This window comes from Scyliorhinus torazame, chromosome 12 (assembly GCF_047496885.1).
Source record: "Scyliorhinus torazame isolate Kashiwa2021f chromosome 12, sScyTor2.1, whole genome shotgun sequence".
Lineage (NCBI taxonomy): Eukaryota > Metazoa > Chordata > Chondrichthyes > Carcharhiniformes > Scyliorhinidae > Scyliorhinus > Scyliorhinus torazame.
The window spans coordinates 94,147,789-94,291,967 of record NC_092718.1 but is presented as its reverse complement, the minus strand read 5'-3'; the positions used below and the strand labels follow the sequence as shown (position 1 = coordinate 94,291,967).

General features: G+C 52.8%; 1 protein-coding gene across 2 annotated transcripts; it reads left to right on the top strand.

Moving 5' to 3' along the window:
• Positions 1–40,723: 40,723 nt before the first annotated feature.
• LOC140386567 (nectin-1-like) lies at positions 40,724–99,912 on the top strand. Of its 2 annotated transcripts, XM_072468996.1 has the most exons (8): positions 40,729–41,197; positions 52,763–53,113; positions 62,942–63,235; positions 64,547–64,649; positions 68,121–68,260; positions 75,666–75,770; positions 81,200–81,240; positions 96,570–99,912. In XM_072468996.1, exons 1-8 carry the CDS (start codon positions 41,146–41,148, stop codon positions 96,690–96,692), a joined length of 1,209 nt encoding a protein of 402 aa, XP_072325097.1. In that variant the 5' UTR covers positions 40,729–41,145; the 3' UTR covers positions 96,693–99,912. The 2 variants fall into 2 exon arrangements, with proteins under 2 accessions (XP_072325098.1, XP_072325097.1); XM_072468997.1 differs by lacking the exon at positions 52,763–53,113 and having other exon boundaries at positions 40,724–41,197.
• The last annotated feature ends 44,267 nt before the right edge of the window (positions 99,913–144,179 follow it).

The following is a 144,179-nucleotide window of genomic DNA, read 5'->3' as shown; positions in this document are numbered from 1 at the left end:
GCCCTCCATACCAGGCAACATTCTGGTAAATCTCTTCTGCACCCTCTCTAAAGCCTCCACATCCTTCTGGTAGTGTGGCGACCAGAATTGAACACTATACTCCAAGTGTGGCCTAACTAAGGTTCTCTACAGCTGCAACATGACTTGCCAATTCTTATACTCAATGCCCCGGCCAATGAAGGCAAGCATGCCGTATGCCTTCTTGACTACCTTCTCCACCTGTGTTGCCCCTTTCAATGACCTGTGGACCTGTACTCCTAGATCTCTTTGACTTTCAATACTCTTGAGGGTTCTACCATTCCCTGTATATTCCCTACCTGCATTAGACCTTCCAAAATGCATTACCTCACATTTGTCCGGATTAAACTCCATCTGCCATCTCTCCGCCCAAGTCTCCAGACAATCTAAATCCTGCTGTATCCTCCGACAGTCCTCATCGCTATCCGCAATTCCACCAACCTTTGTGTCGTCTGCAAACTTACTAATCTCGCAGTTTTAACCCTCTGCTCTTCCACATGAATTCTCACTAGGTCAGGAATTGAATTTTTTAACTCTTCCAAATGTATAATTTCTCTGACAGCTTCATACGTTTGGTCTATTTTCAAAGCCCTTATCCACCTATCAAAATTACTCTGTTTGATCCTTTCAAACTCCATGAATGTTTGTCATGTGACAGTACCTTTAAGAAATGGGTGTTTATAAATGGGTGTGTATATAAATATCTGTAGTGAGAGTACCTTTAAGAAATGGGTGTTTACTACTGCAGTGATGTCAGAGAGTGGGTGGAGCTGGGCTGTCTGTTAGCTTTTTACTTTCATTTTTGAGCAGGCTGCAGGGTGTGTTTTAGTTTCGTTTTCACAGCTGGATAGCTGCAGTCACAGCCAGGAGGTGTATGAATCTCTCTCTGTAATCTAAAGACTGTAAATCGATCCTGGTGATTTAAAACTAATGACAGTAGTGACTGTAACCTGATGCACTTCTGGTAAAAGGTGTTTTAAGTCGTATGGATGTTAAAAGGAAAGCTTAAAGAATTACTTAGTTTTGTAGTCTTTGGGGGTTATATTTGAAGTAATAATTGCTAAGATGTTCACTGTTTGTTTTAAAAAGGTTAACTTGAGTTCATAGAATAAACATTGTTTTGCTTTAAAAAATACTTTCCATTTCTGCTGTACCACACCTGTAAAGTGGGCCATGTACTCCCCATACCAGAATGTATTAAAAGTTGTGGGTCAGGTGAACTCCATAATACACTTTGGGGTTCTCTAAACCCTGGCCCATAACATGTTTGACCAAATTCTTTCCTTAAATTTCTAAACCTTTGTCTGTAGGCTTCAGGCACTAGTTCATATGCACCGAAGATGGATTTTTCCACCTCCTCATATGTCTCTGATACCTCCTCCGGTAGTGATGTAAACACTTCACTTGCCCTACCTACCAGCTTTCTTTGAATCGGTAATACTCACATGTCCTGTGGCCATTTCATTTGTTTAGCTACCTTCTCAAATGAAATGAAAAAGGCTTCCACCTCCTTCCCGTCAAACCTTGGCCATGCTTGGACATATTTAAATAGATTCCCCACCGAGCCTTCGACTTTGACGCTCTTTCTCACTATCCACATCAGTATCATCCAACTGTACATTTCCATTTACGTCTGCCAATTTTAACTGACTCATGTTTCATGGCCATTTTCTGAAGTTCAAACTCTCTCTCTTTATCTTTTTCCCTGATCTGTATCTCCCTTTCTCTTTCTTTTTGTTCTGCTAGGGCTATTCTTTCTGTTTTCCTTTCTTCTCTCGTTTTACTTCGCTCTCTCTTTCTCTTTCTTTTTCCTCTCTTTTTCTTTCTCTTTCTTTTTCCTCTCTCTCTCTTTCATATTCAAGCTGCGTTAATTCTTTCTCATGTTCCATTTGTTTAATTTGCAACTCACTTTTTGCTATTTCCAATGAGTCAAACTGTACCTCAGGCAACTTTAAATGCTTAGCCACCGCCATAATGACCTCATCTTTTCGCATTTTGTCAGGTAATGTTAACTGCACTGTTTTTGCCAAATCTGACAGTCTGCTTTTAGACTGTTATTAAGGCACTGCGTGTGACCGTCTCCAACCCCAAAACCTTCAGAGCTTCTGAAAGAGCCATTGTCCACAACACACTCCCTACTTAAATTAAATACCACACCTGAAAAGCACCCACAATATGCTCACCCCTCACTGTTTTCAATTTCACTATGCCGATCCAATAGTTAGACTTTTATCCCGGACGAGCACCCAATTTGTTATGGCCTGGGTTTAGAGAACCCCAAAGTGTATCATGGAGTTCACCTGACCCATAATTCCTACTAGATTGTCGTATGGGGAGCACACGAACCACTCTACAGGTGTGGTACAGCAGAAATGGAAAAGTATTTTTTAAAGCAAAATAATGTTTATTCTATGAACTCAGGTTAACCTTTTTAAAACTTACAGTGAACATCTTAGCAACCATTAATTCAAATACAAACCCCAAAGACTACAACACTAAGTAAACCTTTAAGCTTTCCTTTTTAACATCCATACGACTTAAAAACAAACCTTTATCAGAAGCACATCAGGTTAAAGTCACTACTGTTATTGATGTTAAATCACCAGGATCGATTTACAGTCTTTAGATTAGAGAGACATTCATACACCTTCTGCTGTGACTGCAGCTAGCCTGCTCAAAAACTAAAGTAAAAAGATGACAGACAGCCCAGCTCCACCCACTCTCTGAGATCACTGCAGTCACAAACACCCATATCTTAAAGGTACTCTCACTACCGATATGTATATACACATCCATTTATAAACACCCATTTCTTAAAGGTACTCTCACATGACAAATGGAACATGCGAAAGAAAATGCTGCAGGCTGCACATTGCAGTGAAAACTCATTGAGCACCGCAGTGTGTCCACCAGTGGGAGTGAACCCCATAGAAAAGCATCCAGTTAGGAGATTGAAGGGGAGGCTGGGAAATGGAGAGTTGGAACTGGGCCACCAACACCAACCCGCCGCCACCTCCCATCCCCGGTTTCAACCCCCCCAAAAACCGCCCTCCCCCCCACAACACCACCAGCAGCACCCCGCCCTGCACCCACCTCCCATCCCTGGCTTCAACCCCCCCCCCCCACAACACCAACAGCGACGCCCGGCCATCCCCGGCCTCTACCCCCCCAAACCCTTCCCCCCGACAAGGCCACCAGCAGCGCCCCGGCCCCCGCCTCCCGTCCCCGGCCGCTAACCCCCCACACACACCCAACACCCCCCCCCCCACAACAACACGAGCAGCACCCCAGCCCCCATCTCCCATCCCCGGCCCCCATCTCCCATCCCCGGCCGCTACCCCCCCCCTCCAACAACCCCCCCCCTCACAACGCCACCAGCAGTGCCCTGGCCCCCATCTCCTATCCCAACACACTCTCCACCCCCCCAACCCCCCCGCCCCCCTCACAACACCACCAGCAGCGCCCCGGCCCCCGCCACCCATCCCCGGTCGCTACCCCCCCCCACCCCCCCAACACCACCCCTCACAACACCACCAGCAGCGCCCCGGCCCCCGCCTCCCATCCCTGGCTAACCCCCCGACCCCCCCAACAACACCCCTCACAACACCAGCAGCAGCGCCCCGGCCCCCGCCACCCATCCCCGGTCGCTACCCCCCCCCCACCCCCCCAACACCACCCCTCACAACACCACCAGCAGCGCCCCGCCCCCCGCCTCCCATCCCTGGCTAACCCCCCGACCCCCCCCACAACACCAACAGCGACGCCCGGCCATCCCCGGCCTCTACCCCCCCAAACCCTTCCCCCCGACAAGGCCACCAGCAGCGCCCCGGCCCCCGCCTCCCGTCCCCGGCCGCTAACCCCCCACACACACCCAACACCCCCCCCCCCACAACAACACGAGCAGCACCCCAGCCCCCATCTCCCATCCCCGGCCCCCATCTCCCATCCCCGGCCGCTACCCCCCCCTCCAACAACCCCCCCCCTCACAACGCCACCAGCAGTGCCCTGGCCCCCATCTCCTATCCCAACACACTCTCCACCCCCCCAACCCCCCCGCCCCCCTCACAACACCACCAGCAGCGCCCCGGCCCCCGCCACCCATCCCCGGTCGCTACCCCCCCCACCCCCCCAACACCACCCCTCACAACACCACCAGCAGCGCCCCGGCCCCCGCCTCCCATCCCTGGCTAACCCCCCGACCCCCCCAACAACACCCCTCACAACACCAGCAGCAGCGCCCCGGCCCCCGCCACCCATCCCCGGTCGCTACCCCCCCCCACCCCCCCAACACCACCCCTCACAACACCACCAGCAGCGCCCCGCCCCCCGCCTCCCATCCCTGGCTAACCCCCCGACCCCCCCAACAACACCCCTCACAACACCACCAGCAGCGCCCCAGCCCCCGCCTCCCATCCCTGGCTAACCCCCCCACCCCCCCAACAACACCCCTCACAACACCACCAGCAGCGCCCCGGCTCCCGCCACCCATCCCCGGTCGCTACCCCCCCCACCCCCCCAAACCCTTCCCCCCGACAAGGCCACCAGCAGCGCCCCGGCCCCCGCCTCCCGTCCCCGGCCGCTAACCCCCCACACACACCCAACACCCCCCCCCCCCACAACAACACGAGCAGCACCCCAGCCCCCATCTCCCATCCCCGGCCCCCATCTCCCATCCCCGGCCGCTACCCCCCCCCTCCAACAACTCCCCCCCTCACAACGCCACCAGCAGTGCCCTGGCCCCCATCTCCTATCCCAACACACTCTCCACCCCCCCAACCCCCCCGCCCCCCTCACAACACCACCAGCAGCGCCCCGGCCCCCGCCACCCATCCCCGGTCGCTACCCCCCCCACCCCCCCAACACCACCCCTCACAACACCACCAGCAGCGCCCCGGCCCCCGCCTCCCATCCCTGGCTAACCCCCCGACCCCCCCAACAACACCCCTCACAACACCAGCAGCAGCGCCCCGGCCCCCGCCACCCATCCCCGGTCGCTACCCCCCCCCACCCCCCCAACACCACCCCTCACAACACCACCAGCAGCGCCCCGCCCCCCGCCTCCCATCCCTGGCTAACCCCCCGACCCCCCCAACAACACCCCTCACAACACCACCAGCAGCGCCCCAGCCCCCGCCTCCCATCCCTGGCTAACCCCCCCACCCCCCCAACAACACCCCTCACAACACCACCAGCAGCGCCCCGGCCCCCGCCTCCCATCCCTGGCTAACCCCCCACTCCCCCAACAACACCCCTCACAACACCACCAGCAGCGCCCCGGCCCCCGCCTCCCATCCCCGGTCGCTACCCCCCCCCACCCCCCCAACACCACCCCTCACAACACCACCAGCAGCGCCCCGGCCCCCGCCTCCCATCCCTGGCTAACCCCCCCACCCCCCCAGCAACACCCCTCACAACACCACCAGCAGCGCCCCAGCCCCCGCCTCCCATCCCTGGATACTACCCCCCCCCCCCCCCCCCCAACAACACCCTCCCACTACAACAGCACCAGCAGCGCCCCAGCCCCCATCTCCCATCCCCAGACCCCATCTCCCATCCCCGGCCCCCATCTCCCATCCCAGGTCCCCATCTCCCATCCCCGGCTTCTAAACCCCCCCAACACCACCCCACCTCCACAACACCACCAGCAGGGCCCCGAACCACCTCCCCATCTCTAACCCCCCAACACCCCAATACTAGGCTCCTAACCGCCAACACCCCAATACCACCAGCAGCGTTCCACTACCCCCCATCCCCGGCTCCTAGCCCCCCTAACACCTCAATACCACCAGCAGCGATCCCCACCTCCCATCCCCGACTCCTACCCCCCCAACACCCCAATACCACCAGCAGCATTCCCCACCTCCCATCCAAGGCTCCTACCACCCCCACCCCTCCCCCAACACACCAATACCTCCAGCAGCGATCCCCACCTCCCATCCCCGGCTCCTACCCCCCCCCCCCAACACCCCAATACCATCAGCAGCGTTCCTCACCTCCCATCCACGGCTTCTACCCCCCCCCCCCCCCCAACTCACCAATACCACCAACAGCGATCCCCACCTCCCATCCCAGGCTCCTACCCTCCCCCCCCAACACCCCAATACCACCAGCAGCATTCCCCACCTCCCATCCCCGGCTTTTACACCCCCAACACCCCAATACCACAAGCAGCGCTCCCCACCTCCCACCCCCGGCTTCTACCCCCCCAACACCCCCCCAACACCCCAATACCACCAGCAGCATTCCCCACCCCCCATCCCCGGCTCCCAGCCCCCCTAACACCTCAATACCACCAGCAGCGTTCCCCACATCCCATCCCATCCCCGACTCCTACCCCCACCCCCACCCAGACCCCCATTCCACCAGCAGCGTTCCCCACCCCCCATCCCCGGCTCCTAGCCCCCCTAACACCTCAATACCACCAGCAGCGATCCCCACCTCCCATCCCCAGCTCCTACCCCCCCAGCCCTTAACACCCCAATACCACCAGCAGCGTTCCCCACCTCCCATCCCCGGCTTCTACCGCCAACACGCCAATACCATCAGCAGCATTCGCCAACTCCCACCCCCGGCTTCTATCCCCCTCACCCCCACAACACCCAATACCATCAGCAGCGTTCCCCACCTCCCATCCCCGGCTCCTACCCCCCCAACACCCCAATACCACCAGCAGCGTTCCCCACCTCCCATCCCCGGCTCCTACCCCCCCAACACCCTAATACCACCAGCAGCGTTCCCCACCTCCCATCCCCGACTCCTACCCCCCCAACACCCTAATACCACCAGCAGCGTTCCCCACCTCCCATCCCCGACTCCTACCCCCCCCAACACCCTAATACCACCAGCAGCGTTCCCCACCTCCCATCCCCGACTCCTACCCCCCCACACCCCAATACCACCAGCAGCGTTCCCCACCTGCCACCACCGGATTCTACAGCCCCCCAACACCCCAATCCCACCAGCAGCGTTCCCCACCTTCAACACCCGGCTTCTACCCCCCCAACACCCCAATACCACCAGCAGCGTTCCCCACCTCCCATCCCCGGCTCCTACCACCCCCCCAACACCCCAATACCATCAGCAGCGTTCCCCACCCCCATCCCCGGCTCCTATCCCCCCAACACCCCAATACCATCAGCAGCGTTCCCCACCTCCCATCCCCGTCTCCTATCCCACCCCCACCAACAACCCAATACCATCAGCAGCGTTCCCCACCCCCATCCCCGGCTCCTACCACCCCCCCAACACCCCAATACCATCAGCAGCGTTCCCCACCTCACATCCCCGGCTCCTACCCCCCCCACCCCCAACACCCCAATACCACCAGCAGCATTTTCCACCTCCCATCCCCGGCTCCTACCCCCCCAACACCCCAATACCACCAGCAGCGTTCCCCACCTCCCATCCCCGGCTCCTACCCCCGACCCCCCCAACACCCTAATCCCACCAGCAGCGTTCCCCACCTCCCATCCCCGGCTTCTACGCCCCCCAACACCCCAATATCACCAGCAGCGTTCCCCACCTCCCATCCCCGGCTCCCACAACCCCAACACCCCAATACCACCAGCAGCGTTCCCCACCTCCCATCCCCGACTCCTATCCCCCCCCAACACCCCAATACCACCAGCAGTGTTCCCCACCCCCCATCCCTGGCTCCTATCCCTCCAACACCCCAATACCACCAGCAGCGTTCCCCACCTCCCATCCCTGGCTCCTACCCCCCCCCCCCCCAACACCCCAATGCCACCAGCAGCGTTCCCCACCTCCCATCCCTGGCTCCTACCACCCCCCCAACACCGCAATACCACCAGCAGCATTCCCCACCTCCCAACCCCGGCTCCTACCCCTCAACACCCCAATACCACCAGCAGCATTCCCCAGCCCCATCCCCGGATCCTACCCCCCCCTAACACCTCAAAACTACCAGCAGCGTTCCCCACCTCCCATCCCCGACTCCTACCCCCCCCCCCCCAACACCCCAATACCACCAGCAGTGTTCCCCACCCCCCATCCCTGGCTCCTATCCCCCCAACACCCCAATACCACCAGCAGCGCTCCCCACCTCCCATCCCCGGCTCCTACCACCCCCCCCCCCCCAACACACCAATACCACCAGCAGCGATCCCCACCTCCCATCCCCGGCTCCTATCCCACCCCCCCCAACACCCCAATACCATCAGCAGCGTTCCCCACCCCCATCCCCGGCTCCTACCATCCCCCAACACCCCAATACCATCAGCAGCGTTCCCCACCTCCCATCCCCGGCTCCTACACCCCCCCAACACCCCAATACCACCAGCAGCATTTTCCACCTCCCATCCCCGGCTCCTACCCCCCCAACACCCCAATACCACCAGCAGCGTTCCTCACCTCCCATCCCCGGCTCCTACCCCCGACCCCCCCAACACCCTAATCCCACCAGCAGCGTTCCCCACCTCCCATCCCCGGCTTCTACGCCCCCCAACACCCCAATATCACCAGCAGCGTTCCCCACCTCCCATCCCCGGCTCCCACAACCCCAACACCCCAATACCACCAGCAGCGTTCCCCACCTCCCATCCCCGACTCCTATCCCCCCCCAACACCCCAATACCACCAGCAGTGTTCCCCACCCCCCATCCCTGGCTCCTATCCCCCCAACACCCCAATACCACCAGCAGCGTTCCCCATCTCCCATCCCTGGCTCCTACCCCACCCCCCCAACACCCCAATACCACCAGCAGCGTTCCCCACCTCCCATCCCTGGCTCCTACCCCCCCCCCCCAACACCCCAATACCACCAGCAGCATTCCCCACCTCCCACCCCCGGCTCCTACCCCTCAACACCCCAATACCACCAGCAGCGTTCCCCAGCCCCATCCCCGGCTCCTACCCCCCCCCTAACACCTCAAAACCACCAGCAGCGTTCCCCACCTCCCATCCCCGACTCCTACCCCCCCCCCCCCCAACACCCCAATACCACCAGCAGTGTTCCTCACCCCCCATCCCTGGCTCCTATCCCCCCAACACCCCAATACCACCAGCAGCGCTCCCCACCTCCCATCCCCGGCTCCTACCACCCACCCCCCCAACACACCAATACCACCAGCAGCGATCCCCACCTCCCATCCCCGGCTCCTACCCCCCCAACACCCCAATACCATCAGCAGCGTCCCCCACCTCCCATCCCCGATTCCTACCCTCCCCCCCCCAACAACCCAATACCACCAGCAGCGTTCCCCACCTCCCATCCCCGGCTCCTACCCCCCCCCCAACACCCTAATACCACCAGCAGCGTTCCCCACCTCCCATCCCCGGCTTCTACCCCCCCCCCAACACCCCAATACCACCAGCAGCGTTCCCCACCTCCCATCCCCGGCTCCTACCCTCCCCCCCCAACACCCCAATACCACCAGCAGCATTCCCCACCTCCCATCCCCGGATTTTACACCCCCAACACCCCAATACCACCAGCAGCGCTCCCCACCTCCCACCCCCGGCTTCTACCCCCCCAACACCCCCCCAACACCCCAATACCACCAGCAGCATTCCCCATCCCCGGCTCCTAGCCCCCCTAACACCTCAATACCACCAGCAGCGTTCCCCACATCCCATCCCCGACTCCTACCCCCCCCCCACCCAGACCCCCATTCCACCAGCAGCGTTCCCCACCCCCGATCCGCGGCTCCTAGCCCCCCTAACACCTCAATACCACCAGCAGCGATCCCCACCTCCCATCCCCAGCTCCAAACCCCCCGCCCAACACCCCAATACCACCAGCAGCGTTCCCCACCTCCCATCCCCGGCTTCTACCGCCAACACGCCAATACCATCAGCAGCATTCGCCAACTCCCACCCCCGGCTTCTATCCCCCTCACCCCCACAACACCCAATACCATCAGCAGCGTTCCCCACCTCCCATCCCCGGCTCCTACCCCCCCAACACCCCAATACCACCAGCAGCGTTCCCCACCTCCCATCCCCGGCTCCTACCCCCCCAACACCCTAATACCACCAGCAGCGTTCCCCACCTCCCATCCCCGAATCCTACCCCCCCAACACCCTAATACCACCAGCAGCGTTCCCCACCTCCCATCCCCGACTCCTACCCCCCCCCCAACACCCTAATACCACCAGCAAAGTTCCCCACCTCCCATCCCCGACTCCTACCCCCCCCACACCCCAATACCACCAGCAGCATTCCCCACCACCCATCCCCGGCTCCTACCCCCCCCAACACCCCAATACCACCAGCAGCGTTCCCCACCTGCCACCACCGGATTCTACACCCCCCCAACACCCCAATCCCACCAGCAACGTTCCCCACCTTCAACACCCGGCTTCTACCCCCCCAACACCCCAATACCACCAGCAGCGTTCCCCACCTCCCATCCCCGGCTCCTACCACCCCCCCAACACCCCAATACCATCAGCAGCGTTCCCCACCCCCATCCCCGGCTCCTATCCCCCCAACACCCCAATACCATCAGCAGCGTTCCCCACCTCCCATCCCCGTCTCCTATCCCACCCCCCCCAACACCCCAATACCATCAGCAGCGTTCCCCACCCCCATCCCCGGCTCCTAAAACCCCCCCAACACCCCAATACCATCAGCAGTGTTCCCCACCTCCCATCCCTGGCTCCTACCCCCCCCCCAACACCCCAATACCACCAGCAGCATTTTCCACCTCCCATCCCCGGCTCCTACCCCCCCAACACCCCAATACCACCAGCAGCGTTCCCCACCTCCCATCCCTGGCTCCTACCCCCCCCCCCCCAACACCCCAATACCACCAGCAGCGTTCCCCACCTCCCATCCCTGGCTCCTACCCCCCCCCCCCAACACCCCAATACCACCAGCAGCATTCCCCACCTCCCATCCCCGGCTCCTACCCCTCAACACCCCAATACCACCAGCAGCGTTCCCCAGCCCCATCCCCGGCTCCTACCCCCCCCAACACCTCAAAACCACCAGCAGCGTTCCCCACCTCCCATCCCCGACTCCTACCCCCCCCCCCAACACCCCAATACCACCAGCAGTGTTCCCCACCCCCCATCCCTGGCTCCTATCCCCCCAACACCCCAATACCACCAGCAGCGCTCCCCACCTCCCATCCCCGGCTCCTACCACCCCCCCCCCAACACACCAATACCATCAGCAGCGTTCCCCACCTCCCATCCCCGGCTCCTACCCCCCCCCCAACACCCCAATACCACCAGCAGCATTTTCCACCTCCCATCCCCGGCTCCTACCCCCCAACACCCCAATACCACCAGCAGCGTTCCCGACCTCCCATCCCCGGCTCCTACCCCCGACCCCCTAATCCCACCAGCAGCGTTCCCCACCTCCCATCCCCGGCTTCCACGCCCCCCAACACCCCAATATCACCAGCAGCGTTCCCCACCTCCCATCCCCGGCTCCCACAACCCCAACACCCCAATACTACCAGCAGCGTTCCCCACCTCCCATCCCCGACTCCTATCCCCCCCCAACACCCCAATACCACCAGCAGTGTTCCCCACCCCCCATCCCTGGCTCCTATCCCCCCAACACCCCAATACCACCAGCAGCGTTCCCCACCTCCCATCCCTGGCTCCTACCCCCCACCCCCAACACCCCAATACCACCAGCAGCGTTCTCCACCTCCCATCCCTGGCTCCTACCCCCCCCCCCCCAACACCCCAATACCACCAGCAGCATTCCCCACCTCCCACCCCCGGCTCCTACCCCTCAACACCCCAATACCACCAGCAGCGTTCCCCAGCCCCATCCCCGGCTCCTACCCCCCCCTAACACCTCAAAACCACCAGCAGCGTTCCCCACCTCCCATCCCCGACTCCTACCCCCCCCCCAACACCCCAATACCACCAGCAGTGTTCCCCACCCCCCATCCCTGGCTCCTATCCCCCCAACACCCCAATACCACCAGCAGCGCTCCCCACCTCCCATCCCCGGCTCCTACCACCCCCCCCCCCCCAACACACCAATACCACCAGCAGCGATCCCCACCTCCCATCCCCGGCTCCTACCCCCCCAACACCCCAATACCATCAGCAGCGTCACCCACCTCCCATCCCCGATTCCTACCCCCCCCCCCAACAACCCAATACCACCAGCAGCGTTCCCCACCTCCCATCCCCGGCTCCTACCCCCCCCCCCAACACCCTAATACCACCAGCAGCGTTCCCCACCTCCCATCCCCGGCTTCTACCTCCCCCCAACACCCTAATCCCACCAGGAGCGTTCCCCACCTCCCATCCCCGGCTTCTACGCCCCCCAACACCCCAATATCACCAGCAGCGTTCCCCACCTCCCATCCCCGGCTCCCACAACCCCAACACCCCAATACCACCAGCAGCGTTCCCCACCTCCCATCCCCGACTCCTATCCCCCCCCAACACCCCAATACCACCAGCAGTGTTCCCCACTCCCCATCCCTGGCTCCTATCCCCCCAACACCCCAATACCACCAGCAGCGTTCCCCACCTCCCATCCCTGGCTCCTACCCCCCACCCCCAACACCCCAATACCACCAGCAGCGTTCCCCACCTCCCATCCCTGGCTCCTACCCCCCCCCCCCAACACCCCAATACCACCAGCAGCATTCCCCACCTCCCACCCCCGGCTCCTACCCCTCAACACCCCAATACCACCAGCAGCGTTCCCCAGCCCCATCCCCGGCTCCTACCCCCCCCAAACACCTCAAAACCGCCAGCAGCGTTCCCCACCTCCCATCCCCGACTCCTACCCCCCCCCCCCCAACACCCCAATACCACCAGCAGTGTTCCCCACCCCCCATCCCTGGCTCCTATCCCCCCAACACCCCAATACCACCAGCAGCGCTCCCCACCTCCCATCCCCGGCTCCTACCACCCCCCCCCCCAACACACCAATACCACCAGCAGCGATCCCCACCTCCCATCCCCGGCTCCTACCCCCCCAACACCCCAGTACCATCAGCAGCGTCCCCCACCTCCCATCCCCGATTCCTACCCTCCCCCCCCCAACAACCCAATACCACCAGCAGCGTTCCCCACCTCCCATCCCCGGCTCCTACCCCCCCCCAACACCCTAATACCACCAGCAGCGTTCCCCACCTCCCATCCCCGGCTTCTACCCCCCCCCCAACACCCCAATACCACCAGCAGCGTTCCCCACCTCCCATCCCCGGCTCCTACCCCCCCACCCCCCAACACCCCAATACCACCAGCAGCGTTCCCCACCTCCCATCCCCGGTTCTTACCCCCCCCAACACCCCAATACCACCAGCAGCGTTCCCCACCTCCCATCCCCGGTTCTTACCCCCCCAACACCCCAATACCACCAGCATCGATCCCCACCTTCTATTCCCGGCTTCTACCTACCCCGACAACACCACCAGTAGCGCCCCCCCCACCTCCCATCCGTGCTACTGTCCCCTCCCCAAACACCCCAACGTGACCAGCAGTGCCCCCACCTCCCATTCTCTGCGACTATGACCCCGCTCCCCTTCCCTCTCCCCAACCCCAGCACCCACCTCTTATTGCCTGCCACTACGACGCCACCCCCAGTGCCCCCATCTCCCATCCTCTGCTGCTACTTCCGTCTCCCTCACCTCAACTCCCAACCCCCTGCCATCCATACCCTGCTACCATCTTCCCCTCCCCAATCCCCCCAGCCCCAAACCCCCCCCCTGCTTCCCGTCCCCTGCTACTACCCCACCCCTTCGAGAATTTGGGCATCTGCGACTAACCAGTTCCTCAACCTATTTAAGATACTTGCTATTTGAAGCGACAAGACGAAACTGGTCCCTATAACCCAGAACGTGAGAGTGTAAAGAGGAACAACAGTCAGTGTGCCAAGTATAAGTTAAGTATGTTGACCAGTGGGAAGTGTCAACTTATCATGATTTTGCAAGCTGCTTTTGGCAGAGCTGTGAAGCCTCTCCGAGGGCTGCAGTATAATAGATATGTTTTGCACTTTACCTGAAGTCAGCTTTGACTCACCGGACACTGAAAGAGCGCAGGAAGTGGCCATTTGGCCCATCCTGTATGCACTGACTGAGAAACGAGCTATCCAGACTTATCCCACGTTCCAACACTTTATCCAGAGCCCTGCAGGTTACTTGAGGTGCAAATTCAAACCCCTATTAAGTAAGGTTGAGGGCTTCTGTGCCAAGGATGCTTTCAGGCAGTGACTTCCAGACACACATAACTCGTGGGTTAAAAACAACTCTCATCTTCCCTCCAACCTTTTCATACATCTACCAATCACTTTAACTCAATGCCAACCTATTCACTGACTCCTCCGCTAATGTCAATCGCACTTCCCATCCGCTCTATCCACAATTTTATATATCTCAACCAAATCTCTTCTTGGCATTGTCTGTTCCAAGGAAAACAATCCCAGCCTATCCAACCTGATCCTCATAGCTGCAATTTCCCCGCCATGGGTGGCAACATCCAGGTAAATCCCCTCTGCACCCTCTCCACCACAATTACATCCTTTTGCATTAAGTTGACCAGACCTGCACACAGTACTCAAGTTGTAACCTAACAAATGTTTTATACAGTTCCAGCATAACCTCCTTGTTCTTATATTCTAAACCTCAGTCAATAGAATCCCTACAGTGCAGAGGGAGGCCATTCGTCCCATCGAGTCTGCACCGGCCCTTGGAAAGAGCACCCTGCTCAAGCCCACACTTCCACCCTATCCCCGTAACCCAATAACCCCACCGAAACCTTTGGAAACAAAGGGTAATTTATCATGGCCAATCCACTTAACATGAACATCTTTGGCCTGTGGAAGGAAACCGGAGCACCCAGAGGAAACCCATTCAGACACAGAGAGAATGTGCAAACTTCACACAGTCACCCGAGGCTTGAATTGAACCCGGGACCTTGAGGTGACAGGTGAAATTGTGAGACTAGCTAAGAGGAAAAAGGAAGCATGCATAAGGTCTAGGCGACTGAAGACAGACGAAGCTTTGGAAGAATATCAGGAATGTAGGACCAATCTGAAGCGAGGAATCAAGAGGGCTAAAAGGGGTCATGAAATATCTTTAGCAAACAGGGTTAAGGAAAATCCCAAAGCCTTTTATTCATATATAAGGAGCAAGAGGGTAACTAGAGAAATGGTTGGCCCACTCAAGGACAAAGGAGGAAAGTTATGCATGGAGTCAGAGAAAATGGGTGAGATTCTTAATGAGTACTTTGCATCGGTATTCACCGAGGAGAGGGACATGACGGATGTTGAGGTTAGGGGTAGATGTTTGATTACTCGAGGTCAAGTCGGCATAAGGAGAGAGGATATGTTGTGTATTCTCAAAGGCATTAAGGTGGACAAGTCCACAGGTCCGGATGGGATCTATCCCCGATTACGGAGGGAAGTGAGAGGAAAAAGCTGGGGCCTTAACAGATATCTTTGCAGCATCCTGGAACACGGGTGAGGTACCGGAGGACTGGAGAATTGCTAATGTTGTCCCCTTGTTTAAGAAGGGTAGCAGGGATAATCCAGGTAATTATAGACCGGTGAGTCTGACGTCAGTGGTAGGGAAGCTGCTGGAGAAGATACTGAGGGATAGGATCTATTCCCATTTGGAAGAAAATTGGCTTATCAGTGATCGGCAACACGGTTTTGTGCAGGGAAGGTCATGTCTTACCAACTTAATAGAATTCTTTGAGGAAGTGACAAAGTTGATTGATGAGTGAAGGGCTGTAGATGTCATATACATGGACTTCAGTGAGACATTTGATAAGGTTCCCCATGGAAAGCTGATGGGAGAAAGTGAAGTCTCATGGGGTCCAGGGTGTACTAGCTAGATGGATAAAGAACTGGTTGCGCAACAGGAGATAGAGAGTAGTGGTGGAAGGGAGTTTCTCAAAATGGAGAACTGTGACCAGTGGTGTTCCACAGGGATCCTTGCTGGGACAACTGTTTTTTTGTGATATACATAAATGATCTGGAGGAAGGTATAGGTGGTCTGATTAGCAAGTTTGCAGATGACACTAAGATTGGTGGAGTAGCAGATAGTGAAGGGGACTGCCAGAGAATACAGCAGAATATAGATAGTTTGGAGAGTTGGGCGGAGAAATGGCAGATGGAGTTCAATCCGGGCAAATGCGAGGTAATGCATTTTGGAAGATCCAATTCAAGAGCGAACTATACGGTAAATGAAAAAGCCCTGGGGAAAATTGATGTACAGAGAGACCTGGTTGGGGTTCAGGTCCATTGTCCCCTGAAGGTGGCTGTGCAGGACGATAGAGTGGTCAAGAAGGCATATGGCATGCTTTCCTTCATTGGAAGTGGTATTGAGTACAAGAGTTGGCAGGTCATGTTACAGTTGTATTAGACTTTGGTTCGGCCACATTTGGAACACTGCGTACAGTTCTGCTCGCCACATTACCTAAAGGATGTGGATGCTTTGGAGAAGGTGCAGAGGAGGTTCACCAGGATGTTGCCTGGTATGGAGGACACGAGCTATGAAGAGAGGTTGAGTGGATTAGGATTATTTTCATTAGAAAGACGGAGGTTGAGGGGGGACCTCATCATGAGAGGTATAGACAGGGTGAATAGCAAGAAGCCTTTTCCAAGAGTGGGGGACTCAATTACTCGGGGTCACGGGTTCAAGATGAGAGGGGAAAAGTATAAGGGAGATATGCATGGAAAGTTTATGCAGAGGGCGGTGGGTGCTTGGAATGCATTGCCGGCGGAGGTGGTAGAGGCGGGCATGATAGCGTCATTTAAGAGGTATCTAGACAGATACATGAATGGGCAGGGAGCAGAGGGAAACAGATCCTTAGAAAATAGGCAACAATTTTAGGTAGAGGATCTGGATTGGCGCAGGCTTGGAGGGCCGAAGGGCCTGTTCCTGTGCTGTAATTTTTCTTTGTCCTTTGTTCTTGGAGCTGTGAAGCAGCAGTGCTAACCACTATGACACCATGTTGCCACGCTATCAATCTGCCCTGTCACATTCCGGGATTTGTGACAGTAGGTCCAAAGTCCCTGGCTTCCTCCAGCCCTCTCTGTAACCTCCCATTTATTGTGTAACCCTTTTCCTTGTGTGACTCGCCCCAAATGGGCAGCACAATGGCACAAGGATTAGCACATTGTCAGGGACATCTGTGCAATTCTGACCTTGGGATGACTGTGTGGAGTTTGTACGTTCTGTAGAGGGTGCCATCTCTGCTACTCCACTACTGGGCCGATATCTGGGGTTTGAATATCTGTGTGTGTCTCTCTCCAGCTGGCACTGAAACTTCAGAGGCCAGGGGATGCCGCACTGGGACACTTCCTCTGAAGAGAGCACTGAATCAAGCCTGCCGTTTATCCCTAACCGGCAGCCTGAGGCTTATATCACACAGATCTACAGACCCCTACCAATACCCAGGTGATTCTCTCTCTTGCCGGTGGTGCAACACCCACCCGGTTCCTACTTCGCTAGAGTAGCTTTCCCAAGAGAGAGAATAGGACACTGCTGTTTATTCCCTAACCAGCAGTCTGTCCTGAGTGAATCGCTCAAGATGACCCTTGATTCTTGAACCCGGAATTAAGGTGAGGAATATTTTAACAATGACTTGGTCAGAGATCGCTGGTGAAAGATTGAAGAATTTAAACGACTCCAATTATCATCAAATCAAGGTTTATTGCAAAACCCAGGTCAAAATCATCAACAGAAGAAAATATAATAAAATCTTATGCTCTAACACAAACTAAGTCTATTCAAAAGTACTATAACGGACACAACGAAAATTCTTATGATTACACAGTTTTTAGCAATAGCACAAGACACAAATCAAGTTCCCTTCCCCAAAGCCTCAACCACTATTAAAGTCAAGGGAGTTTCGCAAGCTGCTGCAGGGTACTTACGGTCACAGGCTGCAGAGGTCAAGTCAGGGGTGCAGAGGTCGAGCCAAGAACGAAGAGAGCCCCAATCGAAAACACAGCCCCTTTTATATTGTTTTACCTGGCTTTGTCCTGTGTTCGGCCAGCCCCTTTTGCATTGAAAAAGGTGAGTTTAAAGTTCCCGCTGGTCCCGCCCCCTTTGAGCCAGTCAGAGCTGTATGTTTCCGGGTATTCCTCGCAGGTCCGCTCCTTCCAGCTAGGCAGACCTGCGCGATTTGAATTTGGCGCCGACTCCGCCCCCTCCTTCCAGTGAGTTTCTGCCGGTAGCTTCTGTCAAGATTGGAGTACCTCCCCCAGGTCCGCCTCCAACTTGGTTTTTTCTACCGTCCGCGATTTGAATTTGGCGCTGGCTCCGCCCCCCTCCTCCCAGTGAGTTTCTGCCGGTAGCTTCTGTCAAGATTGGAGTACCTCCCCCAGGTCCGCCTCCAACTTGGTTTTTTTCTACCGCTTATCTTCTAGGGGCTTTTCCAGCGCAATATACTGAACCCAGACAGTCTGTTTTCTAGGATAACGAGGTTAAGCTCTCTTGTGAAGAATTTCAGTGTCTTCCAGCTGCTCCGGAGATGGCTGCTATTCTCACCTCGCTATGTTGATGGGGTGTTAATTGGATTCTGCTCTGGTGGAGGCCAGGTCATTTACATTTGCATGGGGCTATGACCATCCCATTGTCCTGCTTGCAGGCAAGCCTCCTGTGTATTCCCGTGCCCCTTTGTCTGTGTTTTGATGTTATCTCGTTGTCTGGCTCCTTCTTCCTTGTAGCTCCTAGGGGGATTTGTAAATACTTATGTACTTATGTCCCTACTCAGCTCAGTGGACCAAGCCTGCTGGGAAAACTGGTTCCGTTCTCTTGGCTGAAAAGTCAGTTTACAGTCTCTGAGTTTTTATTCTTGGGCAGTTCCAAAAGGCCGAATTGCCCGAACACCTTACAGATGCCCCTTCGATACGTCCCTACCTGCTTGGACCGTATCGCCACAGGTGAAGGGCAATCATTTCCTCTTGTGTGGACCGTAGGCCCCCCCCCAACAACATGCGAAATTACAATTCCCAAGACAGTTCCCTTAATCTAGGCTACCCCTGGTTTCAATGAAAGGGAAAGACAAGACCATATCTAATTTAAACACACAGTAACATATACACATTTCACCGGAACCCCAAACGTAAGGGTCCCTGTACATATATTACAATCAAATAACTGAAACCCGCGATCCACACAACTATTTACATGTGACTCTGTTTATTACACTACGGCTTTTCTTTTGTGGGCTGCACTCCGCGTCTCCCCGAGGACCCGATGAAGGCTCTTCATTTTCCTCAGTCGTCGATACCTGCAGCTGAGGCAACATAAATATAAAACTACGAACACTTGTAATACCACTAACAAGTGTGAGGCTATTCGGATCCAGGCTGGGATCACAATCCATGATCCCATGTTCCACCAGTCCGGGGCTTTGAGATCTGTAATTTCATGATCAATGTTTTGGGTTTTTTGCTCTAAGGAGAAAAAGTGTCTTTGTGAAACTTCCACAGCTTGTAATAATACCTTTAGGTCTTCCTTAACCGGGGGAATATCGTACCCAAAACGGGCCACATATTCTTGTATGTTAGTAGTGTTTTCCCGTACCGAGAGGTGAACTGAGGAGGGTCGTGGAATGGGCAGTATTCGTTGCTGTGCCACCTGGACCTCTGCCTTGGGTTTAAAACAGAAGCTGCTGTGCAGTATCGGACACCACTGCTGTGGCCCATGTTGATACTGCTGGGCTCCAGTGGTGACACAGTATGTCCCACTTCCTATATATGCCACCTGGGGCTGGACATGGCTCGCTGCCATTGCCTCCATGGTGCAGTTTATAGGTTCTGCCCCAACAGTCCTGAACCCGCACTGAGGTCGCGCCTCAGTGCCCAGGTGCTGAGGGCACAGGATCACCTGCGCTCCCCGGCTCCGACAGCCCGAGAGGTCAATGCCTGCCACAGCTCTCTCCCGCACTATGACATACGGCAGGACCTTTCCAAACCGAATGTGTACCCCCCCACGAATGACCCCCACATTCTCCACTCGGTACAGCGGCACCGGCTGTGCTGAACTTCCCAAGATTGGGATTCTTACGATGACCCCCAAGATTGTGTGGTTTGACCTCCCACAATCGACCGGTACCGGGTATGCCTCTGAGGCTGCACGGAGCTGGCAAGGACTCAAAACCCTGTGGAATGGGTGCAGCGCTGCCAAGTGCCTGTTGCTAATCCACGAGGGGACCTGACCCTGTCTCAGGTCCTCCAGATTACTCCTCCCCTCTCCTAGCAACCAGGCACCATACAGCCCACACACTTCATTCTGGGCAGCCTGATCCGATGAATTTCGATCTTCTTTAATTAGCGCGTTAATGGCTTTTGCATGCTCTTCCAATTGCGCGATTATTTCTTTTAGATGTAGGGTCATTGCCACCTCCTCGTGCAAACCCGACCGCACTACTGTGTTCTCATCCTTCAACACCTTTCTCAGCTGGCCTTTTAGCTGATTGATTTGCAAGGCCAGCTCTACAGTATCCATACTGTTGACAATGGATGTCCCCGTATTGAAGGCAGTGAACCCATCATTGACTAGCCCTCTACGTTGTCGACTGGAGTCCCCATTAAATTCCCCTGCCCTATGGTACAAATCTTCCACTTCAACGTCCCCAAAATCCAAATTGTGGAATTTCTGGAACATGTCCTTCAGCAGCGCCTGGTACAATAGTTCAGTCTTGCGAGGGCACCACTCTGGTAACTTCACCTCGGTTAGATTTAGCACCACCGAGGCAACCGCGTAATGTACCCCCTGATATAATAGTTTCTTTGTTGGGACGAGCAGCAAACCATTTTCGGGCCCCCGGGTGGTGATTGGACAGTTGTGAGGGTCGATTGGTTGGGCTGTGGGTAGGGGCCTCTTTACCTGAACCAGCAGTTCGGTAGCTCTCACGGTTTCTTCCCCTCCGGGGGTTACACATCCCTTCCCATTATGTTCCCAATTTATCCCATGCCCGGTGTCTTGCCACCACCTCACAAAGGTGATTGATGCCCCTTGTGGACATGCCTTGGCCGACCCCCACAAACATAGATAAATGCCCTGGTCGGAAGCCCACCACTTATCCCAGCAAACGGTGATCCTACCCGGTGACCCCGTGATGGTCCGGTAGGTGTTATTGTCCATTCGTTCCCAGTCCGAGGACCGATCCCTCATGTCCAGGCTCAGCTTCCTGAGCCACCACCATCTCCCCACAGGAACGTCCCCCTCACAGGTCAAACACACCCGCCTGCCCTCAGTCACCCTAACCCGGTCAGTCGCCACCTGTATCTCCTCGCAGAGTACCGAGGCCTCTCCATAGGTGAAGCTCTGGTGGCTGGAGTACCTGGTCGAGTTCGACCCCAGCCACCCAGGCCACCTCCCCAGGTGTGAGTAGCGGGCCTGCTCTATGGCCACCTGGTTTCCCTGTCCGGTAGTGACCAGGGGGGCTCTGCCGCCAGAACACCCATAGACAAAGGACTCTTCTGTCTCGCCTCTGCGGAGTTCTCCCGGTCCCACCATCGCCAGGATCAGCAAACTCCATACCGTCGGGTGCCCCATCTGTAAGAAAAACAAAACACATCCTTGCCTCTACAGAACTACCTACCTTAAAGTGCATGGGTTCTATCCAGCGGCAGCAGCAGCTCCTGCTTTGAAGTTGCCGCAGCCTGTCTGTGATTCTGTGTTTACAGCCCGGCTCCCCAGGGTCCTAGTGCCTGCCGCTATCCGGCGGCAGCAGCAGCTCCCGCTTTGAAGTTGCCGCAGCCTGTCTGTGATTCTGTGTTTACAGCCCGGCTGCACCAGGGTCCTAGTGCCTGGTGCTTCATCATTTTACCATTGCACCAGGCGCTTCTGTGTTCCCACGATCCTAAATACTTCACACACAACTACACACTAATTAGAACTAGCAGGGGGAAAGAAAAAGGAATATGATATATACAATGCCACCCGTCTCCGGGTGGCCAAATTAAAACTGTGCCCCGCTAAACTGGGGCAGTTCGCCTGTTTGGTCGAACGGCTCGGGCCAGACCGTCCCCTCCCGGGGGTTCGGGCTGCCCCTTGCCTCTCCTTCCCCAACAGGGTTCGGGGATCCCTCAGCGCTCCCTCCTACTCGGGCCCCCTTACTGCGGGACCGGGTTCTAGGGAGCTGTGATGGGGACCATCTTAGAGGGGGCTTGGAGACCCGATTGCTCCTTCGTCCCCTGACTGGTTCCCAAGCCCAAGGTGATACTTCCACTTCCTCCGCCTCCTTAGCCTCTATACTAAGGCAGGCCACCTGACCCACAGGTAAGGGCTTGGGAATCGTTACTGTCCCTGGGCTGGGTGCTTGCAGCACTGTCGGTCTCTTTGGGACTGCCCCTTCGGGACAGCACCTTGTCACCGGTTGTGTGATCGTGGAGTCAGGGACCTCCCCCACCGTCGTTAATTCTGCCGGCGGTTTCTCCACTATCACCCCCAGCCCCCCCCCCAACTTACTCTTACCGGCCCTGGTGGGGTCGAAAAGTTTGCACTGGTTCACGTGGAACCATTTAAGCTTCCGGGGGAGCTGTACTGCGTAAACCATGGGGCTGGCCTTGTCCACTATACTGTACGGTCCCGTGTACAGTGGCTCAAAGGCTCCTACCCGTGCAAAATTCCGGACCATTACTTGGTTCCCTATGGCCCATTCCTGGGTCGTGTGGGGCTCGAGTAGCAGCTTGTTCCTCCGGTGCTGGGTTCCCATGTTAAACGCTGCCTGCCAGTTAATTTCCTTTAGCTGCTCCATCAGCTTCTTAGCAAACCTGTCTCGGTTTACCTCCCTAAGCTGCCCCTCTGTCAGGGAAGGTACCCTGACATGGATCGGGGTTCTCATGACTCTCCCTGTCATGAGCTCGTGCGGGGAGTACCCTGTGCTCCTGGACTGGCTTGCCCGGATCCCCATTAAAACTAAGGGTAAGATTTCTACCCACCGGTTGGGCGAGCTGCCTGTTTCTTTCCTGATCCTCTCCTTTATGGTCCTATTTAACCTTGCCACAGGACCTGAGGATTGAGGGTTATAAGCCACATGCCACTTTGCCTTAATCCCCAGGACTTTCAGGGTCGCTTGCATCACTTGTCCCGTGAAGTGACTCCCCTGATCTGACTCCACAAACTGTGGGAGTCCCCACCTCGAGAATACCTCCCTGACCAGTATCCTGGCTGTGCCTGCTGCGGTGGCTGTTCGGCAGGGGAAGGCTTCTACCCACTTGGTGAAAATATCCACCAACACCAGACAGTACTTGTAACCCCCTGCCGCTGGGGGAAGGGGTCCAATATAGTCGATCTGTATCGACTGCCAGGGCCCCTCCACCCTGCGGATGTGCCCCAACGAGACCTTTCTTTTCTTGGGATCCGGGTTATTGGTAGCACACACCAAACAGCTCGCGCAGAAATCGCGAGCATCCTCCCGGAGGCTCGGCCACCACCCCACCCTCTCCACCCGTTGCCAGGTGGTCTCAGGGCCGGGATGTCCCGCTCCGGGGCTCTCATGGGCCATTTCGATAAATTCCCTATGGTGTTGGGAAGGCACTATCCACTGGTCCCCTCTGAAGAGCATGCCCTCCTTCAGGGTGATGTCCTTTCCCCCATAGGGCCCCTCTATCCTTTCCTGTCTACCCATGGCCGTTATGACTTTCTTTAGCTCGGGGTCCTGTCCCTGGGCAGTGGCCAGATCTGGGGCCAAACTCGTCCCATCCCCCCTCTGGGGCTGTCTTGTAACGGCCGCTACCTGTCCCTCTTCGTACGGGTCCCACGCTATCCCATTCTTAGCCCCCTCTCGAGCCAGGCCGTCTGCTTTCTGGTTCCCCTCGCCCCGTGGCTCTGTTTTGGAGTGAGCTTTCACCTTCAGGATATACCTGTCCTCCCCCTGCCCAACTGCCGCCACGATCTTCTCGAGGAGGGGTTTTGTGGCCAGTGGCTTCCCATCCGAGGAGGTGTATCCTCGGCGGGACCAGATAGCCAGGTACTCCGTGCAGGAGTTACATGTAAACATGCTATCTGAGCAGATGGTATACGGCGTGGGAAAACGGTCGGGGTGGGTCACCACATACATCACTGCAGCCAGCTCTGCCTGCTGGGCGCTGAGTGTATGGGGGAGTTTAAGGGCCAGGGCTATGTCGGCATCGGGGTCCCAGATCCCACAGCCCGTGAACCTGACGCCCTCTGCTACAGTACTGGACCCATCCACATAGATCTCCCTCCCTGTCGGGTGCAGCCCTGCCCGGAGTCCGAACCCTACCTCCCATACCCCTTCTACGGAACAGTGGTGTGGCTCCCCGGGGTATATCAGGTTGGCTGCGAGCTGTGGCTCATTCAGCCCTTTTACCTGAAGGGCCATTTGAGACAGCAGGAGGGTCCACCTGGTGATTCTGGCGCTGCTGACCGTGCCGTCCTTAATCCGGCCGTCCAGCAGCATTTGGGTCGGGGTGTGATGTGTCAGGAGAGTGATGGGGCCCATCCTAACAAATACCTGCATCCGCTTTACCGCCCAGTGGGTGGCCAGCAGATGCCTCTCACAGTTGGAGTATGCCCGCTCCACGTCTGTGAGGACCCGAGAGGAGTATACCACCGGCCTCAACTTGCCATGCCGGGTCTGGAGGAGCACAGCACTCAGGCCATCACTGCCTGCGGCCACCTCCAGGAAAAACTCCTCCCGGGGGTTAATGGCTCCCAGGGCTGGGGCTTTCTGCAAGTCCTGCTTGAGTTGGACGAACGCCGTCTCACATTTACTGTCCCAGTCCCACTCCACCCCCTTGTGCAGCAGCCTAAGCAGAGGCGCTGCTGTGGTGGCATAGTCCTCAATGAAATCCCTGCAGTAGCCGGTGATTCCTAAAAAGGACCGTATCCCCTTTACATCTACGGGGACTGGGAGTTCCTGCACTGTTTGTCTCCTGGCAGTGTCAATCCCTCTCTCCCCAGCTCTCAGGGTTAACCCCAGGAACTTCACCTCTCCTAGCCCGATCTGTGCCTTTTTAGGGTTAACTTTCAGCCCTCCTTTGTGTAACATCCCCAACAGCTCGTCCACTAGGGGCCCATGCTCCTCACTATTACTGGTGAACAACAGGATGTCGTCCACATACTGCACCAGCTTGTGTGGCTCACTGAAACCCTTTAAGCATTCGGCCATGCATTGATGGAAAATGCTCGGGCTGTTGTGGAATCCCTGCGGGAGACAGGTCCATGTGTACTGTTGCCCCTTAAAGGTAAAGGCAAACTTGTATTGGTCCTCCCTTCTGACCGGGACGGACCAAAATCCATTCGAAATATCCAGCACCGTAAAAATTGAGGCGGATGCTGGAATTTCTCCTAACAAGTCTGCCACGGCCGCCACCGTTGGGGCGCAGGCCGGAATGTGTTTATTCAGGACTCTGTAGTCCACGGTGGCCCTCCAGGAGTTGTCCGGCTTCCTCACCGGCCAGAGCGGGGAGTTTACATGGGTGGCAATCGTCCTCAACACCCCTTGCCGCACCAGTGAATTTAGGGCCACCTCCAAGTCTGCCTCTGCTTCCCGGGGGAAGCGGTACTGTTTCTGGGGCTGGGACATGGGGTCCCCATCTACCCTGACCTCTGTCCCAGTAACTCTCCCACAATCATGCTTGTGGGTGGCAAAAGCAGCCAGATTCCTGCGGACATACTCCCTGAACTCTTCCGGGGTATTCCTCTCCAGGGCTTCTAGATCGTACCCTTCCTTTGGCTGTACCACGCACAAAGCTCCCTTCTCCTGGGCTCTGTCTATTACCCTCAGCTCCCTTTCAGTCCCTTCCGTTGCTGCACCCCACAGGCAGTGATTTCTTAGGTCCACCAGGATCTGATGAGCCACTATGAAATCAGCTCCTAGGATCCCTTTCCCCTCCTGTTCCCATCTCATCAGGACGCATTTCCAGTGCGCCTGGAGTGCCCCTAACCTGATAGACAGGGGAACAGAGAAAAAACCCATTTTTTCGTTCCCGGTAAAGCCAATGAGACTATAGGGTACCCCGCTAGACAGAGGGGATGCTCGGGGATTGTCCGTGTGGACTATAGTACTGGAAGCACCTGTGTCCAGTAGATAACTCCCGACCGTATCCTGGACCTCCATTTTTACCCAGGGTCTCCCGCACGGGCCATACTCCAGTGGGCATAGAAAGGTGGGCTGCTGAGGGGCTAGTCATTCGGAGGCTTCCCTGGGTGCGGGGGCGGGCTGACCCTGGCCCGTTGCCATTGCCACCTGTCCTGAGCCTTGCAAAAAGGCTAAAAGTTTCTTTACCTCGAAGGTTTCCGGAGCAGCTGCTCCTGCCACCGGGGTCTGACTCTCTACTGCGGGAGCCCTCTCCTGCTTGCTGGGGTTTTTACATTCCCTCTTGAAATGCCCGGCTTTCCCACACCCGTAGCATACCGGTTTCTTGTCGGAGGTCCGGGTGCCCTCATGCTTCCACTCTCTCTTAGGGGCTGCTGGCACGATTTCGTGCACTTTACCCTTAAGGGGCTTGTCCTCACCCCTCTCCCCATTACGATATGCGAGGGTAAGTTTCCTAAGGACCTCTTCCTCATTAAGGGCCGGGGTCTGCGGGTCGAACCAGTGTTCGGCTTTTGCCCTAACGTTAGGGAGACAGTTGGCAACTAGGGTCTTCAGCCAGTGGGCGGTTCTTTCCCCTAAATTCCGTCTATCCGCGGGAACCCCGCATGCCTCCATATAGACAGTCCACAGTCTGTCTGCGAACATGGTGGGAGATTCCCCTGGTTGCTGCTTGGTTTCCCCCACCCTCATGAAAGGGCTCCCCAGATTCAAGCCCATCGCCTCCAGAACAGCAGTCTGTGCTGCCGCCCATGTGTCAGGTCTTCCCCCATTCCCAGAGGTCACTGTCCTGCAGAGCTGTGCATCTAGGGTCATCAGGAGCATCCTTATTTGCTCCCCTTCGTCGCAGTCATTGATGCTGGCTGCCTGTTCCACCTCCATAAAATGAAGCGACGGATCCCCTTTTGGAGTTAGTCTGGGAACGTGGGCCACCATCCCCCTGAGCGCGGATGCCCCATGAGGAACGATAATGTCGCCCTCAACCGGTCCCCTATTTGCCATCCCCGCCGGGGGACCATACCTTCTTTGCCTGACAGGGCACATCTGCCCTACCTGGGGTTCCTGCTCCTCCTCCCCACTGTCCAGCTCTCCTGCCCCGTTGGGTAGCCCCCCTGTCCCCGGGCCTGCTACCCATATAGGAGACGCCGCTATCTGGGGATACACCACTGACCCCCCTTGGACCTGCCCCTGACCGGGCGGTCCAAACCCTACCTGCTGACCCGGCCCCATCACCGGCATCCCAGGCAGCGGTCTGTCCCCATCCCATGGGGACCCACATACGAAACCAGGCGGACACGCCTCCAGCTGGGGGTACCCTGCCGACCCCCCTTGGACTTGCCCCTGAACGTGCAGTCCGTTCCCCGCCTGCCGACCCGGGCACGATCCCGGTGCCTCAGGAGGCGGTCTATTCCCCTTGGCCTGTGGGGAATCATCCGCTGCGAGGAGCACCTTGCCCCTTGGGAACCCCCCTGGACCTACCAGGTGTACCTGTCCCCTGACCTTGGACAAGGCCTCCTCCAACTCCGTTATTCGTGCCTGGCACGGCCCATGGGCACAGTCCCCTACTTCCTCGCGAGCCACCCGGTACGCTGCCTGGATGTCCCGGAACTTCCCCTCCAGCTTCCTACACTGCTCTGTACTCCGAGCATAGAGTTCCTGGAGCCTCCGTTCCTTTTCTTTACCCTCCACTATCTGGCAGTGGAGATAGTCCTTCTCACACCGGTTAGACTCGCTTTCCTGTTTCATTTCTGCCCATTTCTCCCGCAGTCGTTCCGCTGCGCTAGCGCTGTCCCCTGCGCTGGCCCTCACTTCTCTCAACTCCTGCTCTAACTCTGCGACCCTTTGCTCTGTTTTGACTACCTGCTTGGACAGGCAAACCAGCCAAACTGCCTTCTCCAAGTGCTTTTTGTGCGCCTTACTTTCTGTCCATGCAGCAGCTGCCATTACCGGTTGCTCCGCATTGATTAATTCTGAGACCCAAGGTTTGGTGAGGTTGACCTTTCGCCACAAATACGAGGATATTCTCTCCTCCATTTTGCTTCGTTCCCTCACCCCCTCTGCCAAGTCACATACTCCAAACCACCGAGGTCCTGCCGCGGTCGCCATTGTAGAGGGTGCCATCTCTGCTACTCCACTACTGGGCCGATATCTGGGGTTTGAATATCTGTGTGTGTCTCTCTCCAGCTGGCACTGAAACTTCAGAGGCCAGGGGATGCCGCACTGGGACACTTCCTCTGAAGAGAGCACTGAATCAAGCCTGCCGTTTATCCCTAACCGGCAGCCTGAGGCTTATATCACACAGATCTACAGACCCCTACCAATACCCAGGTGATTCTCTCTCTTGCCGGTGGTGCAACACCCACCCGGTTCCTACTTCGCTAGAGTAGCTTTCCCAAGAGAGAGAATAGGACACTGCTGTTTATTCCCTAACCAGCAGTCTGTCCTGAGTGAATCGCTCAAGATGACCCTTGATTCTTGAACCCGGAATTAAGGTGAGGAATATATTAACAATGACTTGGTCAGAGATCGCTGGTGAAAGATTGAAGAATTTAAACGACTCCAATTATCATCAAATCAAGGTTTATTGCAAAACCCAGGTCAAAATCATCAACAGAAGAAAATATAATAAAATCTTATGCTCTAACACAAACTAAGTCTATTCAAAAGTACTATAACGGACACAACGAAAATTCTTATGATTACACAGTTTTTAGCAATAGCACAAGACACAAAACAAGTTCCCTTCCCCAAAGCCTCAACCACTATTAAAGTCAAGGGAGTTTCGCAAGCTGCTGCAGGGTACTTACGGTCACAGGCTGCAGAGGTCAAGTCAGGGGTGCAGAGGTCGAGCCAAGAACGAAGAGAGCCCCAATCGAAAACACAGCCCCTTTTATATTGTTTTACCTGGCTTTGTCCTGTGTTCGGCCAGCCCCTTTTGCATTGAAAAAGGTGAGTTTAAAGTTCCCGCTGGTCCCGCCCCCTTTGAGCCAGTCAGAGCTGTATGTTTCCGGGTATTCCTCGCAGGTCCGCTCCTTCCAGCTAGGCAGACCTGCGCGATTTGAATTTGGCGCCGACTCCGCCCCCTCCTTCCAGTGAGTTTCTGCCGGTAGCTTCTGTCAAGATTGGAGTACCTCCCCCAGGTCCGCCTCCAACTTGGTTTTTTCTACCGTCCGCGATTTGAATTTGGCGCTGGCTCCGCCCCCCTCCTCCCAGTGAGTTTCTGCCGGTAGCTTCTGTCAAGATTGGAGTACCTCCCCCAGGTCCGCCTCCAACTTGGTTTTTTTCTACCGCTTATCTTCTAGGGGCTTTTCCAGCGCAATATACTGAACCCAGACAGTCTGTTTTCTAGGATAACGAGGTTAAGCTCTCTTGTGAAGAATTTCAGTGTCTTCCAGCTGCTCCGGAGATGGCTGCTATTCTCACCTCGCTATGTTGATGGGGTGTTAATTGGATTCTGCTCTGGTGGAGGCCAGGTCATTTACATTTGCATGGGGCTATGACCATCCCATTGTCCTGCTTGCAGGCAAGCCTCCTGTGTATTCCCGTGCCCCTTTGTCTGTGTTTTGATGTTATCTCGTTGTCTGGCTCCTTCTTCCTTGTAGCTCCTAGGGGGGTTTGTAAATACTTATGTACTTATGTCCCTACTCAGCTCAGTGGACCAAGCCTGCTGGGAAAACTGGTTCCGTTCTCTTGGCTGAAAAGTCAGTTTACAGTCTCTGAGTTTTTATTCTTGGGCAGTTCCAAAAGGCCGAATTGCCCGAACACCTTACAGTTCTCCCGGTGTCTGCCTGGGTTTCCTCGAGTGCTCTGGTTTCCTCCCACAGTCCAAAGATAGGCTGGTTAGGTGAATTGCCATGATAAATTGCCCAAGGACTTGTAGGACGTGGGGTCATGGGGATAGGGCAGGGGAGTGGGCCTCGGTAGGGTCTTCTTTCGGACGATCGATGCAAACTCGCGTAGCCACTTGGGTTGGCCACTTCCCGACTTTAAAATGGAGATCCGCTAAGAATGCAGAGAAATTCAGTCAAACACAGGAGAAACAGTAGGTGCAAAGTTTCCTGTATATCAGAACTTGCAGGAACCCAGACAGCACTGAAACTAACAACCATCTACATATTAATGAGTGATCCCTGGGAACAATTGGAAACAGTTAAGGTAAACAAGGCCAAGCCAGACTCCTCGGCGCCAGCAGGAGCCAAGACAAAGGAAGGCCAACGGACACTTAGGAACCGCCCAACGATCAGGGAACAGCTCCAGTATTGGAGAAATCGATCTAAGTGATCAGAACCTAGTCCAATCACTTGGAACCAGGTACGGGGTCCGCCCAAAAGGGCGGGAAGCCCCTGGGGACTATAAAATAGAGTCCCCAAGTTCAATTTGTCCTTCTTGGCAGGGTCTCTCAGCAGCTCGAAACAACCCTTGATCGTGACCTGCTTAGTAGCTGCACCAACCAAGTAAGTCCCAGTCAACGCACGCTACGAGATAGGCGCTCCTAGCTACCAGTCTATACCAGTTTGGAAGCCTGCAGACTCAGAATCGAACGGAAGGCCATTTGTTCCCCTGACCTGGTGGGCCAGTTCCAAAGCTAAGCATAGGCCTCTTAGTGTTAGAGATAGTCTAGTAAGTAGGGTTTTATACATGAGTAGTGATTGACTGTGTGTAATAAATGTGTTTTGATTTGAAACTTACTAACTGGTGTATTGAGTTATTGATCAGCACTTGAACTTGAACCTCGTGGTGGTATCCTAAAGATACCTGGCGACTCTAGAGCAACGGTTATAGAAACAGAGCAAATTAAGTAAAGACACAACAAACAACATTTAAGAGCCAACCAAAACTTAGCAACATTTACTGGCGACATCCGACTTAGAAGTGGCCTAACCACTCCGGGTGAACCCAAAATTTGAATTGAGAATCCAATTGGGAACAGAAACATTCACAAGTGTTCAAGCAGTTCTGATCAATCCTCATAATTCGGAAGCGTGTTAATGCATGCGTAACTAACAGAGCTATAAGGTAAAACTGATAGATTTTTGTTGCGAAAAACTGTCGGGAGTTGTATTCCGGAAAATAGCGAACGCCGTACCCGTGTTTACAGCACCGCCTTAGTACCCCTCGTTCCAAATTTTAAAAGAGAGCATTCAGATTGGAAAAATGACAATGAAGGCAATGGAACGCCTCATGAACCCTCAGGAATTCGTGGTCGCAGCGACCAGCAGCAGAGTAGGGCAGTGTCCCGGGAAGTTGAGATTAGAAGGTACCTCAAAGGGATGGGATGGCCCCTTTGGAGTGACTTTTGTTCAAATGAGGAAACAGGTCCCGGGAGTATAGGACATACTTGGTGGGAGGACCTGAGCAAAATCCAGAAGGAGAGCTTAGGGAAAGCTCGCAAGTCAATGGCAATCGTGTCCTGGCTGGCACAATTGCGAGGCACAGAGGAGGTAGTTCGGACGCTCCGCAAAGAGATAGAAGAGACATCGAATGAGCAAGGTCGATGATAGTGAGATCGAGAGAGAGAGTGTAGAATTGAGAAGGAAGTTGGCAGCAAAGGACGGAGAGGTGGATGATGCCAAGTGGGCACACCAGTCTTGTCTAGCGCATCTGAGCAGCTTCCAAACCCAATACGATAAGGCCTATCAGGACACGCAACGTGCAGTCCTGGTAAGAGAAGAGACAGAGAAACAGGTAGAGGGCATTGCAAAGGCAGTGCAGCGATCTAAAAGCAGCGTTAAGAGCACTCCATGCTGCCACCATAGAGCACAGACAAAGCTCAGTGGATCATGCAAAATGCTGGAATCAGATTGCGGACCTGCAGTCTTTGCTTTCAGTGCAAAATGGGTTTCAAAGCACCTTTGGCTCCCAATTAGATGAAGAAGACTGCCCTGATTGGCAAGACCTAAACAAAACCGCGCACAGATATGTACAGGGAACATGTGCGCAAGGAAAGCCCCAAAGGAGAAAGGCACCCCAACCCCCCACAGAGCAGATAGATCAGGCACCCATGAATCCAGTAACTACCCACCGCACAGTCACATCGGACGGAGACGCGGAATTCCTTTACACCAACCCCTTAACCGTGACCCAATTACGGGACGCGTGCAAAAAGATCACACCGTTCCTCCCCACCTCAGACCCCACCATTTCTTTGCTAGAGTGAAGAATCAGGCGACCATGTACAGCCTGGATGAGCGTGAGCAAGTGAAGCTCACAGTTTTAAGCATAGACCCTTCTGTTGTAGCAGCCCTTCCTGACCCACAGAATGTAGGAGGACGCACCCTTGCAGAGATGCACACGGCGATCCTAGTCGTAATCGGTTATAACAAAGGTGACCCAGTAGAAGGCCTGAATAAGTGCAGGCAGAAGAAAACAGAACACACCCCACTGCGTTTGCTGGACGCCTGTGGATCCATTTTACAGCCGTTTTTGGAAACTTAGACCGCTCCCATTTGTCCCCAGACAACATGGCCAAATGGACCCGCACCCTTATCTCCCATGCCACAGAGGCAGGACAAAAAGCTTGTACTAATTATGACCCCTTGGAAGAAACGCACAACGAAAAGTGGGTTTTAAAAAGGTTGTCCCGCACTTGGAGCAATCTGTTCACAACCCGCAATTAGAAAATCCGAAGAACAGCAGGCAGAGGCAGATATTCAAGCAGTTAAAGCGCACCAGAACCCCGCATGGGTGAACGAAGGCATGAACAGCCCCTCACAGAAACCACAGGAGTGTTACAACTGTGGACAATTAGATCACTTTGCACGAGAGTGCAATGCCCCATGAAAGCCACAGAGAGCCCAGCAGGCAGGCACTCTGAATAGAAACAGGACAAAACCCATACATAGTGTAAGCACCCGTTCAGGCCAGACAGACATGACCGGAACGGACTGATGGTGTTCGGGCTCCCCCACCTGGGTCTGCGACACCCTTTGGGATAGGTCCGGCCGACCAGTCATTGCAGCGAAAATACGGGGACAGCCCATCAAATTTCTCTGGGACACAGGAGGGTCCCGCACCACAATTAATTCCTCCACCATGTTACAAAAAGACACGTGGCCCACGACAGCCACAAACACCCTCAGCGGCTTCACAGGCCACTCACAACAGGGACACATCACAGCCCCTGTACCCATTCAAATTGGCAACATTACAACAAAACACCCCATAGTTTTGGTCGATCTGCCCCACACAGCAGAACACATTTTGGACATCGATTTCATGAACTCCACAACCTATCATTTGACCCAGTAAATGAATGTGTCTGGAAAATTACAAAGTCAGCAAGATCCCCCGCAACGCTCATGTAGGTGAGTATGCTAATAAGATTAGCGCAGTTGGCGATTTTTGGTTTGACCCAACCACGATTAGCACAGACAAACAGGTTATGGCAGTTCTCCAGAAAAACAGGACTGCATTTGTAAGTCATAAACATGACTGCGGCAGGATAACTGGTTCAGTTCAAATAACAGGACCTGACCCTAGACCCCAGAAGCAATATGGATTTCCCCAAGAGGCAGAGGGAGAAATCTCAAAAGTTATTGATAGTTTATTAGAACAAGGCGTACTTAGATCAGTAGCCTCTACTAATAATGCCCCGATTTGGCCAGTGAGAAAGCCCGATGGATCGTGGCGACTGACCATCAATTACCGGGAACTCAACAAAGTCACCCCCGCAGCAGCCCCCACGGTAGCCACAAGTCCCGAGACCATGCTCAAACAGGGACTCAACTCACGATATTTTACGGTTTTGGACATCAGTAACGGATTCTGGTCCATTCCATTGGCAAAAGTGTGCCAGTACAAATTTGCCTTCACTTTTAAAGGTCAGCAGTACACGTGGACATGCCTTCCACAAGGATTCCACAACTCCCCCTCCATTTTCCACCGACAGATGGCCAATGGTTTATCAAAATTTTCTCGCCCCGAATGTCTGGTCCGGTATGTAGATAACCTATTACTGCAGACAGACACCAAGGCAGAGTACATTGCGCTTCTGTCCGAACTCCTGTAACTCCTACAGCGAATTGGATGTAAAGTGAACCCCAAGAAGGCCCAAATTTTGGAAAACAATGTGGTATATTTGGGAACGATTATCACGCATGGTAAACCCGAGATCGAGCATAAAAGAATTGACTCGATTGTCAAATTGCCCCTTCCCCAGAATGTTTCCACCCTCCGGTCGTTTTTAGGACTGGTTGGCTACTGCCGAAACCATATTGACGGTTTCGCCACCAAAGCAGCACCCCGCTCGGAACTCCTAAAGAAAGGAGCTCCTTTGGAATGGCTTCCGCGGCACACGGATGCTGTAGATGTTTTAAAGCACGCACTCATTGCAGCCCCCACACTACAGGTTCCAGACCCGCTTTGCCCCTATGCTATAGAGATAGCTAGCACAGATCGTACCCTTTCGGCCGTGCTCCTCCAGGAACGGCACGAACAGTTAAGACCCGTGGCTTATGCCTCCAGAGTTTTAGATCCTGTGGAGCAGGGATTTTCAGCCTGTGAAAGGCACCTGCTCGCAGTTTTCTGGGCAGTTCAATACTTTTCATATATCATCGGACTAAACCCCATCACAATCCTCACGGAACACACCCCCACCCAACTTTTACTAGACGGACGACTTAAGGACGGTACAGTAAGCCAGATCAGAGCAGCCAGATGGGCCCTTCTTTTGCAGGGACGGGACATCACTGTAAAAAGGACCAAGACCCACACTTTCCTAGCCGATAACCTTCAGTACCCAGGCACCCCCCACGAATGTGAAATCATCTCACTGCACCACAACACAGGCTCCTTTGTCGCGAAAACACCCCCCAGAAAGATAGGTAGTTTACCCTAGGGCCCCCAGCACACAGACACGTGCGCACCCTTGAGAATATATGTGGATGGTTCTTCCACTATATTAAACGGGAAGCACATTACTGGATGCGGCATCTATGTTGAGGATGCGCAGGGACACGCCCTGGAAGAAATCTCGTTAAAACTGGCAGGACACTTAGGCGTGCAGGCGGCAGAACTAGCAGCCATTGCATACATTATAGATCACCCAGATTCCATCCCCAGCCCAGCAGACATATACTCGGACAGCCTCTATGTCTGTAATAGCCTCACAGAGTTCCTGTGGAAAGCAAGAGGATTTGTTTCCGCGGACGGAAAACCCCTCCCTTCAGCCCCATTGCTCCGGCACATTTTGGACAAAGTGCAGGACAGGATATTTGGTATTATTGAAGTACGAAGTCACCACCGTTCCTCCCCACCTGGAAATGTAAAAGCCGACGCACTGGCTAAAGCAGGTTACAGACATGGATATTTTTGGAATCCCCCCCGGAAGCGCCCCAGTGAATGCTGTTCAGGTCTCACAGACAAATATTGAAGATTTAGTGCAGGCCCAGAAACAAGATAGTAATCTCAGGGAGATTTTAAAAGGAAAATTTCTAGCCCCATACGATAGGTTTAAAAATGCACTGACCACACATGACGGTGTGGTCCTAAAAGACACCCTTTATGTGGTTCCTGAACAGGACAGGAATCAACTTATTTGCCTGTTCCATGATAGTCATGGGCATCAGGGAATTGATCCCACTACAGCCCACCTCAGGCAGCTCTATTGGTGGCCGAATTTAAATGAAGATGTCACGCACTATGTCGAAAATTGCCTTATCTGTGCCCAAAACAATCCGGACAGATATGCGAAGAAAGCTCAGCTTAGCCACACCCGCCCCGTTAATTGCCCCTGGACTAACCTCCAAATTGATTTTATAGGACCATTGCTCCCTTGCAGGAATGGTCACAAGTATGTGTTAGTTGTTATAGACACGTTTACAAAATGGGTAGAAGCATTCCCATCTAGAACAAACACGGCAAAGACTACAACTAAGATTTTAACCCACCACATCTTTACGAGATGGGGACTCCCCCGCAGCATTGAATCCAACCAAGGTTCCCATTTTACGGGATGTGTCATGAAGAACGTCCTCATGATATTTGGCATTACCCAAAAATTCCACATCGCATACCACCCCCAGTCAAGTGGTATCGTGGAGCGAATGAATCGGACCCTAAAAGCAACCATCAGGAAAATGGTCCAACAAAACAACACCACTTGGGATTCAGTCATCCCTTTTGCACTAATGTTTTTGCGTAACACTGTTTCGACATCCACAGGATACACCCCACACACTCTCATGACTGGACGCCCCATGAAAGGCACAGAATTTTTATTAGGACTTGACTTGACCAGCCCCGAAGTGACGGCCCTCACACACGAGAACGCAGTGAAACAATTAGTAGAGAATGTGAAAACGACTCAGCTAGCAGCCGCAGTAAAATTAGGCACCAGGAAGAAACAGAGCAACGCCTGTTTCGGCAAGACAGTGCATGCGACTGAGTTTGATGTAGGACAGCAGGTCATGCTCTCCATTTACAACCCCAGCACGTTCCTGTCACCTAAGTATTCGGGTCCGTACTCCGTTGTGGACAAAGCAAGCCCCTCCATTTATAAGATTAAGTACCCCAACAGGAAGACCACGTGGTTTCATATTTACCAGCTCAAGGCATATGGCTCGCAGTCTAACCACGCACACCACGTCATGCTCGACGCAGCAGACCACGCCCCGCCCACAGCCAACGTATCTCTACCCTCCCCCAACACGTCCACCCCATCCACGGACTCGACCTCAACTCCACCTTCGAACTCGAGACTCCGCCCCGGAATGCCCACAGACAGCAGCAGCAGCGACAGTGACTGTGACACAGACGATATCCACAGCAAGCCTCCCACTATCCCCATGCAACAGGCCCCACACCCAGCGAATCTGAACACGATTCGAGTGATCTCTTCCTCATCACATTCCTTAACAAACTTCACCAAAGACCACCGCCCTACGATGACGACCCCGACTCCATCTCCACAGAATTAGACACGACTATTTGGCACCGTGACAATTCGTACAGGCTCGTCCGAAACGACGAGATGGACCCTAAGTCACACCATGCAGCTTTAGCAACCCTCATCCATTCAAGAATATGGGAGAAGATGATGACATTGAGTCTGACTCCCAAAACGAGAACCCCTTTGCGACCCTGTTCGCAACTGATAACTGAGGTGTCCAGATGATGTTTTAAAAGGAACCGCTTGGGAGAAACGGTGTCCTTTCTGATGAAACCTGCACCTTGTTTGTTCGTTAAGGTTATTGTTAAGTGTTGTGTGTAAACTCGAAAGTTTTCACGGCCCCACATCACCACTCCTTTAACGCCCCCCCGACTGTTAATGGAACAAGTTTGTCCCAGACAATAGTTCAGAGGAACTAGTCTGTCGACAGAAAATTGTTAAAGGTACAAGTTTGTCCCAGAGAATAGTTCAGAGGAACTAGTCTGTCGACAGAACCCGACTCATAGTTGCTCTCCTAATTCGAGAGGCAGCCCCCCATGATGACCACATCCTTACCCGTTCTTGCCGGTTGCTCAGGCAGTGGAGAAACGGCATTGGTCCCCGCCCTGCCTGAGGACCCCCCTCTGGTCAGCTACACTCGGGAAGAGCACATACGGCATTGATCACCGTCCTACCTGGGGATTCCATCCAAATCTTACCCGCCGCGGACCATACGCACCCCATTTTGGCTCGTTACGTTCAAAATTCTTTTGTTTGGTTTTGGCAACCCGTAGGTTGCTGCCCTGTGCTATTTACATCCTCAAACACTGGGATGGTAAATCACACAGGCTGCGAGACGGCTCGCAGTACAGCAGTATTTTCTTCGATGTCTTGTCCAAATATTCGTTTTTTTAAAAAAGGAGGGGGTCACACATGGTGACCAATTATAAAGGGAAATTGGCACTAAAAGACAGACATTCTAACGTACAAGATATTAAACAAGATAGTAACAGAAACTATGCTTGATCCACAGAATTCCAGAAGCTCCAGGAAGAGAGAAGATATGGAAAGGAAGAGAAGAGAAGAAAGAAGAGAACAATGAAGACATCATACGTGTTTTTTGGTATCATTATAATTTGTATTCGGTTACGCGCGAACGCGAACCCCCTGACCCCAACCCTCCCGGCCGTCAATGATTCACTTCCCCATAGCACCCAGAGCCCAGTGACAAGTAACAACACACCATCATGGTATGATAGGTTTATAACGTGGAACTCCCTTTCATATGTAATTGAATCCCTTTTAGCATTGTTGATATTCTGCAGCATCGTGCAGACTATCCGCATGAGAAAATGGCGACGGAGAGCCTACCACTCTCACACCCCGGTATACAGTATAAGATCCCCTATTTTCGGTTTTCACCAGGCCCCCGAACCCCTTGATCTACAATAAAGGACATTAGTTTTGCATCATTTGTAAATAAAGAAATATGTCACATTTGCAACTGAAAGATTGTACAACTCTGTGCTTGACCGCCAAGCCAGAGGAAAATGTGAATGCTGCTATTATTTTTGTATTGTTAGGAAGTTAGTATGATTGGATATTTAAGTGAGTGTAGTTTATGGAAGATAGTTAGAGGTACCATTTTAAAAATATGTTGCACTGCATGTTCCTGTTATGACACAGCGCCACTTAGAATTGTCAGTTAAAAAAATTCTTGCACAGTTATGGTCAGTGTAGAGGCCATGGAAGAGTGCTTGCTGGGTCAGGGAGTGAAGACGACGCGGTTATGTGATCCTGCATGCTTCACGTTAGGGATCACAAGGAGGATGTGTAGCCACCTGGGTTGGCCAGTTCCCGACTTTAAAATGGAGATCCGCTAAGAATGCAGGGAAATTCAATCAAACGCAGGAAAAACAGCAAGTGCAAAGTTTCCTGTATATCAGAACTTGCAGGAACCCAGACAGCACTGAAACTAACAACCATCTACATATTAATGAGCGATCCCTGGGAACAATTGGAAACAGTTAAGGTAAACAAGGCCAAGCCAGACTCCTCGGTGCCAGCAGGAGCCAAGACAAAGGAAGGCCAATGGACATTTAGGAACCACCCAGCGATCAGGGAACAGCTCCAGTATTGGAGAAATCGATCTAAGTGATCAGAACCTAGTCCAATCACTTGGAACCAGGTACGGGGTCCGCCCAAAAGGGCGGGAAGCCCCTGGGGGCTATAAAATAGAGTCCCCAAGTTCAATTTGACCTTCTTGGCAGAGTCTCTCAGCAGCTCGAAACAACCCTTGATCGTGACCTGCCTAGTAGCTGCACCAACCAAGTAAGTCTCCAGTCAACGCACGCTATGAGATATGCGCTCTTACCTACCAGTCTATACCAGCTTGGAAGCCTGCAGACTCAGAATCGAATGGAAGGCCATTTGTTCCCCTGACCTGGTGGGCCAGTTCCAAAGCTAAGCATAGGCCTCTTAGTGTTAGAGATAGTCTAGTAAGTAGGGTTTTATACATGAGTAGTGATTGACTGTGTAATAAATGTGTTTTGATTTGAAACTTACTAACTGGTGTATTGAGTTATTGATCAGCACTTGAACTTGAACCTCGTGGTGGTCTCATAAAGATACCTGGCGACTCTAGAGCAAAGGTTATAGAAACAGAGCAAATTAAGTAAAGACACAACGAGCAACATTTAAGAGCCAACCAAAAGTTAGCAACATTCCATGGGCCGAATAGCCTGCTCCTGCACTGTAGGAATCCTGTGGCTCCTAATGCATCACCTCACACTTCACCAGGTTGGAAACTCCATTGGCCACTCTTCTGCCCACCTGACCAGTCAATTGAGATCATCCATTGAGCTGTTATGTCGCCTTTTTGTTTCCTCCCGCCATAAATTTTATTACTGAAGCATTTTATAAGGGGGAGGGGGAAGTTTTAGAAGCTGCTAATTCAAAACACAAAATCGCACGCTGCAGTCAAATTTCTAATAAATCAATAAAACAAAAATATCTTCCCTCTCAACATTCCTCCTCAACATCAACATCTGTCAGCTTCGATGCAAAAGAATTGCATCTGTATCTTTACTCCAATTGTTTTTTTCACAGTTGTAGTTACAACTCGCTAATAACCCCCCCCCCCCCCTCCCTCCCTCCCCCTCCCTCAGCTGGTAACAGTACCCACTGCCTGCTGCACAGGGGGCAAACACCAATGGTCAGACGGTACTGGGCCAGATATCCTCTTTGATGGTCAAGTCCTGAAATAGCTGGGTCATTTCCTCTTGGCGCGGGGTAAATGTGTGAGTTCTCCTCTGCTGAGTTCTGGACCTGGTTATCAGCGAGGGTTGCCACGGTTACTGTCATTGGCCAACGCGGAAACAGGTGTGGTGTTGAAATAAAGGGTAAGAGCGTCGCTGAAGAAATCCAAGGCTTCCTGCGGAAAGATGAGGAAACTGAACAGCTCACTCAGAATAAGCAAGATAATAATTCTGCAATTTAACTCGCTGTCAGTGGGTCAATGCTGGGCACCAAAGAACGGCTAACATCTGTAAGGGTGGTATATCTACTGTGTTGACCTGTGTGTTTTACTCTTCATTCATGGTGATGTGGGCGTGGCTGGCTGGGCCAACATTTATTACCCACCCCTAATTGTCCTTGAACTGAAAGGCTGGTCTGTCCACTTCAGAGGAGCATGCCTGATAGATAAGGCAGATTTCCTTCCTTAGATGACACGGGTGAACTAGATGGGCGGTTTTTTCTGTTGTTGCGACATTCGATTAGACATTTAATGACAGCTTTTGATTGGATTCACATTTATCCATCTGCCCTGGTGGGATTGGAATCGATGTTCCCAAAGCAATATCCTGGGCTTCCCCTTTAGGTGATTCACTGACCCAGCTTGTCCTGTAAAATTGACAGAATAGAGTAGGAGGATAGCTAGTGTATTTGGCCTGGGGTCTTGCATCCTCGACTCCCCCAGGCCCGGGCGATGCAGCACTACCCCCAAACTGGGGGGTGTGGCAGATGTGTAAGTCCTCTCCTGGTACGGGAAGCCAGGAGTCTGGTTGCGAAAGAAGCTGCGACAGCTCTTGCGAAGTTACCGCAATCTGAGTGTGACAAACCGCAAAGCTGGAGAGAGAGGAAAACGGTATTTGCTTAATAGTGGCGAATTTTGCCATAGTAAGCTTCTTCCTTGAAATTGCTACGGAGCAAGTTGCATTTGTTGAGTGGATGATCCGCTTGGCTGGGCCGTAGATTTGAGAAGGGAACACCTCTTTTCCCACTTCAACATGACTTTGCTGGCGTGGGTTCCTGCTGTTTGCGTTGCCCTTCTGCTCTCCGGTAAGTTTGAAGTTGGCCAATTGATTTTTGCATCTTTTTCCTTCGGGGACGCTCCTCCAGAGATATAAGCCAATCTCTGCAGGGACGAGCAATCCTGAGGCCGGCTCCTGCAACAATGAAATGGCAATAGCCGCAGCCCCAGAGGGCGTTCTCCCCTCTTGAGAGCGAGGTGACCTCAGGTCAGGTACATGCAGTCATAGCCCGTACACGGGAATTTGAACCCGGGGTGGGGGGGAGAATTTCCCAGCTGACTCCGATCACGTGAAATGGTGTTTCGAGCGCCCCTGTCGTTGCGCACTAAGCCCGGGTGTTGGATTTGAATGTGGAGCTTCGCGGGAAATTCGAGAGCTTGTACCACAGCCTGAGACCATCCAGCCCATCGCGGCTGTACTAGCTCGTTGAAGTATCTACCATTAGTCATTCCTGGGATGAAGGGCTTATGCCACGCGGAAAGGCTGAACACGTCAGGCCTATACGGAGGTCAGAAGAATGAGAGGTGACGTTATTGAAACTTGTAAAGTTTGACATGGCGGATGCCCGGGAGAAGGTTTCCTCTCGAGAGGGAGACTGCAACCAGTAGACATGTTGTAAGAATAAGAGATTTCCCCTTTCAGCGGGAGATCTGGGGCGTCATTCTCCGACCCCCCGCCGGGTCGGAGAATGGCCGTTGAATCCCGCCCCCGCCCCCGCCGAAGTCTCCGAAGGGAGAAAAGTCGGCGGGGCGTTTATGGCGCCGCTGCCGCGGAGAATGTCACGGGTCTGCGCAAGGCAGCCGATTTTCGGCCTGCCGATATTCTCCCTTCCGGATGGGCCGAAGTCCCGTCGATGTGATGACCGTTCACGTCGACGTGAATCAAACCTCCTTTTCATCGGCGTGACCCTGTGCTCCAGGCTCACGCCGACCAGCGAGGAGGTGAGTGATGGCCTGGGGGGTTGGCTCTGGGCAGGAAATGGCGTGGCCACAGACTGATTGCGTGAGGAGAGGTGTGTCTCGGGTTGTGTGTGTGTGTGTGCGGCGGGGGGGGGGGGGGTGGTTAGAGTAGGCTGGGCTCCGGGGGAGTGCCGGGAGGGGGTCCGTGCCGGGGTGGAGGTTGGGGGGGGTCCGTGCCAGGGTGGAGGTTGGGGGGGGGGTGGTACGTGCTGGGGTGGAGGTTGGGGGTTGGGGGGGGGTCCGTGCTGGGGTGGAGGTTGGGGAGGGGGTCCGTGCCGGGGTGGAGGTTGGGGGGGGTCCGTGCTGGGGTGGAGGTTGGGGGTTGGGGGGGGTCCGTGCTGGGGTGGAGGTTGGGGAGGGGGTCCGTGCTGGGGTGGAGGTTGGGGGGGGGGTCCGTGCCGGGGTGGAGGTTGGGGGTTGGGGAGGGGGTCCATGCCGGGTTGGGGGTTGGGGAGGGGGTCCGTGCCGGGGTGGAGGTTGGGGGGGGGGGTCCGTGCTGGGGTGGAAGTTGGGGGGGGGTCCGTGCCGGGGTGGAGGTTGGGGATTGGGGAGGGGGTCTGTGCCGGGGTGGAGGTTGGGGGTTGGGGAGGGGGTCCGTGCCGGGGTGGAGGTTGGGGGGGGGGTCCGTGCTGGGGTGGAGGTTGGGGGTTGGGGGGGGTCTGTGCCGGGGTGGAGGTTGGGGAGGGGGTCCGTGCCGAGGAGGGTGATGGGAGGGCAAATGAGTTGATCCACCTGGCCAGGTGCCAGCCTCCAACAGTTGGACCCATGCGGTCCATGCCACCTGGCTGGGGGGAGGAGGGGATATGGGCAATGATGACATGTCGTCGTTCCCCTCCCCCCCCCCCACCAGGCCGTCATGTTTTCAGACCATCCAGCGATGTTTGCCGCCGTGGTGGCAGCCGCTCATGTCTATGTTGCCCTGGATGAGGAGGAGGAGGAGGAGAAGGAGGAGCGTGCCAGAGAGGTGGCGCAGGCTGCCACAGAGGGGCAGGCGGCAGCCGCCCAGGCTGGAGGGACACCTGACCGACAGGACGAGGAGAGGGAGGAGGACGTCGCGGCCCCACGGCAACGGAGGCACCCGAGGGCGCCCCGTGTGTACCGGCCCCGGCAGTCATACCAGGACCTCACGGACTGGGAATGCAGGAGGAGACTCCGGATGAGCCGGGAAACCATGGCACACATCTGCCACCTGCTGGCACACCTGTCACCGCGTGGCACTGGCGGGGGACACCCTCTCTCCCTGTCCGTCAAGGTTACAGTGGCCGTGAACTTTTATGCAACGGTGTGATTCCAGGCACCGAGTGGGGACCTGTCCGGCATATCGCAGACATCGGTGCACCGGTGCATCCGGGCAGTGACAGATGCCCTTTATGCCATGGCGCACCGCTACATCCGCTTCCCCGTGGACCGGGCCAGCCAAGATGCCCGGGCCGTGGGCTTCTCTGCCGTTGCCGGGTTCCCCATGGTCCAGGGCGCGATCAATGGGATGCACGTCGCCGTGCGGCCACCTGCAGATAACAGGGCCGTGTTCACTAATAGGAAGGGGACCTATTCGATGAACGTACAGGTGGTCTGCGACCACCGCATGATGATCCTGCACGTCTGCGCCCGTCACCCAGGCAGTGTACACGACTCATTCATGTTGTCGCGGTCATCCATCCCCGGCATGTATGAGGGACGCCATCCCCGGCTGAGGGGCTGGTTGCTGGGCGACAGGGGCTACCCATTGCGATCGTGGCTGATGACGCCTATACGAAGGCCACGCAATGTGGCGGAGAACCGCTACAGTGATGCCCATGTAGCGACAAGGGGAGTGATCGAGAGGTGCTTTGGCGTGCTGAAGATGCGTTTCAGGTGCCTGAACCTCTCTGGGGGCGCCCTCCAGTATCGGTCAGATAGGGTCGGCCGCATCATTGTGGTGTGCTGCGTCCTGCACAACATAGCCCAGCAGAGGGGCGATGTGCCGCAGGCAGAGGAGGGCGGAGTGGAGGAGCAGCAGGAAGAGGCGCAGTCCTCCCCAGATGAGGGGGATGGGGGCAATGGTCAGGGCAGACGGGGTAGACACAGGCGGGTGGCGGTCCACCATTACCGGCTGGCCCAGCGGGCACGGGACAGACTGATAGCCGCCCGCTTCACTGACTAGATGGGCGTGGGAATCGGGTAGTATGGCCACAGACCGCACACCATGGCAACAGCCGACCACCCACACCCCCCACCCATCCACCCACCCAGCACCCTCACCCCCCTCCCCAACCCCACACACCCCACCCGCATGCACACCACCCCCCCCCAATTGCCGATCCACCGGCGGCACAACGGGCCGGGCTCACCCAGTTGCGGGTGGACGCGTGTCTATCGCAGGCCATGGAGGATGATGACAACCCACCCTGCGATGAGCTCCTGGCTCTACATCGTTGGACTATGTCTGACCCATGGCCACAGTACCACCATCCACCCGGACCATCCCTGCATGCGGCTGTGACACTGCAGCGCACGGTCCCGTCCTCTGCCCGGGGGATGTTGATGGCGGACCAGGGAGAAGGGGGCAGAGTCACCTGGGGCTGAGGTAAGACCACCCGTCACACACACACTTGCGCTCAACGTACATGACACGCCCGCACACTTTGGACAGAGCACAAAGGCAGCTTCGGTAGGTGTAACATTGACTTTAATAACCAAAGGAGTTCATGCACGTGCCCTAGCCCCTAAAACTCATCTGTGCCCTGCACCCGTGCCAACTTACTCAGTGTCTAATTGTTTGGCCTTACGGGCCCTTTGACTACGTCTACGTGGTTCCCCAGACGGTACAGCAGAACTGGAGGTGGACTCCTGTGATTCCTGCCCTCTGACACTGGATCCCTTTGGCGGCCGTTTCCTGGGGCGTCCTGGCCTAGATGGGCCAGGCTGCGGCCCGGGCGACTGGGATGGCGAGCTGCCAGCCTGTCCTGCCCGTTGCCCACCTGATGCACCTGGGACGGAAGGGGGGGAGTCCGAGGTGTCGCGGTGTACCGGGACCTCCCCTACAGAGGGAGCCGGGACGGACCACACCACCTCCTCCTCCCTCGGGGTGCCCGATGGCCCCCAGGCCTCTACATGGGTGGGGGATGCGAACGGACTGGCCATCCGACGCGCCCCCGACATCTGGCGCTGCCAGTCCTGGAGGCCCGTGCTGGTATCGACAGGGGTCTGCAGGTTGGCAGCCATGGAGCCCAGGGGGGTTGTCAAACCCTGTCTGTGACAGTGCGACGCCGGCTCGCACATGGCCACTGGCGCCGATGCCCTCAGCGATGGCCTGCTGAGACTGGGCCATGGCCTGCTGAGACTGGGCCATGGCCTGCTGAGACTGGGCCATGGCCTGCTGAGACTGGGCCATGGCCTGCAGAGACTGGGCTATGGCCTGCTGAGACTGGGCCATGGCCTGCAGAGACTGGGCTATGGCGTTGAGCGCCTCTGCCATCTGGCACTGGCACTGGCTCATGGCCTCCTGTGAGAGGGCAGCCATTTCCTGGGCCACAGACGCCGCCTGCACGGAAGGCCCCAGGCCTCGCAAACCGTTCCCCATGTCTGACACCGTCGCATCCATTGCCTCCACCGCGGACGCCACCCGTGCGGTGTCAGCCTGGGTGGCACGCATGACCGGGACCACTCCCAGCTCCTGGACGCGGGTGGACTCCTCCACCTGCGACCGCAGCCGCCGCAAGCCACCCGTCACCCTATTCGCTCGTCTCCGTGTCGGTGGTTGCATCGGATCTATGTGTGGGTGTGGTAACTGCAGGAACCCGGGATCCATCTGGGCGGCAGATGTTCGCTTGGCCTGGGCTGCCCTCCGACCGCCCGGTCCCTCTGCTGCTCCTACCTCCACCTGCTGTACCGGGACGGCTGTGTTGTGCGCACCAGTGAGTGTACCTGACGCCTCATCACTAAAGTGCCCAACCGTGGTGAGTGTTTCTGCGATGGTGGAGGGTGTTGGTGACAGCAGTGGCGTTGTGTCGTGCTCTTCGTCCCACTCTGACTCGATGGCACTTTGGGGTGGGGGTTCGTCTCCACCCATCCACTGTGAGTCACTGTCCGGTATTTCGTCTTCCCGGGTAGGGGTGTCCCGGGTAGTGCTGTCCCGGGTAGTGCTGTCCCGGGTAGTGCTGTCCCGGGTAGTGCTGTCCCGGGTAGTGCTGTCCCGGGTAGTGCTGTCCCGGGTAGTGCTGTCCCGGGTAGTGCTGTCCCGGGTAGTGCTGTCCCGGGTAGTGCTGTCCCGGGTAGTGCTGTCCCGGGTAGTGCTGTCCCGGGTAGTGCTGTCCCGGGTAGTGCTGTCCCGGGTAGTGCTGTCCCGGGTAGTGCTGTCCCGGGTAGGGGTGTCCCGGGTAGTGGTGTCCTGGGTAGTGGTGTCCTGGCTCGGATGTGACGGGGGCCTGTGGCTGCCCCCCTCATCGCTGGGTGGACTCTCCCGCACGTGACGGGGTGTCGTCTCCCTGTTGCTCCAGGTCTCTCCGTCTCCCGTGGTGTGCGAGGGGCATCCTGCGGGTGTCGCATGCTGGAGGGTGCGGGTCTATCCGTCTCCCGTGGTCTCCGAGGGGCATCCTGCGGGCGTTGCATGCTGGAGGGTCCGGGTCTCTCCGTCTCCCGTGGTCTCCGAGGAGCATCCTGCGGGCGCCGCATGCTGGAGGGTCCGGGTCTCTCCATCTCGCGTGGTCTCCGAGGGGCATCCTGCGGGCGTCGCATGCTGGAGGGTCCGGGTCTCTCTGTCTCCCGTGGTCTCCGAGGGGCATCCTGCGGGCGTCGCATGCTGGAGGGTGCGGGTCTCTCCGTCTCCCGTGGTCTCCGAGGGGCATCCTGCGGGCGTCGCATGCTGGAGGGTCCGGGTCTCTCCGTCTCCCGTGGTCTCCGAGGGGCATCCTGCGGGCGTCGCATGCTGGAGGGTGCGGGTCTCTCCGTCTCCTGTGGTCTCCGAGGAGCATCCTGCGGGCGGTGTGCATCTGCGGGGATGGGTGCCTGGACGTTTGGTCCTGCGATACACAATGAAGCATGCATGGTTAGACATCAGGCAGTGATCAGGTGATACGGGGGAGGGGGATATAGGGGATGGGGGGATATGGGGACGGGCTGTTGGTGGCTCACTTGATCGTGGGCCCCCGACCTCTGCATCAGCAACCTCCCGGTCCTCAGGTCCGCCAGCCAGTTCCAGGGCCCTTTCCTCGTGTACGGTCAGTGGCCTCTCATCAGCGGGCCCTCCTACAGTCCTCACATGCTCCCTATTGTTGTGTGCGCGCTTCTCCTGTGGGGGGGGGGGGGGGGTGGTGGCAGGGGTAAAAGGCAACAGTGTTAGGCGGGTATATAAATGCACGCCATCGGTTGCGCATGCATTGCAGAGGTTAAGGTTAGGGCTGGATTCACTTCGGGATATGGGGGAGGGGGGATATGGGGGATATGGGGGATATGGGGGAGGGGGGATATGGGGGAGGGGGGGATATGGGGGAGGGGGGATATGGGGGAGGGGGGGATATGGGGGAGGGGGGATATGGGGGAGGGGGGATATGGGGGAGGGGGGATATGGGGGAGGGGGGATATGGGGGAGGGGGGATAGGGGGAGGGGGGATATGGGGGAGGGGGGGATATGGGGGAGGGGGGATATGGGGGAGGGGGGATATGGGGGAGGGGGATATGGGGGAGGGGGGATTTGGGGGATATGGGGGAGGGGATATGGGGGATTTGGGGGATATGGGGGAGGGGGGATTTGGGGGATATGGGGGAGGGGGGATTTGGGGGATATGGGGGAGGGGGGATATGGGGGAGGGGGGATATGGGGGAGGGGGGATATGGGGGATATGGGGAGGGGGGATATGGGGGAGGGGGATATGGGGGAGGGGGGATTTGGGGGATATGGGGGAGGGGGGATTTGGGGGATATGGGGGAGGGGGGATATGGGGGAGGGGGGATATGGGGGAGGGGGGATATGGGGAGGGGGGATATGGGGGAGGGGGATATGGGGGAGGGGGGGTATGGGGGAGGGGGGGTATGGGGGAGGGGGGATTTGGGGGATATGGCGGAGGGGGAATATGGGGGAGGGGGGATATGGGGGATATGGGGGAGGGGGGATATGGGGGAGGGGGGATATGGGGAGGGGGGGTTTGGGGGATATGGGGGAGGGGGGATTTGGGGAAGGGGGATTTGGGGGATATGGGGGAGGGGGGATATGGGGGAGGGGGATATGGGGGAGGGGGGATATGGGGGAGGGGGGATATGGGGGGGGATATTGGGGAGGGGGGATATGGGGGAGGGGGGGATATGGGGAGGCTCACCCTGCCTGCTCTGACGAGGTCGTTCACCTTCTTGTGGCACTGGGTGCCTGTCCGTGGTGTCAGGGCCACAGCGGTGACGGCCTCTGCCACTTCCCTCCACAGACGCCGGCTGTGGCGTGGGGCAACTCTGCGGCCGTGCCCGGGATACAGGGCGTCCCTCCTCTGCTCCACCGCGTCCAGGAGTGCCTCCACATCGCGTGACTCGAACCTCGGGGCTGAGCGACGGCCAGTCATCCAGTCGGGTGTTGCGGTCGGGTGTTCTGGTCGGGTGGGGGGGAGCTGCGCCGCCTTATGAGCCGTCACGCCGTGCAGCGCGTATGACGCTGCACGGCGTGAACCACTGCGCAAGCGCGGATCCCGTTACGTCGCTGCTAGCCCATTTCGGGCCGGAGACTATCGTCCCATTTTTATGACGTGACGCAAGTGGGATTTGCGCCGTTTTTTGCGCCGATCGGCGGACTTTCCGCCGATAACGGAGAATTTCGCCCTAGAATTCTTTTTGATTCAGTCAGAGGGTCGCTGGTCAGTGATATTGTGTTTCATAGAACGCAGTGGGGGCTGGATCATTGAATATAGTCAAGGTTGAGTTCATAATTTACCGGAGGGTCAGGGCTATGGGGGATGGGGAGGGGGGGGGGGGCGGTGCAGACAGGGCGGTGGAGTTAGGACACACGAGATCAGCCCTGATGTAATGGTATGGCAGACCAGGTTCAAAAGGTGAATGCCAGCTCCTGATCCTACCTTACTCAGCTCCCATGTTCCTTCCCTGTAATACCTTTCAAGCATTTCTCCAATTCACCCTTTTGAAAGTTCCAGCAACTTTCAGCCATGTTTTTGAGGATGAGAGTGTGATTCAGGCGGGTAGGCTGGAGGAGGTAGATATTCTGAGGAAGGATGTATTAGCAATTTTGAAAAACCTGCGGGTCGACAACTCGCCTGGGCCAGATGGGTTATATCCGAGGATTCTTTGGGAGGCAAGGGATGAGATTGCAAAGCCTTTGGCTTTGATCTTTGGGTCCTCGCTGTCCACGGGGATAGTACCAGAGGACTGGAGAGTGGCGAATGTTGTTCCTCTGTTCAAGAAAGGGAATAGGAATGATCCTGGTAATTATAGGCCAGTTAGTCTTACTTCGGTGGTCAGTAAGGTAATGGAAAAGGTCCTGAAGGATAGGATTTATGACCATTTGGAAAGATGCAGCTTAATCCAGGATAGTCAACACGGATTTGTGAAGGGTAGGTCTTGCCTCACAAATTTGATTGAATTCTTTGAGGAGGTAACAAAGTGTGTAGATGAAGGTAGAGCAGTTGATGTCGTATACATAGATTTCAGTAAGGCGTTTGATAAGGTTCCCCATGGTCGGCTCATGAAGAAAGTAAGGAGGTGTGGGATAGAGGGAAATTTGGCCAATTGGATAAGTAACTGGCTATCACATAGAAGACAGAGGGTGGTGGTTGATGGAAAATTTTCAGACTGGAGACCAGTTACCAGTGGTGTACCACAGGTAATCTGGTATTTGTGATTTTTATCAATGACTTGGAGGAGGGCGCTGAAGGGTGGGTCAGTAAATTTGCTGATGACACCAAGATTGGTGGAGTAGTGGACGAGGTGGAGGGCTGTTGTAGGCTACAGATATACATTGATAGGATGCAGAGCTGGGCCGAAAAATGGCAGATGGAGTTAAACCCTGATCGGTGCGAGGTGATTCATTTTGGTAGAAAAAATCTGAACGCGGATTACAGGGTCAACGGCAGGGTTCTGAGAATGTGGAGGAACAGAGAGATCTTGGGGTTCATGTCCACAGATCTCTGAAGGTTGCTACTCAAGTGGATAGAGCTGTGAAGAAGGCTTATAGTGTGTTAGCGTTTATTAACAGGGGGCTTGAGGTTAAGAGCCGCGGGGTTATGCTGCAACTATACATGACTATGGTGAGACCACATCTGGAGTATTGTGTGCAGTTCTGATCACCTCATTATAGGAAGGATGTGAAAGCATTGGAAAGGGTGCAAAGGAGATTTACCAGGATGCTGCCTGGTCTGGAGGGTAGGTCTTATGAGGAAAGGTTGAGGGAGCTCGGGCTTTTCTCTTTGGAGCGGAGGAGGATGAGAGGTGACCTAATAGAGATTTATAAGATAATGAGGGGGGTAGAGTGAGTGGACGTTCAGAGACTATTTCCTTGAGTGGATGTACCTGTTACAAGGGGGCATAACTATAAGATTCAGGGTGGGAAATATAGGAGGGATATCCGAGGTAGGTTCTTTACTCTGAGAGTGGTTAGGGTGTGGAATGGACTGCCTGCTGTGATAGTGGAGTTGGACACTTTAGGAACTTTCAAGCGGTTATTGGATTGACACATGGAGCACACCAGAATGACAGGGAGTGGGATAGCTTGATCTTGGTTTGGACAATGCTCGGCACAACATCGAGGGCCGAAGGGCCTGTTCTGTGCTGTATGGTTCTATGTTCTATATATATATGCTTCTGGAACACACCTCTTCATTCACCTGAGGAAGGAGCCGTGCTCTGAAAGCTAGTGATTCGAAACAAACCTGTTGGACTTTAACCTGGTTCTGTATTCCTGGTACATCATCCAATTCAACGAAGGTGGGAATTTCCGAATCTGAATGCCTTTCCAGATTGTTACACAGCACACCTTCAATTTACCCAGCAGCACTTTCTGGATGAATGTTTGGGGCCATCGGGAGTTTCCTACCTTGAATTGTTCCACTTTCAAATTCGCGAATTCAATCCCATAAATCTGGCCCCTTGACTCATTTTCAGTTTCCACTTTAATTTACAGGATGTGGGCATCGCTGGTTAAGCCAGCATTTATTGCCACATCCCCAGTTTGCCCTACATGTGACTCCTTCCATCACTTTGCTGATGATGGAGAATAGACTGAGTGGGCGGTGATTGGCTGGGTTGAATTTGTCTTGTTTTTTGTGTGCACACCTGGGCAATTTTCCACATTGCTGGGTAGATGCCAGTGTTGCAGCTGTAGTGGAACAGCTTGGTTAAGGGTGCGGCAAGTTCTGGAGCCCAAGGCCTTCAGTACTATTGCTGGGATATTGTCAGGTCTCATAGCCTTTGCAGTCTCCAGTGCCTTTAGCTGTTTTTATTTTTATCATGTGGAGTGAATCATATTGGCTGAAGACTGACATCTGTGATGCTGAGAACCTCCGGAGGAAACTGAGATGAATCATCCATTCGGCACTTCTGGCTGAAGATTGTTGCAAATGCCTCAGCCTGGTCTCTTTGCATGTTTGTACTAGGCTCCTCCATCATTGAGGATGGGGATATTTGTGAGAGCCTCCTCCTCCTGTGAGTTGTTTAATTGTCCACCACCATTCAAGGTTGGATGTAGCAGGAATACAGAGCTTAGATCTGATGTGTTTGTTGTGAAATCGCTCAGCTGTCTATTACTTGCTTTATAAGCATTTGTCTCCTCTTCCTCTGCTGTTAAAGTGAGAAAAGGCATTCATTAATAACTCTGCCATTTCTCTATTTTCTATTAACGTGCACTGTGTGCGCGGGAAATGCTCCCCCGCCCACCCCAACCAGTCACTATATTTATCGAAACTCGTACTGCTAATTTTTGGAACATTTTATTACAGGCCTTTCCGTCATCTCCTCTTGCTGCATGAGTCACATTTTGTTATTTTAGTTAAACATGTCCCAGGCTGTTGGGTTGGCCCCTTTTTTTTTAGAATTTGCATCTGTTTTACTGGAGAGAGGAAGGGGACACAATAGGGATAACCCGAATAATGTTACTCTCTTTCTCACTGACAAAAGACACTGAGAAATGGGGTGTTATTGGAATTGCCACTGGATAGATACCAAAGTGGAACCTAGAACTATAGTGATACCAAATAAAACTTCCAAAATGGGGGGAGCTGAGGACAAAACTGCCGAGTTAGGACTGCAAAGTTAATCGGAGCAATGAGAGAGAGAAACGATTTCAAATAGCAGCAATTGCTTATCCAACAGTTAAAACATATTAATGAAAGCCAAATCGCCCAAGGAGAAATGTCTTCTTTATTTGCCATAGAAGCAGGAAAAGGCGTACAGTTGCTCTATCTTTGATAGTTCAGTTATGTTGGTGACCTGTACCGGGGCTGAACATCTGGCCGAGCGGTGAATAGGCCAGTGAGGGGCCAGCACACGTTCAAGGATAGCGCCAGAGGCTAGCATTCATCGAGCGAAGGTTTACGAGGCAGACTGTGGGATAGGTGTAGCATCTTGCTGCTGAGGATTTGGTCATTTTATTAAGAGATCGTTCGAATTGAGAGTAAATCTGCTCCCAGTGTGGTTCCTAATGGTGCTAATATTGTTGTTCCTTGCAGTTCCAGCCAGTAATAACGCTCCAGACCGGACCCTCACTGCTCTTGTTGGGACTGAGGTGTTGCTGCCGTGCGAGGCAACAACACCCAACACAACATCCAACACAACACTGGTGCAACTTTCATGGAAGAAGGGCACTGAAGAGAAAACCTTCGCTATTTACAACCCGAAGTTGGGAATGAACGTCTCAGACAAACGCTATTCCAGCCGAATAATTCTCAGAAATAATTCTCTCCAGGACGGATCAATTCTGTTAAAGGCTTTGGAATTGCAGGATGAGGGAATGTATACATGTGAGGTTAATTTATTCCCGTACGGAATACAAACTTACACCATGAATTTAACCATTGTAGGTATGTATTCTCCCGGGGACATTGTCCCTGCCGGAGGGGAGGGGGGGATCTCCCTATCTCTCACCATCAAAGATTGATTTGCTCTTGTATCCCTTTAGATCTTAATTACTTTACCTACACCACCTTGTGCACATGAGTAATCTTTACCCTTACAAATAAAATCATTAAAAAACACCTGAAATTGTAAACTTAAAAGGAAGCATACGGTAGGTCGAGGCATCCAAAAAACTGTCCTTGAGGAGTACAGTAAAAGTAGGAAGGAACTTAAACATGGAATTAGGAGGGCAAAAAGGGGCCATGAAATGTCTTTTGCAAACATGGGGCGTCATTCTCCGACCCCCCGCCGGGTTGGAGAATCGGCGGGGGCTGCCGTGAATCCTGCCCCCGCCGGTTGCCGACGTCTCCGGCACTGGATATTTGGCAGGGGCGGGAAGCGGGCCACACCGGTTGGCGGGCCTCCCCGCTGGATTCTCCGGCCCGGATGGGCCGAAGTCCCGCCGATAAATTGCCTGTCCCACCGGCGTGGATTTAACCACCTTTTGAACGGCGGGACAAGGCGGCGTGGGCGGGCTCTGGGGTCCTTGGGGGGGGGGGGGGCAAGGGGTGATCTGGCCCTGGGGGGGTGTCCCCCACGGTGGCCTGGCCCGCGATTGGGGCCCACCGATCCGCGGGCGGGCCTGTGCCGTGGGGGCACTCTTTCCCTTCCGCTACGGTCTCCACCATGGCGGAGGCGGAAGAGACTCCCTCCTCTGCGCATGCGTGGGAATCTGTCAGCGGCCGCTGACGCACCCGCGCATGCGGGGCACCAAAGGCCTTTTCCGCCAGCTGCCGGGGCGGAAATTCCTCCGGCGTCGGCCTAGCCCCTCAATGTTGGGGCTCGGCCCCCAAAGATGCGGAGCATTCCGCACCTTTGGGGCGGCGCGATGCCCGTCTGATTGGCGCCGTTTTGGGCGCCAGTCGGCGGACATCGCGCCGTTTCCGGAGAATTTCGCCCATGGTCAAAGAGAATCTCCAAGGCTATTTATGCATATATTAGGAGCAAGAGGGTAGCAACAGAAAGAGTAGGCACACTCGAGGGCAAGGGAGGAAAGTTATGCGCTGAATCTCAGGAAGTGGGAAAAATCCTTGATGAGTACTTTCTATCTGTATTCACTAGGGAGGACAAGACGGATGTTGAGGTCAGGGATAGGTGTGTGAATGCACTTGAGAAAGTCATTATAACAAAAGGAGGAAATGTTGAGTATGCTAAATTGCAGTACATCCCCGGGGCTGAATGGGATCTATCTCAGGTTACTATGGGAGGCAAAGGTTGAATTATCTGAGGGCCTTAACATATATCTTCACATCTTCTTTGGCCACAGGGAAGGTTCCAGAGCATTGGAGAATAGCCAATGTTATTCCATTGTTTAAGAATGGAAGCTGGATAATCCAGCAAATTATTGGCCAGTGAGCCTGACATCTGGGGCGAAATTCTCCGTTATCGGCGGAAAGTCCGCCGATCGGCGCAAAAAAACGGCGCAAATCTGACTTGCGTAACGTCGTAAAAATGGGTCGAAAGTCTCCGGCCCGAAATGGGCTAGCAGCGACGTAACTGGATCCGCGCTTGCGCAGTGGTTCACGCCATGCAGCGTCATACGCGCCGCATGGCCTGATGGCTCATAAGGCCGCGCTGCTCCCCCCCCACCCGACCGGAACACCCGACTGGATGGCTGGCCGCCGCTCAGCCCCGAGGTTCGAGTCACGGGATGTGGAGGCGCTCCTGGAAGCGGTGGAGCAGAGGAGGGACGCCCTGTATCCCGGGCACGGCCGCAGAGTTGCCCCACGCCACAGCCGGCGTCTGTGGAGGGAAGTGGCAGAGGCCGTCACCGCTGTGGCCCTGACACCACGGACAGGCACCCAGTGCCACAAGAAGGTGAACGACCTCGTCAGAGCAGGCAGGGTGAGCCTCCCCATATCCCCCCCCTCCCCCATATCCCCCCCTTCCCACATATCGCCCCTTCCCCCATATCCCCCCTTCCCCCATATCACCCCCTTCCCCCATATCCACCCTTCCCCCATATCCCCCATTCTCCCATATCCCCCTTCCCCCATATCCCCCCTTCCCCCATATCCCCCCTTCCCCCCATATCCCCCCTTCCCCCCATTATCCCCCCCTTCCCCCCATATCCCCCCTTCCCTCCATATCCCCCCTTCCCCCCATATCCCCCCATATCCCCATATATCCCCCCATATCCCCATATATCCCCCCATATCCCCATCCCCCATATCCCCAAGTGAATCCAGCCCTAACCTTAACCTCTGCAATGCACGTGCAACCGATGGCGTGCATTCATATACCTGCCTAACAGTGTTGCCTTTTACCCCTGCCACCCCCCCCCCCCCCCACAGGATAAGCACGCACACAACAATAGGGAGCATGTGAGGACTGGAGGAGGCCCCGCTGATGAGAGGCCATTGACCGATACACGAGGAAAGGGCCCTGGAACTGGCTGGCGGACCTGACGACCGGGAGGTTGCTGATGCAGAGGTCGGGGCGTAGTAGCAAGTGAGCCACCGACAGCCCGTCCCCATATCCCCCCTCCCCTATATCCCCCTCCCCCATATCACCTGATCACTGCCTGCGTGTCCAACCATGCATGCTTCATTGTGTATCGCAGGACCAAACGTCCAGGCACCCATCCCCGCAGATGCAGACCGCCCGCAGGATGCCCCTCGGAGGCCACGGGAGACGGAGAGATCCAGACCCTCCAGCATGCGACGCCCGCAGGATGCCCCTCGCACACCACGGGAGACGGAGAGACCCGCACCACCCAGCATGCGACGCCCGCAGAATGCCCCTCGCACACCACGGGAGACGGAGAGACACGGACCCTCCAGCATGCGACGCCCGCAGGATGCCCCTCGGAGGCCACGGGAGACGGAGAGACCCGCACCCTCCAGCATGCGACGCCCGCAGGATGCCCCTCGCACACCACGGGAGACGGAGAGACCTGGAGCACCAGGGAGACGACACCCCCGTCACGTGCGGGAGCGACCACCCAGCGACGAGGGGGGCAGCCACAGGCCCCCGTCACATCCGAGCCAGGACACCACTACCCAGGACACCACTACCCGGGACACCACTACCCGGGACAGCACTGCCCAGGACACCCCTACCCGGGTCAGCACTACCCAGGAAGACGAAATACCGGACAGTGACTCAGAGTGGATGGGTGGAGACGAACCCCCACCCCAAAGTGCCATGGACTCAGAGTGGGACGAAGAGCACGACACAACGCCACTGCTGTCACCAACACCCTCCACCATCGCAGAAACACTCACCTCGGTTGGGCACTTTAGTGATGAGGCGTCTGGTCCACTCACTGGTGCGCACAACACAGCCGTCCCGGTACAGCAGGTGGAGGTAGGAGCAGCAGAGGGGCCGGGCGGTCGGAGGGCAGCCCAGCCCAAGCGAACATCTGCCGCCCAGATGGATCCCGGTTTCCTGGAGTTACCACACCCACACATAGATCCGATGCAACCACCGACCCGGAGACGAGCGACGAGGGTGACGGGCGGCTTGCGGCGGCTGCAGTCGCAGGTGGAGGAGTCCACCCGCGTCCAGGAGCTGGGAGTGGTGCCGGTCATGCGTGCCACCCAGGCTGACACCGCACGGGTGGCGTCCGCGGTGGAGGCAATGGGTGCGACGGTGTCAGACATGGGGAACGGTTTGCGAGGCCTGGGGCTTTCCGTGCAGGCGGCGTCTGTGGCCCAGGACATGGCTGCCCTCTCACAGGAGGCCATGAGCCAGTGCCAGCGCCAGATGGCAGAGGCGCTCAGCGCCATAGCCCAGTCTCTGCAGGCCATGGCCCAGTCCCAGCAGGCCACGGCCCAGTCTCTACAGGCCATCGCTGAGGGCATCGGCGCCAGTGGCCATGTGAGAGCCGGCGGCGCACTGTCACAGGCAGGGTTTGCCAACCCCCTGGGCTCCATGGCTGCAAACCTGCAGACTCTTGTCGATACCAGCACGGGCCTCCAGGACTGGCAGCGCCAGATGTCGGGGGGGCGTCGGATGGCCAGTCCGTTCGCATCCCCCACCCATGTAGAGGCCTGGGGGCCATCGGGCACCCCGAGGGGGGAGGAGGAGGTGGTGTGGTCCGTCCTGGCTCCCCCTGTAGGGGAGGTCCCGGTACACCGCGATACCTCGGACTACCCCCCCCCCCCCCCCCCCCCCCGTCCCAGGTGCATCGGGTGGGCAATGGGCAGGACAGGCTGGCAGCTCGCCATCCCAGTCGCCCGGGTCGCAGCCTGGCCCATCTAGGCCAGGACGCCCCAGGAAACGGCCGCCAAAGGGATCCAGTGTCAGAGGGCAGGAATCACAGGAGTCCACCTCCAGTTCTGCTGTACCGTCTGGGGAACCACGTAGACGTAGTCAAAGGGCCCGTAAGGCCAAACAATTAGACACTGAGTAAGTTGGCACGGGTGCAGGGCACAGATGAGTTTTAGGGGCTAGGGCACGTGCATGAACTCTTTTGGTTATTAAAGTCAATGTTACACCTACAGAAGCTGCCTTTGTGCTCTGTCCAAAGTGTGCGGGGGTGTCATGTACGTTGAGCGCAAGTGTGTGTGTGAGGAGTGGTCTTACCTCAGCCCCAGGTGAGTCTGCCCCCTTCCCCCTGGGCCGCCATCAACATCCCCCAGGCAGTGGACGGGACCGTGCGCTGCAGTGTCACAGCCGCATGCAGGGATGGTCCGGGTGGATGGTGGTACTGTGGCCATGCGTCAGACATAGTCCAACGATGTGGAGCCAGGAGCTCACCGCAGGGCGGGTTGTCATCATCCTGCATGGCCTGCAATAGACACGCGTCCACCCGCAACTGTGTGAGCCCGGCCCATTGTGCCGCAGGTGGATCGGCAATGGGGGGGGGGTGGTGTGCATGTGGGTGGGGTGGGTGGGGTTGGGGAGGGGGGTGAGGGTGCTGGGTGGGTGGATGGGTGGGGGGTGTGGGTGGTCGGCTGTTGCCATGATGTGCGGTCTGTGGCCATACTACCCGATTCCCACGCCCATCTAGTCAGTGAAGCGGGCGGCTATCAGTCTGTCCCGTGCCCGCTGGGCCAGCTGGTAACGGTGGACAGCCACCCGCCTGTGTCTACCCCGTCTGCCCTGACCATTACCCCCATCCCCCTCATCTGGGGAGGACTGCGCCTCTTCCTGCTGCTCCTCCACTCCGCCCTCCTCTGCCTGCGGCACATCGCCCCTCTGCTGGGCTATGTTGTGCAGGACGCAGCACACCACAATGATGCGGCCGACCCTATCTGACCGATACTGGAGGGCCAAGAGAGGTCCAGGCACCTGAAACGCATCTTCAGCACGCCAAAGCACCTCTATCACTCCCCTTGTTGCTACATGGGCATCATTGTAGCGGTTCTCCGCCTCATTGCGTGGCCTCCGTATAGGCGTCATCAGCCACGACCGCAATGGGTAGCCCCTGTCGCCCAGCAACCAGCCGCTCAGCCGGGGATGGCGTCCCTCGTACATGCCGGGGATGGATGACCGCGACAACACGTATGAGTCATGTACACTGCCTGGGTAACGGGCGCAGACGTGCAGGATCATCATGCGGTGGTCGCAGACCACCTCTATGTTCATCGAATAGGTCCCCTTCCTATTGGTGAACACGGCCCTGTTATCTGCAGGTGGCCGCACGGCGACGTGCATCCCATCAATCGCGCCCTGGACCATGGGGAACCCGGCCACGGCAGAGAAGCCCACGGCCCGGGCATCTTGGCTGGCCCAGTCCACGGGAAAGCGGATGTAGCGGTGCACCATGGCATATAGGGCATCTGTCACGGCCCGGATGCACCGATGCACCGATTTCTGCGATATGCCGGACAGGTCCCCACTCGGTGCCTGGAATGACCCAGTTGCATAAAAGTTCAGGGCCACCGTAACCTTGACGGACACGGGGAGAGGATGTTCCCCGCCAGTGCCACGCGGTGACAGGTGTACCAGCAGGTGGCAGATGTGTGCCACGGTTTCCCGCCTCATCCGAAGTCTCCTCCTGCATTCCCGGTCCGTGAGGTCCTGGTATGACTGCCGGGGCCGGTACACATGGGGTGCCCTCCTCCCCCTCCTTGTCCTGTCGGTCAGGTGTCCCTCCAGCCTGGGCGGCTGCCGCCTGTCCCTCTGCGGCAGCCTGCGCCGCCTCTCTGGCACGTTCCTCCTCCTCCTCCTCCTCATCCAGGGCAACATAGACACGCAGACATCGCTGGATGATCGGAAAACATGACGGCCTGGTGGGGGGGAGGGGAACGACGACATTTCATCATTGCCCATATCCCCTCCTCCCCCCAGCCAGGTGGCATGGAGCGCATGGGTCCAACTGTTGGAGGCTGGACCTGGCCAGGTGGACCAACTCACTTGCCCTCGCATCCCCCTCCCCGGCACGGACCTCCCCCCATCTCCCTCCGCTGCACGGACCCCCCCCAACCTCCACCCCGGCACGGACCCCCCCCCAACCACCACACCGGCACGGACCCCCCATCCCCCTCCCCTGCACGGACCCAACCTCCACCCCGGCACGGACCCCCCCATCCCCCTCCACGGCACGGACCCCCCCCCAACCTCCACACCGGCACGGACCCCCACTCTCAACCTCCACCCCGGCATGGACCCCCCATCCCCCTCCCCGGCACGGACCCCCCCCAACCTCCACCCCGGCACGGACCCCCCCATCCCCCTCCCCGGCACGGACCCCCCCCCCCCAACCTCCACCCCGGCATGGACCTCCACCCCGGCACGGACCCCCCCCCAACCTCCACCCCGGCACGGACCCCCCCCAACCTCCACCCTGGCACGGACCCCCCCCAACCTCCACCCTGGCACGGACCCCCCATCCCCCTCCCCGGCACGGACCCCCCCCCCCAACCTCCACCCCGGCACGGACCCCCACCCCCAACCTCCACCCCGGCACGGACCCCCCCCCCAACCTCCACCCCAGCACGGAACCCCCCCCCAACCTCCACCCCGGCACGGACCCCCCCCATCCCCCTCCCCGGCACGGACCCCCTCCCGGCACTCCCCCGGAGCCCAGCCTACTCTAGCCAGCCCCCCCCCCCCCCCCCCGCCGCACACGCACACACACAACCCGAGACACACCTCTCCTCACGCACTCAGACTGCGGCCACGCCATCGCCTGCCCAGAGCCAACCCCCCAGACCGTCACTCACCTCCACGCTGGTCGGCGTGAACCTGGAGCACAGGGTCACGCCGATGAAAAGGAGGTTTAATTTACGTCGACGTGAACGGTCATCACGTCGACGGGTCTTCGGCCCATCCGGAAGGGAGAATATCGGCAGGCCGAAAATCGGCTGCCTTGCGCAGACCCGTGACATTCTCCGACGGCAGCGGCGACATTAACGCCCCGCCTACTTTTCTCCCTTCGGAGACTTCGGCAACCGGCGGGGGCGGGATTCATGGCGGCCAACGGCCATTCTCCGACCCTCTGGTGGGTCGGAGAATGGCGCCCCAGTTGTGGGGAAGCTTTTGGAAAACATATTGAGGGACAGGATCTGGGCACGTTTGGAGGAAAATGGACTAGTTACTGATATGCAGCATGGTCTTTTGCGCAGAAGGACATGTCTCACCAACTTGATTGAGTTTTTTTGATTGAGTTTTTTGGCGAGATGACAAAGAAAATTGATGAGGGAAGGGCTGTTGCTGTAGTTTATATGGACTTTAGTAAGGCGATTGACAAGGTCCCACATGGCAGACTGGTACAAAAACTATAATCACTTGGGATTTGGGTTGGCTGGCTAGATGGAGACAGAATTGGCTTGGTTATAGAAGACAGAGAGTAGCAGTGGAAGGGTGTTTTTCAGAATGGAGATCTGTAGCTAGTGGTGTTCCTCAGGGACTTCTGTTGTTTATGTATAAATGATTTGGAGGAAAATGTGGGTGGTCTGATTAGTAAGTTTGCGAATGACACGAAGATTGGCGGTGATAGTGCCGAGGATTGTCAGAGGATACAACAGAACATAGATGGATTGGAGACTTGCACACAGAAATGGCAGATGGAGTTTAAACCGGACAAATGCCAGTGATGCATTTTGGAGGATCAAATCTAGGTATGAATTATACTATAAATGGTAGAACCCACAGGAACATTAACATACAGAGGGATCTGGGCATGCAGGTCCACAGTTCCCTAAAGGTGGCAACACAAGTGTCAAAGGTGATTTAGAAGGCATTGAGTATTGAGTACAAGAGTTGGGAAATCATGTTGCAGCTGTATAAAACCTTGGTTAGGCCACATTTGGAGTATTGCGTGCAGTTCTGGTCACCACATTATCAGAAGGATGTGAAAGCTTTGGAGAGAGTGCAAAGAAGGTTCATCAGAATGTTGCCTGGTCTCAAGGGTGTTGGCTGTGAGGAGAGGTTTTATAAACTAGAATTGTTTTCACTGGAAAGATGGAGGCTGAGGGGAGACTGGAAATTCAGAGGCTTTTTCCAAGGGTGGATGTGTCAATTACAAGGGGGGCACAGGTTCAAGGTGAGAGGAGGAAAGTTTAAGGGAGGTGTGCGGGGTAAGTTTCTCATGCAGAATGTGGGTGCCTGGAATGCGCTGCCAGAGGATGTGGTGGAAGCAGGCACATGAGCAACATTTAAGAGGCATCCGGATGGATACATGAAGAGGGAGGAAATAGAGGGATACGGACCAATTAAGGGCAGAAGTTTTTTCTTAGGGCATCATGATCGGCGCAGGCTTGGAGGGCTGAAGGGCCTGTTCCTGTGCTGTGCTTTTCTTTGTTCCATGTCCTTTGAAACGTTCTTAGCAACCAATCTCTGAACCTATTGTACATTCTTTTGCACCCCTTCAGCTGTAACCATTGTTTGTTTCACAGTTTAATAAACTTCACTGGCTTATCCTACTTTAAAGAATCTGTTTTCCCAGTGCAAGTTATGTTTGGATACTGGAATAATTTGCAATTTGTAAAACTGTAAGGAAAGGTTACTTCACCCCAAGAGCGATGACTCTGACCAATGGCCTTTTTTTTAAATGTTAAAGCAGACTCTATTTTAACATGATATTAACTGCATTAACATCAAATAAATTGTTTTTCAATTAACAGTTAGAACAGTTTTTAAATAAAAAGAAAAACTTTAACTTATGCCCTATATTTTAACTTATCACTATGAATATTGCAAACAAACAACCAATACATTTCCAATGCAACTTAAAAATAAAGTTAACAGAACAGATACTTGCTTATCTGTACAGCCTTTCGAGAGAGATCCTTTCAAGAGAAGATCCAGTACACTTCTGTCTTGTCAGACCTTTCTGCTCAACCTAACAGCATTTCTCAAAACTGCAGACTACAGACAGACCTGCCCCTCCCATTATTTACATCGTCTGTATCCCACTGAGATATCCCATGACCTGCTGAGGTAGGACTAAACATAATCTCTCAAATTACCTACACCCCATGGAATCTCTCGCAATCAAAGCAGTATCCCATTTGCCATTTATATTTAAACAAGAACATGGTTAGAATGAATGATCACTTCACCTTTACGACTTCTTAATTACAGCTTCAGGAGGCACACTGCCTATATGTATTTTAAACCAGAGTTTTTAAAATAACATTACTACCACAAATGTAAACTATATATATAAAACTATTTCTTACCCATTAATTATCTGTGCCAATAATTCATTTATTTTGTGCCGAATTCCAAGTGCATTTATGCAGAGAGCCAATAATGTATGTCTCTGTTCTTGATTAATTACAAACTATTGACATGTTTGAAACAGGCGTTGAATCTATTTCTTATTCATCTCCCCCAAGTCAGTCCCAGGAACAGAGCGACGAAGGTTCCAGCACAAGCCGGTCTTTCAGAAGTGCCTGTGGCGAATTGTACTTCAGCTAATGGGAATCCGGCGGCCAAGATCAGGTGGATTTCCAATCTTCATGGAAACTGGACAACAGCCCAGAGTGAAAACAACAATGGGACAAAGACTGTCACCAGCCTGTACAAGGTGGCACCCACCCATTCCGCTGATGGTCAAACGGTGACTTGTGTTATCTCCCACCCAGCATCAAACAGCACCGAGCGTTGCACTGTGGAATTATCCATCCTCTGTAAGTTCCCATTCAATGTGCTTTATAATTCACCAACGAAGCAGCAATCTCCTGCTCAAGTGGAGAAGTTTTAAACTTGTCCCTGAATGTATTAAATAAATCACAACTGAACACATTCCTCCAGAAGTTAAATTTAAGGAACGTTGCAGCATCTTTTAAAAAAATTCATTTCCAGGATGTGCACTTCGCTGGTGAGAAAAATTTATTGCCCATCCCTGGCTGCTGTTCAGATGGATGCTTTAAAAACAACTAAATCACATGTTTGCAGAAATTCAAGGTTATTTTAACTTTGGGCGGTTAGGCTCCTTGGGATATTTTACTCGGTTGCTATATCAATCCAGCAGGTTGTTGCGGTGCAGAATGGACCTTCCGGTAGAAGACTTTAGTTATCAGTCCAAGTTTTAAAAAAATAATTGAAGGTATGTGGGTGTCACTGGCTAGGCCAACATTTATTGCCCAGCCCAAATCGCCCCTTGAGAAGGTGATGGTGAGCTGCTTTCTTGAACAACTGCAGTCCCTGTGGTGTACACCCACAACTGTTAGAGGGCACTCCAGAAATTTTACCAGAGGCAGTGAAGGAACGACCTATATATTTCCAAGTCAGGATGGTGAGTGACTTGGAGGTGGACCTCCAGGTGGTGATGTGCCCACATATCTGCTGTACATGCCCTTCTAGATGGCAGCAGTCGTGTGTTTGGAAGGTGCTGCCTAAGGAGCCTTGGTTAGTTTCCCGAGTGTATCTTGCTATTGTAGTGGAGGGAGTGAATGTTTGTGAATTTCATCCATTCCAGGGACCATGGGCGCCATGGTGGCACAGTGGTTAACACTGCTGCCTCACAGCACCAGTGACCCAGGTTCAATTCCGACCCTGGGTGACTGTGTGGAGTTTGCACATTTTCCCCGTGTCTTTGTGAGTTTCCTCTGGGTGCTCTGGTTTCCTCCCACAGTCCAAGGATGTGTGAATTGTCCCTTCATGTCCAAAAGGTTAGTTAGGGTATGGGCTTACGGGGGCAGTGTGTGGAATTGGGCCAGGGTGGGGTGCTTTTTCAAGGTCCGTGCAGACCCGATGGGCCAAATGGCCTAATTCTGCACTGAATGGATTCTATAATTCTATGAACTGTGGTGGTTTCCTTGGCTCTACACATGCTCGTGCTTCATCTGGCATTAAAAAAAGAATCACTGTATCCAATACTCACATGCCCCATTGTTGACAACTGTTTATTTCCATGGTAGCCACTTGTATCTATGTGCAGAACTGAATTTTCTTCTATTCTGGAGGCACTGACCATTTGAACACTGTTTCCTCTGTAGATCCACCACTAGTGACCATAGCGCGTTCTGATGGGAACGGGGGTTTTAGCCTCACATGCGACGCGAAAGCCAATCCTCCAGCAACAAACTACAGTTGGCAAGAGTAAATATATGCTTAATTTATTAATAATTTCATAGTGTATATTTTGAAATCTGTATAGATAATGAAGGTTCAGGCGCATTCACAGCGGTTGTGATATGCATATCAAATTAGCAAAACAGGACTGTCGGTACAATATTTATCTTCATGTCGGTTTTCAGGGTGTCATTTGTGAATATGTCAGACACACAAGGGTATTTGAGATGAATCTTCACTGACTGATGCTGGATGTATTTCTCCATGTTGCTTAGAAAATACAAGTAGAGATTCTAGAAGCCGTGGACAGGTGGATATAGATTGGCAGGGCAGAAAGAGGTCATTTCCTAAACTCACCATCAGATTGCATATTAACATGCAGAAACGCCACTGAATTCGAATGTAAAACAAACACAATTTGAATTTTATGCCTCACTATTTGGGTTTCTGAAAAAAATAAGTTGGGCTGGCACAGTGGTACGCACTGCTGCCTCACAGCGCCAGGGACCAGGGTTCAATTCCGGCCTTGGGTGACTGTCTGTGTGGAGTTTGTACTTTCTCCCCATTTCTGTGTGGGTTTTCTCCGGGTGCTCTGGTTTCCTCCCACGGTCCAACGATGTACACGTTAGGTGGATTTGGCTATGCTAAATTGCCGCTTAGTGGGGTTACAGGGATAGGGCAGGAGGGTGCCCTAGGTTAGGGTGCCCATTCGGAGGTCAGTGCTGACTTGATGGATTGAATGGCCTCCTTCTGTACTGCAGGATTCTATGATTCTATGAAAACTGAATGGCCACTTTCAGCCCAGCGGAATGATTCAGCTAAAAATACACCTAAACCAAAAGAACCATTTGTATCTGAGGGGTTTATTTCCCTCGGTCAGTTAACAACTTGGGGAACAGAGCAAACATGGTTGGTCACTGGTTCTTTAGTTCTGTTTTCACTGAGCACTGACCTTTGTTCTCCTATTCACACATTCTGTTATTTTACCTTCATGCCACTATCAGCACCTTCTTTAGTCCTTAATGCTACCATTAACACACTATTTCTCTTGTGTCCATAACATCTTTCATTAATCCCTATTCTACGCCACCTTCTCCACACCCTTCTCCCACTATATAACCCATCACATTTCGAACTCCCTTCAGCTCTGAAGAAGAGTCAGATGAGCTCAAAGCTTTAACTCTGTATTTCTCTCTCCACAGATGCTGCCAGACCGGCTGAGTTTATCCCGCACTTTATGTTTTTATCTGACTGGTCACTAAAATGAGCATTAAGAATAAGTCTGCTCTATCGAACAAGGCAGCATTGGTAGAGACATGGAAGATATAGCAGATGGGCAATGATCATGAATGAGATGATGGGGAAGCTAATGTATTTTTTAATATAGACATATCTGTGTCCACAGTGCAACCACAGTGTGCTGAGCAGCCAGAGTGAGATAAAGCTGGTTTAAATGTCCAGCAGATCATATCGCGAAGACCCGAGTGCTGGAGAACTTCTAACAGGCAGCACTTAGGTTTGTTGTAAGACATTCAGCACCAGAAATCTTTGGAACAATTTTTCCTTTGGGCAATTATGGGAAACAGGCAATATAAGATTGGTCGGCTGTAGCATCTTTGTTCGTTGTCACATTCTCCTCAGCAGGGTCATCGACATAGTCTTCCTTATTGTCCTGGACCGGGATTCTCCCCTACCCGGCGGGGCGGGGGAATCTGGCGTGATGGAGTGGCGGGAACCACTCCGGCGTTGCGCCGCCCCAAAGGTTCGGAATTCTCCGCACCTTGAGGGGCCAAGCCCTCACCTTGAGGGGCTAGGCCTGCGCCGGAGTGATTTCCGCCCCGCCGGCTGGCGGGAAAGGCCTTTGGTGCCACGCCAGCTGGCGGCGAAAGGACTTCGCCGGGCAACGCATGCGTGGGAGCGTCAGCGGCCGCTCACGGCATCCCCGCGCATGCGCAGTGGAGGGGGTCTCTTCCGCCTCCGCCATAGTGGAGACCATGGCGAAGGCGGAAGAAAAAAGAGTGCCCCCACGGCACAGGCCCGCCCGCCGATCGGTGGGCCCCGATCGCGGGCCAGGCCACCGTGGGGGCACCCCCGGGGCCAGATCGACCCGTGCCCTCCCCCAGGACCCCGGAGCCCGCCCGCGCCGTCTGCCCCCGCCGGTAAGGTAGGTGGTTCAATCCACACCGGCTGGCGAGGGTTGACAGCGGCGGGACTTTGGCCCATCGCGGGCCGTAGAATCGCCGGGGGGAGCCCGCCAACCGGCGCGGCGCGATTCCTGCCCCCGCCGATTCTCTGGTGGCGGAGAATTCGCGACACAGCGGGGGCGAGATCACGCCAGCCCCCAGCGATTCTCCGACCCGGTGGGGGGTCTGAGAATCGCGCCCCTGGTTTCATCAATCCTCCCATAGTCTTCATCTCAATATGATCCACCTCTCTGGTTATTATTCTTCCCCATCTCTTTTTCTCCTCAATCCCTCCTTGAGTTTTTGCCATGGCAACATTTGGGGGCGGCACGTTGGCACAATGGTTAGCATTGCTGCCTCAAAGCACGAGAGACCGGGGTTCAATTCCAGTCTCAGGTAATGCTCTGTGTAGAGTTTGTACTTTCTCCCCGTGTCTGCATGGGTCTCCTCCGGGTGCTCCGGTTTCCTCCCTCAGTCTAAAGACATGCAGGTTCGGTTGATTAGCCATAGTAACTTGCCCCTTAAGTGTCCAGGGGTGTGCAGGTTAGGCTGAGTTACAGGATTGGGGTGGGGTTGTGGGCCTGGGTGTGGTGCTCTTTCGGAGTGTCGGTACAGACATGAGGGCCAAATGGCCTCCTGCACTATAGAAATTCTATGTCTATGCTCTATTATCAGCTATTCATTTCCATTCTCCATACTCGGCTATCGTTTATTGCTAACGGTTTTGAGGAACCCTTTTGATTCCTAAACTCCTACCCTTGATCAAATCCAAACATTTGTCCTTCTGTCCATCCAGCTGATTCTGGGGACCCTCCACCAACCATTCATTTCAAAAGCTGTTCATCTCCTCTCAAGCTCATCCTACTGAGTCCCATTCTCAAATCCATGGATACTACACTGCACTCGACATGTGATCACCCTCATGCTGTTGCGGTTGGACCTTCAGTGACTACTCACATCACTGGTCACCTCTCCTGCCGTTGCTAATCTAAACAGGATTGCATTCTTGGATGGAACTTTGGTGTTTATCGTCGAGTACGGCACTTAGATGGTTCCTCTAATTCAGTGCTTCCGATCTTGATTTTTCCATTGTCATTTAGTCAGAAAATTGTTGCTTAACTCATTTATATCAGGTATGTCACTCATGCCCCATTATGCACCATACCTGACATCCCTTATCAGTCCATCTAGTGGTAGGTACAATCTGGAGGAGCGCATAATGAGCTGGCAGCTCTATGGAGCTCAGAGCTAATATTAGCCACTTGGACTTTGTCACCTGGGCATTTCTTAAATGTGCATGTTTGGCTCTCCCAAGGTTACCTGAAGGAATGGAGACTAATACAAAAACTGTATTCATAAAGGCTGGGACAAGATTGATGAACGGAAACTATACCTGTGAAGCTACCAACTCAATTGGGTCAGGAAAAGGCATATTTCAAATAAACTCCATTAAAGGTACCTATTAATGTAATGTGATATAACATGCCAGATTCCTTTCATTTTGCCAATGGAAGCAAATGTGCCAGAATTTAATAAATAACTGGACATGAGGATAGGCCTTTGGGATAAAGAGTTCACTTTGAGACTGAGATCAGGGAGAGTGCTATAAAAATGTAACTTCTTTATTTCAATGATGAGCAATCCACAGAGGGAAAATGCTTGGCATGTTTTCAGAAGCTATCATTTCACCAACTTGACACATGATCTTGTCCGCGAACTGTCGCTTTATTTACTCTGGTAACCCCTCGCTGGCCTCATGTTGTGTTTAGCCTTTTATGGGATGTGGGTGTCGCCGACTGCACCAGCATTTATTGCCCATCCCAAAGCAACCCTTGCCAAGGTGATGGTGAGCTGCCTTCATGAACTGCTGCAGTTCTTGAGGTGTAGGAGCACCCGCTATGCTGTTAGGGAGGGAGTTCCCGGATTTTGAGCCGGTGACAGAGAAGGAACGGCAATCTATTTCTAAGTCGGGATGTGAGGGACCCAGAGGGGAACATGCCGATGGTGGTTTGTCCGTGCCCTTATCATTCTGGGTGTAGAGATTGCAGATTCGGAAGATACTGTCGAAGGAGCCTTGGTGAGTTGCTTCAGTGCATCTTGTAGATAGTATACACGGCTGCCACTGTTCGTCAGTGGTGGAGGGAGTGAATGTTTGTGGAAGGGGGAGCAATCAAGCAGAGCTGTTTTGTCCTGGACGTTGTTGAGCTTCTTGAGTGTAGTTAGAGCTGCACTCATCCAGGCAAGTGGGGAATATTGCATCACACTTCTGACTTGGGCCTTGAAGATCATTTATATAATTATATATAATGAAGACATTTTTCAAATACCCTGGGCGTAATTCTCCATTTCAGAAACTAAGTGTTGATGCCGGGACTGAGTTGATGGAATTTCATGACAACGAAGTTGGTGTCGGTCCCGGAGCAATTCATTAATGGGCTAGCACCAGTGCCACATGGAACTCGAGTGATTCTAATGAAAACGGTATCAGATTCGTCGGAGCAGGGATTGACACTCGAGAGGCTAAAAAGCTCCACTCCCCAAACACACTCATCTCAGCCAACAGGATGGCAGCATGGAAAGCGCCCCCCCTCTCCAGTTTAGGGGCGCAGAGCTGGAGATCCTGCTGGACGCAGTGGAGGAGAGGTGGTCCACTCTGTTCCCTGGGGTGGGAAGGAGGCTGCCACCCGCCGCCGTACATTGGGCCTGGTGCAGGGGCAGAGTTCAAGAGCGCCATGAGCCCCACTGCCAGGACCAGACAGCAGTGCCGTAAAAAACTGCACAACCTCCTCAGGCCGACCAGGATGAACATGCAGCACTATGCCCCTGCCACCAACCCCATCCCACACACCCGTAACCCTCCTCTCACCTGGAGTATGACCAAGCCCCCACTCTGCACCACATGCCAGCACCGATAGAGGGCGTCATAGCCAGGTGCACATGCCACGAAGGCTAACAGCTATGCACCCCCTGTGCTGCATGCATCTCAATGTCTAACACTGTGCATTTTCCATCTCCCAACTGTCACCAGGAGAAGGCAGCCTACAACTGCTGGCAGAGGGAAAAAATGGGAGGGGGACTGGCAGACCTGTGGACCCTCACCACAGCAGAGCAGGGGGCACTGCACCTGGTTGGTGGCCCCAGAGAGAGGGCAGTCACCGGGTGGAGGTTGGCATCGAGCAAGCAAGTGAGACCCTGCTGAGTTGAGGTTCCCCATGACAAGTGTGTCACCACCCCCACCACCAATCCATCCTTCCACACCCCCCCCCCCCCCCCTTGACCAGCACCACACCCACTCCCCTCCCACACCCTCACCATCCCCACCCCACACCCCTCCGTCACCACCAACAATCCCAACTCGTGATCCATTCATGCGTCATGTCTTCTGTCTTGCAGGATCTCCTGGTGATGATGCGGGCCTTTCTGGTGTCTGTCCCTCCGACCACAACCCCAACCCCAAACCCAAGCGGACAGCAGTGAGGAAGAGGACATGGACAGCGACGGGAGCACTGGACTGCAGTTCAAGACACCCCGGAACACAGCTGGCTCCAAAATCCTCCACCATCCCAGAGACACTCACACAGGTTGGGCACTTTAGTGAAGAGGCTCCAGGGGCACTATTTGGTGCGCACCACACACCAGCTCCATTACATCAGATTGAGGTAGGAACTCCCAAGGGTGCGGATGTCCGAGGGCGCCCCACCCCAGGGGCTAGCTGGCATCCTGATAAGCTTTGGGCCTTTTGGAAAGGGCAGTTCCATCGATAGTGGAGATGCAGTCACAGAGCCAGGGACTGCATGAGGGAGTGTAAGCAACCATCCAGCTCCCTGCAGCTGTAGTTGAAGGAGGACAACAGCCTGCAGGAGGTGGTGCCAACCATGCTTGACACCCAGGCCAACACCGCACGCCCTTGCGGGCAAAAGTATTGGCCATCGGCCAAGATGTCCAAGGCCTGGGGCACTCTGTGTGCGCAGGGGGTGTGGCCCAGGGAAGGGCTGCCCTGTCACAGGCGGCCATATACCAGGGCTACCTGGACATTTCTGCAGCCTCCAGAGCGTGGCCCAATCAGAGTGGGTCATGGCTGAGGGCATTGGTGGCATTGTACTGGTTGATGTGGCACAGACCCAGCAGGAGGTTGTGCAGTCACTGGCTGATATGGCACATGTCCAGAAAGTGCTGGCACAGTGAATGGGTGATGTGACACAGTCCCAGAGGGAGGTGGACACGAGCATTGAGACCCTGGTTGAGACGGGAGCTGGCATCCAGGACTGGCAGCGCCAGTTGATGGGGGAGCTTCAGGAATTAGCTCTGCTCGCACCCACGTCCCATGGAGTACCCTGGGTGCCATCAAGCACCCTGAGGGTGGAGGAGGTGATGGGGCCTGTGCCAGTGACCCCCGCAGGGAAGGAGCTGGAACACCACAGCACCTTGCATTCTCCCCCCTACCCCCTGTCTCAGGCGCATTTGATGGGCAGCAGGCAGAACCAGAACTGGGTGGCACTATACCATCTGGGACATCCGAGCATGAGCCAGGCCAATCCAGGCCTGGTTGCCCCAGAAGACGGCCACCAGGAGACCCAGGTCACAGTGCAAGAATTGCGGCAGGCTACCTTCACTCCTGATATACTGCCTAGGAAGCACCTAGGCATAGAGTTAGTGCCCTTAAGGCCAGAAAGATTGACACCAGTTAGCTTTGCATGGGTGCAGCACACAGTATCACAGTCGGGGCTACAGTGGGCGTTGCCCTTGGGTGAGCTGCATTGTGCCCCACCAGCTGGTAGCATCTGGTTTGGAGGGGAGATTTGGTGAGGTGAAGGGTGGAGGATGGAATGTGGGTTTGGTTGACTGGAGACACACCTACAGCTGGTGTCACTCTGTGCAGCCACAGTGGACGGTCAGTGGGGTGGGCAGCAAGATGGCTGCCTTGCAGGCCGTGGCAATGGCGGCCATGCCTGGACACCCTGATCCTGTGTGGTGCCCACCCTGAACCTTGACCCATCCCCTGGTCATCCCCCTGTAATGTTCTTTGATTGGGCTGAAGTGAACAAAACACATTAGACTTTGTTTTATAAACAAATCTATTTATTACTAACATTCTCTGCGCGGGATGGGCCGAGTGGCCGCCAAGATAGCCCTCGTCCCACCGGCGCCGTTCACTTGTGGTCTTACCCGGCGGGACCTCAGCGCCCGTTTGACGCCGGTATCGTCACCTGGAGCTGTGTGAGTCGCTTCAGTGCCGTGCTGGCTCCCTCTAGGGCTCAGGATCGTTGCTTCTGGGGGCCTGTTGACGCCGTCGTAAAACGCTACGGCTTTTACGACAGCATGAACACTTAGCCTCAGGATAAGAGAATCCCACCCTTGGTATCGATACGACCTTGATCTATATTTTTCTTGAGCGTGAACTGGTCCGGTTGTGAGACCTGACTGGCTGAAATATCGCGGAGTTTGGATAGGCTTGCCTGACAGCGCTCAACTAACTGTATTATCTCAAGGTCTTTTGCTGCCAGTTCAACGTCCTGACTTGATCGTGTTAACATTTCGAGTGCTGGTTCCCCACCAGGAGCTTTTTGGATCTGGGTGGCCAGCTGCAGGGATTTGTTAGCTGAGGAAAGTTGCTCACGTAAGGTCTCTGTCTCTCTTTGGACCACCTCTGCCCATGATTGGCTCTTTCCAGATCTGTCTCTCTTTGAACCACCTCTGCACATGATTGGCTCTGTCCGGATCTGTCCTGGCAACTTCAACTTCATCCACTTTGGCAGTTGGTTCTGCATCATACTTTGCTTTTAAATCACATGGCTCAGTCTGAGTTGATTCCAGGACTTTCTGTAATACTTGGACCTTGTGATCAGCCTCCTAAAATTTGGAGGCCAAAAATGTTTGAGTCTTTTGCAACTTCCTGTCCTTTATCGTGAAGTCATTCCGTAATGTCTGCTCTTTCCCAGGAGCAAGGCTTTCTGCTTTGCTGCTCAAGGTCTGCTCATACTCGTTGGTTGTTTTTTTAAGTGCTTTTATTGTTGCTTCCTGATTCTTGATTTCTGCAAAATCCTTGTTTTATTCCTCAAGTGTGTCCCGCAGTTTCTGATTCTCGGTTTCTATATCTTGATACACTGGGCTTTGAGCTGGAGCTGTTGCCCTAGATCTAATGCTGGATCGGGATCACTGAGGTCACTGTTGGTGATCCGCAGAGTTGCATTTTCAGATTGCAATGAGCGGTTCTTCTCCAGCAGAAGTATCTCCAGGGTTTTGGAAGTGCCGTGTGATCCAAACCTTTCTGATGCTACACCTTCCATCGATTTCAGGATACTCAGCTCTTCTTTAACCTCTTCATGGTCAGACTGCCCTTTCAGCTTTTCACCTAGTTGCTTGAGTGTTCTGTTCTTTGCACTGAGCTGCTGTTCTTTGGTATCTCTGAGATTATCCATCACCACTTGGGCAGCACGGTGGCACAATGGATAGCACTGTTGCTTCGCAGCTCCAGGGTTCCAGGTTCGATTCCTGGCTTGCGTCACTGTCTGTGTGGAGTCTGCATGTTCTCTCCATGTCTGTGTGGGTTTCCTCCGGGTGCTCCGGTTTCCTCCCACAAGTCTGGAAAGGCGTGCTGTTAGGTAATTTGGACATTCTGAATTCTCCCACTGTGGTGCCGGAATGTGGTGACGAGGGGCTTTTCACAGTAACTTAATTGCAGTGTCAATCTAAGCCTACCTGCGACAATAGAGATTATTATTATTGCAGCTCTGCATTTTTCTCTTGCAGGCAGGTTTCCATATCACCTGTCTTTCCATTTTGCTCTTGCTTCTGGATGTTCAATTGCTTGATTTCCTGATGCAGTTCACCTGTGTGTAGCTTCGGCAGTTTAAATACAGCGGGCGGGATTCTCTCAGCCCATGGCGGGCTGGCGAGTCGCCGGGCCGGGTGTGAATCGCGCGACGTCGCCCCGAGACCAGTCCGGAGAATCGGTGCCAGTCGGGGGCCGCTCTACAGGCACCCCCCCCCCCCCCCCCGGTGATTCTCCGCCCGGGATGGGCTGAGCGGCCGCACAAAAAACCGTGTCCCGCCAGCGCCGTCCACGTGTGGTCTTACCCGGCGGGACCTCAGCGTGCATGCACCTGGGGGCGGCCTGGTGGGGGGAGAGGGGGGTCCGACCCCGGGGTGGCCTCCGTTGTGGCCTGGCCCACGATCGGGGCCTACCGATCAGCGGGCCAGCCTCTCGGGTTGCGGGCCTCTTTTGCTCCGCGTCGGCCCCTGCAGCCCTACACCATGAGCGGGCACTCTGAGTGGTGGCTGCAAACACAGTCCGCGGCCGCCCTGGTGGGGGAGCGGGAGGATCCGTCACTGGACAGCCAGGCTTGCGATCAGGGGTCACCGATCGACGGGCACGCACGATCTCGGCGGGGGGGGGGTCTATATTCTCAGGGCTGGTCCACTGTGTGGGTCTGCCATGTTACGCGGGGCCGCCACCGCAGGCCACTGCTGCGCGCACGCACGGACCTCCGGCCGGAAGTGCAGGGCCCCATATTGGCTGCTGGAGCTGCGAGGACTAGTCAGGGGTCCTGTTAGCCCCCTGGAAAATGGAGGATCACTTTGGACTTTCCCGCTGCTAGAATGCCTGTCCCGCCGGCGTGGATTAAACCACCTCTCTTACCGGCGGGACAAGGCGGCGCGGGCGGGCTCCGGGGTCCTGGAGGGGGTGCGGGGCGATCACCCCCCGGGGGGTGCCTCCACGGTGGCCTGGCCCGCGATCGGGGCCCACCGATCCGCGGGCGGGCCTGTGCCGTGGGGGCATTCTTTTCCTTCCGCCTTCGCCACGGTCTCCACCATGGCGGAGGCGGAAGAGACTCCCTCCACAGCGCATGCGCGGGGATGCCGTGAGCGGCCGCTAATGCTCCCGCGCATGCGCCGCCCGGCAATGTCATTTTTGCGGCAGCTGGCGGGGCACCAAAGGCCTTTTCCGCGAGCTGGCGGGGCGGAAATCAGTCCGGCTCGGGCCTAGCCCCTCAAGGTGAGGGCTCGGCCGGTCAAGGGGCGGAGGATTCCGCACCTTTGGGGCGGCGCGATGCCGGACTGATTTGCGCTGTTTTTGGCACCGGTCGGCGGACATCGCGCCGAAACCGGAGAATTTCGCCCCAGCTTCGGCCGATGGAGAATCCCACCCTCATTTTCTTTTCGAAAGAGATAAAATGGCTGATTTTTCTGCTCACGTGACAACAATTGCAGAATTGACTGAGGGTCCAGTATAAAAGGTATTTGCGTCATTTTGAGAATACACCTCCATAATTTCCCTCAGACGAGGCAGTGGAATATCATAATAATATCGCGCTCTTCATCATGGCCTAATTGTAAGAGCCATTGAGAAAATAATTGATCAATGCATTAATCATGATAAAAGCAAATTACTGCTGATGTTGGAATCTGAAACAAAAACAGAAAATGCTGGACAATCACAACAGGTTTAAGAGAAGGGAACCAATGTTTCAAATCTGGATGACCCTTAGTCAAAGCATTAATCGTGATGTAATTGTATTTCTTTTGTCCGTACATTTCAATTCTTTCCTCATTGACGTTCATAATTAAATTATTTTACAGGATGTGGGTACTGCTGCCTCGGCCACAATTGAATTCCAAACCCTATTTGCCTTGAGAGGGCGGTTCAAATAAAATCTCCCTCCGAAAATGACAGTCGAATAGGAGAGTGCAGTGCTCATTATATTATTACTGATTGCTGTACACTCAATGCTTTACTGTAATTACACAATCACTACTGCCCACAGTCAAATTATTCAAGTTATTACCAAGCATATTTTGTCCACTCCATTTCCTGTTTTAAGCTGCATTGTCCTTACTTTTTCCAAATGTATTTCCCCAGGTAATGCTGGATTTTTAACCGAGATCATAATAGCGGTCGCTTTTGTGGGTGTTATTGTCATCGTCTTGACCGTGGCATTAATGCGGAGAAAGCGGCGAATTCGAGGTACATGGAATGATTTATTTTGTTTGACCTGATGTTTTGCACTGATCGCTTGTGACAGCCCCCCTTAGATATTAATTCAGCCAATAGAAGTGCATATCATGTGAAGTGGCTCATGGAGGGTGGGTCTAATCCCACCCAATTTACACAACCCCAGAGGTGAATCCCCCAGTTGCTCCACAGGAGTATAACCACTTGTTGATTCGAACAAAGAGTGAATGGCATCCATTCACAGAAGCAGAAAATAAGGAGACAAAATGCTGGAAATACTCAGCAGGCCAGGCAGCACCTGGGGAGAGGGAAACTGAGGCCATGTTCCAGGCTAATGTGATGTGAGAAAAACCTTTTCCACACAGCCGGTGTTTGGCATTTGGACTGCACTGCTTGCAAATGTGGTGGAGGAAGATTCATCGCGACATTCAAGAGGGCGGTAGAAGATTACCTGAACAGGGGTATGGCATATGGGCAGCATGGCAGCACAGTGGTTAGCACTGTTGCCTTACAGCACCAGGGACTCGGGTTCAACTGTGGCCTTGGGGTGACTGTGTGGAGTTTGCACTTTCTCCCCGTGTCTGCAGGAACGGCAGCAGGCCACCTCCACTCTTGATGTACCACCTGTGGATCCACCTAGCCATGGCATTAGGTCCCATAAGGCCAGGTGCAGGACACAAAATAGCATTAGGGGCTGGGGCACAAATAAAAAAGAAATAAAGAACAAAGAAAAGTACAGCACAGGAACAGGCCCTTTGGTCCTCCAAGCCTGTGCCGATCATGATGCCCTAACTAAAAAAGGAAACCTTCTGCCCTTACTCGGTCCGTATCCCTCTATTTCCTCCCTATTCGTGTACCCCACCAGATGCCTCTTGAATGTTGCTAATGTTACTTCCGCCACATTCCCTGGCAGTGTGTTCCAGGCACCCACCACTCTTTGCACGAAAAACGTACCCTGCACATCTCCCTTAAACTTTGCCCCTCTCACCGTGAACCTGTGCCCGCTTGTAATTGACACTTCCACCCTTGGAAAAAGCATCGAACTATCCACCCTGTCTATGCCCCTCATAATTTTGTAGACCTCCATCAGGTCTCCTCTCAGCCTCTGTCTTTCCGATGAAAACAATCCTAGTTCAACCTCTCCTCATAGCCAGCACCCTCGAGACCAGGCAACATTCTGGTGAATCTTCTTGCGCTCTCTCCAAAACTTTTACGTCCTTCTGATAATATTGGCACCAGAACTGCACACAATACTCCAAATGCGGCCCAACAAAGGTTTTATACAGCTGCAACATGGGGCGGAATTCTCCGCAATTAGCGCGATGTCCGCCGACTGGCGCCAAAAACGGCGCAAATCAGTCTGGCATCGCGCCGCCCCAAAGGTGCGGAAGTCTCCGCATCTTGAGCGGCCAAGCCCTAACCTTGAGGGGCTAGGCCCGCGCCAGACTGATTTCTGCCCCGCCAGCTGGCAGGAAAGGCCTTTGGTGCCCCGCCAGCTGGCGCGAAACTGATTTTGCCGGGCGGCGCATGCACGGGAGCGTCAGCGGCCGCTCACGGCATCCCCGTGCATGCGCAGTGGAGGGGGCCTCTTCCGCCTCCGCCATGGTGGAGACCATGGCGAAGGCGGAAGGAAAAGAGTGCCCCCACGGCACAGGCCCGCCCGCGGATCGGTGGGCCCCGATTGGGCCAGGCCACCGTGGGGGCACCCTCTGGGGCCAGATCGCCCCGCGCCCCCCCCCCACCCCCCAGGACCCCGGAGCCCGCGGCGCGGGTTTATTTGGTTTAGTTGGGAAATCATGTGCGGGATTCTCCGACCCCCCGCTGGGTCGGAGAATCGCCGGGGGCTGGCGTGAATCCCGCCCCCGCCGGTTGCCGAATTCTCCAGCACCGGAGATTCCCGCCCCCGCCGAATCTCTGGTGCTGGAGAATTCGGCAACCGGCGGGGGCGGGATTCACGCCAGCCCCCGGCGATTCTCCGACCCAGCGGGGGGTCGGAGAATCCCGCACATGATTTCCCAACTCCTGTACTCAAGGCACCAGCTGACGAAGGCAAGCATGTCAGGTGCCTTCTTAATGTTATAGAGATGTTTACCTGTGATTTCAAAATAAACAGCTGTGCACAAAATTTCCAAACTGCCTCGGTGCTCTTTCAGATGGATATGAGGTATGAACTAGGTTGGGCTGGGCTGGCTGCAGAGGGGGAATGAGCGGGGGTGCGGATAGTAGACGTTGGGAGGTGGGCATGGGCCGAGGCCCTGATGTCCGGCACCGCACATTGCCCTGGTACCCGCCCCTCCCTTCAACCCCAACCAGATCACACCGTCCCCACCTCCGCCACCCCAAGCATTTGAATGGACCATGTGATGGAATGGCCAGTTCGCATGCAAGGATCACCCAGGTAGACTATGGAAAGTGCTACCGTGGGCAGGAATCAGACATTGTCAAACGACGCAAAGCACCTGAGCTCATCGCAGAGCATGTTGTCATCCTCGTCCATCTCATGGACCAGATCCACTGTTACTGCCAACCCAGGGCCCGCCACCCGTAGTGAGGCAGGTAGGAATCATGGAAGGCGTTGCAGTGTATGCGGGGGTGGTGCAAGGAAGGTGGTCATGGGAGCGGGTGGTCGACCAGGGTGTGGGAGGTGTCGGGGTGGGGTGGGATGTCCGTGCTGCTGGCTGGGCCTCCCAGTCGTGAACCTGGAGGTGACTAGAGCGTCCCGTGCACGCCTGGCGCACACGTTGTGCTGTTTACTGTGCCTGCCCGAGCCCCATGTCCTGCCTATCCTGGCCCTGCTCTGCATTGTCCACATCAGATGAGGTCTAACATTCATCCCCCTCTTCCAGCACGTCACCGCTCTGTTGCGTGATATTGTGGAGAATGCAACAGGCTGCCACGATGTGGGAGACCCTCCTAGCAATATACTGGAAGGCCCCACCAGAGCGGCCAGATACTTGAAGTGCATCTTCAGGATGCCAACGAACAGCTCGATCGCGCCCCTGGTCGCTCCATGTGCACCGTTGTAGTGAGTCTCCACATCAGTCTGTGGCCTCCGATAGACGACATCAGCCAGGAGTGGAGCGGATAACCCCTGTCGCCCAAGACGCAACCTCTCACCCAGGGGTGAACCTCGAAGGTGTCAGGAACCGTCGAGTGTGCCAAGATGAAGCCATTGTGAACACTGCCCGGGTATCGGCCGCAGACGTGCATCTCATGGTCACAGACCAGCTGCACGTTTATTGAGCGGAAAACCTTTCGGTTTGTGACAGTTTGTCATGGGCCGGTGCTCATAGGTGGACATGCATCCTGTCAGTCACTTCTTGGACTTGGGGCATCCCGGCGATGGTGGACATCCTGGTGGGCTCGGTCCATATTGAATTTGATATATTGTGCCGACCGGGCATACAGGGCCTCCATTATGATGCAAATGCACTTGTGCACCGAGGTCTGTGAGATCCCAGACAGGTTCCCACTCAGCGCCTGAAAGGACCCCACGGTTTAAAGGTTCAGGGCAACCATCTCCTTGACGGCCACCAGTAGCGGGTGTCCTCTTCCATAGTCCCACGGTGCCTGGTGCACCGTGATCTGGCAGATATGTCATATGGTCCCTCTGCTCAGCCGGAGTCTTTGACAGCATGTCCTGTCCAGCAGGTCCTCGAATGACAGGCGCTGCCGGTACACACGAGGCCTGATGTGGCACCTCCTTCCCACCTCTTCCTTAGCCTGTTGGACGGATGGCTCTCCATTCTCACCAGCTGCCTCCTGTTCCTCTGGGGCAGTCTCCACTGCTGCAGGTGTCTCCACATGCAGCTTCTTCCTGTTCAGCCACAAATCAGGTCCAACAGGTGACAAGGTGGCCCGGCCAACACTACAGCTCCTGACCCCGCATAGCCCCCTCACCTCGTCCTCACCCATCCGCAGCTGTTCCCCCGACACTCTGAAGCGCACCTCTGACACCCATCCCTGCTGACAGGGGCACTGAGCGTTGCACTTGGGCGGGCCACGTGAAACCCTGGCGGAGGGTCGCCTCTGGTTGTTGGGGGGGGGCGGAGTTTGGTGGGATGGGAGGGTGGAGTCGGTGTCACTCAGCGACACCATGGGCCACAGTGGGGTGGACAGCAAGTTGGCAGCCTTGCAGGCCGCGACAATGGTGGTCCATGCCTGGACACGCGGGGTGAGGTGGTGAGGTCACCTTGACCCCATGGCCCATCCTTTGTCACCACCCACTGCTATCCCCCCACCCCGACCATGGAAGCTCCCATTTCCCCCACCCCATCCCCACCCCCCTCCAGCCAACTATGCAAACAACAAGACTGGTGGCCCACTTACACACCTCTGGGAACATGTCCTACATCCGCTCTCTCCCTCAGCAGCCATGGCACCTGTTTCCTGATTTTTTAAACCACAAATGAACCTCGCCATCGGTAATTCTTCCTGGTGGAGGTGAGCATCGCTGGAGCCCCGCAGAATACCGGATCGGGCCAACGGCGTTTACTGTACGTGCGCAGTAGAATGCATTTACACCGCTGTCGAGTCCCAGGCGTGGCATTCCGTCGGGCGCTTGGTACCGGCCACATTTTCCGGCTCACGCACGATTCTCCGCCTAATCGCGGTTCATGTTTCTGGTGTTGCTGGACGGAGAATCCCGCACACAGTTTCAATTTGGAAAGTAAAGAAAGACAAGAAAACAAGAATAAATGCAAAAATACGAGCTACCTGGGCAGCATGGTGGCGCAGTGGGTTAGCCCTGTTGCCCACGACGCTGAGGTACCAGGTTCGATCCCGGCTCTGGGTCACTGTCCGTGCGGAGTTTGCACATTCTCCCCGTGTTTGCGTGGGTTTCGCCCCCACAACCCAAAGATGTGCAGGCTAGATGGACTGGCCACGCTAAATTGCCCCTTAATTGGAAAAATGAATTGGGTATTCTAAATTTATAAAAAATTGTGTAAAAAATTAAATTTTAAAAAAAAAATACCAGCTACCTGAAGCAAAATGGAGGATGCAACAGGCTGCCACGATGTGGGAGACCCCCCCCCCCCCCCCCCACCACCACCACCAGCCCGCCCCTACAATTCCGTCCACTATAGAGATAAATCACATTGTAAGTGCTGCAAACAATATGCTGCAGATAAAGCCCCGGACAACCACTGCTTAATTTGAAAAAGTGCTCTGTGCTTTAGTCGGTGATGACAGAGAAAACATCAAAAAGGCATCTGCTGCATCTCCTGAACTTGCATGGATAGTTGCAATGGAAAGGGGGGAGGTAGAGGGGGGCAGGGAGAGATGGAGTTTAACCAAACTTCTTTCAGTGATCGAGCAAATGGGTGAATGAGAAATCCCACAAAACGAACAACCGGGTAAAATGGGAAAACATTAATTCTATTGTCTGGGAAATCTTTGATTCATTACTACATATTCTGCTTCTCTTCCAATTTCCACAGAAACTGGTGTTCACGGTGAAATCAATAACTCTCAAACTCAGGTATGCTGAATTCAGAGTTTGCACCAACTCGGGTGTGTTCAATGTAGCCATGATGTGGAGATGCCGGCTTTGGACTGGGGTGAGCACAGTAAGAAGTCTTACAACGCCAGGTTAAAGTCCAACAGGTTTGTTTCTAACCACTAGCTTTCGGAGTGTAGCTCCTTCTTCAGGTGAATGATGAAGCAGCTGCACTCCGAAAGTTAGTGATTCGATACAAACCTGTTGGACTTTAACCTGGCGTTGTAAGACTTCGTACTGTGTTAAATGTGATGTTTACATTAACTCGGGTGTGTTAAATGTGGTGTTTACATTAACTCAGGTGTGTTAAATGTAGTGTTTACATTAACTCGGATGTGTTAAATGTAGTGTTTACATTAACTCGGATGTGTTAAATGTAGTGTTTCCATTTGATTGGGTATATTAAATTTAGTATTTATATTAACTCTGATGTGTTAAATGTAGGGGTTGCATTAACTCCGGTATATTACATGTAGTTGTGCCCTTTCTAAACCACAATGTGTCTTAACTCGTATACGGTGGACAAATGACAATGAGACTCAGTTTATAAAACAGAACAATATTTATTCACACTCACACAATGGTTATGGTTATTCAATCACACACTCCCAATTATAGGTTACACTATACCCCAATAGTTCCAAGATCTTAACTTAACTTGGCATTGACTGACGAGCATTAGGCACATACAGACCTGTTATCTGTAGTTCTGATCTTGTAGTCCTTTCTTAGTTGGTTATGAATCTGGTTCTCTTCTGGCTCTGGTCTTCCTTCTGTTGGTAGTGTGGATGGTCTCAGTTTAGCACAGGGCTAAATCGCTGGCTTTGAAAGCAGACCAAGGCAGGCCAGCAGCACGGTTCAATTCCTGTAACAGCCTTCCTGAACAGGCGCTGGAATGTGGCGACTAGGGGCTTTTCACAATAACTTCATTTGAAGCCTACTTGTGACAATAAGCGATTTTCATTTCATTTCATTCGTCTGCCGGTGGAAGTCACAGTTGTTAGTTACTGCTGCTCCAGAGAAAGAATGAATCCGTGCAGTAACTCTCATGATGTTTGAATTTTGTGACTCTTTTGGTGGGCGGTCTCTGGGTCATTTGTCAATCAATTGATCAGGCTCAATCAGCCTGATTGATAAATCAAGGGCTGCCACATCAATTTTGGGGTGGGCACTCAGTGGTCATACTTGAAGGTGTTGGAAACATGTAGGCCCTTCCAAATAAGGAAGTTAGGTGCCACTGTGTCTGGTGAACAATTGTGATTAACAAGACAGCTCTATTGATCCTATTGGTGGCCTGGAGATAGCCCTTTACTTATGCTATTCGCATCAACATGTGAACTTGTTTGATGTCTGCAAACCTTTTCCTGTAGCTTTATTTGATCTGCCTGAAGCCTGCTTGTCCATACCCTTGTCCACTTTTCCCAGCATTCCTTGCTGGACACCATTTTAGGTGGCCACATATCCCTCCTCTTGATCCTGAACGCGAAACGTGGTGGATCACAGATTCAAGACCAACACCTGTTCAGCATCCCCAGTCACTTGTCAAGTCAAGTTTGTCCTGGTACAACTACCCAATAACTCTTTTACAAAATACAAAACAGTTAATAAATGACAAAAGATATAGGTACATTAATGAAAGGCAAACTTAATAATTACAACACAGCTTATTGCAATGAAATATAAAATCACGGAAATATCAAAAACCATTTCAGCAGATACGATGGGTACAAACAGTGCAAAAAATACATGAGTCCCAAACATTCTTAAGGTGGTGTCATCAGAGCAGCCCGCGTGGGTCTCATATCCTGACCTTGAGTGACATTTGCTTGCCATCAACAATATTTGACTGTAAGGATGATGAGATAGACTAACGTGAACAGGATGGATGATAGCCAAATGTGAGATGAGTCGAATGAATGGATGTATTTGTATATTTGAGTCTCAGTTCCAAAAATCATCCGACCAGTTGGGAGATGAGTCGAATGAATGGATGTACTTGTATATTTGAGTCTCAGTTCCAAAAATCATCCGACCAGTTGGTGGCTTTAGTAACAGCAATTTGCCTTTGTATGTCCTGGGTGTATTGGACTATTTTGGCGAAGGTTCTGTGGGCGGTAGCCAATTTCAGCCGAATTTGGTTTAGTTCTTCTGGCAGGGGTTTGAGTTTGGTATCGTATTCCTCATAACAGTCCCCCAGGTGATGCTGGAGCTCATCAGTAGCGCTTACGTCCACTCTATCTCTCTTACGTATGTCAATTAATTGTATAAGACCCATCCTGGCCATGTACATCTGGTTTAATACAATACGTGCTGTTAGTAATGTCGCAGTGTGTGTTCCCGTACTGGTGCTGCTTTGGTCCTGTCCTGATCTCGTATAGGGCAAAATTACCCTCTATCATTGTTGGAGGGCACCTCTGCCCAAGTTCCAATCCTTTCTCAGGCTGATTAGCTAAAGATCCAATTGCGGGACACACATTATTTGAAAAACCCCACCAATCCCCTTTTATGGTGACGCTCAGGTAGCATTCGACTGAGCTTCCCTTTGGCTTTTTGCAAATAGCCTCTGATTGTGACACCCAAACAGGATACTTTTATTAGGGTGCATCTAATAAATCTAATACATCTAATACACCATCCTCACAATCCCCCGCGTAAGGTGGAGCAAACCATAAATAACCCGGATATAAAATATTCATCTGATTTGGAATGTCCTGAGTGCTAAATCCGGTGAATCCGATGAAAAATAGCCCATGTAGGTGTAAGGTTCCATCTCGTCATCGTGGTTCTGGTTCTGCTGGTATCCTGAGCAAATGAAGCATAGTTTCTGTTGTTATCGCATGCTTAATATCTGCATTTATATTGTCACTACACGTGACCCCCCCCCCCCCGGCCCGTTTTCTTTTAATAAAACCAAAGGAGACAAGGCAATTATCGTATCTTTCAACACAACCGATTCTGGTCGAGGCTTAGAGTGGTCGGAGTGTGACCTTCTTTTAAATTAGGGCAGCCTGTTTTATATATTTGTTAGCCACAATCAAATTTGGCCTGGGGTGTAAATAACATATGGAGTCGGTGTAGTATGAAGGAAGAAGGGAGGAAGAAAGAGAGAGAAAAAAATGAAGTGACATTGCTGAGTTGTCCGTGCCATGAGGAGTGGCGGGTAAGTGCTCACAGTGTGCATGGGCCAGCTGGGACCTTCTAGCTCCTGTGGGTGTTCTCTTTCATATCTAGGGGCGGGACTAGGCAAGGGGACAGGTGGTCTCGGGGTAGTGTGTATGATGCTGGGAGACTTCTGCAATCACGAGCAAATTTGCCTGATTGTCCACAATTAAGGCAGCCAGGTAGCATTGTGGATAGCACAATTGCTTCACAGCTCCAGGGTCCCAGGTTCGATTCCGGCTTGGGTCACTGTCTGTGCGGAGTCTGCACATCCTCCCCGTGTCTGCGTGGGTTTCCTCTGGGTGCTCCGGTTTCCTCCCACAGTCCAAAGATGTGCAGGTTAGGTGGATTGGCCATGATAAATTGCCCTTAGTGTCCAAAATTGCCCTTCGTGTTGGGTGGGGTTACTGGGTTATGGGGATAGGGTGGAGGTGTTGACCTTGGGTGGGGTGCTCTTTCCAAGAGCCGGTGCAGACACGATGGGCCGAATGGCCTCCTTCTGCACTGTAAAATCTATGAAAACATACTTCCCTATCTCTTCCCTGGGGCGTGTATGGTGGGACTGGATCCCTTGGGTACTGGGGTTCACTGCCCTAATTTCTCCACGCAGGACCCTGGTTAGCCCTCATAGGATGCATCCTTATCGGTACTTGCTGGTGGGTGTTTCTGAACTGACTCTTCCCAAACTCTGGATAAGCGTCGAAAAACCCATGCTTCATTGTGCATGAGGTCGGCGGGGTCAAAAGTTCTGCGAACCTTTTTGCCTGCCTCAGTAGCGTGGGATACTGACGTCCGTGCCCTTGTGGAGGTGGCAGAGTCACCTAGGGCGCGATTCTCCACTCCCACGCTGGCTGGGAGAATCGCCTGGGCCGCCAAAATTTTCAGGGCCGCCGGTCTGACGCCCTCCCGCGATTCTCCGAAGCGACAGGAACGGCCCGGTCGAGTTTCGCGGGCCGCAGGCCGGAGAATCGGCGGTGACACCGAAAATGGCGATTCTCCGCCACCCCCGCTATTCTGAGGCCCGGATGGGCCGAGCAGCCAGGCCAAAACGCCGGGTTCCCCCCGGCGCCGTCCACACCTGGTCGCTGCAGTCGTGAGCAGTGCGTGAACGCTGGGGGGGCGGCCTGTGGGGGGCGAGGGGGGATCCTGCACCGGGCTTTACCTGAAGTGTGGGGTGGCCCGCGATCGGTGCCCACCGATCGTCAGGCCGTCCTCTTTGAAGGAGGACCTCCTTCCTTCCGCAGCCCCGCAAGATCCGTCCCCCATCTTCTTGCGGGGCGGATTTAGAGAGGACGACAACCACGCATGCGTGGGTTGGCGCCGGCCAACCCGTGCATGACGCCTGTTATGCGGTGCCGGCCGCGTCATCTATGCGCTGCCGCTTTTACGCGGTCGACAAGGCCTGGCGCGGGTAGATGGCGCGGCCCCGATCCTGGCCCATTGTCAGGGCCTGAATCGGTCGGGACCGGGACCGTTCCGCGCCGTCGTGAACCTCGACGGCGTTCACGACGGCGCGGCCACTTCGGCGTGGGAGTGGAGAATCGTGCCCCCTATGCGGAACGCTGTAATTCTCTGTACACCCCTTGAAAATGAATCCAGAGCCAACCCACAAAGGCGGTCGGATGTTCCCCTTTCCTTTACCTACATTTGTTTAAACTGTCTATGGGACCTCCCTTATTGTATCCTACTTCTGTCAATATGGCCTCTTTCATGTCCTCTAAAAGTTCCTTGTCCCACGTTTTGGGGTGATGGTAATGCTCACCTGACTGATGGACTAAGGCACATTACTATGAGCTTTACTTCCTTGCTTTTGTCTAGCCCATACATTATTTTCTGCTGTCTAATCTCCTCAAAGAAGCAGTGTGGGCCTGCAGTAGGCTCAAAAGTGTGATTTTATTACACGCATCACTCAATTGGGTCACTGTAAACGGAGTTGTATAGGCAATTGCCACACTTAAGCTATCCCCTACCCTCCTCTCGGTGGTAACTGGGTGCATTGACACTGGGGGTGAATCCGGTGGTGTAACAGGTACAGCTTTCTCTGTGGTTAGTGGTGGCGCATTCGGCGGGTGGGTGGGGGGGGGGGGGGGGGGGGGGGGCGGGGGGCCATCTCTCGGTCCTCACGATGTATATTTTTGCCCTTTCATGAAGAACTGCCCAGCCAGCCCCTCTTCCTCTCCGAACTCAACTGTCCCGAAGGTACACAAAAAAACATCTTAGACCGAGAGTAATGATTTTAATTGATCAATTTCGCACTGGTACTTGTTAGTTGTGAATGGTCAGTGGTCGCTTGTCGCTGCTCCTGAATGGTCTGATGGAACGCTTTTAATGCTGCCTGCAGGTTGGTGCACTTCACTTCTAAGCGGGTGACGTTAGGCAGCTTTTTCACATTGTGTTTTAAAGCTGCCTAAATGCACCAGGTTAGGCTGGTTTGAACGTTTTCGATTACTAATCTCCCTGTCTTTTTCAGCTCTCATTTGATCAAATCTCTCCTGCTGCTACTTTTGTAATCTTTTTATCTCTGTCTGCTGTTTCTCTTTTAATTGCTTCACCTCCTCCTGCCTCTCACCTTTTAATTTTGCCACCTCCTTTTTCCTTCCTCTTTTAATTTTGTTATCTCTTCCTGCAGCTTTGCTTTCTCCTGCTGGTGTATGTTGTTAACCCTATCGATTCCTTCTTGCCAGGTGCTTTTCGCCCTATCAGCGTCTCCCTGCCATTCGTTCTTTATTCTTTCTACCTCTCCCTGCCATGCGCTGCTTCATTCCCCACTTCTTCCTTCCAGGCAGTTGTTACTTTAATTAACACGTGCTGATGTGCTTCATTTAAATGCTTTATTTCCTCTCAATGCTTGTATCTCCTCCTGTGACTTCCTCTTTTCCGTCTGCTAATTGCATGGGAGCGGTCGTTGGGACCTTCTCGGTTCCCACTACTTGCGCCAAGCAGCACACTACTGCTATCGCTTTCTCACCTTTAGCGCATGCTTTCCCCGCGCTTTATTCAGGTCCTCCCAATAGGGTTGTCCTATTGCTCTGGGACCTGTCTCTCTATTCTCACAAAATTCTGCACATAGGGGCCATCCCTCTCTCTTTATATATTCTCTACTTTTTCCCTCTCTCTTTATATATTCTCTACTTTTCTCCTCCCATGTGGGACACTTTGCCACCTATGAACTCCGGTCGCTCATCTCTGGCTACGGGGGTGAGGGGGTGGTGGTGGGGGGAGTCGATTGGACTACGGGTACGGCCTATGGGCTATTTTCCGGTCCAGAACCCTCTGAGTGCAAACTAACAGAGTTTACCCTATTCTCCCTGTTAATAACTGATGTAATTAGTACAACCCGAAATTAGTAATCTGTCCAGTACGGAGTATACTGATTTTTAATTAGATTTGAGGGATTTTTTGGAGCAACAATCGTTACTGTTAATCGTGTCCCATCTGGTGGTGCTAAAATGTTGCCCTTTCTAAACCACAGTGTGTCTTAACTCATATACGGTGGACAAGTGACTATGAGACTCAGTTTATAAAACAGAACAATATTTATTCACACGCACACAATGGTTATGGTTATTCAATCACAGACTCCCAATTATAGGTTACACTATATCCCAATAGTTCCAAGATATCAAGATATTAACTTAACTTGGCATTGACTGACAAGCATAACGCAGATACAGACCTGTCATCTGTAGTTCTGGTCTTGTAGTCCTTTCTTAGTTGGTTATGAATCTGGTTCTCTTCTGGTTCTGGTCTTCCTTCTGTTGGTAGTGTGGATGGTCTCCTTTGTCGGCCGGTCCACCGTTGTTAGTTACTGCTGCTCCAGAGAAAATATTAATCCGTGCAGTAACTCTCATGCTGTTTGAATTTCGTGACTCTTTTGGTGGGCGGTCTCTGGGTCATTTGTCAATCAATTGATCAGGCTCAATCAGCCTGATTGATAAAGTTCAATCAAGGGCTGCCACATCAATTTTGGGGTGGGCACTCAATGGCCATACTTGAAGGTGTTGGAAACATGTAGGCCCTTCCAAATAAGGAAGTTTGGTGCCGCTGTATCTGGTACACAATTGTGATTAACAAGACAGCTCGATTGATCTTGTTGGTAGCCTGGGGATAGCCCTTTACTTATGCTATTCGCATCAACATGTGAACTTGTTTGAAGTCTGCAAAGCTTTTTCAAGGGCAGCACGGTAGCATTGTGGATAGCACAATGGCTTCACAGCTCCAGGGTCCCAGGTTCGATTCCCCGCTTGGTCACTGTCTGTGCGGAGTCTGCACGTTCTCCCCGTGTCTGCGTGGGTTTTCTCCGGGTGCTCCGGTTTCCTCCCACAGTCCAAAGACGTGCAGGTTAGGTGGTTTGGCCATGCTAAATTGCCCTTAGTAGCCAAAATGTTTAGGAGGGGTTATGGAGATAGGGTGGAAATACGGGCTTAAGTGGATCGGTGCAGACTCGATGGGCCGAATGGCCTCCTTCTGCACTGTATGTTCTATGTAATATGTAAGTAGCTTTATTTGATCTGCTTGCAGCCTGTTTGTCCATACCCTTGTCCACTGTGGTACCCTCAATAATGATGCTTAGAGTGTAAACGGTAAAGAAGGCTTTAATAAGCTGAGAACTAGCCTGGTGCCAAGACGTGTGCTAACTGGGGTGCCGCCCACAAGGCGGCCCCTTTTATACGGCTCCCAGATGGGTGGAGCCGGAGGCGGAGTCCCCAGGGCTCCAAGCCCGGTCTGAAAGTGGACATCACCTTACATGATGACAAGGGTACAGTGTTACAGTAACCATTCATCACATTCACCCCCTGTTTAAAAAAAAAAGTCTGGAGGGGGTGAAGTGCCATCACAAGTCCATTCGTCTCGGTGGCCGGATCGTCCTCCTCAGCTCGGGCGGTGGTGCGGCGGACACGGACGTCTTGGTTGAGGGTACGTCCGGGAGCACGGCGGTCGGAGCCTTGGTCCGGGTTGGGGTAGGGGAACGGGGCGCAGGGAGAACAGGTGGGGCTGGGGGTAGTGGTGCCGGCGCCGGCGGGGTGTATAGAGGGGGGGGGGCGCGCGCGGTAGGTGCTCACCAACAGGGAGTGGGGCCGGGAGGGGGTGTGTTGTAGGGGGTGCTGGGTCCTGCAGGGGAGCGGTGCGGGAAGGGGCGTCTGTAGTGGGGGATCCAGCGGATGCCAGGTCCCGGAGGGAAACCGTATCTTGCCTGCTGGCGGGGTACCCAACGTAGGCCTAACGGGTTGGTGTGGAGTAATCGGACCTGCTCGACCAGGAGGTCCGTTTTATGGCTCCTTGTGTGCCTCCAGAGTAGAACAGGTCCCGGAGCCGTCAGCCAAGGTGGAAGCGAGACTCCGGAGGTAGACTTCCTGGGGAAGGCAAACAATCGGTTGTGAGGGGTTTCATTCATGGCCGTGCAGAGGAGTGACCAAATGGAGTGTAGCGCATCGGGCAGGACCTCCTGCCAGCGGTTAGTTGGGAGACTTCTCGACCGTAGGGCCAGAAGGACAGCCTTCCAAACTGTCGCGTTCTCCCTCTCCACAATTCCGTTTCCCTGCAGGTTATAACTGGTCGTTCTGCTCGAGGCGATGACTTTGCTGAGCAGATACTGACAGCGTTCATCGCTCATGAACGATGTACCCCGCTCGCTGTGGATATAAGCGGAGAAACCGAACAGAGTGAAGATGCTGTGCAGTGCCTTAATCACGGTGGCTGAGGTCATGTCGGTGCAGGGAATGGCGAATGGGAAGCGGGAGAACTCATTGATAATGGTGAGGAAATAGGCATAACGGTTGGTGGACGGGAGGGGCCCCTTGAAGTCCACGCTCAGTCGCTCAAAGGGCCCCGAGGCCTTCACGAGCCGAACCTTGTCTGGCTGGTAGAAGTGTGGTTTGCACTCCGCACAGATCTGACAGGCCCTGGTCATGGCCTTGACCTTCTTGGTTGAGTAAGGTAGGTTGCTGGACTTGATAAAGTGGACGAGCCGGGTAACCCCCGGGTGGGAGAGGTCATTGTGGATGGCTTGCAGGCAGTCGTCCTGCGCTTTGGCGCATGTGCCATGGGACAGGGCATCTGGGGGCTCGTTGAGCTCCCCTGGACGATACTTGATATCGTAGGTGGAGAGTTCGATCCTCCACCTCAAAATTTTATCATTTTTTATTTTGCCCCATTGCGTGGTATCGAACATATAGGCGACCGACCGTTGGTCGGAGATGTGGGTGAACCTCCTACCGGCTAGGTAGTGCCTCCAGTGTCGTACAGCCTCCACAATTGCTTGTGCCTCCTTCTCGACTGCAGAGTGTCGAACCTCTGAGACGAGAGGGTCCGGGAGAAGAACGCTACTGGTCTGCCTGCCTAATTGAGGGTAGCAGCCAGGGCGATGTCTGACGCATCGCTCTCTACCTGGAAGGGGATAGTTTCGTCCACCGCGCGCATAGCGGCCTTGATGATATCGGCCTTGATGCGGTTGAACGCCAATCGAGCCTCAGCTGAGAGAGGAAATGTGGTGGTCTTTATGAGTGGGCGGGCTTTGTCCGCATATTTGGGGACCCACTGGGCGTAGTAGGAGAAGAGCCCCAAGCATGTTTGAGGGCCTTGAGGCTGCGGCGGAGGGGGAGTTCCTTTAGGGGGCGCATGCGGTCGGGGTCGGGACCTAGGACGCCGTTTTCCACGACGTAGCCGAGGAGGCAAGCCGGGTTGTGTGGAAAACGCATTTTTCCTCATTATAGGTCAGGTTAAGGGCTCGGGCGGTCTGGAGATTCTTTCCGAGGTTTGCGTCATGGTCCTGCTGGTCTTGGCCGCAGATGGTGACATTGTCCAAGTACGGGTATGTAGCCCGCAAACCGTACTGGTCCACCATTTGATCCATCGCTCTTTGAAAGACGGAGACCCCATTTGTGACGCCGAAGGGGACCCTGAGGAAGTGGAAGAGCCGGCCGGCTGCTTCGAAGGCAGTATAGGGGCGGTCTTTTGGTCGGTTGGGGAGCTGGTGGTAGGCGGATTTGCGTTCGACCGCGGAAAATACTCTGTATTGGGCGATCCAATTGACCATTTCTGCGATGCAAGGAAAGCGGTACGCATCAAGCTGCGTGAATCGGTTTATGGTCTGGCTATAATCCACGACCATCCGTTTCTTATCCCCGGACCAGACTACCTCCACTGGTGCTTTCCAAGGGCTGTTGCTAGCCTCGATAACCCCCTCTCCCAGTAAACGCTGGACCTCTGATTTGATAAAAATCATATCTTGGGCACTGTACCGCCGGCTCCTGGTGGCGACGGGCTTACAGTCGGGAGTGAGGTTCGCGAATAGCGAGGGGGGTGCGACTTTCAGTGTCGCAAGGCTGCATACCGTGAGGGGGGGGCGCGGGCAAGGGTCCGCCGAACTTCAGTGTCAGGCTTCGGTGGCTGCACTGGAAATCCAGTCCGAGTAGCAGGGGGGCACAGAGGTGGGGAAGGATATAAAATTTGAAACGTGTGTACTTGGCGCCCTGGATCGAGAGATCCGCAATACAGTACCCCTTGATTTGTACCGAGTGGGACCCGGATGCGAGGGCTATGGTTTGGGATGCCGGGATGGGTGCGCAGGGAGCAGTGCCTTAATGTTTCAGGATGGCTAAAGCTCTCCATGCTCCCTGAGTCGAAGAGGCATGCAGTGTCGCGCCCGTTGACTTGAACCTTCATCATTGAGTTTTGCAGATGTTCTGGCCGAGTTTCGTCGAGGGTGATCGCTCCCACTCGCGGGTAGTCCGAGTCCTCAGCGACATCGGACTCGTAAAATTGCCGCCGCCATCGGTTGCACATGTTGGGTCGAGAAGATGGCCGCTGCCATGATTCGCACAAGGCTGATGACGCGTCAGAAGGGGGCGTGTCGTGTCGGTGCGCAGCCGCATTGTGAGGCCTGCGGTCCTGAGAGCCTGATTTTCGGGCCGGCTGTTCTTTGTTCTTCTGGCCCCTGGGCCTGGCCAGGCAGACCCTCGCAAAATGCCCCTCTACCCGCAGTCGCTGCAGATCGCGGAGCGGGCTGGGCAGCGTGGGCGTGGTTGCTGGCCCTGCCCGCAGAAGTAGCACGGTGTGCCCCCATGATGAGCGGGTCACCGCGTGGCACAGGCCTGTAACATGGCTGAGTCTGAGGCTGTCCGGAGGGGAGCTCGCACAGTCCGCGGGGTACGTACCCAAATTATGTCGGGCCACCTCCAGCGAGGAGGCGAGCGTTAGCGTGTCCTGGAGGTCTTTTGCCCGTTTTCGAGCAGCCGCTGCCGGATGTAGGTCGAGTGGATGCCGGACACGAAAGCGTCTCTGATGTGCAGGTTCATATGGACTTCCCCTGTCACATCCTGTTGGTCACAGTCCTTGGAAAGCGGGGTGAGTTTTTCGACAAATTCGTCTAGCGATTCCCCCGAGCGCTGCCGGCAGGTAGAGAGCAGATGCCTGGCGTGCACCTCGGTGATGGATTTGACGAACCGCTTGCAGAGTAGCTCGACCGCCTCTTCATAAGTCGTCGGCTTGTCGAGCGTGGCGGACATTCTGTGACTCCCCCGGGCGTGGAGTAGACGCAGCTTGCGTGGCCCCAGGATGGGAGTCTCTGAGGAGTCCAGGTAGGCCTCGAAGCATCGGAGCCAGTATTTAAACATTTCCTTTGCCTCCGGTGTCCGTGCTTCCAGGTTGAGTTTCTCTGGTTTTAGGCCTGCGTCCATCCTGATGTAGTTTAGCTTATTAAATTGTGGTACCCTCGGTAACGACGCTTAGAGTGTAAACGGTAAAGAAGGCTTTAATAAGCTAAGGACTAGCCTGGTGCCAAGACGTGTGCTAACTGGGGTGCCGCCCACAAGGCGGCCCCTTATATACGGCTCCCAGATGGGCGAAGCCGGAGGCGGAGTCCCCAGGGCTCCAAGCCCGGTCTGAAAGGGGACATCACCTTACATGATGACAAGGTTACAGTGTTACAGTAATCGTTCATCACATCCACTTTTCCCAGTAACCCACTGGACAACACTTTAAGTGGCCACAGTAGGTTTATATTAACTCCGGCGTGTTAAATGCAGCGTTTACATCAACTCGGGTGTGTTAAATGCAGTGTATATATTAACTTGGGTTTGTTAAATGCAGTGTTTACATTAACTCGGGTTGTTAAATGCAGTGTTTACATTAACTCGGCTGTGATAAATGTAGTGTTTACATTAACTTGGCTGTGATAAATGCAGTGTTTACATTAACTCGGATTGTTAAATGCAGTGTTTACATTAACTCGGCTGTGATAAATGTAGTGTTTACATTAACTCGGGTGTGTTAAATGCAGTGTTTACATTAACTCGGGTGTGTTAAATGCAGTGTTTACATTAACTCGGCTGTGATAAATATAGTGTTTACATTAACTCGGGTGTGTTAAATGCAGTGTTTACATTAACTCGGGTGTGTTAAATGCAGTGTTTACATTAACTCGGGTGTGTTAAATGTAATGTTTACATTAACTCGGCTGTGATAAAATTAGTGTTTACATTAACTCGGCTGTGTTAAATGTAGTGTTTACATTAACTCGGGTGTGTTAAATGTAGTGTTTACATTAACTCGGCTGTGATAAATGCAGTGTTTACATTAACTCGGCTGTGATAAATGTAGTGTTTACATTAACTCGGGTGTGTGAAATGCAGTGTTTACATTAACTCGGGTGTGTTAAATGTAGTGTTTACATTAACTCGGCTGTGATAAATGTAGTGTTTACATTAACTCGGGTGTGTTAAATGTAATGTTTGCATTTACACAGGTGTGTTAAATGTAGTGTTTACATTAACTCGGGTGTGTTAAATGTAGTGTTTACATTAACTCGGGGGTGTTAGATATTGTGTTTAAATTAACTCGGGTGTGTTAAATGCAGTGTTTACATTAACTCGGGTGTGTTAAATGTAATGTTTACATTAACCTGGTCATCCTGATGGGCTCGGTCCACATTCAAATGGATGTATTGTACCGATTGGGCATATAGGGCCTCCGTCCCGAGCAGCTCTAACTTGTACAGCCGCAGTACATCCCCCAGGGCCACGGCAACTAGGAGGAAGGCCACCATTGCTGATTGTATTCTAATGTCCATTGTCTGAAGGGGCTGAGAGGCTGGCATGTTAGCAAGGTATGTACCCCGTGCCTAACCAGGTCCAACGGGCTACATGGTTGGCACTGTGGACTCTGCCCTCGCATGTCCCTCCCTCTCCCATCCCTGCACCCCTGGGCCCGTTGGTGCCCGGCACCATGGGAGACTCTGGCCTTGGCACCTATCCCTCCTGTAAGGGGTACTGTTGCCTGGCACTGCCCTTGCCAGTGGTACATTCCGTGGGCCCCGTCCGGCACGTCACTGTAGGGGCTACTGTGGGCATTGCCCTTGGGTGGGCTGCGTGATGCCCTGCTGGCTGTTGGCAGCCAGTTGGGGGTGTAGGGGTGGTATGGCAGAGGGTGGGTGTTATAACCTGCCTACTTACCATTGGCTGGGGACTAATGACTATCCCACAATCCTGTGGGAGTATGAGCTTCCCCAATGAGGGGGGCGGAGAAACCACTAGTAAACTCCTCGTATAAATAAAGCTGGCCAGTTCAGGAACCAGCAGGAAGGAGTATGTAGCAAGGGAAGTTACTGCTACTGTTATGTATATATGTTATAGTAAATAAATGTTATTACTTTATATCCTTAAAACTCATGCTGGATTCTTCGTGGCCCTTACAAAAGTGGGGTTTCGGGGTGGAGGCTGGGGTGTGGGGAGATGGGGTCGTGGCACCCATACGGCCGGTGGCACTCTGCAGAACCAGGGATCAAGCTGGATAATCAGTTGGGTGCGCAGCAAGGTGGCTGCCTTGTAGTCCGTGGCAATGGAGGTCTGTGCCTGGGCACTGCTCTAGTCCTGTGGCCCGGGGGGGGGGGGGGGGTGTCACCCCGGCGCCAAGGCCAGTCCCCCCATCACCCCGCCCCCCGCAACCCCAGCCCTGACTGGCCCTCCCCAACAGCCAGCCTGGCCAGTGTCAGGACCGGCAGCCCACAGTCACGCCTCTACATGTCCTGCCTCCTCTCTCTCTCTCCCTCAACTGCGGTGCCTGTTTCTCGATTTTTAAAAGCACGAGTGAACTTTGCTGCCGGGAATTGCCCCCAGCAGAGGCGGAGAATCGCGGATGACCCCGAGAATACCGGGCCGGACCCGCTAATAATGGGCAAATGCTGTTTACTGTACGTGCTGAGTGGAATGGATTGATGATGCTGTCAAAGTACCGGAGAATTGCGATTTGGCGTGAACTGGCGCCTGTTACGATTTCGGCGATAAAACCGATTCTCCGCCCAATCGCCTTTCTTGATTTCAGCTTTGGTCGATGGAGAATCCCACCCGTAGTGTTTACATTAGCTTCTGTTAAATATAGTGTTTACATCAGGAGACGCAGTGGTGTAGCGGTATTATCGCTGGACCAGTAATCCAGAGTCCCAGAGTCATGCTCTGGGGACCTGGGTTTGAATCCCGCCCTGGCAGATGGTAAAATTTGGCTTCAATAAAAATCTGGAATTAAAACTCGAAAGGTGACCATGAAACCATTGTCAATTATTATAAAAACCCACCTGATTCACGATTGTCCTTTCGGGAAGGAAATCTGTCGTCCTGGTCTGGCCGAAATGTGACTCCAGATCCAGCAACGTGGTTGACTATTAAAATTCCCCTCACTGATGGGCAATAAATGCTGGCTCCTGCATTTACGCTAACTCGGTGTGTTTCAATTATCTGAAGTGTGTTAAAAGCAGTGTTTCCATTGACTGGGGTGTGTTAAATGTCGTGTTTATGCTAATGAGTGTGTTAAATGCAGTGTTTCCATTAGCTGGCTATTGGGGACGGCAAATGCAATCTTTATGCTAACTCGAGTATTTGAGCTCTCGTGCTTGTATTACCTGATTGCATTGATTAACACTTTGCTGTGGACCTTTATCTGGGTTCCTGGACATTTAGCACCCAATCATTTTTTCATACTTTCATGGGATGTGGGCGTTGTCGGCTCGACCAAGATTTAGAACCCCTCAGAAGACAAAGAGGTCAACACGTAAATACCATCTGTTGTTATTTCTCGTGATGTATGCTTATATTATCGGTTATGTCCCCTACTGGGGTGAAATGGAAATCTGAAAATTGTCTTTCTGCACTCTTCAACAGGTTGGCCAAGAGATTGTTTACGCGTCGCTGAATCTTAATGAAACGACGCACGCTTCAGCGCATAGAGTGAAAGAGGAGGAGACTGTGTACGCAGATGTGAAACCCAGCCAAACTTCATTGTGACTCGTGCCTCACATGGAAAGTGCTTGAAAATGTTGTGCAAGATCTGTGCAGTAAACTCCGAGGATGCCCTGATTTTATTTTTATATATGCCAGTACCTCAGTTTGCGGTGAATCTGAAGTCTACTTTGTCTTGTGCCTCTGGCTGGCCATGGGATGGCTTGTAAAATACAGAAAATGGTGCGAGAAATGGGTCACCTTGGATAAGAATCAGCGTACCTCCCTTCCGATTTGTCCCCTCTCTCCTATTCGATTCTCACCCCCCCCAACAACATAGTCCCCGGAAGAAGCACCTAGGCTCAGAAAACTCTCCCCTTGCTGCAGATTGCCCTTGCTCTCTCAATAAATAAATGCTGACATTTTGTCTGCGCCCCACTGGTTTTGGTGGCGGCCATGCAGAAAATTCCTAAACAGATCATTTGTAGTGCTGCAATCAAAGCACTGGTTATGGTATCAGGATGTTATCAATAGGGCTGGATTCTCCATTCCCCCATCCTTGTGATTCTCGGCGGCATGCCGTTTGTTTGCAGCGGGATTCTCTACTCCCGCCATGAGTCAATGGGATTTCCCAGATTGAATATTCCTGTCGGCAGCACAGCCCCGGCCTTGGGTTTCGTGGCGGCGTGAGGTGGTTACAATGGGAAACTTCCCATTGATGATTGACGGGAAGATAGAATCCCACTGCCAGCAAACTGCACACGGCCAGGAAACACATGGCTGACGGACCTGATTGAAGCCGTCCCACGCCACCAGGCAACCCACAGGCAGGGTTGTGCTACTGGCGGGAAAAGAGAATCCCAATGGCCGGAGAATTCTGGCCCATGATATCGCTATCATCAGAGCACTTTTGATATTGATCCAAAACGGAACACCCAGAGCTCGAGTCATTCTACACAGTGATGTGTAAAAACCTAGGATGGAGTCAGCTCGATACCCGTACCCTTTACTATTTGTATATGATTACAAGTTGTGAAGTAAAGATTTTGCTGTTACAATACTCAATGCGACAGAGACCAATGGAACACCACTAGTAACTGCTTTTCATTCACAAGGATATCCGTCAACCATTACCTTTCCTTTCCTGTCACTGAATCAATTTTGGATCTATCTTGCCACATTCCCCTTACTCCCATGGTCTTTTAATTTTCAAACCAGCCTGTCCTGTTGAGTGCCTTACTTAAATCCATGTGGACACCATTCACCGAAGGGCCCTCATCAATTCACTTTGTTACTTCCTGTTGCCAATCGGCACCGGAGTCGCTAATTAATGTTGCCAATTAATAATGATGCTCTTTAGTGTCGCCAGGTATCAAATGATACCACCACAAGGCTTTACCGGATATCGATCAAAGGACCACGCAACCACTTAGTCAGTTCAAGTTCAAAGATGCTTTATTTACACACAAGGATTACTTTGACATGCAACACAAAACACTACAAGTTAAACTACACCTAACAACTACAATAATCTATACTTAACTTCAGGGCAACCAGCTCTATGCAGATGGACAAGGCCTTTGTCCGGATCATGCATGACTGGGTGGAAGAAGGGGCTCTGTTTCTGCTGGGCTCATCCGTCTGGTAGTGATCGTTGGTCTTGAACTTGTCTGTCTGGTCGTTATGCTGCACTTGGGTTGGCATAGGCCGGATCCAAGAGAGACCGAGCACATGGCTGTGTCTCTTCTTATCCCTCTGGGATTTCGCGCTCTATGGGGCGGTCATTAACGTGGACCCAATAATTCGACAAGCTTCGATCACTGCCTTTGAATTTGGCCAATAAAGGGGCGGGTGCCTTGATGGCTGGGCGTGTCCTTAGTGGTCATTGACCTTGGCTGTTTGTCAGTGAGTAAAGGGAGTGGCGCTGATTAGTCTGTATCTGTATCGGTTACCCGAGTACAGTTCTTTGTTCTGGGGAAATGGGCCATTAGAATGCAAACGAGCGGGGGTTTCGATCTCGCCAACTATCTGGGTTCCAAATACACACACAAACTCTGAGTCTGTCTGAGCCCTGGGTTGGCCATAATTTCCATGGTCCTTTGCAGGTGGCCACCTGAGATGTCTACATCCCTAAAACAAAATGCAATTAACTTACTGAGACATGACCTTCCTCTAATAAAATGGTGCTGACAATTGCTGATTGATCCATTTCTCTCCAAGTGACAGATTATTCTGTCTCTCAGAATTGGTCTCATAAATTGCCTACCACAGGGGTCAGACAGTCTGACTGGCCTATAATTATTTGGGCTCTCCTTGCACCCTTTTAAAGTAATGGTGCAGTGCTCATAGACATCGAATTCTCTGGACCTTGCCTGTATCTGGTGAGGATTAGAAAATAATCCTCAGGGCATCTGCTATGTCCTTCATTTAACAACCTGGGAGACGATCCATGTGGCCCTGGTGATTTATTCACCTTCAAGGATGTCAGTCCCTCCAATACTTCCTCTCTCACTTTGCTTGGGATGTCATTAGAGGGCCTGACCCAATATTCTCTGGGGCTGTGCATGCCGCCTGCAACCCACTTTGGACTTAGTGCCACGGGTCATATGGGTTTTCCCCCAGGCCATCCCCTTAGGTACTCTCTGGCCCTTGACAGCATAGCAACGGGTTTGGCATGCTCCAGCACAAAGGGTGCCATCTTTTTAGCTGGGATAATTGTGTGTGGGAAGTGGAGGGCAAATATGTGGCTGTAGCTTGTCAGCATCTCGAGTGCAAAACCCAACCCAAGCGAATCTAGCACCATTTTCCATTGGAATCATTCATTTTCCATGTGGCACCAGTGCTAGCCCATTAACGATTCCAGAATTGCTCCAGAACCAGCGCCAATTTTACTTTCGTAGAAGTCCACCAATTCTATCCCGACATCAATACTCTGAAACGGAGAATCCCACTCATTGTAGTTAAACTTAAATAATCAGGCCATGGGATTTGAGTGGGAGAAGGATGATGGAACTAATGGGAGGAGCTAGGGATGTTCCAGTTCTCTCGCAGGAAGGCAGAGTTTAGTTTTTGACTGGAAGGCAGGGTGAGAAACAGCTTCTGAAGAATACAGCCATAGGTTCTGCATTATTCTGGCAGAGCTCAGGTTCCTTTCTTCAAACAGTCTCATAAGATCGTTATCCAATGTTTGGTAAGTATTACTGTGTTTGCTGACACCAGTTAAAAGTGGATTTTGACCTGAGATTGGTTTTGCTTGAGTGGAAATAAAATATAACGATTAGGAGTGTTTCATTGTTATTGTTGAGCATTCTTTATCTGGTAATTGTAAGCTATTTTCTTTATGAGGTTAAAGTTAGAATCTTTCCAGTTTTGGTCTGGTATCCTAGCAACTGTTGGGTCTGGCCAAGGATTGTAATATCAACCCTGCCATCCCTTGGCTATCTTCTTGCTCTTAATGTAGTCAGAACATCTTTCAATTTTCTTTGATTTTAACTGCTAGTATTTTTTCATATCCCTTATTAGCTCTCCTAATTTCATTTTTTCACTTCACCTCTGTGTTTTCTATACTTCGCTAGGCTTTCAACAGCATTAAGTTTTTTGTGATTGTCATTCGCTTTATTGTTCTGCTTTATCTTACCCTGTGTGCTTCTGGATAACCAGGTGACTCTAGATTTGGCAGTCCTGCACCTTTTCTTAGTGGTGATATGTTTGCACTGTGCCCACAGAACCTTGCTTTTCAGTGCCTCCCACTGATTTGACCTTCCAGTCTACTTTCACCAGATCACCTCTCAGCATTGTAAAATGTGTCTTCCCACAACTTAGAACTTTTACTCCTGTTCTATCTTTGTTATTTTCCATAATGATGCAAAATCTCACTATGTAATGATCGCTATTGCCCAAATGGTCCCGCACTGCTACTTCATCCACTTGCCCAGTTTCATTTCCTAAGATTAAATCTCATTGGGCTTGTCAAGCGCTTGCTGGAAAAACTCTCTTGAATGCAGTTCAAAAAATTTGTGGCCTCTGTGCCTTTCACACCCTTCGTATCCAAGATGATATTTGGTTGTTAAAATTTGTCCATTTTTCTTTGCACCAATTTACTAGCGTAACATGTGCCGTGGATAGAGCGGGGCCTGTAGACATGCTGCACTTGGATTTCTCGAAGACCTTTGATAAGGTGCCACATCAAGATTGTTCATGGTTTAGCAGATAACATATTAACCTGATAAAAGGTTGATTGCCTGGCAGAAAACACAGAGTATGCATAAATGGATCTTTGTCTGATCATCAGGATGTGACGAGTGCAGTCCCACGGGGGTCTGTGCTGGGCCTCAACATTTAAAATTTATTTCAATGACTTACATGAGGGAAGTGAAGGCATGGTGGCTCAATTTGCAGATGATGCAAAGATAGGTAGGAAAGTATGTTGTGAGCAAGACATAAAGAGTTTGCAGATTGATATTGACAGGTAGAGTGAGTGGGCAAATAATTGGCAGGTGGAATATAATGTGGGAAAGTGTGAAGTTGTTCACTTTCACAGGAAGAATAAAAAAGCAGAGTGTTACTTAAATGGAGAAGGACTGCAGAATTCCGAGGTACAGAAAGATTTAGGTGTTCTTGTGCATGAGTTACAAAACGTTAGTATGCAGGTGCAGTAAGTAATCAAGAAGTCTCCAGGGAGCAGATTAGGAGGGCGGAGCATTGGAGCAGTAATTATCTCAAGTAATTTACCTTGGGAATTCACGGCCTAGTCTCCAGGGTGCAGTCTCAGAGGGCGGAGCATTGGAGCAACAAGTATCAGGGATTCCACTGAAGCTGAAAAAAACTAAAAAATGGATGTCACGGGAAAGCTGTGACCTGATTGGCTGATAGGGAATATGTACCAAATTTGAAAAAAAAAAACTGCAAAACTAATTAATCAATTAACGAAGTAGCAATGGCTGAGCAGGCATTGTGCTGTAGCTGCATGATGTGGGAACTAGCACATCCCATTGCGAGCTGCAGTGGCCACATCTTCAGCAAGTGTTTGTTGCTCAAGGAATATTGGCTCAGAATTCATGAGCTGAAGTCTGAACTTCAGACACTGCAGCACATCCAGAAAGGTGAGAGTTACCTGGATGCTTTGTCTCAGGAGCTCAGGAGGCAGTCATACTCCATAGATTAAATGCCTTGAATTCGGCAGTGGCCAGGGACAGCAGGATGTGACTGCAGGTGAGGCAGTTAGAGGGATCCTGAATTCATTAAAAAAAAAATTAAAAATAAATTTAGATTACCCAATTCATTTTTTCCAATTAAGGGGCAATTTAACGTGGCCAATTCACCTAGCCTGCACATCTTTTGGGTTGTGGGGGCGAAGCCCATGCAAACACGGGAGAATGTGCAAACTCCACACAGACAGTGACCCAGAGCCAGGATGAACCTGGGACCTCGGCGCCATGAGGCAGCAGGGCTAACCCATTGCACCACCGTGCTGCCTGGGATCCTGAATTCATAAATGGAGGAGCCTCAGCTCTTGACCTTGTCAGCAGGTATGAAGTTCTTGCTCCCTGTGTGGATGAGAAAAAGGACTGTCGGGAGGATGAGCTAGCTGACCACTGCATCGTGGTATAAGAAGCCATTCAAGCAAGCGGAGCAAAAGGATAAGTGGTAGTTGTACATAGGATGAGGAACAGAAGTAGGCAATTCAGACCTTCAAATTCAATCCACCATTCAATCAGATCGTTGCGGATCTCTTCCTTATCTCAAATCCACCTCCCTACGTGTTCCCTATATCCCTTTCACACATTTTTATAATCAGAAATATATCTATCCGTAGGGGATTTGAGATCATGGAATCCTTGCAGTGCAGTAGGGGGCCATTCAGCCCATCGAGTCTGCACACGCCCCCTGAAAGAGCATCCAACCTAGGCCCAATCCCCCACCTATTCCCCATAACCCCACTTAAGTGCAATTTATCATGGCCAATCCACCTTACCTGCACATCTTTGGACTGTGGAAGGAAACTGGAGCACCCAGGGAAATCCACACATGCGAGGAGAGCATGCAGATTCCACGGAGACAGTCACCCGAAGTCGGAATCAAATCCGGGAAATCCACACATGCGAGGAGAACATGCAGATTCCACGGAGACAGTCACCCGAAGTCGGAATCAAATCCGGGTCTCGGGAGCTGTGAGGCAGCAGTGCTAACCACTGTACCCCGGTGCTGCCCTATAATTAGGGGAACTGATAGCATCCTTTGTAAGCATGACCGAGAGTCCTGTGTAGTATACTGCCTGCCTGGTGCCAGAGTGAGGGATATCTCTAACCGGCTTGAAAGTATATGGGAGTGGGAGGATCCATTTGTTGTGTTCCACGTTGGGACAAACAACATAGGAAAGAGAGGGCGGCATGGTGGCACAGTGGTTAGCACTGCTGCCTCATGGCGCCAAGGTCCAGGGTTCGATCCCGGCCGTGGGTAGTTTGCACATTCTCCCCGTGTCTGCGTTGGTCGCACCCCCACAACTTAAAAAGATGTGCAGGGCAGTTGAATTGGCTGTGCTTAAATTGCCCCTAAATTGGAAAAAAAAAGAATTGAGTATTCTAAATTTATTTTAAAAATGACTAGGAAAGAGGACCTGTTTTGGGGATTATCAGGATCTCTGAACAAAATTAAACCGGTCCTCAAGGGTCATAATAAGAGTCACGTGCAAATTGGCATCGGGTTGAGATAATTAGGGAAGTAAACACATGACAAAAGGAGTGGTGTGAGAAAGGGGTTCCATTTCATGAGGCACTGGCAATAGTATTGGGACAGGAGGGATCTGTACCATTGGGGCGGTCTCTTGATTAATAGGGGCATCAGGGGTTACGGGGAGAAGGCAGGAAAATGAGGATGAAGAACATACCAGCCATGATTGAATGGTGGAGCAGACTCGATGGGCCTAATAGCCTAATTCTCTTTCTATGTCTTATGGTCTCCACCTGAGCTGATCTAGGACTAGTGTTCTAGTGGAAAGAATAAATAAGGTGGTCACAAGGACTTTAAACCAGCAAAGGGTGGTGGTGGTGGGGGGGGGGGGGGGGGGGGGGTACAAAGTAAGGCCTCAGGAGAACTCAATACAGTTCCAAAAACAAGTAAAAGGACAATGAGTAAAGGAATAGTCAGGAACCGAACTAGGAACTACAGATAATGGTAAAATTACAGGAAGTAATGGTTAATGAGAACCAGTGCAGCAGGTCAGTATGTATTAGGGGTCATGTGGGACTGTGAAGCCGTGATGCTATTGGCTGACAGATCCCGGGTCCTGGTTGGCTGTTGACTCCTGGCTCCGCCCTGAAGGCGGAGTATAAGAACCCGAGCTTCTCCCCGCCGCTCCATTCTGTTGCTGAACTGCTGGGGACAAGTCTCGCTCAATAAAGCCTCATCGACTTCATCTCTACTCGTCTCTCTCGTAAGTCATTGTGCGCTACAATTTATTGAGCGAGCTTAAAGGACTATGGAGCTCCGGATCGCCCCGGAATGCCTGCGGATCAGCCCCCACGCAGCGAACACGGCAGCAGTTTTTAAACACTGGCAAGCTTGTTTTGAAGGCTACCTCCGAACGGCCCCCGGCCGGATCACAGAAGACCAGAAAATGCAGGTCCTGCATTCGAGGGTAAGCCCGGAAATGTACCCTCTCATAGAAGACGCAGAGGATTTCCCGACGGCGCTCGCAGCACTGAAGAGCATCTATGTTTGCCCCGTGAACCAGGTCTACGTACGCTAGCAACTCGCAACGAGACGGCAAAATCCCGGAGAATCATTAGAGGAATTCTACGCCGCGCTGCTAATTTTGGGACGGGGCTGCAGCTGCCCACCGGTAAACGCGATTGAACACACGGACATGCTAATTCGCGATGCGTTTGTGGCAGGTATGAACTCTCCCCAAATCCGCCAAAGACTTTTAGAAAAAGAGTCGCTAGGACTCTCAGAGGCACGGGCCATTGCAGCTTCCCTAGATGTGGCGTCGCAAAACGCCCGCGCCTACGGCCCCAACCGCGCGGCAGCCCCTTGGGCTCCATGGACCCCCGTCGTGACAACCCCCCCCCTCCTCCTTCACAGGTTTGCGCGGTTAAAGCGCCAGATCATCCCGGGGGGGCCCGCTGCTATTTCTGCGGGCAAGCGAAACACCCCCGGCAGCGCTGCACGGCCCGCGCAGCTATTTGCAAAAGCTGCGGCAAGAAGGGCCATTACGCGGCTGTGTGCCGGTCCCGGGGGGTCGCCGCAATCCCCGGAGAAGAACGAGCCCAACGCATCCCAAACGCTCCCCAACCCCCCCCCAGCTCCCCATGTGCGACCCGCGGGCGCCGCCATTTTGGGTCCCGGCCACCGCGAGGGGAGGATGGGCGGCGCCATCTTGTGACTCCCCAGCCACGTGCGATTCATGGGGGTGGCCATTTTGTCCACCCTCGACCACGTGCGATCCATGGGGGCGGCCATTTTGTCCACCCCCGGCCGCGTGCGATTCATGGACGCCGCCATCTTGGATGACAACAAAGGACCCCAGCATCGACGGCTCCACGGGGTCCGAAGAAGACGCCGAGACACTATGACCACGACTGGCTTCAGTGACGCTGGATCAATCACGGCCCCGGACGCTCCAGACGACGACAACAACGGTGCTGATCAACGGACACGAGACATCATGCCTGATCGACTCCGGGAGCACCGAAAGTTTCATTCACCCCGACACGGTAAGACGCTGTTTTCTGACCATCCGTCCCAGTGCGCAAAAGATTTCCCTAGCTGCAGGATCCCACTCCGTAGAGATCAAAGGGTTCTGCATCGCGAACTTAACGGTGCAAGGGAGGGAGTTTAAAAACTACAGGCTCTACGTCCTTCCCCAACTCTGCGCGCCCACATTACTGGGATTAGATTTCCAGTGTAACCTGCAGAGCCTAACATTTCAATTCGGCGGCCCAATACCCCCACTCACTATCTGCGGCCTCGCAACTCTCAAGGTTGAACCGCCGCCCTTGTTTGCAAACCTCACCCCGGATTGCAAACCCGTCGCCACTAGGAGCAGACGGTACAGCGCCCAGGACCGGATTTTTATTCGGTCTGAAGTCCAGCGGTTGCTGAAGGAAGGCATAATCCAGGCCAGCAATAGTCCCTGGAGAGCCCAGGTGGTAGTAGTAAAGACCGGGGAAAAGCAAAGGATGGTCATAGACTATAGCCAGACCATCAACAGGCACACACAGCTAGATGCATACCCTCTCCCCCGCATATCCGACATGGTAAATCGGATTGCCCAGTATAAGGTTTTCTCCACCGTGGACCTCAAGTCCGCCTACCACCAGCTCCCCATCCGCCCAGGTGACCGCAAGTACACAGCCTTCGAGGCAGACGGCGTCTATACTGTCATGATATTCAAACACACACATCATGATGGACACACTAACAGGCAAATCAGAGTACACAACACCACAACCAATCACAGACAAGAACACCAACCACATAAAAAGCATGAGCACGACACCTGGTGGTCAGTAGGTCTGGGGAGAAGGGAACAAGAAAGAGCTGTTAAAACACCACAAGCAGGGAACCCCCCACGTGCAGAGTGCAAAGACCAAACTGTAAATAGTAAGTTTAAATAAAGAAGCGTTGTACCATATGCAACTGTGTTGGCTCATCTGTGTGTCAGAACACCCAACACCACATGGTACAGGAGTGGATCGATACCTGCCTACTAACCTGACATTCTGGACATGGACCACACCGGCAAACCGCAGCCGATGCAAGTCACGGGGAACCTAGGTACCAACTGGAAGCTCTACAGGCAGCGATTTGACCTGTACATCCGTGCCACCGAAAAACAGAATGTCTCGGATGACTCGAAGATTGCAATGCTCCTCTTCTACGCAGGTCCGCACGCAACCGACGTCTTCAACTCACTGGTGTTCGAAGAAGGCGAAAGCCAAGCCAAATATGACACGGTCATCCTCAAACTGGACCAGCACTTTAAAGTTGAAGTAAATGAAAGTTTTGAAAGATACCTCTTTCAGCAACGCCTGCAAGGTAAGGAGGAGCTTTTTCAACCCTTTTTGACGCACCTCCGGATTCTAGCGCAGTCCTGCGGTTACGGCACCACCACAGAGTCCATGATCAGGGACCAGATTGTTTTTGGCGTTGCCTCTAGTGGCCTACGCCAGCAGCTTCTTAAAATGAAAAGCCTCACCTTAGCGTCTGCTGTGGAAGCCTGTGTCCTCCACGAAAATGCTACCTGCCGTTTTGCCCGATTTCAGGCGTCCGAGTTGGCACGGAGGGGGTCCCCAGCCGTCGAATCGGCAAGCCAGGCCGCCCACGACGTCGAACGCATCCAGGCCGTCGATCACTTCCCGACCCACGGCCCGGACGACAGCGGCCGCTTCCCGCGCTATTCGCGGTCTCCCGCGCAGGTGCGCGCCAAAAATAACGGCCACAACGAGAGACGCACTGCGCAGGCGCGCCCACCGCAAGATCGCACTGCGCATGCGCAGTGGCGCAACGAACGCCGTGACGTCATGACGTGCGGCAATTGTGGAGCTCTACATTTAAAAGGGCAATGTCCTGCAAAAAACCGACAGTGCCGCAGATGTGGCAAGATGGGCCACTACGCAGCCCACTGTCGTTCGGCTCAACCCATGCATCCGGCGCATCCTCGACAATCTCGCAGACAAGTCAGGACCGTCCAGCCCACGCATCAAGACTTCCAGCTAAGTGATGCAGATGACCAGGATGCCTTCCGCGTTTCCGTCATCAATGTCAACAAGGTCAATGCCATCAATCCAGCCGATGAGTGGTGTGCAACCCTGACGGTCAACCGATCGCGCGTCGCCTTCCGTCTGGACACCGGCGCATCCGCCAACCTGATTGCATATTCTGCAGTCCAGGCCATGAAGGTCAAACCACCCATCACGCCATCCCGGCTCAAGTTGGTTGACTATAACGGGAACGTCATCCCGTCCATAGGATCTTGCCAGCTACAGGTGACCCACAAGATGTACACGGCCACACTCCCCTTCGAAGTTGTCGGCTCATCAAAGGACTCGTTACTGGGCGCACAGGCGTGTAAGGTCCTTCACCTGGTACAGCGCATTATGTCTCTCTCTCCAGATGAGATATCCGACTTCCCGGATGCTGAGTTCCACGCAAATCTCCATTCCCTCCTTGCTCACAACCAGGAGGTTTTTGAAGGCATGGGGACATTGCCATACACGTACAAGATTCGACTCAGACCGGACGCCATCCCTGTCGTTCACGCACCTCGCAGGGTTCCTGCGCCACTCAAAGACCGCCTCAAGGCACAACTGCAGATTCTTCAGGACCAAGGGGTCCTATCCAGGGTCACGGAGCCCACGCCATGGGTCAGCTCCATGGTCTGTGTAAAGAAGCCCTCTGGCGAGCTCCGTATATGTATAGATCCTAAAGATCTGAATAACAACATCATGCGGGAACACTATCCCATCCCGAAACGAGAAGACCTCACCAGCGAGATGGCGCGAGCCAAAATATTCACTAAATTGGATGCGTCCAAAGGATTCTGGCAGATCCAACTGGACCCGGCCAGCCGAAGACTATGCACATTCAACACCCCTTTTGGCAGATTCTGCTACAACCGGATGCCATTCGGCATCATTTCAGCATCTGAAGTTTTCCACCGCATTATGGAGCAGATGATGGAAGGCATCGAAGGGGTACGTGTATATGTGGACGATATCATCATTTGGTCCACCACTCCGCAGGAACACATGCATCGTCTACGACGTGTCTTTACCCGCATACGACAAAATGGCCTGCGTCTCAACCGTGCGAAGTGTGCCTTCGGCCAGACGGAGCTGAAATTCCTCGGGGACCACATCTCAAGGTCAGGGGTCCGTCCCGATGCAGACAAGGTTAGCGCCATCACAGCCATGCCACGACCGGCTGACAAGAAGGCTGTCTTAAGATTCCTGGGTATGGTCAACTTCCTTGGGAAGTTCATTCCCAACCTGGCTTCTCATACAACAAATATGCGCCATCTCGTAAAAAAATCGACAGAATTCAACTGGCACCAATCGCATCAGCGGGAATGGGAGGAGCTCAAGCACAAACTGGTCACGGCACCAGTGCTGGCCTTCTTTGACACGACTCGCCCTACAAAGATCTCAACAGACGCCAGCCAATCTGGTATTGGAGCGGTACTCCTGCAAAAAGACAGCACGTCGTCATGGGCCCCGGTTGCATATGCCTCACGAGCCATGACCCCTACCGAACAGCGCTACGCGCAAATCGAAAAAGAATGCCTGGGCTTGTTAACTGGACTGGACAAGTTCCACGACTATGTGTATGGCCTGCCACGATTTACGGTCGAAACTGACCACCGCCCCCTGGTCAACATCATTAACAAAGACCTGAACGACATGACTCCTCGCCTCCAGCGCATCTTACTTAAACTCAGGAGGTACGATTTTGAACTGATCTACACTCCGGGGAAGGAGCTCATCGTGGCGGACACTCTTTTCCGAGCAGTGAGCACACCACCAGATGCGGAGGGGTTCGTGCGTCAAATTGAGGCACACGTAACTCTGACAGCAGCAAATCTGCCAGCTGATGATCCTAGTCTGGCCCACATACGCGCAGAGACGGCGACTGACCCCCTTCTGCAGCGAGTGATGCGCCACATGACGGAAGGGTGGCTAAAAGGGCAGTGCCCCCAGTTTTATAATGTGCGAGATGATCTCACCAACATAGACGGGGTCCTTATGAAATCACACAGGATCGTTATTCCGCACAGCGTGCGCCAGATGATTCTTCATCAACTACACGAAGGCCACTTGGGCGTCGAAAAATGCAGACGAAGGGCCCGGGAGGCGGTATATTGGCCGGGTATTAATGAAGACATAGCCAACATGGTGCTCAACTGCACAACCTGTCAGAGGTTTCAGCCGGCGCAACCTCCGGAAACACTTCTACCACACGAGATGGTGACGTCCCCCTGGGCGAAGGTGGGTGTTGACCTATTTCACGCGCTCGGCAGAGATTACATTGTTATTATAGACTACTTCTCAAACTACCCGGAAGTTATGCCTCTCCATGATCTGACGTCGTCCGCAGTCATTGGGGCCTGCAAGGAAACATTTGCTCGCTATGGCATTCCAAGGACTGTCATGTCAGACAATGGACCCTGTTTCGCCAGCCGTGAATGGTCGTCCTTTGCCGCAGCATATGGTTTCACTCATGTGACATCCAGCCCTCTGCATCCACAATCGAACGGGAAGGCTGAAAAGGGTGTCCACATCGCCAAGCGGCTCCTGTGCAAGGCGGCTGCTGCCGGATCGGACTTTAACCTTGCCTTGCTGGCCTATCGATCGGCCCCGCTATCCACGGGTCTCTCGCCAGCGCAGCTACTAATGGGTCGCTCCCTCAGGACGACGGTACCTTCCATCCTGGCACCAACAACAGACCATGAGGCGGTTCTTCGGAACATGCAACTGCAGCGTGATCGCCAGAAAAGTCGGTACGACACACGAGCGACGGACCTGCCCCCCCTGTCCTCCGGAGACAAAGTACGCGTCCATCAACCGTATGGTAGCTGGTCAGCACCGGCCGAAGTCCTCCGACAAGTGGCTCCCCGCTCGTTCCTGGTTCGCATGCCGGATGGTTCCGTGCGTCGCCGCAATCGGCGCGCCCTTCGCCGAATTCCACGCTCACAGCCACACAGTACGCACACGCCAGATCCTCAACAGGCTTCCGAGGATGACTTTGTGGAGCTGCCGCACATCACGCCCTTTCCATCGCCACCCATGGCCATGCCTGCACAGCAGCCGGTGGTTCTTGATCCACCCTTGAGGCGGTCAACCCGAACTCGTCGCAAGCCCATTAGACTGGACTTATAATACCGTTCATATGTTTAACAAGTTGCACAATTTTACATGATAACCTGTTGTTGTTTATCGTTCCAGATGTCGTCTGACTGGACAACTGTTCAAGTTTTTTTTTTTCTTCTTCTCTCGTTCGCATTTATGTTATGTTATGGTACAACTTGGTTCATGTGACGCACCCGACATCGCCCCATGTACATAGTTCCGTCATATGCACATGCTGCACACGACACACACACACTCTTAGATGCACTCACGACACGATCATATTTATTACCACGTAGGCACATATCTTTGTAAAAAGGGGGGATGTCATGATATTCAAACACACACATCATGATGGACACACTAACAGGCAAATCAGAGTACACAACACCACAACCAATCACAGACAAGAACACCAACCACATAAAAAGCATGAGCACGACACCTGGTGGTCAGTAGGTCTGGGGAGAAGGGAACAAGAAAGAGCTGTTAAAACACCACAAGCAGGGAACCCCCCACGTGCAGAGTGCAAAGACCAAACTGTAAATAGTAAGTTTAAATAAAGAAGCGTTGTACCATATGCAACTGTGTTGGCTCATCTGTGTGTCAGAACACCCAACACCACATATACCACTTCCTAAGGGTCCCATTTGGTGTCACGAACGGGGTCACGGCAGGAGATTCACTCGCCTCACCGACCAACGGTCGGTAGCCTTCATGTTCGATAATGCACAGCGGGGCAAAATTAAAAATGACAAGATCTTAAGGTGGAGGATCGAGCTCTCCACCTTCAACTACGAGATCTTGTACCGTCCCGGAAAGCTGAACGAGCCGTCCGATGCCCTATCCCGCGGCACATGTGCCAACGCACAAATAGACCGTCTCCAAACCCTCCACGAGGACCTCTGCCACCCGGGGGTCACTCGGTTCTACCATTTTATAAAGTCCCGCAACCTCCCCTACTCCGTGGAGGAGGTCCGTACAGTCACCAGGAACTGCCACATCTGCGCGGAGTGCAAACCGCACTTTTTCAGGCTGGATAGAGCGCACCTGATCAAGGCTTCCCGCCCCTTTGAACGCCTCAGTCTGGATTTCAAAGGGCCCCTCCCCTCCACCGACCGCAACACATACTTCCTGAACGTGGTGGACGAGTACTCCCGTTTCCCCTTCGCCATCCCCTGCCCCGACATGACAGCGGCCACAGTCATTAAAGCCCTTGGCACCATATTCACACTGTTCGGTTGCCCCGCATATATCCATAGCGACAGGGGGTCCTCCTTCATTTAAAAAAAAATATATATTTTATTGAAATTTTTTTCCCTGAGCAACATTTTTCCCGCTTGCAAAACAAGCGAAACGATAACAGTAACAAAACAGAAATTTTTAAACTTTTTAACAATAATAATAATAATAATATACAAGTAACAAAACCTCGTACTCTATTGACCTATACTCAACTGAGCCTCCTCCCCCCCCCCCCCCCCCCCCGGGTAGCTGCTGCTGGTCATCCGTCTTCCCTCTAACGTTCTCCTAGGTAGTCGAGAAATGGCTGCCACCGCCTGGTGAACCCTTGAGCCGATCCTCTCAGGGCAAACTTTATCTGCTCCAGTTTAATAAACCCCGCCATATCGTTTACCCAGGCCTCCAGTCCGTGGGGTTTCGCCTCCTTCCACATGAGTAGGATCCTGCGCCGGGTTACGAGGGACGCAAAGGCCACGACATCAGCCTCTTTCGCCTCCTGCACTCCCGGCTCTTCCGCAACTCCAAATAGAGCTAACCCCCAGCCTGGTTTGACCCGGGCCTTCACCACCTGCGAAATCACTCCCGTCACTCCCTTCCAATACCCTTCCAGTGCCGGGCACGCCCAAAACATATGTGCGTGGTTTGCCGGGCTCCCGCCACACCTCCCACATTTGTCCTCCACTCCAAAGAACCTGCTCAATCTTGCCCCCGTTATGTGTGCTCTATGTAGCACCTTAAATTGAATCAGGCTAAGCCTGGCGCATGAGGAAGAGGAATTTACCCTGCTTAGGGCATCAGCCCACATACCCTCCTCTATCTCCTCCCCTAATTCTTCTTCCCACTTTCTTTTTAGTTCGCCCACCGACTCCTCCCCCTCTTCCCTCATCTCACTATAAATCTCTGACACCTTGCCCTCTCCGACCCACACCCCTGAAAGCACCCTGTCCTGTATCCCCTGTGTCGGGAGCCGCGGAAATTCCCTCACCTGTTGTCTAGTAAATGCCCTCACCTGCATATATCTCAAGAAATTCCCCCGGGGTAACTTATACTTTTCCTCCAGTGCTCCCAAGCTCGCAAAAGTCCCATCTATGAATAAATCTCCCACCTTCCTAATTCCCAACTGGTACCAGCTTTGAAATCCTCCATCCATTCTTCCTGGGGCGAACCTATGGTTGTTCCTGATAATGGACCCCACCAGGGCTCCCCGCACCCCTCTCTGTCGCCTCCACTGTCCCCATATGTTCAGTGTTGCCGCCACCACCGGGTTCGTGGTGTACGTTTTCGGTGAGAACGGTAGCGGCGCCGTCACCAGCGCCTCTAGACTCGTCCCTTTACAGGACCTTCTCTCCAGCCTTTTCCACGCCGCTCCCTCACCCTCCATCATCCATCTACGTATCATTGCCACATTGGCGGCCCAATAATAATCTCCCAAGTTCGGTAGTGCCAGTCCTCCTCTGTCCCTACTGCGCTGAAGGAACCCCCTCCTTACTCTCGGAACTTTCCCTGCCCACACAAAGCTCGTAATGCTTCTATCTATTTTATTAAAAAAGGTCCTGGTGATTAAAATAGGGAGACATTGAAATACAAATAAGAACCTCGGGAGGACCATCATCTTAATTGCTTGCACCCTGCCCGCCAGCGATAAAGGCTGCATGTCCCACCTCTTAAAGTCCTCCTCCATTTGTTCTACCAGCCGTGTCAGATTAAGTCTGTGCAAGGTTCCCCAGCTCCTAGCGATCTGAATCCCCAAGTATCGGAAGTTTCTTTCCACTTTCCTTAGCGGTAAGCCTTCTATCTCTCTACTCTGGTCCCCTGGATGTATCACATATAATTCACTCTTCCCCATGTTTAACCTATACCCCGAAAATTCCCCGAACCTCCTCAAGATTCGCATAACCTCTATCATCCCCCCCGCTGGGTCCGACACGTATAGCAATAGGTCATCCGCGTATAACGAGACTCGGTGTTCTTCTCCCCCTCTAGTCACCCCTCTCCATTTCCTGGAGTCTCTCAGCGCCATGGCCAGAGGTTCAATTGCCAGCGCAAACAACAATGGAGACAGCGGGCATCCCTGTCTTGTTCCCCTATATAATCGGAAATACTCCGATCTATGTCGACCTGTAACTACGCTTGCCGTCGATGCCCCATAAAGTAGTCTAACCCAGCGAATAAATCCGTTCCCAAACCCAAACCTCCTTAACACTTCCCATAAATACTCCCACTCCACCCTATCAAATGCCTTCTCTGCGTCCATTGCCGCCACTATCTCTGCCTCCCCCTCCACTGAGGGCATCATTATCACCCCTGATAGCCGTTGCACGTTAACATTCAATTGTCTCCCTTTTACGAACCCTGTCTGGTCTTCGTGCACCACCCCTGGGACACAGTCCTCTATCCTCGATGCCAGCACCTTTGCTAGCAGTTTGGCGTCCACGTTCAATAGTGAAATAGGTCTATAGGACCCACACTGCATCGGATCTTTGTCCCTCTTCAAAATTAGCGATATCGTCCCCTCCGACATTGTCGGGGGTAGTGTCCCCCCTTCCCTGGCCTCATTGAACGTCCTCGCCAACAACGGGGCCAACAAGTCCACATATTTTCTGTAGAATTCCACCGGGAACCCGTCCGGCCCCGGGGCCTTCCCTGCTTGCATGCTTCCCAGTCCCTTAATAACCTCGTCCACCTCAATCGGCGCCCCCAGGCCTGCCACCGCCTGCTCCTCCACTTTCGGGAACCTCAACTGGTCCAGGAACTGCCGCATCCCCTCCTCTCCCTCTGGGGGCTGAGACCTATACAGTTCTTCATAAAAGCTCTTAAACACCTCATTTATCTTTCCTGCCCTTCGCACAGTGTCTCCCCTTTCATCCCTAATTCCTCCTATCTCCCTCGCTGCTGCCCTCTTTCGCAGTTGGTGCGCCAACAGGCGACTAGCCTTTTCCCCATATTCATACCTCCTCCCCTGTGCCTTCCTCCACAGTACCTCCGCCTTTCTGGTGGTCAGAAGGTCAAACTCGGTCTGGAGTCGTCTCCTCTCCCTGTACAGCTCCTCCTCCGGGGTCTCTGCAAATTCCCTGTCCACCCTTAAAATCTCCCCCAGTAATCTATCCCTTTCCTTGGCCTCTGTTTTCCTTTTGTGGGCCCCAATAGAAATCAGCTCTCCTCTGACCACCGCTTTTAGTGCTTCCCAGACCACTCCCACAGGGACCTCGCCGTCGTCATTGACCTCCAGGTATCTTTCGATACACCCCCTCACCCTTGCACACACTCCCTCATCCGCCATCAGTCCACATCTAATCGCCAGAGTGTTCTCTGCTCCCTGTCCTCTCCTACTTCCAGGTCCACCCAATGTGGGGCATGATCCGAAACCGCTATGGCTGAGTATTCAGCTTCTTCCACCCTAGAGATCAACGACCTTCCTAAAACAAAAAAATCTATCCGGGAGTACACTTTATGGACGTGGGAGAAGAAGGAATACTCCCTAGCCCTGGGTCTAAGAAATCGCCATGGATCCACTCCCCCCATTTGGTCCATAAACCCCTTAAGTACCTTGGCCGCTGCCGGCCTTCTTCCAGTCCTTGAGCTGGATCTATCTAGCCCCGGGTCCAGCACCGTATTGAAGTCCCCTCCTAAAATCAAATTTCCTGCCTCCAGGTCCTGAATACGCCCCAGCATCCGTCTCATGAACCCCGCATCGTCCCAATTTGGGGCATACACATTTACCAACACGACCTCCATTCCCTCCAGCCTACCACTCACCATTACATATCTACCTCCACTATCTGCTACGATGTTCTTTGCTTCAAATGCTACCCGTTTCCCCACCAAAATGGCTACCCCTCTGTTCTTTGCGTCCAGTCCTGAGTGGAACACCTGTCCCACCCATCCTTTCCTTAGCCTAACTTGGTCCGCCACCTTTAGGTGCGTCTCTTGGAGCATAACCACGTCTGCCCTTAGTCCTTTCAAATGCGCGAGCGCTCGGGCCCTTTTTATCGGCCCATTCAGGCCTCTCACGTTCCACGTGATCAGCCTCACTGGGGGGCTACCTGCCCCCCTCCCGTGTTGACTAGCCATTACCTTCTCTAGGCCAGTCCCATATCCCGCCTCCGCGCTCCCGCTCGCTCCCCCAGCGTCGCATTCCGCCCCCGACCACCCTCTCTTTAGCCATTTCCTTTTGGATTTCCGCAGCAGGAACCCAGTTGTCCCCTTCCCCCCCCCCCCGCTAGATCCCTATCTAGCTTGATTGCTCCCCCCATATCACTTCCGTAAGTCAGCTGACTTCAACTGACCCCAGCTACTCCTGCTCGCTCCTCGGCCCCCCCGGTGTGAGGGAACTCCCATCCGCCTTGCGCCTGTTTTCCCGCCTTATTCTTTCTGGCGTGGGAACATCCCTTTACCTGACCCGCCTCTTATGGTGCAGCTCCCTTTCCCCTCCCTCTCTCCTTCCCCATTCTCTGACTATGTCCCGCCTCTCCCCCCTCACCGGCGCCCACATTTCCCCAGTGTCCCCCCCCCTTCCCTGTTTACTTCTCGATTAACTTTCACCATCCCATTAACAAAAACAATAATAACAACAATAACAGTTCCCTGCAGCATCAGTCCCTCAGTTCTGGTCCAGTTTCTCTTCATTGATGAAGGACCATTCTTCCTCCGCGGTCTCGAAATAATAGTGTCTCTCCTGATGCGTGACACATAGTCTTGCCGGCTGCAGCATCCCAAACTTCACCTTCCTTTTGTTCAAAACCTCTTTGGCTCGGTTGAAGCTCGCCCTCCTTCTCGCCACCTCCGCACTCCAATCCTGGTAGATCCTTACCACCGCATTCTCCCATCTGCTACTCCGCACCTTTTTAGCCCATCTCAGGACCTCTTCTCTGTCCTTAAGGCGGTAGAATCGCACGATTATCGCCCTCGGTGGTTCTCCCGCTTTTGGTCTTCTCGCCGGGATCCGATTTGCCACTCCACCTCCATGGGGCCCGCAGGGGCCTCAGCACCCATCAGTGAGCTCAGCATCTTACTTGCGTACGCTCCACAGTCCACTCCTTCCACACCCTCCGGGAGACCTAGTACCCTAAGGTTCTTCCTTCGCGCCCCATTTTCAAGGGCCTCAATCCTATCAGCACACTTTTTATGAAGTGCCTCGTGCGTCTGAGTCTTGACCGCCAGGCCCAGGACCTCGTCCTCAATACCTGATACCTTCTGCTCCACCACGCGAAGTTCAGTCTCCTGGGTCTTTAAAGTCTCCTTAAGCCCCTCAATTGCCTGTAACAACGGGGTCATTACCTCCTTCTTCAGCAGGTCCACGCACCGTCTCACCACCTCGTCCTGCTCAGGCCCCCATGTCACCTGTCGTTTCTCCGCCGCCATTTTGTTCCACTCCCTCTGACCTTCTGGCTGCAGATTCTTCGGGCTGCAGCCGCCGCCGCCGGTTTTTCCCTCCGTCGTTCGGGGGGGACTCCCTTCCCTCGCGCCTCGCACCGGGTTTTACGGCCGTCCAAGTCCCCGTTGGGGCTCTTAAAAGAGCCCGAAGTTCCGTTGGAGCTGGAGCCGCCGAAACGTGCGGCTAGCTCATCCCTGCCGCAACCGGAAGTCCGGGGGTCCTCCTTCATGAGTGACGAGCTGCGCCAGTTCCTGCTCAGCAAGGGCATAGCCTTGAGCAGGACGACCAGCTGCAAACCCCGGGGGAACGGGCAAGTAGAGAGGGAGAACGGCATGGTCTGGAAGTCCATCCTACTGGCCCTACGGTCCAGGGATCTCCCAGTTTCCCGGTGGCAGGAGGTCCTTCCGGACACTCTCCACTCCATCCGGTCGCTGCTGTGTACCACCACTAACCAAAAGCCTCATGAGCGCCTCCTTGTCTTCCCCAGGAAGTCCTCCTCCGGAACGTCGCTGCCGACCTGGCTGGCGGCCCCAGGACCCATCTTGCTCCGGAAACATGTGCGGGCGCACAAGTCGGACCCGTTGGTTGAGAGGGTTCACCTCATCCACGCGAACCCGCAGTACGCCTACGTGGCGTACCCCGACGGCCGACAGGACACGGTCTCCCTGCGAGACCTGGCGCTCGCTGGCAACACACACACCCCCCCGACACCGATCATCCCCTCCCTGCCACCGGCGCACCCCGCGACCACCCCCTTCCCGGGAGGATCGGTCCTCCTCCTGTGTCCGCCCAGGAGTGAAACAGGAACAAACACCGAAACGCTCCCGGAGACGACAACGCCGGAACAAGCACCTGCACCACCACCGGGGCTGAGGTGATCGACGAGGAAGACCAGACCGCCCGCTTGACTCGTGGCATCAGCGTGACACCAAGAATGTTGTTGGACTGTAACAAAAATTTTTTCTCTTACTAATATTGTAAATAGTTTCACAAACCTTGTACATAGCCCAGTGTAGGGCGAAAACTGTAATGACATGCCCGAAATTTTCCTCCCAGGACCAGCCTTGTAAACCCCTACCACCATGCGAACCACCACCCCGCCGGGTTCATTTTTAACAAGGGGTGAATGTGGTAGTATGTATTAGGGGTCATGTGGGACTGTGAAGTCGTGATGCTATTGGCTGACAGATCCCAGGTCCTGGTTGGCTGTTGACTCCTGGCTCCGCCCTGAAGGCGGAGTATAAGAACCCGAGCTTCTCCCCGCCGCTCCATTCTGTTCCTGAACTGCTGGGGACAAGTCTCGCTCAATAAAGCCTCATCGACTTCATCTCTACTCGTCTCTCTCGTAAGTCATTGTGCGCTACAGTAAGGTGCCTGTGCGAGTGAAAGTTGGGGATGAGGCTGAGTGTTATCAGAGATTAATAAAGGAGGTAAGAATGTGTGAAAAGCGTAGTGCACAAGAACATCCTGCAAGGGAAAGACAAATCAGTAGGACATATTTAAAAACCTTGTACCTAAATGCACGCAGTATTCAGAATGAGATCAATGAGCTGACTGTACAAATAGAGACAAATGGGTATGTTCTGGTGGGGATTACTGAATCATGGTTGCAGGAGGACCAGGACTGGGAGTTAAGTGCCCTAGGCTACTCAGTATTCCGAATGAATAGACAGTTGAAACAGGAGGCGGAGTTGTTTTATTGGTTAAAGATGACATGAAGGTTGTAATAAGAAATGATATTGGCACTAAGGGCCAAAATGTTGAATCGATCTGGGTGGAATTAAAAATCAAGGGAAAAAACTCCTTGGCAGGAGTAATTTACAGTCCCCCAAACAATACGTTCAAAGTGGAGCATTGTATAAACCAAGAAATAATGAGGGCTTGTGAGAAGGGCACAATGGTAATCATGGGTGATTTTAATATGCATAATGACTGGATTAATAAAATTGGCAAGGGTAGCCCTGACAGAGATTTCATAGTGTATGAGGGATTGTTTCTCAGACCAATAAGTTATGGAGCCAACGAGGGAAACGGCTATTTTAGATTTAGTATTATGTAACGAAGAAGGGTTGATAAATAGTCTTGTCATTAAGGATGCTCTTGGAAGGAGTGCTAGAATTTCAAATTCAGATTGAGCAAGAGAAAACAGAGTGCCATTTTAGGGTTTTAGCGTTGGGCAGAGGTAATTATACAGGCCTGAGGAAAGAGTTGGCTCAAGTAGACTGGGCACAAATAATTGAGGGTAGGACAGTTTAGGAACAATGGTGGATGTTCAGGCAGAAATTAAATACCTCTCAATCAAAGTACATTCCTGAGAAGAAGAGGAATTGTAAAAGGGAGAAAAATGTCCATGGCTAAACATGGAGGTTAAAGAGGACATGAAAGCAAAAACTAGGGCATGCCATACTGCAAAAGCTAATGGTAAACTGGAAGATAGGGAGAACTTTAATGTTGGGCTACGAAAAATAAAATCAAAAGAGCTGAGATAAACTAAGAAATAAACTAGCAGAAAACATAACCACTTTTACCACATGCTTCTCTGAATATATAAAGAGGAAGAGAACAGCTAAAGTAAACGTTGGCCCTTCAGCGGATGATATTGGTGAGGTAATAATGGGGAACACAGAGATGGCGGAGGCAAACCAATATTTTGCCTCTGTCTTCATGGTCGAGGATAATAAATTTTTTCCAAAAATAACAGTTAATGCAGATGCAATAACAGGTGGGCAATAACATGTGGGCAGCACGGTAGCATAGTGGTTAGCACAGTTGCTTCACAGCTCCAGGGTCTCGGGTTCGATTCCTGGCTGGGTCACTGTCTGTGCAGAGTCTGCACGTTCTTTGCGTATATGCTTGGGTTACCTCCGGGTGCTCCAGTTTCCTCCCACAGTCCAAAGATGTGCGGGTTTGGTGGATTGGCCACGCTAAATCGCCCTTAGTGTCCAAAAAATGTTAAGTGGGGGTTACGGGGATAGGGTAGATAGGTGGGTTTCAGAAGGATGCTCTTTCTAAGGGCTGGTGCAGATTTGATGGGACGAATTGTCTCCTTCTGCACTGTAAATTCTATGATTCTAATAAACTAATGGGATTAAAGGCAGATAAGTCTCCGGAACCTAATGACCTGCACCCTAGGGAATTAAAGGAGGTGGCAGAAGAGATAGTTGATACATTGGTTATGATATTTCAGCATTTCCTGGATTCTGGAAAGGTCCCAGTGGATTGGAAACACACTAATATGAAGTCTCTATTCAAAAAGGGAGAGAGGCAAAAAGTAGGAAAGCATAGACTGGTTAGCTTGACCTCTGTGGTGGGGAAGTTGCTGGGATCAATCATTAAGGAGGAGATGACTGATTATTTGGAAAGACAGAGCTCAATCCATCATAGCATGGTTTTCTGAAGGTTAATTCATCATACTTGACATCATAGGTTATCGGGGTAGGTGGGAATGTGGAGCTCAACACATCGAGGCAGCCATGATCTTATTGAATGACGGAGCAGGCTTGAGGGGCCAAATGGCCTACACCTACTCCTATTATCTATGCGCCTGTGCTGTACATAGCAGAGGACTGTCCCCGAAGATAACATGGCAACTGAGGAGGTGATCGTTTGTCTTCAGACGATTCCCATTCACTATGAAATAATTATAGTAGGACATGGCTCAGGTGGGTGAAATTGTTTGGGAGCCCAAAACAGGCCCTGGTGAGGGGGCAACATTTAGTAATTTACTGAATATTGTTTCCAATTGAATTTGTTACCGCCCAGAAGAATAATTTTGTCTGATTTTCTATTTTATTCCCCCCCCCCCCCCCCCCCCCAAACGTATGCCGATTGTAAATAAACGCATTGTTTTGTATCAGTCCAGATCTTTTCGTTGTCCTGCATCTTAGCTGGAATGTGATGGACCTGTTTCAAAAAGACAGATGTATTTTGTGAAGAGAAAAATGCTGCTGACAGACCAAGCCTGAGTTCAGACCTTCAGCAGCCCACCCTCGCATTCGAAACAAATGAAAGTTGTCTCATTGTCATTTAACCGTGAGCCACCAAGGGGAGCTGTTGCACGGTTTTAATACATCATGCCACACTTTGAACACACGGTAGCTCTTTGCAGTTCTGCTTCTGAAAGCACACCCTTTGTCCACATCAAGCAGGCTCCTCAGATATCACCTCGTGTATTTATTTTGACAAAGCAAGGCTTCTCCTGTTCGAAATCAGATGGAAACAGACATGCAACCTCTGGGGATATGACACAAATAATTCTCCCTCAGTATATCCGAACCGGTGCCGGAGTGTGCCGGGCTTTTCACATTAGCTTCATTGCAGTGTGAATGTAAGCCTACTTGTGACACTGATGTACCATCAATTGACGACAAACGCGGAGTCGGGAGAAAAACTGTGGCTTTAATCAGCTTAAAGACACCTGCTGGCAGCCGGTGCCAGAATGAGGACAGGGCTGGAGGTTGGCCACCTTTATACAGGAGCCCGAGGGGAGGAGCCACAGGCGGGGCCAGCAGGGACAAGCCAGGCATGTAACAATACAACAGTACAATACAGTTGTTTACCATATTCACCCCCTGTTAAAAAAAAAGAGTCCGGCGGGGGTGAAGTGGACGGGTCGAGTTATAGATCAAGTCTGTCGGGGGCTTTGACTTTCCGCTGTGACCGCCTCAGTGGTGTGGATATTGGTGTCGGATGAGGTGTTGAGGCCTGCGTGTCCAGGAGCGTGTCGGCTTCTGTGTCTCGTAGTAGATGATTAGCAATGGGGGGAGACGACGTGGGGTCGGGGGTAGTGGTGATAGTCACTGGGGAACCAGCGGGTGCCAAATCCCGAAGGGAGACTGTGTCCTCCTGCCCGTCATGGTGTGCCACGTAGGCATATTGAGGGTTAGCATGGAGGAGAAGGTCCTTTTCGACCAGTAGATCCGACTTAAGGCTCCTCGCATGCTTCCGGAGGAGGACGGGCCCTGGGACCGTCAGCCACGACGGGAGCGAGGCCCCTGAGGTGAACTTCCTGGGGAAAACAAACATCCTCTCATGAGGGGGTCACGTTGGTGGCGGTACACAGGAGCGACCGGATGGAGTGGAACGCATCGGGAAGGACCTCCTGCCAGCAGGAGACAGGGAGACTTCTAGACCGTAGGGCAAGAAGGACGGCCTTCCAGACAGTCGCGTTCACCCTCTCCACCTGTCCGTTACCCCGGGGGTTGTAGCTGGTAGTCCTGCTTGAGGCGATGCCCTTGCTAAGCAGGAACTGATGCAGCTCATCACTCATGAAAGAGGAACCCTGATCACTATGGATATAGGTGGGGAAACCGAACAGGGCAATGAGGCCGTGCAGTGCCTTGATGACTGTGGTAGAGGTCATGTCAGGGCATGGTATGGCGAACGGGAAACGTGAGTACTCTTCAATGATGTTGGGACGGTCACGTTATGGTCAGTGGAGGGGAGGGGCCCTTTGAAATCGATGCTGGGGCGTTCAAAGGGGCAGGATGCCTTTACCAGGTGTGCTCTGTCAGGCCGATGGAAGTGCGGTTTACACTCCGCGCAGACCTGGCAGTCCCTGGACATGGTCCTGACCTCCTCGAAGGAGTAAGGCTGGTTGTGGGCCTTGATGAAGTGGAAGAACTGGGTGACCCCTGGGTGACAGAGGTCATTGTGGAGGGCCCGAAGTTAGTCGACTTGTGCGCTGGCACATGTACTGCGGGATAGGGCATCTGGGGGCTCATTGAGCTTCCCAGGTCGCGACAAGATCTCATAATTATAGGTGGAGAGTTCGATCCTCCACCTGAGGATCTTGTCATTCTTGATCTTGCCCCGCTGTGTATTGTTAAACATGAAGGCAACCGACCGTTGGTCAGTGAGGAGAGTGAATCGCCTGCCGGCCAGGTAATGCCTTCAATGTCGCACAGCTTCCACAATAGCCTGGGCTTCCTTTTCGACGGAGGAGTGTCAAATTTCGAAGCCCAGGAGGGTACGGGAGAAAAAAGCCATGGGCCTGCCCGCCTGGTTGAGGGCAAAGTCGTACGCATCGCTCTCCACCTGGAACGGGATGGACTCGTCTACTGCATGCATCATGGCTTTAGCAATATCTGCTTTGATGTGGTTGAAGGCCAGGCGGGTCTCAGCCGTCAGGGGAAAAAAGGTGGATTTAATAAGTGGGCGGGCCTTATCCGCATAATTGGGGACCCACTGGGCATAGTAGGCGAAGAACCCCAGGTATCTCTTCAGGGCCTTGCGGCAGTGGGGGAGGGGAAGTTCCAGAAGGGGGCGCATGCGATCGGGGTCTGACCCTTGGACTCCATTTTCCACAACGTAGCCAAGGATGGCTAGGTGGGGTGTGCGGAAAATGCATTTCTCCTTATTGTATGTAAGGTTAAGGAGCTTGGCGGTGTGGAGGAATTTTTGGAGGTTGGCGTCATGGTCCTGCTGGTCATGGCCGCAGATGGTGACATTATCCAGATATAGGAACGTGGCCCGCAGCCCGTACTGGTCAACCATTCGGTCAACCTCCCGTTGGAAGACCGAGACTCCATTGGTGATGCTGAAGGGGACCCTGAGGAAGTGGTAGACGGGGCCATCTGCCTCGAAGGCAGTGTATTGGCGGTCCTCCGGGCGGATAGGGAGCTGGTGATACGCGGACTTCAAGTCGATGGTGGAGAAGACTTGGTACTGCGCAATCTGATTGACCATGTTAGATATGCGGGGAAGAGGGTACGCATTGAGCTGCATGTACCGGTTGATGGTCTGACTGTAGGCGATGACCATCTGGTGCTTCTCCCCAGTTTTGACAGCCACCACTTGGGCTCTCCAGGGGCTAGTACTGGCCTCTATGATCCCTTCCCGCAGGAGTCGCTGGACCTCCAACCTGATAAAGGCCTTGTCCCGAGCACTGTATCATCTGCTCCTAGTGGCGACGGGCTTCCAGGGTGAGGTTAGCGAAGAGCGGGGGTGGGGCGACTTTAAGGGTCGAGAGGCTACATACGGTGAGGGGGGAGGGGGGCGGTGGGGGGGGGGGGCAGGGGTCCATCGAACTCCAGGGTAAGACTTTTAAGGTGGAATTGAAAGTCAAGACCTAGTAGCACGGCAGCGCAGAGTTGTGGGAGGACATAGAGTTTGAACCCTTTGAACTCAAGGGCCCGTACTGTAAGGGTTGCAACATAGTACCACGGACTTCCACGGAATGAGATTCTGAAGCCAGGGAGATTTTCTGGGTCAGGGGTAAGATTGGGAGGGAGCAGTGCCGTACCGTATCTGTATGAATAAAACTCTCTGTGCTCCCAGAGTCGAACAGGCAGGTCGTCTCATGACCGTTGATCCGGACTGCCATCATGGTTTTGGCGAGGTGATGAGGTCGAGACTGGTCGAGGGTGATGGAGGCAATCTTCGGAAGGTGGGAGGGCCAATCGAATGAGCAGGGGTTCCGGGAGGCGGCGGGGCGAATCAAAGATAGCGGTCCCCGCAGGTCGCACATGGCAGGTGGCGTCGAAGATGGCGGCCCCCACAGGTCGCACGTGGCGGGTGGCATCGAAGATGGTAGCAAAGATGGCGGCCCCCACGGGTCGCACGTGGTGGGTGGTGTCGAAGATGGCGGCCAAGATGGCGGCCTCCACGGGTCGCATGTGGCGGGTGGCATCGAAGATGGTGGCAAAGATGTCGGCCCCCACGGGTCGCACGTGGCGGGTGGTGTCGAAGGTGGCGGCCCCCATGGGTCACACGTGGAGGGTGGCGTCGAAGGTGGCGACAAAGATGGCGGCCCCCACGGGTCGCAAGTGGTGGGTGCTGTTGAAGAAGGCGGCCCCCACAAGTTACATGCAGCGCTGCTGGGCTTACAAACAGGTTGGGCCTGGCAGACGTTAGAGAAGTGGTCCTTCTTACCTTTGCAGATCACCCTCCTCGCTGGGCAGCGTTGCCTGGGGTGCTTACCCTGGCCACAAAAGTAGCATTTTGGGCCTCCGGGATTGGCAGGTTGCTGCGTGGCACAGGCTTGCAGCGGCCCCGGGTTGGCTAATGGCGGTGCCCACGACGTCCATGAGGGTGCCGCGAGTTCGGAGGTATAGGCATTCAAGTTGCGGAAGGCCACTTCTAATGAGTACGAAATCCGTACTGTTTCTTGCAGGTTGAGTGTACCCCCTTCTAGTAGGTACTGGCAGATGTATTTCAATTTTATGCCTGCGACATAGGCGTCCCGGATCAGCAACTCCGTGTGCTCGGCAGCCGATACCGCCTTACAACTGCTGTTCCGGCCGAGTACCCGCAATGCACGCAGAAATTCGGCTTGTAATTCTCCGGGGCGCTGTCGCCTCGTGACCAGGAGACGCCTAGCATACACCTTGTTGACTCCCTTAACATACTGTCCTTTCAACAGCGTTATCGCATCCTCGTACGAGTCAGCGTCCCTGATGATAAGGAATATTTGTGGGCTCACCTAGGAGTTGAGGATTCGCAGCTTGTGGGTGTCGGCGACGACGATCGCGGAAGACTCGACGTACGATTCGAAGCAGCGTAACCAGTGTTCAAACGTAATAGTGGCGTCGGCTGCTTGGGGGTCCAACTCCAGGCGATTAGGTTTTAGCGATGGATCCATCTGAAAATTTTAAGCTGATTAAATAGATGTACCATCAATTGACGACAGATGAGGAGTCAGGAGAAAAACTGTGACTTTAATCCGCTTAAAGACACGTGCTGGCAGCCTGTGCCAGAATGAGGACCGGGCTGGAGGTTGGCCACCTTTACACGTGAGCCCGAGGGGAGGAGTCACAGGGGAGCCAGCAGGGACAAGCCCAGGCATGTAACAATACAACAATACAATACAGTGGTTTACCGCAGACACTGATAAAGATTATTATTATTAAATGCTTGGCAGGGATTTCAAGGTATAATATTTAATCAGAGTGTTTTTTCCCACTTTACCTTTCCAACAAAAACACCATAGAGGAAGTGTCGAGGAACCATCGGTGGAAATCTCCATTTCTGAGACTATGGAAGGGATTCTCCGGCCATGCCCGCCCAGTGACCGGTGAATCCCGTCCGAGGTCCACCCGCCCGTGGCGATCCTGCGGGTGGGTGGGGCGGAAGAATCCAGCCCGAAGCGTTGATGCCAGTACGGGATTCGGGGAATTCCACGACAGCAAATCTGGCGCCATACCTGGACCGGTTCAGCGACTGTTAAGGGGCTAGCATAGGTGCCAGGTGGAACACAATCGATTCCACTGACAAATGGTCCGGCATTCACCACTTTCGCGAAGAGGCTGAAAAGCTGCAGCTGCATAGCCACTTCACTCCCCACACACACCATCCCAGCCAACAAGATGGCAGCAAAGAGAGCAGCCCTGAGATTCACAGACACTGAGCTGGAGACCCTCCTGTACGCAGTGGAGGAGAGGTACTTGACGCTATAACTGGCCTGGGAAGGAGGCTGCCAGTCGCTGCCATTCGTCGTGCCATCGGGCACCCTGAGGGAGGAAGAGGTGATTCGGCCTGTGCCGGTGACTCCCACAGGGAAGGTATCAGAACATTGCAGCATTTCGGACTCCCTCCTCTCCCTGGTGCATCTGGTGGGCAGTGGGCAGAACAGAGTGGCACCACACGACCTGGGGAAAAATGGGGATCCAGGTCACAGGGCGGAAATCACAGCAGGCCACCTCCATTCCTGCCGTACCATCTGGGAATCGACCAAGTCATAGCATTAGGGCCCGTAAGGCCAGAAAGGTAGATGTCCTCAGGGCGGCCAGGATAGACACCAGTTAAGTTGGCACGGGTGCAGGGCACAGTTCAGTGATTGGGGCTAGGGCACAATTCTGTATATACCGGATAGGCATCATCAGCCATGACCGTAACAGATAGCCCCTGTCACCCAGGAGCCAAACCCCCAGCCGGGACGGCATCTCGAACATGTCAGGAATTGTCGAGTATGCCATGATGAAGGCGTTGTGCACACTGCCTGGGTATCGGGCGCAGACGTGCATGATGCACAGCTGATGTTCACCTATCAGCTGCATGTTCATCAAGTGAAACCCCTTCTGTTTGTGTAGAGCGCCCTGTCATCTGTAGGTGCTCATATGGGGACATGCATCCCATCGATCACCCTCTGGACCTGGGCATTCTGTCGATGGTGGCGAACCCCACTGTCCGGCATCCTGGTGTCCACGATCCACATTGAAATGGATGAATTCCAGTGTCGGGCCCAGCAGCCCACAGCTGCGCTTTTCCAAGGCCTACCTCCACTCTCTCCCTCATCAGCCACTACGCCGGTTTCACAATATATAAAAGCATAAGTGAACCATTCCATCAGGAACTCCACCCATTGGAGGCTGAGAATCGCAGAGGCCCCGAAGGATACCAGGTCCAGCTCGCTAATGATATGCAAACGGTGTTTATTGTCCATTCGTTCCGGAACAAATTGATGCCGCTGTTGAGGTGACAGAGAATTGCGATTTGGCATCAAATTGCCGCCTGAATTTGGTGTCAGAATCTAATCTCTGTTGTTGTGGGTCCAGGTTTACAGAACCTCAAAGTGTTTCATGGAGTTCAACCGACCCACAACTTTTGATAGATTGTGGTGTGGGAAGCACACGGCGTACTCTCCAGGTGTGATACAGCAGAAATGGACAAGTGGTTTTTAAAACAGAACAATGTTTATTCTGAGAACTCAAGTTAACCTTTTAACAACAAACATTGAATATCTTAACACCCATTACTTCAAAGATAACCCCAAAGACTACAACACTAAATAATCCTTCAAACTGTTCCTTTAAACATCCAAAAGACTTCAAACCTTCAAAACCAGACATGAGGTTCCATTCAATATATTTATACTCTTTGGATTGCAGACATCAACAGACCAGCTCTGTGTTTCTTCCTGCAGCTCTCAGCAAACCACACAGACACTCCCAGCTGCCTCCTCAAACTGAAACCCAAAAGCAGACGTGAGCTCAGCTCCCCCCACCCACTGACATCACTTCAGTAATATGATCAGCTCCATTTCTTAAATGTACATTGCTGAAACATCCATTTCTTAAAGGTACTCTAACATGACACCTCCCCCCCAAGAAAAAAAAACCCATCAACTTCAAGATGGTTTCATTATTCACCTTTGCACCATCAATTAAGAAATGCACACAGTAAAAACACTTTACCGGTTCAAAAAAACAACACATGCAAACAGGTATAATAATATAGTCCATTTTTATTTTCCTTCTTCTTCCTCCAACCAAAATCCTTCCCGATTGACAGTCTTTTTGAACAAGAAAGTCTCTGCACGATCCATCCATTCCTCTACGCCTCGGCATTTTTCTTTAAAGTCAGATAATTTAGTTCAAACTGATCATAGAGTCCCTTGCAATTCTCCAACACAGGAGCATTGGTTATCACAGCTTTCAGGCTTTCAAATACCTGTTGAAAGTCCGCTGTTCATTGAAATTTTTGACGTTTCATCGGCAAGTCCATCAGTGAAGCAATCACGCTACAAAGCTTTTGCACAAATGTTCGATCAAATCCACTCATGCCAAGAAACCGCATTATTTCCCTTTGTCTTGAGGGTATTGGAAACTCCTCAAGGAAAATTTGGGCTTTTCCAAATTCACTTTTGGCTAGGCTTTTCACCAAACCCGCCTCCTGAAGTCAATCGAATAACTCCATCAGATGCTTCAAATGTTCTGTCCATGTCTGGCTGAAAATTACCAGATCGTCGATGTATATACCATCTGGAGTCACAGAAGCTGAAATCTCCTTCGCCCTTTCGGATAAAGGTACCTGCCAGTAAACTTTAAGTAAATCCAATTTGGAAATAAAAGCGGATTGTCCCACTTTCTCAATGCATTCCTCCAAACGTGGGATAGGATAAGAATCTGTTCGTGTAACTGCATTCACCTTTCTATAGTCCACACACAACCGTTGGGTACCGTCTGCTTTAGGTACCATCACTGTGGGTGAGCTCCATTGGCTGCAACCCACTTCATCTATGCCATTTTTAAGCATACTCTCAATCTCTTTGTTAACCTGTGCCAATTTTAAAGGGTTAAGCCTATGTGGATGTAGTTTGATTGGAACAGCATTTCCCACATCTACATCATGTATAGCCATTTTAGTACTTCCCAATTTGTCTCTACAAACTTGCCCATGTGATATCAATAACTTTTTCAGGTCAGTTAGTTTTTCCTCTGGAAGATAACTCAACAATTTATCCCAATTTTTAAGAACATCTTCATTTTCCAATTTAATTTGAGGTATGTCAAATTCACGGACATCTGGATTTCGGTCGTCACTTTGAGTTAGAATCATTAAAACCTCCTCCTTTTTCTCTCCTTCCCTTTCAAAGTACCGTTTAAGCATATTCACATGACACACTCGGTGAGCCTTCCTTCGATCTGGTGTTTTTACCACATAATTCACCTCACTTAATTTCCTTTCAATCTGATATGGTCCACAAAACCTTGCTTGTAAAGGTTCACCTACCACTGGTAACAACACTAAAACTTTATCTCCACTGGTAAAACTATGAACTTTGGATTTCTTGTCCGCAACCCGTTTCATCACATTTTGTGCAACTTTCAAATGTTGTCTAGCCAATTCACCTGCTCTATTTAATCGTTCCTTAAAATTTGACACTTAATCCAATAATGTAACTTCCGATTTCTCACCCACCAATTTTTCTTTAATCAATTTAAGTGGTCCTCTTACCTCATGACCAAAGATTGGTTCAAAAGGACTAAATTTGGTTGACTCTTTAGGTCCATCCCTAATTGCAAACAATACAAATGGAATTCCTTTATCCTAATCCTCTGGATAATCTTGACAATAAGCCCTCAACATTGTCTTTGATGTCTGATGCCACCTTTCTAACGCTCCCTGCGATTCTGGATGGTACGTAGTTGATTTACATTGTTTTATTCCTAAACTATCCATAACTTCTTTGAATAACTTTGAAGTAAAATTTGATCCTCTATCCGATTGAATTTCTGTGGGTAGTCCATATCTAGTAAAGAATTTAAGTAACTCCTCCACAATCTTTTTAGCTGTAATATTATGTACTGGAATGGCCTCTGGAAACCTGGTAGACACATCCATTATATTCAAAAGATATTGATTCCCATTTTTTGTTTTAGGAAGCGGTCCTACACAATCAATTAGGACCCTTGTAAAAGGTTCCTCAAATGCTGGAATGGGTTAAGGGCACTGGTTTTATCACTGCTTGAGGTTTCCTTATCACTTGACATGTGTGACATGATTGACAAAATTTAACTACATCTTTATGTAGTCCAGGCCAATAAAAATGTTTCTGGATTTTAGCTTGAGTTTTCCTTATCGCCGAATGACCTCCCACTGGTACCTCATGTGCCACTCGCAACACCTCCTTTCTATACCCTACCGGCAAGACTACTTGATGAACTTCTGCCCACTTTTCATCCGCCTGCATATGTACAGGTCTCCATTTTCTCATCAAGACATCACTTTTATGGTAATAACACTCTTGTATACTCTCAGATTCCTCTTCCGTATATGCTTTCTGATATATCTGTTTTATTTCTACATCTTTCTGTTGTAACTCCGCCAATTTTCCTGAACTAAAAATATCCACCTGATCCTCCACCTGTTTTTGTTCTTTTTCAACCATCTGATCAAAAATTGTTTCTGATAATTGCACTTCAACTTCATCTTCACTCTTTGATTTCTCCTCTTGTCTTAACCTGTGACTTTGCAACCTTGTTACTACACAATCCGGAAAAATCCCAGGATATTCGTCCTTCAACACTTCAGTTGTCTGATTTTCCATTGGCTTATCAACCACAGTAGCATCTCTCCCATCTGCGATCCAGCTATATCATTACCCAAGATAAACTGTATTCCTGGACAAGATAGTTTCCCTATTACTCCTACTGCCACTTCACCACTCTTCACTGGACTTTCCAACCTTACCTTATATAATGGAACACTACTCCTCTCACACTGGATTTCACATATTACCACCTTTTCTGGCAACATTCTTCTCAAACTACATAACTCCTCATCTCTTACCATTAAAGATTGACTAGCTCCCCTATCTCTGAAAATTGTGACTTCTTTACCTGCTCCTCCTGATACACATGAGTAAACTTTACCCACACAAGTAAATTCTTTAAAGAGATCTGGCACCTTCATATCAATCACCCCTTGATCAGGCTGTACACTCTTTTGCACTTCCTTCGCTTCGCTTGGGCTTTCCTTTACCACTTTAACAAACCCCACTGTCTTATCCTGTTTTACCACATCAGCCTTCCCAGTGCTTTTCTTCAACCACCAACACTGTGACTTTACATGGCCTAGTTTATCATAGTGAAAACAGCTGAAACTTTTCATTTCTTTTCCACCCTCCTGGATCTCTTTTTTTAATCTGAGGTACACTCCCCTTATTATCTCCCATCAGATCACCTTTACCTTTACCACTTGAGTATTGCTCATGTCCCCAGTTTCTATCCCTCACCGGCTGAAACTGATGTTGGAAACCAAGCTTTTATTTATGAACTAATTCATAATCATCTGCCATTTCTACTGCTAATCTCTCAGTTTTAACCCTCTGCTCTTCCACATGAGTTCTCACTACATCAGGAATTGAATTTTTAAACTCCTCCAAAAGTATAATTTCTCTGTGAGCTTCATACGTTTGGTCTATTTTCAAAGCCCTTATCCACCTATCAAAATTACTCTGTTTGAGCCTTTCAAACTCCATGTATGTTTGACCAAATTCTTTCCTTAAATTTCTAAGCCTTTGTCTGTAGGCTTCAGGCACTAGTTCATATGCACCTAAGATGGATTTGTTCACCTCCTCATATGTTCCAGATACCTCCTCCGGTAGTGATGCAAAGACTTCACGAGCTCTGCCTACCAGCTTTGTTTGAATCAGTAATACCCACATGTCCTGTGGCCATTTCATTTGTTTAGCTACCTTCTCAAATGAAATGAAAAAGGCTTCTATCTCCTTCTCGTCAAACCTTGGCAACGCCTGCCCTCCTCTATCTCTACTACGCTCTAGGAACCCCCTCCTTACCCTCGGGGTCTTACTTGCCCACACAAAACCCATAATGCTCCTGCCTACCTTCTTAAAAAAAGCCTTGGTGATCACAATTGGAAGACATTGGAATACAAAAAGAAACCTCGGGAGGACCACCATTTTAATCGACTGTACCCTGCCCGCTAGCGAGAGTGGCAACATGTCCCACCGTTTAAAGTCCTCCTCCATCTGCTCCACCAGCCGCGTCAAATTAAGTTTGTGCAGGGTCCCCCAGCTCCTAGCTACCTGGATCCCCAAGTATCGGAAGCTCCTTTCCACCTTCCTCAACGGTAGGTCGTCTATCCCTCTTCCCTGATCCGCCGGATGCATCACAAAGAGCTCACTCTTCCCTACATTGAGCTTGTAGCCCGAGAAGTCCCCAAACTCCCTTAGGATCTGCATGACCTCCACCATCCTCTCCACCGGGTCCGCAACATACAGCAACAGGTCGTCTGCATACAGCGACACTCGATGCTCCTCTCCCCCTCGGACCACCCCCCTCCATTTCCTGGACTCCCTTAGTGCCGTGGCCAAAGGTTCAATTGCTAATTGCTAAGGGGCAGCATGGTAGCATTGTGGATAGCACAATTGCTTCACAGCTCCAGGGTCCCAGGTTCGATTCCGGCTTGGGTCACTGTCTGTGTGGAGTCTGCACATCCTCCCCGTGTGTGCGTGGGTTTCCTCCGGGTGCTCCGGTTTCCTCCCACAGTCCAAAGATGTGCAGGTTAGGTGGATTGGCCATGCTAAATTGCCCTTAGTGTCCAAAATTGCCCTTAGTGTTGGGTGGGTTTACTGGGTTATGGGGATAGGGTGGAGATGTTGACCTTGGGTAAGGTGCTCTTTCCAAGAGCCGGTGCAGACTCGATGGGCCGAATGGCCTCCTTCTGCACTGTAAATTCTATGATATGATAATGCAAAGAACAGGGGGGACAGGGGGCACCCCTGCCTCGTCCCTCGATACAGCCGGAAGTACTCCGACCTCCGCCGATTCGTAACCACACTCGCCACCGGGGCTCTATATCGGAGCATGACCCAGCTCATAAACCCTCCCACGAGCCCAAACCTCCGCAACACTTCCCAGAGATACTCCCACTCTACTCGGTCAAAGTCCTTCTCCTCGTCCATGGCTGCCACTATCTCCGCCTCTCCCTCCACCGATGGCATCATAATCACATTTAGGAGCCTCCGCACATTGGTATTTAGCTGCCTGCCCTTTACAAATCCCGTCTGGTCCTCGTGAATCACCCCCGGGACACAGTCCTCAATCCGCGTAGCCAACACTTTTGCCAGCAACTTAGCATTTACGTTGAGGAGCGAGATCGGCCTATACGACCCGCATTGCAGTGGGTCCTTATCCCGCTTCAGGATCAAAGAGATCGTCGCCTCCGACATTGTCGGGGGCAGGGTCTCCACCTCCCTTGCCTCATTAAAGGTCCTTACCAGCAATGGGGCTAACAGGTCTACATACTTCCTATAGAACCCCACCGGGAACCCGTCCGGTCCCGGGGCCTTCCCTGCCTGCATGCTCCCCAGTACTTTAACCAGCCCCTCCACCCCAATTGGCGCCCCCAAACCAGCCACCTCCTGCTCTACCACCCTCAGGAACCTCAGTTGGTCTAAGGATCGTCACATCCCCTCTTTTCCCCCTGGGGGCTGGGACCTATGCAGCTCCTCGTAGAAGGCCTTGAATGCCTCATTCACTTTCACCGCACTCTGCACCGTAGTTCCCCTTCCATCCATGACTCCACCTATTTCCCTCGCTGCCATCCTCTTACGGAGCTGATGTGCCAGCATCCGGCTCGCCTTCTCCCCATACTCATTCATCTCCCCCTGTGCCTTCCTCCACTGTGCCACTGCCTTCCCTGTGGTCAACAGGTCGAACTCCGTCTGGAGACTTTGTCTCTCCCTGAGTAGTCCTTCATCGGGGGCCTCTGCATATCTCCTGTCTACTCTTGAAATCTCCCCCACTAACCTCTCCCTTTCCCTGCCCTCTCTCTTCTCCCTATGAGCCCTGATGGAGATTAACTCTCCCCTGACCACCGCCTTCAGTGCCTCCCATACTACTCCCACCTGCACCTCCCCGTTGTCGTTGGCCTCTAGATACCTTTCGATACACCCCCGCACCATCCCGCACACTTCCTCGTCTGCCAGCAGTTCCACATCCAACCGCCACAGCGGGCGTTGGTCCCTTTCCTCCCCGAGCTCTAGTTCCACCCAGTGGTCCGAAATGGCTATGGCCGAATACTCCGTTCCCTCCACTTTCGGGATCAATGCCCTGCCCAGAACAAAAAAATCTATCCGGGAGTAGGCCTTGTGTACATGGGAGAAAAAATAAAATTCTCTGGCCAAAGGCCTGGCAAATCTCCACGGATCTACACCCCCCATCTGGTCCATAAACCCCCTGAGCACCTTGGCAGCAGCCGGCCTCTTTCCGGTCCGAGATCTGGAACGATCCAGTGCTGGGTCCAACACCGTGTTAAAATCCCCACCCATTATCAAGCTTCCTACCTCCAAGTCCGGGATACGCCCCTACATACGTTTCATGAATCCAGCTTTGTCCCAATTCGGGGCGTATACATTTACCAATACCACCCCCATCCCCTGCAACCTACCGCTCACCATCACGTATCGGCCTCCGTTGTCTGTTAATATATTCTTGGCCTCAAACGACACCCGCTTCCCCACCAGTATTGCCACCCCTCTATTCTTCGCATCCAGCCCCGAATGGAACACCTGTCCTTCCCATCCCTTCCTTAACCTGACCTGATCTGCCACCTTCAGATGTGTCTCCTGAAGCATGACCACGTCTGCCTTCAGTCCCTTGAAGTGCGCGAACACTCGGGCCCTCTTAACCGGCACATTTAGGCCACTCACATTCCACGCGATCAGCCAGATTGGGGGGCTCCCCCCCCCCCCCCCCCCCCCCCCCCCCCAACCACCCTGCTGACTAGCCATCTCCTATTTTAGGCCAGTCCCGTGCCCGCGTCTCCCACTCCTTCCAGTCGCCCAGACGGGGACCCCCCGCCCCGACCACCTCTTCCATTTTCAGTTCCCCCTCGGTCAATGCAGCAGCAACCCTATTGTCCCCCCCTCTGCCCCCCCCCCTCCCCCCCGCTAGATCCAAATCTAGCTCTTTTGCTCCCCCCATAATACTTCCGTACGTCAGCTGACTCCTGCTGACCCCGGCTTCCCCCGCCTTCCCGTTGACCCCCCCCCCCCCCGGTGTGGAAATCCCTCCTCCTCCTTGCGCTCCTCCATCCCCCCCCCCCCCCGCTCCCTAACGCGGGAAAAAGCCCGCGCTTTCCTGAGCCAGCCCCGCTCCCTGTGGCGCAGCTCCTGTTGCGGCCTTATCCCAATTCCCCCATCCCCGAGTCTCATCTCCCTCCAGCACCGACGCCCACATTCCTCACTGTCCCCCCTTCAAAAACTCTTCCCCATCCCCATCCATCATCCTACCCATGAAACATTCTTTCCCCATATTTACAACCCTGTATACAGTCAACATCTCCCCCACTACCAAAGTCCCTCAGTTCGAGTCCAATTTTTCTGTTTGGATAAAGGCCCAAGCCTCTTCTGGCGTTTCAAAATAGTGGTGTCGGTCCTGGTACGTGACCCACAGTCATGCTGGCTGCAGCATTCCGAATCTCACCCTTTTTTTATGCAGCACCGCCTTGGCCCGGTTGAAGCCAGCTCTCCTCTTTGCCACCTCCGCGCTCCAGTCCTGGTAGACTCGGATCACCGCATTCTCCCATCTACTGCTCCGCACCTTCTTGGCCCATCTCAGGACACTTTCTTTGGCCGCGAAGCGATGGAACCTCGCCACTATCGCCCTTGGCGGCTCGCCAGCCTTGGGTTTCCTCGCCAGGACCCGGTGAGCCCCTTCTAGCTCCAGGGGGCTCGGAGAGGCCTCCGCACCCATCAGCGAATGGAGCATCGTGCTCACATACGCCCCAACATCAGCCCCCTCCACTCCTTCAGGGAGACCCAGAATCCGGAGATTCTTCCTCCGCGACCTGTTCTCCAGGACCTCGAATCTCTCGGCCCATCGCTTGTGCAGCGCCTCGTGCACCTCCACCTTCACTGCCAGGCCCAAGATCTCGTCCTCGTTCTCGTTAGTTTTTTCCTTCGCCTCTCGGAGCTCTATCGCCTGGGCCTTCTGGGTCGCCTTCAGCCCCTCAATCGCCAACAGCATTGGCGCCAGCACCTTTTTAAGCTCCTCCACGCAGCGCCTGAGAAACTCCTGCTGGTCCGGCCCCCATGCTGCTCGATCTCCGCCCTCCGCCATCTTGTTTTTCCCCCTCGTTTCTGCCGCTGCTCCAAACCCTATTTTTCCGTCGCTCCACTTCGAATCCCCTCCATACACGACGGAAAGGGGACCTTACTTCACCTTCCCACACGGGATTTGATCAAAAAGATTCCATTGGGGCTCCTCCGGAGAGCCCAAAATTCCGTTCTAGCAAAGCTGCCGAAGTCTCCAGCCAACTGAGTTAAACTGCGATGCTCTGCCCCTCTCAGGAGGAGATCCCACAGGGGCAAACTACTACAAGTATTTACAAACAGGGACTGGGCTCCATGGCTGCGAAGGGGGAGCAGGAGATTAAAAAAACACGAAAAGCCACTGAAAATTGTCAGGCTTGCTGGAAAGTGGCTGCCCGAGCCGGCGGCCGTTACAGGGAGCGACTTTGTGTCACCTCCGTGGACTCAAGTGTCCCCCACTGGATCAGGATGGCTTGGCTCAGACCACCATTGCTGCGGTCTGTGTTTTAAATGCACCCCTTTTTTGATCCTACTTAAAGGGTCCTGGCTGCGCACAGTACTGAGTGCTGCCTTTGTCCTCTGAATGTTCAGAAGGCCTTTGGGCGCTCAGAATGGCTGCACGACGGCACAGTGGTTAGCACCGCTGCCTCGCAGCTCCAGGGTCCCAGGTTCAATTCCGGCTTCGGGTGACTGTCTGTGCGGAGTCTGCACATTCTCCCCATGTCTGCGTGGGCTTCCTCCGGATGCTCCGCTTTCCTCCCACAATCCAAAGATGTGTTGGTTTGGCGGATTGGCCATGATAATTTGCCCCTTAGCGTCCACAAGGTTAGTTGGGGGTACTGGGTGATGGGGATAGTGTGGAGGCATGGGTTTAAGTGGGATGCTCTTTCCAAAGGCCAGTGCAGGCTCAATGGGCGAAAGGCCTCCTTCTGCACTGTACATTCTGTGGTGATGTGAGAGACCATCCAGGTCACCCCTCTGAACACTCATCCCCCATGTGTATCATCAAGTGGATGGGCATGGCCAATATCAACCAGGGACCCACCAGGTGTCGGCACTCCTCAGAAGTCCTGCGCCATTGCAGAGGAACCAGGTAATCAGCAGAGCTCACCCCAACCAGAGGACACCTGCACTGCAGCTGTTGGAATCCTCCCTGGTTCTCTGAACCACTCAGGGCAGAGGCCTCACCCTCCCGTTTGTAAATACTTGTAGTAGTTTGCCCCTGCGAGATCTCCTCCTGAGAGGGGCAGAGCATCCTCCAACCCTTCCGATCACCAGCTGTCTCATTCTGGTGAGGCTGGCAGCGCTGGATGCCTCTGCCACCATCTCCCAGGTGCTGTTCGAGAGGGCAGGCTTGAGTCTGCAACCCACCCGGGGAAGAGGATGCCCCTCGGCTCCTCACTGGCATGGAGTGTGGGTCCACATTGGATTCTCGACCTTGGGGACACATCTTCTGTGAGCCATCTTGGTGGCTGAGTGAGTGTGTGATAAGTGGAGCACTTAAAAACAGCACCAACTGCCAGGCTCTTCAGCATTAACTCTGGTCCCAGCAGTTAGAATGCCCACTGGGCTGGGAATTTCTCTGAATTTGCAGCATCAGAGTGCTGGCCAATTTGCATGTCCTGACTCTCTTATTGAATATCACCCCCAACAGAAATGTGTATTGTACTCAGTTCAGTACTGGCATCAACATTGAATCTCCCAAAAGGAGAAAACTGCCCTTAGAGTTCATTTGTTCTGTGTTTGGTTATGTAAGTCTGTTTACTGATCTATGCTCACTGTGCTTGATTGGTTAAGCAAGGTAAGGGATCAGCCTTAAGTCTGGGAGTGGGCTCAGAGCGAAGTTAAAAAAAACACACCAGATGCTGACCTGTAAGCATGAGTGCCGTTTTTTTAGTAGTATTGTTTTACAGCTCTTGTAACTAAATGGGTTGTACACTGAGAAACTAGTATCATCTCTGCATAATTCCGAGATGTATAAAATATGCAACTAATGGGAAACATTTGCCAAAGTGGGATGACATATATTCCAGGGGAAAGATGGTGATAGATGGGAATTGCAACAAGAAGGGTTGTGTGAAAATATTGTTTGTGGGCCACACACCCTATCCAGCTTCTCAAGTTTCCTCTCGACTGAGAATATCTACAGAGACCTGAAGACATGCACATGTCCTATCGCAGTGATAGCCTATCAGAACATAGTCGTATCTCAATGCTGTCACTGCCCGGATTCCCTCTGACCAATTGCACTTACTGAAATTGTCCTGGAACCCATTTTGGGACTTAAGCAAGAATTGGGCCATAATTTGCCCAAGTAAGGGATGGGAAGCCCTCATTAGGTGAGCAACGAGTGAGCAGTCAAAGAGGATGTCACCTGTGTCGATTTTGGTGTCAGGGATGGGCAACGATTGCTAGTCTTGTCGATGGCGAGAAGAAGCTGAAGAAAAGAGGTACAGGGACCAATTCCACATCCAAAAGACGCTTATGTCTGAGACATGGGATCAAGGGTGGAGGTTGGGTGGTGAAGGGGAGGGGAGGGATTGGACAGACTGGGCCGGTGTCCATTCGAGATTAGAAGATTGAGAGATGACCCTTATTGAAATACTTAAGGTTCTGAGGTGATTTGACAGGGTGGATTTTGAGGCGATGTTTTGGAGGGGTGTCTAGAACTATGCGTTTACAGATAAGTGGGCTCCCATTTAGGACGGAGATGAGAATATTTTTTTCCCTCAGAGGATCTCCTCTTTTGGAATTCTCTTCCCTCAAATGAGGAGCAGACAAGGGGCATGATTCAGCGGACTCAGGTTAAAATATGCTGAACGCCACAAGAAAGACCCCACTATTCAACAACACATTTCCTTGGCCTCGGCGAGGAACTGCCTGTCGAGGCCACTTTTAAAGCCATTTGCTGCACTGTCAGATTAAAGGCAGCCCCGATCATTCAATCAAATGATCACGGCACCAGGAACCCCCCCCCACCCCCCCACCCCACGCATCAACACTGTGACTCTTTCAGGATCTTCGAGCCTCCCCCTCACCCCACCTCTTATGGGCAAGTTCCCCCTGTGCCTGACCCCTGGAATGGCCAACCTGGCACATGGGCCCTTCCAGTCAGGCACACTGGCAGGCCCCTGCCAAACTGGTACCCTGACAGTGCTGGGAAGCGCTGACAGGATGCCCAGATGGCAGTGCAAAGGTGCCAGAATAGCAGTAGAAAGGTACCCAGGTGCCAAGGGGATTAACGGGTTCTCACCTTGCCCTGTCTCCAACGATCAGGGGGCCTCAAAAGGCAGCAAGGCCCCTCGAGATGCCATCACGACTGTTTCATGACTTTGTGAACCAGAACCAAATGGCACCCGGTTGGGGCCTCGCTGTGGAGGCCGGTGAATCCCCAGCCTGATTGAATTGGGCGAATGCATTTTTAAATTAGCCTAATGGTATGACGAGGCTGCTGAATCGCATCCAAGTGATGGAATATATTTAATACAGAGGTAGATACACTCTTGACCATCAAGGATTATCAGGGGTGACGGGGTGGGGAACAGACAGGAATATGGAGCTGTGATTACAATCGGATGATCCACAATCTGATCTAAAGGCAGAACACGCCTGAGGGGCCGGATAGCTTCCTCCTGCTCCTAATTGGAATGCTTGTGTGTGATCAGCCATGGTCCAACAACTGGTGGAGCACCGACTTTGTCACCATCACCTCCCCTCCCCCCACACCCCACATTCCGTGTCCCACACTGTTTGCAGCACGTTACAATTCAATAAAGTTGTTTAAATTCAGATTCCAGATATAGAAACCTTACAGTGCATAAGAAGGCCATTCAGCCATTCAAGCCTGAACCGGCCCGCTGAAAGAGAACCCTACCTAGACACAGTCCCCCGCAACCACGGAGCCTCACATAACCTTTGAACACTAAGGGGCAATTTAGCATGTCCAATCCACCTAACCTGCACATCTTTGGACTGTGGGAGGAAACCGGAGCACCCGGAGGAAACCCACGCAGACACGGGGAGAATGTGGAAACTCCACACAGGCAGTCACCCAAGGCAGGAATCAAACCCGGGTCCCTGGTGCTGTGTGGCAGCAGTGCTAACCACTGTGCCACCGTTCCACCCATTGCGCAATGAAGGGGGAGATGCCTTTGACGACAACAGGACACGACAAAGACTTTCACAGTGTCATGTGTCATGTGAGAGTACCTTTAAGAAATGGGTGTTTATCAGTGATGTCAGAGTGTGGGTGGAGCTGGGCTGTCTGTCAGCTCTTTTACTTTCATTTTGGGCTGTTTGCTGCAGGGTGTGTTTTAGTTTCGTTTTCAGAGCTGGATAGCTGCAGTCATAACCAGAAGGGGTATTAGTCTCTCTCTCTGTAATCTAAAAACTGTAAATCGATCCTTTGGTGATTTAAAACTAATAACTACACTCAGTGGTGACTTTAACCTGATGTGCTTCTGTTAAAAGTTCTTTTTAAATCTTATGGATATTAAAAGGACAGCTTAAAAATTACTTAGTGTTGTATTCTTTGGGGGTTTGTATTTGAATTAATGGTTGCTAAGATGTTCACTGTATGTTTTAAAAAGGTTAACTTGAGTTCATAGAATAAACATTGTTTTGCTTTAAAAAATACTTTTCCATTTCTGCTGTACCACACCTGTAGAGTGGGCCGTGTGCTCCCCGTACCACAATCTAGTAAAAGTTGTGGGTCAGGTGAACTCCATGATACACTTTGGGGTTGCCTGGCTCATAACAATAGCAATGAAGTGCTTTTCAGAACACAATTGTGATGCGGACAACCATTGCGGCACAGCAAGATCCCACCAATAGCAACCCAGACACCGACTGGCTCAGAATATCGCCCCCTCCCCCAACCTTACCACCCCAAACACACCTCCATCCCTCATAACTTCCTCTGCTCTCCTTACAGCTGCCCTGTCAACCTGGGAGACCAGAAGTGACCTTGGGTTAAGCTCGGGTCCAAAACGACCACAGACAAGGTGGCATATTGCAGGGGAGAGCCGTCCTAGACATTCGGCTCGAGTCACTGGTCTGTGATCCGAACTCACAGCCTCTCTGTCGGGACGGAGGAGGAGCAACCAGCAAACTTCTCGTTGGCACCTGGCCACACGAGAAAGGGGAAATGGTCTTTGTTGATAATTACCTTCATGGTGTTTTAACTTGGGAATTGATAATTGTTTGCACTCCGGCATAAGGACACCCGGGCAATATATTTTAAAAAGAAACCCCAGGGACCAAGGGAAGGAAAGAGATGTTATTCAAAGCCATTTTCTTTTTTGCCTTCAAGGATCATTTTCTATTTTTAATTCCGGGAGTTTTTCATGATTGGTGCTCAAACCACTTCTTCTTGTGGCCGATTATGTGTGTTTGCTGCAAGGTTTCATTCCCATGAAATTCCTACACAACGTCAGAGACAAGCTTCCCTTTCTGCATGCTCTCTTCTTCACTCATTGAGATGCAAAGAAACAATTTAAAAGGCAAAGTTTATCAATTTTTGTGACGACAGACTTAAAAAAAATCATTCTTGGGGAGGGAGCATTGCCATCCAATCCTATCATCGTTTGGTCATCCATCATTGCCCAAGGAAGGTGATGTTGAGATTTCACAATTGAACCACAAGTTGTGGGGGAGGGGTCAGCGATGGTAATGCCATTGAATGTCAAGCGGCGAATGTTAGGTCCTCTCTTGTAGGAGATGGTCATTGCATGACACATGTGTGGCGTGAATGCTTCTTGCCACTTGTCAGCCCAAGCCTGGATACTGTCAGGTCTTGCTGCATTTGGACATGGACTGCTTCGTTATCTGAGGAGTCGCGAATGGTGTTGAAGATTGTGCAGTCACCCGCAAAAATTCCCCCCTTCTGAGCTTATGATGGAGAGAAGGTCATTGATGAATCAGCTAAAAATGCTTAGGCCTAAAATACCATCCTGAGAAAACCCTGCAATGATGTTGTGGCACCTTTGATGCTGGGGATCTCCAGAGGAAGCTAAGATGGATGATCCACTTTGAACTTTTGGCTGAAGATTGTTGTGAATGCTTCAGCCTTATCTTTTACACTAATGTGCTGTGTTGTCTATCATTGAGGATGGAGATGGGGATGTTACTAGAGCTTCCTCCTCCTCCAGTGATTTATTTAATTGTCCACCACCATTCACGGAGATGTGGCAGATCTGCAGAGCTTAGATCTGATCCACTGGTTGTGGAATCGATTAGGACTCTCTCTCGATTGTATACCACTGCGTTGCCACCTCTGCTGTGTCTTGTCCTGTCGGTGGGACAGGACAAACCCAGAAATGGTGGTCCCTGGGATGTTATCTGCAAGGTATGTTCTGTGATTATGACAATGTCAGGCTATTGCTTTATTAATCTGTGAGACAGCGCTCCCATTTTTGGCACACAATGTTAGTAAGGAGGACTTTCTAAGAGAGTTAGCAAGAGCCTACCAAGCTGGGTTTCATGTTGTTGTTTCTGATGCTGAATTCCAGGTGGTCCATCTGGTTTCAGTCCTTTTTATTTATTTTGTAGCGGTTTGTTACAACTGAGTGGCTCGCTCGGCCATTTCAGAGAGCATTTAAGTGTCAACCATATTGCTGTGGGTCTGGAGGCACATGTAGGCCAGACCAGGTAAAGGTGGCAAATTTTCTTCCCTAAAGGACATTACTGCACCAGGTGGTTTACAACAATTGACAATCATTTCATGGTCATCATTAGACTTTTAATTCCAGATTTTTCTATTGAATTCAAATTCTACCACCTACTGTGGGAGTGATTTGAGAATTAAAGCGGTAGTCTCTGGATTCTAGCCCAGCGACAATATCACTATACCACCACCCTGCCCCTTGTTGGTCATGGCTGGTCTGTTTATGTTTCGAACTCCACATTCCCCACCTACCCGTATTAAGACCCAGGAAGCCAGCGGTAAGAGTAATGTACAGGTTAATCTTGATCATGTGAAGTCTACCCACGGCAGTGAACTATTTACAGGTGTTATGGGCCAGGGTTTAGAAACTCTAAAGTATATTATGAAGTCCACCTGACCTCCAACAATTATGTTGAATTTGTCTAGGATGAGCACAAGAGCCTTCCCTTCAGGTGTGATTCATCAGTCTTCCTAGACACTTTAATCAAAACAAACTTTCTTCTAAGAACTTAGTTAACCTTTATATAAACACACCACAGCAATAATTTGTATTAATTACAAACATGAAGACACCACACAGCTACAGTAATCTATGTATAACTCTTAATGAATTCCACCTTAACTGTTCCAATTCAAAAACAAAATCCCAGAAACCAAAAACCCCTATTCAAGGGCGTGGCCCAGCACACTGTATTCTCACTTGAATGAGACTGGCTTTCCCTGAATATATCTTTTAAGTTAACAAAGCCGGTAGTCACAACCTGTTTACTTTTGAACCAGATATTTAAAATCAAAATAGAGAGAACAGGCCAAAACACGTATTTTCTCTGTCTGCGTCCACAGCAGTCCAATTGGAAAGTGGAAGTAAAAACAGCTCACACAGCCACTGCCCAGCTCCACCCACAAAATGACATCACTGAAGCCATGTGATAAGTCAAAAACCTTTCTTAAAGGGACACTCCCATGACACAGATCGCAGTCCTGTTGGGACAACCAACATGCCGGTCCCTGTCCAGATTGACCTTTATACTCGATTCTTACAAGCCCCCGTTGGGTGGGCCTCCATCCACTAGCAGAGAAGCTCATATTCCACAAGCCCCATGGGGAGATCAATCATTGTATACCCATGGGCCTCATGTGCGTTATT

Bases quoted from the DNA above. Each gene is read 5' to 3' on its own strand.
- LOC140386567 (XM_072468996.1), top strand. From the start codon at position 41,146: ATGACTTTGCTGGCGTGGGTTCCTGCTGTTTGCGTTGCCCTTCTGCTC. The intron at 53,114-62,941 runs GTATGTATTCTC...ATCTCCCCCAAG, and splicing joins CATGAATTTAACCATTGTAG to TCAGTCCCAGGAACAGAGCG. The intron at 81,241-96,569 runs GTATGCTGAATT...ACTCTTCAACAG, and splicing joins TCAATAACTCTCAAACTCAG to GTTGGCCAAGAGATTGTTTA.